At 35.6% G+C, this 144,179-nt stretch overlaps 7 protein-coding genes and 1 long non-coding RNA gene across 8 annotated transcripts; 2 read left to right on the forward strand and 6 right to left on the reverse strand.

Annotated features, from left to right (window-relative positions):
* Window positions 1-3,214: 3,214 nt before the first annotated feature.
* On the reverse strand, window positions 3,215-4,882 carry LOC136805643 (uncharacterized). The gene has a single exon (XM_067062223.1). The coding sequence runs from the start codon at window positions 4,880-4,882 to the stop codon at window positions 3,215-3,217; it is 1,668 nt and encodes a 555-aa protein (XP_066918324.1).
* A 9,323-nt stretch (window positions 4,883-14,205) lies between these two features.
* LOC136805843 (uncharacterized) lies at window positions 14,206-15,736 on the reverse strand. The gene is made up of 4 exons (XM_067062411.1): window positions 15,599-15,736; window positions 15,118-15,253; window positions 14,891-14,953; window positions 14,206-14,553 (listed from the first exon to the last, which is right to left on the reverse strand). The coding sequence occupies exons 1-4, from the start codon at window positions 15,618-15,620 to the stop codon at window positions 14,352-14,354; spliced, it is 423 nt and encodes a 140-aa protein (XP_066918512.1). The 5' UTR covers window positions 15,621-15,736; the 3' UTR covers window positions 14,206-14,351.
* Window positions 15,737-17,018: 1,282 nt separating this feature from the next.
* On the reverse strand, window positions 17,019-18,000 carry LOC136805856 (uncharacterized). Its single transcript, XR_010846459.1, has 3 exons — window positions 17,897-18,000; window positions 17,499-17,678; window positions 17,019-17,082 (listed from the first exon to the last, which is right to left on the reverse strand). It is a non-coding gene; the product is annotated as an uncharacterized lncRNA (long non-coding RNA).
* A 24,531-nt stretch (window positions 18,001-42,531) lies between these two features.
* Window positions 42,532-71,227, reverse strand: LOC136807923 (DNA-directed RNA polymerase III subunit RPC5-like). The gene is made up of 22 exons (XM_067064547.1): window positions 71,133-71,227; window positions 62,723-62,773; window positions 62,427-62,504; window positions 61,926-62,047; window positions 61,076-61,158; window positions 59,776-59,892; window positions 58,711-58,754; window positions 57,713-57,814; window positions 57,376-57,458; window positions 56,582-56,626; window positions 56,103-56,194; window positions 55,490-55,610; window positions 54,575-54,656; window positions 54,294-54,353; window positions 53,738-53,773; window positions 50,741-50,808; window positions 49,355-49,408; window positions 48,165-49,021; window positions 47,481-47,569; window positions 46,676-46,750; window positions 45,840-45,965; window positions 42,532-44,105 (listed from the first exon to the last, which is right to left on the reverse strand). The coding sequence occupies exons 1-22, from the start codon at window positions 71,175-71,177 to the stop codon at window positions 44,019-44,021; spliced, it is 2,517 nt and encodes an 838-aa protein (XP_066920648.1). The 5' UTR covers window positions 71,178-71,227; the 3' UTR covers window positions 42,532-44,018.
* Window positions 71,228-74,011: 2,784 nt separating this feature from the next.
* On the reverse strand, window positions 74,012-100,681 carry LOC136807933 (protein Njmu-R1-like). Its single transcript, XM_067064558.1, has 13 exons — window positions 100,597-100,681; window positions 94,850-94,891; window positions 94,071-94,259; window positions 93,373-93,429; window positions 92,805-92,865; window positions 92,243-92,299; window positions 91,870-91,932; window positions 90,313-90,380; window positions 89,876-89,933; window positions 88,982-89,087; window positions 78,028-78,128; window positions 75,878-75,948; window positions 74,012-74,232 (listed from the first exon to the last, which is right to left on the reverse strand). The coding sequence occupies exons 1-13, from the start codon at window positions 100,677-100,679 to the stop codon at window positions 74,022-74,024; spliced, it is 1,167 nt and encodes a 388-aa protein (XP_066920659.1). The 5' UTR covers window positions 100,680-100,681; the 3' UTR covers window positions 74,012-74,021.
* Window positions 100,682-100,797: 116 nt separating this feature from the next.
* Window positions 100,798-114,865, forward strand: LOC136807940 (uncharacterized). The gene is made up of 5 exons (XM_067064570.1): window positions 100,798-100,940; window positions 111,193-111,286; window positions 112,028-112,187; window positions 112,853-113,005; window positions 113,948-114,865. The coding sequence occupies exons 1-5, from the start codon at window positions 100,798-100,800 to the stop codon at window positions 114,124-114,126; spliced, it is 729 nt and encodes a 242-aa protein (XP_066920671.1). The 3' UTR covers window positions 114,127-114,865.
* Window positions 114,866-124,197: 9,332 nt separating this feature from the next.
* On the forward strand, window positions 124,198-128,985 carry LOC136807951 (uncharacterized). The gene is made up of 2 exons (XM_067064580.1): window positions 124,198-124,288; window positions 124,906-128,985. Exon 2 carries the CDS (start codon window positions 124,958-124,960, stop codon window positions 128,366-128,368), a length of 3,411 nt encoding a protein of 1,136 aa, XP_066920681.1. The 5' UTR covers window positions 124,198-124,288; window positions 124,906-124,957; the 3' UTR covers window positions 128,369-128,985.
* A 1,550-nt stretch (window positions 128,986-130,535) lies between these two features.
* Window positions 130,536-136,053, reverse strand: LOC136807961 (thymidine kinase, cytosolic-like). Its single transcript, XM_067064591.1, has 7 exons — window positions 135,970-136,053; window positions 135,417-135,448; window positions 134,955-135,068; window positions 133,805-133,898; window positions 132,784-132,873; window positions 132,031-132,150; window positions 130,536-130,813 (listed from the first exon to the last, which is right to left on the reverse strand). The coding sequence occupies exons 1-7, from the start codon at window positions 136,039-136,041 to the stop codon at window positions 130,625-130,627; spliced, it is 711 nt and encodes a 236-aa protein (XP_066920692.1). The 5' UTR covers window positions 136,042-136,053; the 3' UTR covers window positions 130,536-130,624.
* Between the last annotated feature and the right edge of the window lie 8,126 nt (window positions 136,054-144,179).

Raw genomic sequence — 144,179 nt, forward strand, 5'->3', positions numbered from 1 at the left:
TAGAGGATTTGAAAAATCATTTGTTGTTTTTAAAATTGGGTCATGTGACCAGGAGGGTTTCTGCATAAGTGAAACTTGGTTGACATAGAAATTCATTTATTCTTCAGACATTCTAATTTTCTCACTGTCGACACGGTTTTCTCAACTTAAGATACGGTGTAAAGGTCGGCCAATGCCAAAAGAGCAAGGCACTTTTTATCCAAACCTTGGTGAAAAAGAGGACCGATAAGAAAGTTTCTTTACGCTATGAAAAAACTGGTTTAGAAAACACCTTTTCGACTGTAGCCGCCAATCGCCACTGGGCATTTTTTTGTCCGTTTTACCACCCTAAAACCTTCCCAGTCTTTTTTTCGCACCTATGGACAATAGAAAAAGGTGTAAAAAAGGATTGAACCGAGTTTAGTTGGAAACGCTGGCGCGGCAATTGGTGGATACGGTCGAAAAGGTGTATTGACCAAGCCCAAATTTGTCTTGACCTTTCATTAGTAGTAGAGGCAAAAGTGATTTTGTTCCAAGATAACATTTAAAATTTCCGTTAATAGAAGTATTTGTAAGTAATTATGAAACCATTCATTTTTTTCCGTGTATTAATTTGAGTCACTGAAAATTGGCTTTGCTTTAAATAGAAAAATTACCCTGATATAATTATTTTTTTCGTCATTGCATAATTATCATAATAACTATGTGGCTTACAGACAACAAAAAGTTGTGGTTTGCAAATTTCTCTGTTTGACGTTATCTTGATGTAAGATCTAGGAATGCTAGGTAATTGTTGATTGTTTGGGTTTTCTCCCGCATAATTCTCTCTGTGGATAATTTGAGAAGGGTTTCTTCCCGGCTAGGGTAAATAAGGGGCTTTTATTTTCGTAATTGGAGGTAGAGGATATAGTGTCGGAGGATAGTGACAAATCTACAAAATTTGCCTTGTCCAGGGCAAACTTGCTCTTTTTTGGGGTAATTTTGCTTTGTTTGAGGGTAAATTTAAATGTCCAGAGGGCCAACTGATGCTTGCTAACCCCCGGTGGTTAGACCTGCTGTCCGGGGGTCAAAAGTCATCATGTATTAGGGGTCAATTTCCAAAAAATATTATATCCTCAACCCCATATTCAATTTTTTTCTTGGAAAAGCCCATTGCAGTCAAGTTTCAGGGGATAAAAAATTCCAGATGGCGATTACCCGAGACGAGCGTCAAATGTCTCTACATTGACGTTAAAATAAAACATAACATCAAAAAGTAAAAATAGTTTTATATGATATGGTGGCAGTATTGTATTACTTAACATCAACAAAGAATGCAATTATCACAGACTTATCTTTAGAGACTTTTGAAAGTAAGCAAAAAATGTTAAAGTTTCTTTTCAACTTTATGTCCAAAAAAATCAATTTTTCCATAAAATAATCGATCACTATGTTGTCACTACACCTATGTAAACCCGGATGTACTAAGGTTTACAGGATGACGGGGGGTTGCGCCCGGCCCTCGACCCTCGGACTCTTAACGGGCCTAAAAAGGATGGGAGCTAATTTCAACGTTTTAGGGGAAAAATTGAAATGTTCTTATTTTTCCAACTCTTAATGGGACAGGTTACAAAAGCACCCTTAAAGGTGGCACATACCCGTACCCCTTTACTTGCCTAAATACCCAGCCCCGGATTAACCTTTACTAAATTGCAAACCCCAATTGAGGATAGGAATAATAAAATCTTTAATTAGTAAATTATTTTTACTTTTTTCTATTTCATAATGTCATTCTGCTAAAGTTTGTCTCAATATAATGTGCAGTGGAGACAAGAAAAGCTGTAACTTTTGATCGAATTTGAATGAAATGGCGGTTATGCACTTGTTGAGAAGATAATAACGAGTGGGATATTATAAACAAAGAACGATCAAAATAAATTAGAAAATGAAGATGAAAGCAGGAAGAAGAAAAAGAATCAACCTCTTGTAGAATTCTGCTATGATCGTCATTTTCATATCGAGTTCTTCACGACCATGATTTTTTCCTTCTTCATTTTTCATCTTCATTTTCCGAATTCTTTTGTTGTTGTTTTTTTCTATTTGGTAATATTCCACTCTTGAATATCTTTTAAAAAAGCACAAAACCGCTATTTAAAACAAATTCTATCAAAAATTACAGCCTAGATTGAATGTTAACAACAAAAACATTCAGAGTTTTGCGTAAAAATGTCTGAGACACGTAACGGTGCCTAACCGTAACAAACCGAACATTGCGTTATCTTTTTAGTGGGAGAAGAAGAGTTTCGTACAGGCTAGCTTGACACCAAAATACCATCACTTTTTCTTCAAACACTGAAACTCCGACATAAAAAACTTAATATCGTTGTGGGGTCAGAGATGAGCAAACAGGATAGGAGTCAATGAAGGTAGGCGGAAGCCGTGTTCGTAACGGTTAACACTGTAGTGTGCATTGAATATGTTCAAACTGAAATAGAAAATTGAACAAAAACTAAGTCCTAATGTATATATGAAAATAAAGTAAAATTGAAGTTTGAATGACAAAGTTCTATGTGTAAGCTAAGTATAATTGAATGCTAGTAGAAAAATAAGTAATGAAAAATGTATCTTAAACCTAATAGCCACTGTAAGAAAGCAAAAGGCAAAGGAAGGGAAAGCAAAAAGAGAAAAACTCACCAGCTGGCCTGAATGTGAAAGCTGTGTAGGCAGCATGTACACAGGGTGTGTTGGACTAACACCAAGTGTATGAAAAGTGACTAAGTTTGCATTGATAAGAGACTAATTTGATTGATGTTGACTCCTTGAATGTCTCTGTTGAAGTGAGGCAAGTGGCTGAGATGACCTCTATTTATGCATTCTGCAGAACAGATGCATAAATTACAGACCAAAAATTAATTTGACAAAAAATGAAATAAATTAGTGAAAATGCAAAGTAGATATTGAATTGACATAAATTAATGAATAAAATACTGACCAAACATATAAATATCACAAAACTAAAGAAAAATACCAAAAGTGGTAGAAAAGTGTGTAAATTGCAGACCAAACTGAAAAATGTAAACAAACATGACAAAAACAAATGAAGACACAGAAAATGACACTGTGAAAAATGGTGGGAGTGTTGTTTGGGACTCTGAGATTTTGAGAACTTAAGGTTGCCTGCCTTAACACTCCCCCAACAGAATGAAAAATGTTTTTTTTTTTTTTTTTTTTTGATAATTAATTATAAGCTAAGGATTCAATTCTTCAACCCATACAATTGTGAGGTGATATCAATTTCATCAATACCATGGATCAATATCAATGAACGGACTGAACGATGGGTTACACGTTTGGTTTTCTCGTTATTGTTTACATATTCGACATCAACTTCACGAATCTTTCCATCTCGACCATTGTTGACGTTCTGAATTCGACCAAATTGATAAGTAGATGCAAGACTTGACTCTTGCTTTGTGAAAAGCACGATATCTCCAGTTTTTATGTCTGTGTCGTTGTTGAACCATTTTGGTTGACTCATCAAGTTAGGTACATGAGCCGTGAGCCAGCACTCAAACCAAGTGTCGTAAATCTTTTTGTTTGTTCTAATGATCTTGTCGTAGTCATTAGACACAGATAATGGTTCTGTCGGTGATCTTTCATTGTTACGCCCAAGAAGTAGACGATTTGGAGTTAGTAGATCTGACATCTCGAAATGTTTATGATTTCCAACAGCTAGTGGTAAATTGTTGATTGTGTTTGAGATGGTTGATGCAAGTGTTTCCCAATGCAATATGGATAGACGTTCTTTGTTGATAGATTTTTCAATTGACTTCTTGATTTCAGATATCTTTCTCTCAACCCGACCATGAACATTATGTCCTCCAACAGGACACGTGGCAAATTCAATGTTGAGCTTGGAATGTAGATGTTGTTGAATATCGACGAGGTTCAATTCCATGGTTTCACATGCTTTTATTAGTTGACTTCCCTCATCCACAAGTAGCTTTTTTGGATAGCCCACTTCACATGCCAATCTTGTAAATGCTTGAAGAAAAGCAAGAGTGTCATAATTATCCATGACCTTGATTTTTGTTGATGTCGTTGTTGCACAGCAAAATACTACCAGCCAAATTTTGACTGTGGTTCGTTTGTGATGCTGGGAGTATGATAAGAATGGACCAGCCAGATCAGTCATTGTGGTGTAGAAAGCAGGTGCAATTTTGAGATTATCCTCTGAGAGAGGACCCATGATGACATTGAACTTCCGCTTTAGCAGGTAGCGACATCGTGGACAGGATGATCTGACCATCTTGACCAGTGATCGTCCTTCCAAGATATAACATTGCTGAAGAACGTAACGCCATGTTGTTTCCACTCCTGAGTGCATAGCGGTGGGGTGATTCCAATGAATGTCCATAATAATTGAATATGCCAATGGAGAATTCTTGTCGACAAGTGGGACGCAAAAGGTTGAAGCAGTGAGGTCCTTCATCGTGGATGTTGCCTTTCCAAGTGTAGAGATTTGATCGGTTGGCAGGATACGTCCAGTGAAGTAAAGAATTCCATCCTTTTCCTCTGAGATCTTCTTGAACTTTGATCGATCGTTGAAGTGCTTCACCTCTTGTGTTGCCTTCTTGAAGAAGTATTGTCTGGAGTTGCTGATATCCTCATCGGTCAAAGATGGTAATTGATTTAGAGGATTGATTTTAGAAGTTATGGTAAATTTCTTTCGAAGAGCATTGATGTATTTGATGACATATCCCATGATTCTGATGACCGTGTGAAATCTTTTGAAGTTGGGATCCAACAAGTAGCATGATAACTTGTACCTGTCTGATATAGCCTCAGGAAGTGTTAGTTTTGTGGAGGAAATGAAGCAATTGATAACTTCTTTTCGATCATCATCCCTTGATTCCTTTTTCATGAGTTGTTTCTCTTGAGCATTGAGTGAGATTTCCTGAACTGATTGGTTGGAAATGTTGATGCGTCTTGATTCATCCATGGATATCCTTGGATCCAGTGAGAATTTTGATCTATTTCTTTGATTGATTCACATCTTCTTGTGCCCAAGTCTGCGATCATGTCTTCTGACTTTAAGTATTTCCATTCATTGATATCTGTGAATCGGTGTATTTCTGAAACTCTGTTCCTTGTCCATTGCTTGAGATTCAGGTTGTCATTGCTAATCCAATATAATGTGATCTGTGAATCTGTGAATTTTATGGAAGACTTGTGCTTGTCTTTGAGGGCTTGTTTGATGGTATGTCCTGAATGAGCATTGATCATTGAAGCAAACAATTCAGCCCTTGGTTGGGTGTACTCTTGTGAAATCAGTTTTGAACGACCAAATATGAGTTGACACGAATGCAATCCATTTTTCCTTTGGAATCTGACATAAATAGCGATACAGACAAGATATTTGCTGGCATCACCAAATTCAAGTGTCTGGATGTCCAAGTTTGCTGCATCGTCTGGGATGATTGCACGTTTGAATCTGACTTTCTTGATTTCATCCATCATCTCGAAATGATTGATCCAGAGACTTCTGAGGTTATCTGGAAGGACGTCATCCCAATCCATCTTTCTTTTGACCAGATCGTGGAGGTCCAACTTCATGGTTGCTACAATTGGAGTGATAAGTCCGGTGATGTCATATAACTCTGCAACTTTGGCAACACATTGACGTCGAGTTAGATCCTTTGGGATTGTAGATTGCAGTGTTGGTTTTCGCCCTCGTGACTTCTTGGCAAAGTTGAGCTGTTGTACATCGAGTGAGATTTCGTCTTCATGAGGGAACCATCTAAGTCCAGCCACTGATACTGTTTCTCCATCATTTGATAGTGATTCTTGTGGTCTTTGTCCAGAGAAAGTGAACCCTTTTAGACTGAAACCACCATGACTGATGACAACTTCAAGATCGTCTGCCAGTTTGTGGGCCAAGTTGACTGTTGGTGCTCCTGATAGGCAATCGTCGACATACACATCATTTGAAACTATTTGATGGATTTGTGGATACTCATCTTTGAACAGTCGTGCAGTTTCCCTCAATCCTCTTTCTGCTTGATTGCCACTTGATTTGATTCCATATATGAGGGTTTTGATCACTTTTTCTTCTGGTGGCTTTGTAGAGTCGAGCTGATCTTGCCAAAGGTAACGCTGAAGACCCCAGTGGCTTGGATGTAGTTTGATTGAATTGTACATTTTTTGAACATCTGTGTGGAAAACCACGGAGTGACACCTCCACCGCACGAAGATGTCAACAAGACGGTTCATGTTATTCCTTCCCTTGGCGAGAAGGTCATTGAGCGAAAATCCAGAGTTGGTGGTCATGGATGCATCGAATACCACCCGACATGGTGTTGATACTGATGATTCTTTCCAAACGGCGCGCCATGGGATGTAATTTTGTAGATTTGATTGCGCCAATGACTGTTGCATTTCCTTCGGGAGGTTTTTGACATAGTCGACGTAGCCAAGTTTTTGGAGTTTGTGTTCGGAGTTAATGATGTCATCTTTGTCATCAGGGTTTTTGACGAGTCTGTGAAGCTGTTGATTATACACTTTGAGAGCAATGCCTCGATTTGGAGATAATCTGCTTGGACTGTCCATGAGTGGAAGAGTAGCAATTGACTGGTGGTTTTGTATGTCCACTGTGACAGAATCATCTATGAATTGTTGTTCAGTTTCTTCTTTGATGCTCATGATCTCGTTGGTGAGGTTTTTGCATTTGGCACATCCTCTGCAACTGACGCAACGAAAAGTTTGTTCACTTCCAGCACGTTCTGCTTCGTTGAAGGTGTTGATTGTTGATTGTTCATCATCAAAATGATTACTCTTACTGTTGAAGACGTCACCAATTTGTGATAGATAACCGAGTAAACGAATGTCTGGATTAACGTCATACCCATTGTGAAAAAGACGAAGTTGGTTTGATACAAAGTGTGTTGATAAGTGTGCTGCACCAATCCTGTTGAAGACCTCATGAGGTCCCCCAATGATGCCAAATGAACCATCTGTGTTGACGAACTGTGATCTGTATATGGTAAGTCCGGATGGTAGTTGAAAGACAGGTTCTGGAAAATAGCGATTGTACTTCATCCCAATCATGAAATCTACATCACCTCCGATTGATTTAGGAACGCTAGGAAGGAATTGAATATTGTTACCTTCCTTGATGTAGCAATCTTTGATGTCATCGTAAACTTTTCCCTGTAGTGGATATTGTGGAAAGGTTTCAGTGATACGATCCATACATGGGCCAATCATCACGGCTTGTGATCCATGGCTGAGTGGAATTGATATTTTGTAGATACCACGTCTTGATACATTCTTTGAGCCACCAACACCATTCATTTCGACTTCGTATGATGAGTGTTTGACAGCGTTGGGTCCCAGGTGTCTGACTGCTTCGAAGCGACTGACAAAGTCACTGCAGCCAGTGTCGTAGAAGATCGTGTACGTTTGCTTGTTGATGCAGATTGACTGTAGCATAAAGATAGCATTGTTTGAGTCATCCACTTGTTGATGATGATTTGATTTGAATGTACTATGATAAATCCTGATGTCCTTTGAATAGGTTGGTAGTGGATGTTTTCGGATGCAAACGTCCTTGTAGTGTTCCAGGATGTCCTTGTTGACTTGTTCCAGCTTGTGTTCGTCGCAGACAAGGATATGCTTCTTGATCTTTTCATTAGCGTGTGACGGATGTTGACAAATAAATCTGTGTTGACATCTCCCTTCATTGTGTTTGCCTGTGCTGATCTTCGCTCCAGGGTAGAGGCATTGATGGCACAGGCTGTTGTCTTTGAGGAACTTCAGACGTTGGTCGGCTGTCATGTCTACGAACGTCTTGCACGAAAAGTATTGTATCAGCTTGGTGTTCTTCGGGCCATTGGTCGAAACGTGATCATTGGCACCACAAATGAAGCATGTTGACAATGATGGTTGTTGAGGTGGTGTTGGTTGTCTTGGTTGTTGACCAAAGTAGGATGATCCTCTTCCTTTCTGTCTTCCATCTTTATCCTTGTCTTTCCCAGGGGTGGTGCCAACATTTGAGTGAAGGATGGTAACTTGTTGTTTTGATCTCCTTCTCCAAAAAGTCGATCATGAGCTTCCATTTATATTTTCCCTCTCTCGGATTGTCACAGCTGTATGTAAGCCATCTCATCAGTCTGCTTTGGCCCAACTTGTTTGAGAGGTGTGTAAGTGCGTCCCCATAGTATAATTCATTCTCGATGTGATGCGTTGAGGCTAGAAGCATCAAATCTCGCATGGTATTGACGATTTTGCTGAGCGATTCTGTGATCTTGGTTGAGTCTTTAACCTTCATATCAATGGATGTGAGGGTTGCGAGCTTTTGCGAAAGTAGTAGCTTTCGGTCTCCAAAGGCGTCCTTGAGTCGAAGCCAGATTTCATCGATGTCATTTACGTTCTTAACAAGTTCAAACGCATGTTTTCCAAGGTGATTGTTTTTCACAAAGTCTGGTTGTAAGGATGTTGGTACGTGATCAGAATAAAGTTTTTTGAAGTTGTCAATGAATGTGTAAATATCAATCTCAGCTTCGTAACCAATGAATTTGGGCAATTTGATATTTAGTTGAACCTTTTTGAAAGAGTCAAGTTTATCAAGTTCTCGAGATTTCATTTCATCGTTTATGGTCTTTTCATACTGTTGAGCAGATTTGTGAAGTGTATCGTAGTTTGTCTTGATTGGACCATAGACTGCTGCACTGGTGTTGAGTTCAATCAGTTCCTTTAGGTTTTCTGAGATAGTGCTAACTTCTGACATGCGTGATTGTAGTTGCTTTTTGCGTAATTTCAAGTCATCATTTGTAACAGTTGTGATGGTGACGGTAAAGACTTTGGTGAGATATTCTATTGCCCGTGTAGCTTCTTCAGCGATAAAGGTTGATTTTTGAGAATTGACAGATTGAGTCTCTTTGGTAGTGGTAAGATCAATATCTTGAATTTGTTTCTGAATAATTTGGACATAGGTAGCAACCTCATTAATTGTTGAAGAGTATGGCTTACCATATTTTTGTTCGTAGTTTTCCAGAGAGTCTGATGGTCTTGGAGTAAGAAACGTAGCTCTCTATCTTTATCTCTGTACTTCTTGCGGAGCGCCTGGATGTCAGTGATGCAACGTTTCATGACATCAGTCGATTGTTTGATTAGAGGTGGAGCAAAGTCTTGAATGATGTCAAGGATTTCATCTTGATAGCCAATGAGCGAGAACAACAATGCTTTAACTTCTGGTTTACCGTCCATTTGGATGACTTGGTCGGACGACGGTTGAAGTTGGTCGGACGACGGTTGAAGTTGGTCGGACGACAGTTGAAGTTGGTCGGACGACAGTTGAAGTTGGTCGGACGACAGTTGAAGTTGGTCGGACGACAGTTGAAGTTGGTCGGACGACGGTTGAAGTTGGTCGGACGACAATTGAGTTGAGTCGGACGACAAGTGAGTTGAGTCGGACGACAAGTGAGTTGAGTCGGACGACAAGTGAGTTGAGTCGGACGACAAGTGAGTTGAGTCGGACGACAAGTGAGTTGAGTCGGACGACAAGTGAGTTGAGTCGGACGACAAGTGAGTTGAGTCGGACGACAAGTGAGTTGAGTCGGACGACAAGTGAGTTGAGTCGGACGACAAGTGAGTTGAGTCGGACGACAAGTGAGTTGAGTCGGACGACAAGTGAGTTGAGTCGGACGACAAGTGAGTTGAGTCGGACGACAAGTGAGTTGAGTCGGACGACAAGTGAGTTGAGTCGGACGACAAGTGAGTTGAGTCGGACGACAAGTGAGTTGAGTCGGACGACAAGTGAGTTGTATCACTTACGGTTGAGTTGAGTTGAGTCTTATTCCCAGTGTTTCCATAAGTCTTGAAGTTGAAACGATTTTTCGGTCTCAAGTTATAACTCATCTACCAAACAGCGGTTGGTCGGTGAATGTTGATTGAACAGTGCGTGATGTGGTGATGCATCAGTTTATGTTGAAAACGGTTGATAGCGGCTCTGTTTGAATGTGGGGTCAGAGATGAGCAAACAGGATAGGAGTCAATGAAGGTAGGCGGAAGCCGTGTTCGTAACGGTTAACACTGTAGTGTGCATTGAATATGTTCAAACTGAAATAGAAAATTGAACAAAAACTAAGTCCTAATGTATATATGAAAATAAAGTAAAATTGAAGTTTGAATGACAAAGTTCTATGTGTAAGCTAAGTATAATTGAATGCTAGTAGAAAAATAAGTAATGAAAAATGTATCTTAAACCTAATAGCCACTGTAAGAAAGCAAAAGGCAAAGGAAGGGAAAGCAAAAAGAGAAAAACTCACCAGCTGGCCTGAATGTGAAAGCTGTGTAGGCAGCATGTACACAGGGTGTGTTGGACTAACACCAAGTGTATGAAAAGTGACTAAGTTTGCATTGATAAGAGACTAATTTGATTGATGTTGACTCCTTGAATGTCTCTGTTGAAGTGAGGCAAGTGGCTGAGATGACCTCTATTTATGCATTCTGCAGAACAGATGCATAAATTACAGACCAAAAATTAATTTGACAAAAAATGAAATAAATTAGTGAAAATGCAAAGTAGATATTGAATTGACATAAATTAATGAATAAAATACTGACCAAACATATAAATTTCACAAAACTAAAGAAAAATACCAAAAGTGGTAGAAAAGTGTGTAAATTGCAGACCAAACTGAAAAATGTAAACAAACATGACAAAAACAAATGAAGACACAGAAAATGACACTGTGAAAAATGGTGGGAGTGTTGTTTGGGACTCTGAGATTTTGAGAACTTAAGGTAGCCTGCCTTAACAATCGTCCTACCGTCAAGCTTGTCACCCTACCCTGAGTATCAGAGGTTAAGTTTTCGAAGAATATATTAACCTCTGAAGACCGATAATAGAAATTTTATCGCGCATGTGTCAATCTAATCATTGTAGAAAGAATCAGAGATGAAGAGCAAATAATACCTTATTAATGTCTAGCAAACTGTATCAGTATGCAGTTTACTATTTACGAATTCCCCAGAAACCTCCAAGTGTAATCGAAGTGATTTTCTTTCGAAAGAAATCTTTTACATGATCCCCGAATGTATAGCAGTAATTACTAAACTATTAATTATGGAAATGTCACTTTCAATTGAATCGAAATAATAGACATCTTTATGTTATGATTCTCTATCACTGACTCTTTTTAAAAAGCATTGATGATATTTCTTTGTTGTGTTTTCAACGACGGGAATAAAAATGTCAACTTTGAACCTCATCCAAGATCTTGGATGGTCGTCATGGTTGCTTTTGTCTTCGTTGATTGTGCGCTGAATAGAATCTCGATTCGTCGGCACAGCGTAAATATATGATTTTGAGCTGTGCTTTTCACGGTACTGTCACCCCCTAAAAAGTATACACGTTTTTTTTTTTTTTTAAGAAACACACTTTTAAGAAACACGAGGCTCAGAATGCCTAAAAATTAAGAAACATCTAAGAAACATGCTGAGGCTGAGAATGAAAAAATAATATTTTTAATTTGTTTTTATAAAGAACCTTCCAATCATCAAGGCAAAGTTCCAGAAAAATAGTTACATAACAGTTAGAAACACTTGAGAAGGTCAGAAAAGCAATATAGAAGATAGGAAAGTACCGTAGAAAGACTATTGTATTATCGACATGCGTTCTTTAAGATTGAAAAAGTTTAGAAACATGTAAGAAACATTTAAGGCTCAAAAGGCCGATTTCTTAACCTTTCCAGCGCGCAACTTTTTAAATTTTCACGCTGTCAGCGCGCAAAATTTTTTCAGAAAATAGACATGTTCAGTTATTTGATCATAACTCAAGAACTAGGAATCTTTAGAAAAAAAGTAAGGTATCCCTGAAAAGCTACTTAAATTCTACAACTTTTAGACCAAGTACCAATCCAAATAAAATATTCCTACAAAAATGGTAGCATCACGTAAACCACAGTTTTTTTTTCACGTTTTGCGGTAATGTCACTTTTTTTGCATTTTTCACTTCTAGAGCAAAAAAAAGTGGGGGGAAGTTAATTAAAAAATCTGTCTTTGGCTATTTATCAATCTATACATCATTTTGAAGTAATATACCAAAAATCAGCATCCAGAAAAATCTGTATGTGTCACACCAGCCTCCCAAATATCGGTCACTTTTGCCAAAAATCACGATTTTCGGCTAAAAAATCCAATATATACAATTTTGAAGTATTTTGATGATAATGTGTTTCCAGAAGCAGCTACAACATCAAAAATGGTGTAAAAGTATTCCCCAACTATCTAAACAACACTTTCAGTCAGTATTCTTAGCTCCTGAAGCTTTTGAAGGGTATCGGCTACCGTGAAACTAGATGGCATAGTCGGCGACAGCTTGGTAAAACCCGTGTGTTTTCATCATGAGAAATATCTCGCAAGTCATCAATGACGTAAGCAATTAACAAAAGAAAAAAAAGAAAGATCAAAGAGATTTTTTTTAACCAAGATTTAAGATACCTTCGCCAATCTTGGGAATCTCCATTTTTCGATATTTTATTAGCGCTTTTCGTGACGATTACTCTCATATAAATCTTATCACCACCAGGATTGGCGAAGTTTGTGAAGTTGAAGCACACGAAGAATTGACTTTTTCAATCATCTGCGGTGGATCTCAAGTTATCTGAAATTGGAATCATCTAAAACACGATGTGCAATGAATTGTAACGAGCGATGATTGTTTGAGCAAAAGTCGTAAAAGTGCGAAGTAATTACCTTGGGAGTATAAATGAACTGAAAATCAATTAAAACGATGTAACAAAAAAATTATAGAATTATTACATTATGTTGTAAAGAAATGTGGAATATTTTTATATTGAAAAATATGCATCGTAATCTGTCAAAACTTTTTGTTTGGTGTAGAGTGATAGTGAGTCTGTTTGTGAGTTGAGTGGACGAAGTTTTTGCATAAATCTGATAAATCAAAAATTATGAATAATCAAGAATTAACAACGACAGGTGAGACTTTAATTATTTTATGGCATTTATTTGCCTTATATGATGACATATTGTTGGCTACTTTTACGAAAAGCAACACACCCCTGTCTCGCGTGTATCTTATGTCTGTTAAAGAGTTTTTTTAAATACAGGAAGAGTGGGAAAACGATACACCATTGTCTCAGTGACCCGATGTCGGAAGTTTGTTTTTATAAAAAAAAGGTGTAAAATTTTGACGGGATTTTTCTAGGTGGGAAGGAAAAAAATGAAATAGTCGCTGCAAAGGGAAAGATTAATTCTCGTACATACTATAAGTGGTGCGGAATTTTTTGAGCTTTCGGCCAAAAAATGGAGGAGCTTTTCTGGGTAGTAAAGTATCCAAAATATAAACTTTTCCAGGTTTTGAACCATGTCTTTCTTTTAATTGTTCAGAGAATGTGAAACTAATCGGCTCTACTTTCAGGTAGATACGTAAACGCTAATATTATTTATGTACAAAATCGCTATTTTTACGAATCAGTAGAAAATAATGTATTGGCACACGATAATATATAACAAATGGTAGACTAAATCAAAGTAATTGAAAAACTACTTATAAGCCGTGGCCAGCCCCCCCCCCCCCCCCCAAAAAAAAAAAACGTTTCACTTTTTTTCAAAATTCCGGTGAACAAGCTTTGACCATTGATTATAGTTGATATGGGGGTGCTAATTTGGGATTGAAATGTTACCAAGCTTGAAAAACCCACCGTTTTTGCGTAATGTGCAATTTTTTGCGTTTTAAGGGAAAATTGTAAGCCCTGAAAATTCATGATTTTAGGGGGTTCTTCAAAATCAAACAAGACCTAAACCACCTGATAGAGCTCTTCAAACTGAGCAAAAAAAAAGGATTATATGAAAGTCTCAACTTTCCTAGATCAAAAGTTATGAGCGTTTTTGGGGTAAAAATTGCCATAATTTTGCATAAATTATTCAGATTGTGGGGAAATTCCCATTTTTCAATCAGCACCCTCAAATTGAGTAAGATACATATCAAAAAGTTGTTCACGGAATCTAATTCTTTCTTTAGTTTTGAAACTTTAGTATTCCGCTGGCCATGGTCTATTAAGATGAGAGGCACAATAAGTAAACAAACTAATCTAAATTATGTATTTATGTCTTGATTTTATCAACAGCGCGCAAGGAAGGAAAGATGAACGGGCGGAGATCAAAAACAAAAATTTTCGACGAGCGAGCGGAAGTCTGCCGGAAAAGGTACGTGGGGCACCAACTGACCAACCAGGGCTCGACTGTGTTTTCCCCGCTTTTTCTTTCCTATGTTTGTTAGAATGGAAAACTAGCTTGCCCAAATATATAAATATTTTATGTACAAAAAGTAGCAAAACAACAAAAAGTGCAATAGTATCACGTTTGGTTTATTCTTCGTCCTCGTTTGCGTCCTCAGCTTCTACATACTGTACTTCCTCAACATGAGGGAAATTACGATAAAGGTCGACTAAAAACTCAATAAAAACATCTTTTAAGGTCCGTGGGCTTTTTGTTTTCGTCACATACTTCTCTCTCCACTCTTCGTCATTGATGACTTCTAAAATCTTTTCGATTTTGATCTTAATCTGCCTAAAAAATAAATTGCTTCATTGTTATTCCTTGTGCTCGAGTACGAGAAGTACCAACTCTTTCATTGGGGTCTCACATGAAAGAAACTGATCTTTGTTTTTTCTCGGAACAAGAAATTAAAATATTTTATAAGAATTTCTCAAGGTACTTGTACAATCTTTCTTCTACCGATGGAATTTTTCAACTCGGTGGGGATAAAAATTTCTATCTAATTCCTAATGATTTATTTGTATATAATAATAATTCCTGTATGGGTTCCAGGAATGCTTTTGGAGTGCAAGTTTTTCAGTTAAATTTAAAGTGACATAGGGGTGTAACTACAGATTAGGTTACTTACGTTACTGTCAACGATGATATATTCAGTCTCTTATCTTTATCTTTTTTGGTTACACTGATGTACCTAGAATAAAAAAGAATTCCATGTATATGTTTTTGCGTTTATTGCACTTGTCTTGATAACTGTATATTTTGTGACATGTGTTGTAGAACCTGCTGTTTCCTCATAACGTAAGCCTTGGACCATAGAGGTGTAACAAATTCATCTAAGGAAGCAAAAATGTCTACCTGAACGTGTGTTCATCTCCTTTTTGCAAGACCGCAATGTACTTAGTGCGGTTTTGCTCGGCCCAATTATGCAAGCTCATGAGGTCATCACATAGGGGCTCTTCTTGGTCTATTGAACTCAAAGGCCCAGTCCGTTCTAAAAGATAATTGTATTACTTTTATGTGTTAGGTGTGTATTTTAAACAACAATGACCTTTAGGCGTGAAACGTTTTCCATTTTCCACACTTTGAGGCTAGCTTTACTTTACAATAATGTCAATGAATCAAATTAGTTGCACGAAGAGGGCGGGAGGGTTGTTAGAAATCTTGTCTGGCATTTAGTTCCAGTTCCAAGTTACTCTTGGGCTACCAACCAATATCAAATATAAAACATCAAAGAATGTCGGAGATCGTGGACTATGGCATCCTACTTGATATTGTAGATCTCATTTCATACCCTTTTACTTCGACCACACATTTCTTGAGGCTTCTGCCCACCTACCTAAAATCTTCAATTCACGCATTAAGCATCGTACAAGCAGAATTAAGTCCTCTGAAGTGGAACTCCTGTTTGCTCCACGTATACGTTCTATACTGTCATCATCATTTGTTATGTCACAAAAAGCAAGAAGACGTTGCTTGAGCTGAAATATGAAACAAAATTTTTCTTTTAGAATCAGGCATTGGCGGATAACTTTAAGATCACGTACCGGTGGCAGGTTTGGGACAAAGACGGAAACATTTCTGTATGAGAAACAGATGGAGGTATGTGTTTTACTTTGACGTTTTCTACATCTTCGCACAAACAAATCTCATGGAAATCAATAAACTCTAAGTACGTTGTAGGGTTTTATGTATTCTTTACGTTCTCTCTGCAGCTAAATGACGTTGAAACTCAGACCGGAGAGATTGATCAACCCAGCGCGGTAAATTGCGGACGACTTGAGGTAACATATTTGGCTCATTTTCCGATTTCTTGTGCACTTGAATATTTTTACGGCCCCGGTTCATCCCCAATGCAAAAGTTCCTTAACTATAGTTGTTCCAAGAAAAACAATGACAGACCATGCCATGTTTCACTATTACCTGTCTTTAGGTCGAGCCCGAAATGGATCCCACTATTTCTCCCCCGAAATTGAGCCGTAAAATCCGAACAGAGATACCCATTGTCGGACTTCCTTCTTCAAAGAAAACGAAGAAATGTGCAAAAAAGACGCTGAAGGCTAACCAGGTTGTACAGAATAACTGTTCAACATGCAAGGTGGTATTTCTATCAACAGAGGACAAGAGAATGGCGACTTTGTACGGGAAGATTCAAAATAGGTCGGTCGGTCGGTGTTCTGGAGGCACTGAGGAGGAAGACCGTGCAACAAATGGAAAACCTACGCTGCACTGGAAATACGAACATAACGGATAAAAAAAAGATTTGATAGGTTTAAATACTTTTGTCCTAAACACAAAGATCCTGGGGAGGCTGGTCCTAGCGGGTCTTAGGTTTGGTTTTTAATGTCTATGTTGTATTTGGCGTCGGTTTAGCTTTACCTGTTTATGTTGTATTTGTTGTTGGTTTTAGTTGTAATTGTGTTTTATGTATATATGCTGAATTTATATTTTGTTTTAGAAATTGTTTTTATAATCAAATTTGCTTTGATCGGCTCTATAATATCACAATTAACTATTCCGAATTAATTTGCAAAGCAAAAGTAGGCATCATCTTCACACACTTTTTTAAGGCTGTTAGTATACTGGGGCCGTGTAACTCTCGTCCTTGGGAACATAAGCCACGGACCAATGTCCAACTAGGTTCTTGTAATCGGCATACTATTTTCGACCGGAGCATAACATACATGATTTAAAAAATGCTTGGATTACCTTGTCAATTTTGAAGCAACCGTGTACTCTCAGTCCCATGTTCTTCAGTCGGAACACCATCGTCAGGAAGCCACGACTTCACGCGTTTGTTAATTTCCTCCATGATGGCATCTCCTTAACCATATCAAATAATTAAAAAGTATGTTAGTTTTGTGTGTTTAGGACTGGGCAGTGCATGAAAATTTAGAGGTGAAGCGTGTAAAAAAGTAGTTTTATTTAACATAAAAGTGTAGCTGATTCGCTCTGTCTTTATTTGTAGACATAAATGTAATGTTTTCCACGAAAACACCCCGATTTTCGCCACTACTTGCAAAACTGGGGTGTATCCATAACAAACGTTACATTACGTCATAAATATGATGAATAACACGCTTCACATCTGAAAATTGAATTCAATTCCATTGGCTTTAAGTGCGCACTATATTTTGCCACAATATGTGAGCCATTTTAGTAACTTATTCCGTCCCTTGAAAATGGCTCGCATGGTAGCAAAGAAGAGTACAAACTTAAGACGAATGGACTTTTCTTACCACCCTGAGCAGAGTCCTTCAGTCCAGAAATACTGCCTGCCATATGCTCCACATACAGCTCTTTTATTCCAGCAGGCATTGTCTCCAAAATGTTGAGGTGGTATGTGATAATCTTTTGGTAGTAGGGGTGGTGGCGGACAAAGAATAGGTCACGAAACTTCTTTAAGGCGATCAATATTCCTGTAATGAAGTATATTAATTTTTAATCTAATACATTATGCGACAGCATTATCACTTTACTTATTACGTGATATCATTTCCAAAGGTAACCTTCATAAAGATATTGAAACAATATGCAAAATGTTGTAGTATACTCCCTTCATAAGATAAAAATTGTGGGTTTTGAGTAGAAAGTAAAGGAATTGGTAAATGATCTGAAATATGCAAAATAAATTTACCATCAAAACAGTTTCTCCGAACGCTAACGCGGAGGACCATGATTGAAAACAGGTAGTCCAGCATCATTGAACTAAGAAAACGATGATTATCTGGTTGATCGATAATCCAGGACATATAGTCAGGAATGGAAATGCTGCGGCTGTCTTTTCATACAAAGCCAACGATTCGTCTACAAAGCAAAAAGGACTGCCTCCAAGAATTGCCAAGCTTTATGGTGGTCTTTGCAGCGTTACATCATTGCCTGTGCCTTGTCTGTTTGAACCCCAAGCTCTATACAGATTCTTTTGCAAAACACCTAAATTGAAAAAGCATTACATATCACCATGATGGACATACGTGACATGGAAGAGATATACGTTATTTACATTGGGTAACATTACATGCCTTAAACCAGAGAGCATATTACCTGCCAATTCAACTTCATAAACGCTTTACATATGTTCATTTCAATATGCAATAGCCCGCTATTGGAACCAACCAGTCAAACTCACGCGTGCGAATACGTTTTCTTCTTTGTGATTTCGTCATCTTCTTTTTAACTGTGTCGCAATCGTGTTCCTATTACAGATTAAATGTGGACAGTACTTTTTACACAGTAGAACTAAACAACAAATGAAAATTTTGAAAATTTGAAAAGGCAGAGCACGCGTTTTAAATGTATACAGTAAGAAGTAAGGAAGATAAAGATGTCATTGCTTGAGGTATTCCAGAGTGAACAGAACAAAACCTAAAATAACTTCGTGACACTTTCAAACTTACATCAAACATATGTGAGCCATGAAAACAGCGCATACAAACTTCACAGACAAAACTGGAGAAAATCATTTCTATAACCATGATGTAGATAGTTCCGTCAACTTCCAATAACAACCACTCTCGCGTTCCAGCGTGATAGCGTTTAATACCTAAAGATTGGGAAAGAGCAAGTCAACAAACTACCAGACAAAAGCTACTAAGTCCAAAGATATGTCACGATAGTCAATGCAAATGTTAAAATAGTGCGGACAAATGTCACAGCACGTCTTTCATCTATACAAAGTGATCGAAATCGCATGTTAGGATATATAGGCTATGGTTTTGAGGGCCTACTACCCAATAATTCACATCCGTTGGAAGGATAAGGAAGAAGAAGAAAAAGTACCAACCAGCCCGGCGGCCCACCTCACGAAGTAGTTCCGATACTGTTTCATACGAGTTGGGATTTGCAAAAGTAGGATCGCCAATGTGAAGATCAAGCTTCTCCACTCCAGATGCGCAAATTCCCGGAAAGTAATCTCCTAAAATAACTTGTTCTCCTGTCGAATCAAGTGTCACGCTGCATTCTTCGAGCTCGCTTCTGCAATACTTACAATCTAAAAGTAATAATAACATAAATCAAACGATAATTAAATCAGTCCCGCTGATATTCCTTCAAAGTTTTGCAAAAACAAAATGGGAAGTTTTGTTATATTTGGCTAGAGTGTAGTATGAGTAGCGTTATTTGGCAGTTGCTATGCGTTATCCTTTCCTCTTATTCTAAATCTCATATATCATCGCATATTTTAAGGTGCATTAATTTAGGATTTACTCGTGTTAAAAGTCGCTTTTACATTATACCTGGTGATTTTTGTCATTTTCACAAGCACATTCCACGCAATATTTCACCGTCTTTGCCTTCGCGAGAACGTCAGTCCAGTCAGTACCTTTCCACATCTTCGTCCTTGGTTTTTGAATCTGCAGTCCGTGCAAGCCTTGTCTCTAGAAATTGAACCCGCAGTTTCCGAAACACGCCTTCTTCTTTTGTCGACATCTTAACATCCTTTATGGAAGATGGCAATGGAACCCACTTCTTGGGAGGGTCTTTCTCACTGAACTGTACTGCCGTCGACTTTGAAGAGGGCTTTGTACTAACATGACATGTAATTACACTCGACGGAGCGGTCGAAGCCAACTTCAGTTGCCAAGTTTTGCCAATTTTCTGTTTGTGTTGTCCACCATGGCCTTTAAGTCGACACGTGGCAGTGACAAAAGTGGAGATGAAGTCTCTTCCTTTACCCAGTTGACTATATGCTGAGAGCAGCCCCCAGGGGAGAGTCTACCAAAGATGTTGGTCGTTGTCTTACACCTCGTTAAGCGTGATGATACCAAATTGAACAGGAAGGAAAGTGGAAGGACCAACATTCGCCCATGAAGTCCGTACATACACTCAATTGTAAGGGCTAATCGTGTGGCCTTCAAATTTGACATTATCCTACCCTTAGCACCAAAAAGTTTGTCACAGAATAAAAGTACAGACTTTGGACGACATTTCAGCCAAACTTTAGGATTATAGGTCAGCAGATCAAACAACGATACATGCTTCCGCAGTGTTTTTATGTCCTTTTTGATGTCACTTTTCAACTCATCTATATTTATAAGGACATTCTCGCCAGACTTGATTTCTTTAGCACGAACACCTTGCCCCATCTCAATACAATTAGGACACAAATGTCCACGGTGTTTCTTTTTGATCCATTTTTTATCCCACAAAAAGTCACGCACATCACTCTTCACCCTGAGTATATTTTTATACTCCTTCTGAGGAAATATCCAGTTTTTCTTGTGCTGCGTACATGAACAAGTTTTTTGTGGCATCTAAAGTCACAAATGAAGTACAAACAGATAGTATGTATTGATATAACCACACTTCCTACCTTAATTGTATCAAATTGCCCGTATGAAATATGAAATCCGAATTTCGGCCATAACCTCTAGGAGGACGATGTAATTAGGTAAAGATAAGGCTAATGTGTAAACTTCAAACCGCTCGAAAACTTTAGACTCTCGATTCGTGAAAAAAAACCACGTGAGCATTAGTCCATCTATTTATAGTTCCTTAAACCTGCAAAGTATCTTGAGGGGAGCGAAGCGGCCCATAGACGAATTTTTTGTAAAATTTCCCAAATATAATCATTCAGTTAAAAGATATCAAACAAAGTTATAAGTAGTTTAGACTCATATGCTTTACATTTTTGTCATATCTGAAGTTTTAGTGCATTTTTATTTAAAAAACACATGTACTCCTTGAAATAAATGTTCCTACTACGAAAAAAATCGGCTCTACAGTTCTCACCCAAGTGAATTTCTAAAATTCCTACCCGCTGTATTTTACTTTTTCGTAGTCATCTTGGTAGATTTAAAAACTTCACCGAGACAGGGGTGTATATAAATCTTACATTTTACTTTAAGGCACTGAAGTCTGAAACGGATGTATATACATGTTCGTTTTTGTTCCCATTTTGATTTTCTTTTATGTCAAGAATTTTTTCCGTCCATAAATTTTCGCGTAGGCCCTTAAAGAATTTCCAAAAAATGGCCAAAATCGCACAAACAATGCGAAAATTTCTACGCCTACGTAACTCACAGAAACGTCAAAACAAGAAAGGACACGGTAAAAATGCAAACATATCGCACGTAAATAACCACCACACATACCCACAAAATTTTCAGAACACTGCTCTGGTGTTTTCGCAATCAGAAACTTTCGATTATTAATCGTAGTAGAAATTTTAGCGAGACTAATTTTTGAGTATATTAGCGAGTCAGGAAAATCTAGTTTTTTTTTTGATTTATTTTAGCGAACCGCGATTTAAAAAAAGTTCGCGTGGATAAATTTTAGCGAATACTTGTATTACATTTTTGACTGAATTCGTTTTCTAGCATTTCTTTGCACTGAAACCCTTCCTATTGATAAAAATGTATCAAGGTGATATAGCCAGAAATTTCGCGTCCATAAATTTTAGCGAACTGTCGATTTGGCGTGTTTTAGCGAGATTTATTTTAGCGAAAATAGGGAAAACTCGCCAAAACGCTAAAGTTAGTCTCGCTTAAATTTCTACGATTAAAGAAGCGATTTCGCTTATTTTGACGGTCCGCGAAAAGTTCATATGAATCGTAAATAAAATACGTTTGGCGTGGTTTACACCCTTACATTAAAGCCTACTCGTAGGTAACTTCAGCGAACATTTATGGTTAAGAAATGTTTTTCCCTCCCCTCCACCAAAGTTTCTGCATGCGAAAGTCTGAAAAAAACAATCTTGGAAACACTCTTCAAAACGCCCTTCCGAAATAAAAGAAAGAAGAAACACCAAATATAGTCTATCTAAAATCAATGCAAATTCATGCCAAATTCATTCCATGCATAAGTCAATTTGACATATTAAGTTTTTTCGAATTCATTCGCCTGGTATTCCCCTTTTATAGTCTTCAAAAATCACTCATGCATTAAATGTAATGTGCCGTTTTTAATTCTCCTTTGAGAAAACGAAACCTGCTATGCCGGTTACGATTGATTTTTTTTTTACTACTTAATTGACAAGGAATTTACGATGTTCTCTACCGTTTTGACTTTCTCGACGTCACAACTATGTGTAAGTACTTTCGTTTACATAATGAAAACACACGGGTTTTACCAAGCTGGGCGACAGTTGCAAAGTTTCCAAAAACCGTAAGCCTTTTGAGGCAAACTCATTGCTATCAAATCTGATCTCTTTTGCCCATAAGGAATGCTAAATGTCATCATGATAATTCCATGTGGCTGTTATGTGGTTCCTGCCATCATTTTGATCCATATAAGCTGTAATCAGGACATCGTTATGAGCCAAGAATTTCGGGGATCGATCGACCGTTGCTGGTGGAGCGGAAGAAGTAGTGCAATTCAACATAAATCCAGGCTTTTCAAATTCTTTGGTGCTCCTTTGAAATAAATGAGGTGTAGAAAACACTTTTGCATTGAATTTGTCCACTTTCCATGCTCCAACCTGAATAAAAAGTAAAAAGTACTGTAAGTTTGGGTCGACTCCAATGGTTTGTCGAGAAAAGTGGTCAAAATGACAAATAAATGGATTTTTTATGCTAAAAACAAAACACAAAATATAAGATATACTTACTGGATGTTTTGCCATTAAAAAACAATGTTTCCATGAAGAAAAGTGGCCTAAACCAGTCAAAAAATCCAAGAACTTTAGCAGTAAGTTGGAAAAACCCATTTCTTGGTCGCCATCTTGATTCAGTGTTTTTCTCTACCTTTTCTCTGAAATCTGCTGCCTCACCACGTGATCAAAACATTACATCACCATATATCAAAAGAAAGCTTGGAACCTCTACTTTCCGTTTCTCTTTACTTCTACGGCTAGCAAAGAAGCCAATGGGAGAAATATAGCTTAGAAGATCACTATGTCAAAAAGACGACTATACTCGTCCGCCGGAACGTATGCTCGACGACTATACTCGTCCGCCGGGCTGAAAAGGTTAAGAAACATTGAGGCTGCTTGGTAAAACTAGTTTCTTAAAAAAAAAAAACGTGTATCTAGAGAGGTCTACGAGTCAGACTGTAATTTTCGATAATATAACAAAAAATTCAAGGGGTGAAAATCTTCGTGAGATCAAATAATCACGGTTTTTTTCCGGTCCAATCGCATCTTTTTTTAAACGACATAAAAATTTTCCCGAAAAAAAAAACATGAACGGTGGGAAAATTTCGCAGAATAAAATTCGCAAAAACATCTATCGCTTTATATTATATTTCAAAGAAACTCATAATACCCTTTATTGACATAAGTTCAAAATACAAATAAACGAGGTAACCTTTCTGTTCCTACATCAAGAATATTTTAGCCGGAAAAAAATCCTAAACAAACATTCTAAATATCATCAACTCACGCAATAATACTCTGTGGGCGTTATAGAATTACAATATATCTTTGTCAATATGTTCGGTTTTTCCCCGCGTTCTTGGCTACTGAAAGGAAAGCCCATCGTGACGCCAATTAACGCGAAGGGCGTATTTACATAAGTAAGGCGTTTTTTGACTTATAAGAATTTTGTTGGAATTATCTTCTTCGGTAAGCGTCGAATATGATGCGATGGTGTTAATGTGGACTGTCCCTCGGGTAAAAAGGATAGGAAAAAGCGCAGAATGAACCACAAAATATATGTCTTAACCAATCAGATCGTAGAATTTTTTATGGTAATGGAATGTCATTTTTGTACCCTCACTTGACAAAACTGATTCACCGACGCTATTGACGAGAATCGAGCAAAAAAATTTGTAAAATGGAAATTCCCTGATTTCCAAGTTGAAGGGTATATATAAAGGCAAAAGACTTCCATTCAGTACAGCAATTAAGCATCTTGAATAGAACACAAGAAAATAACTGATTAATTAGACCTTCTTATTCAACTTAAAAATTTCAATAAAAATGTTTAAAATTATGGAGTTTTTAAGAATTTTAAATATGTTGGCGTTTATTCTTTTATCATATACGGTAAGTAATTCTTTTTGGGACTAAACTTTAATTGCAATGTAACTATAATAGCGAAAGTGACTAAAAGTAAAAGAATACGGATGAAGGCTAAGAAAGAAGGGTCCTTTAAGTCTAAAAATATTCTAACATTCTCTTATTATTTTCGCCATTTGTGAGTATTTTAATCAATTTTCCAAACAAATCGGGTCTTTTAGAGTCTGCAAAGTCTTAAAATAAATATTCTTAGCTTGCTCTTAATACTTTGGCCATCGAAGCCTCATGTTCTTATATAGTTTGTTCTGGTAATTGCTGGAATAGAGCTTCCCCGTTTCTGCCGTTGGTTCTCAAGCTTCTCAAGTTCCTTTTTTCCCATTGGCACGAAGTGATACAATAGAACCTCTTTAACTAGTCTAGCATGCTAGACGACTTAACTCGGTAAAAAATAGGAAGTAGAAAACTTGACAGAAGCATCAATATAGTTTATTTTAACCTTATCCCGACATAAAAATTTCCCGCTTTCAACAAAAACGTAATAAACGACAGGATTCCCAGTCTACTCTTTAACTCGAACTTCTATAACTCGAATGTCTCCTTAACTTGAATAAGTTATATCATCCCTTCAGTCAACAATAGCTATAAACCTTACGCCGTAGCTCAAAATTTCCTTTATTCAAGCAAATTTGTGTTTCCTGTGCATGTTCGAGTTATGGAGACTCAGCTGCAAAGCTACCATATTTACACAGCAGTAGAATTAGTACCAACAATATTGTAAATCCACACATTCGTTTCATTTTGTAGTCGCGAAATGCAGCATGGGAATGTTTCGAGATGAAAACAAATCTTGGTGACGTTATCACAGATGTTCAAACATGTAATGGTAAAAACATCGAACAAAACGGGAAATCAAGTCAAAATTCATACTTCAAGCTTGTCGATGAAAACTTGGTACCAGTCTCCGGTACAAAATCAGTCAAGAAGCAAGAACTTTTGCAGAGGTTGAATGCATTACGTCTAGTCATCCATAAATGTTATCAAAGTAAGGGAACAATATGCAAACACAAAAAGCTATCCCCAAAGATGTCCGTTAAGATAACCATTCACGAGACTGAGGCTGGCTTTGAAGTTCATTCAATCTCTTATGTTAATCGAGGTGACGTAATTTTCGGTGTTAAGATTCATATTAAAGACGGAAGACAACATCGATTACGAAGAAGTATTTTTGGACCTGTTGGACCAATTTTCAGGGATAACAAAACGACTCCAGAAGACAATGGACTTAAAATAGTCGGTCCTTCACTCTCACCAGAGCTTGGTTCAGTCGAAAGGATAAGACGTTCTTTTTCTAAAAATTTGAGGAAGTTCAGACAAAATAAAGGAAGAAACAATGTTAAGAAAACCACTTACATTAAAGATGCTCATAATAAAGAAATCAAGCGAATTGTCGAACAAAAGAGTCAAGAAAGGAAAGGGTTAAATGACGATCAAATTCAGCATGTGAGAAGGTTTAGAAGGAGTGGCAATGTTAGAGTTGGAACAACTATGTTACCTGTAGATGCTCAAAAAACGAAAATATCAATTAGACCAGTGGGTGGCATGACCTTTATTGCAACATCAGGGGGCGACATTAAAACACAAAAGAAACGCTTGAGAAGAAATATTGCAGTGGGGTTTCCTATGTATCCAGGGGGAGCTGAAGAACAAGAACCAACTTTAACTCCAGTGGGAAAAACCTTTGAAGCAACGGCTGGGAACAAACATAAGCGTTCACTGCCAAGTCCGAGAACTATTACAGGGCTTTTGACAAATCTTATTAGTGCTGTTAAAAAATCGAGATTATTGTGAGCCTCATTATGAAATTAGTAGGGATTTTTAATTATTTTTTATAATAGATGTTTATTTTTTAATTTTAAAGTATTTAAAACTAGAGGTAATTTATTAACTTATAAGTAAAAGATGTTTTTTACATATGTTGATAATTTGTAAGTAGAACTATATTTTTTGAATAATGTCGTTCGTCGAGTCTTTTTTTCAAATTATTTTTAAGAATTCACAATTTTCAATGGAATGCTCATAATGAAAAATGACATAATTAAACATGTAGAGAAAATATTATTTATTTAGAAATTCTTTAATAATAGTTTTATTTTGTAATATTACTCTTAATTCATTAAATTAAATCAATATTTTAATAGTTAACAAAATGTCTGCGTCTCACTTTTTCTGTGGCCAAAATATGAATTTTTTCCTGTCCAGTTATTGAAGACTTTTTCTTCTGTATATCGCATTGACACCCTGGTATTAGTGACACGGTCAGATCCGTACCAGTGATTGACCCGGTGAAAAAAATGACAGTTTGAGGCCGCGGTGGGGTAATTAGTGAGTGAGCTCGGTTAAAATTTATTGAAATTCCCTACACCTGCTAAAACTTTGAAATATACTGTCTACTCTAGGGGCTGAGTTAGGTCTCATATGCACATCGGCGTATAGTCATTTTTTTTTTGATCATGAAAGTATAGTCCTTGAAGAGTCAGAAAACGTGTGTGGCGCTATTTGGATCAGGCACAAATTTCCATAATGGTGGATTTTAGATTTTCAACCCTTTTTAGCCCTCTTGCTTGCAAAGAGATACGAAGTACTTACGTTTTCTAAGTTTTGAAAACGAAAGTACTTCATAAAAATCAAATCAAAAAATGACTATACGCCGATGCGCATACGGGACCTAACTCAGCCCCTAGAGTAGTCTTGCCCCGGTCATAAATTGCATTAAAATCGGAAAAATGCGCTAGTGAAAACCCAGTGAATTCTTTTCCCATGGCCACCTCGGTGGACTTATTTTTCTTTTTGTAACTGAAAATGTATCTATTGTTTTTGGAATTTCTTTAAAACATTACATTAAGAGTGATAAAATACTACTAGGATTTAAAAATTGTGTTTCTTCTATTTAGCTTAACTTATAGATTTTTTTGTGGTTTGAACCGTACCTAACTAAGACCCCTTTATTTTCAATTGTTTAGGCTTACATGGTTATGCTCTTAAGATATTTCTATGTTGCCTTAATACATTTTATCAGAGGTTTTGGCCGCAATGCGAATACCCAAGGGGAGACTTGCAAATGGAGGGTACGGGTATGTACTGCCCCAAAGAGTGCCCTTTTTGGGCCTTCAATTGCGCCTTCAATATCCCTCTAAAGGTTGTAAAAATGACAATACCTAATTTTTGTCAAAAAACCAAAAAATTTAATATTTTATCACTAAAAAGGCTACATTTTAGGAAAAAAGTCCCGGTAAAAATTTTCTACTTTTTCCTTGGACCCTTAACTTTCCGATTCTCACAAAAATAAGGCGACTCTCCCCTTTCGTCATTTGAGACGGGTGCGCGATGAAATTCTTATAGTCCGTCACCACGCAGTTTAAATTCCATAAAAAAAGATAAACTTTGATGTTCCCGGTAAGTGATAATAAAGTTAAGAAAGAAATCTTAGATTTTTGACATTGTTTTGCAAAAAAATCTATTTTTATGAACGATGTTGAAATCTCAACAAACAAGACAGAAACAGAGACTTGAAAAATAAAACAAGAAAAACGATACTTTAAAGAAAATTGAAATTGCATCAATAATAATCTTGCATAAATCATCATAAATTAGAATGAATGCATAAATAATTTTGTGTTTTTGATCATTTTAATCACACTAACAAGCTTTTAACCCGAAAATGACGTAGGTTAAATGCTTAAAAAATTCATTCAAAATTCCCATAACTAAATGAAATGATTTTCGAGTCTAAAATTTGACTAGAGTCTACTTCTGACTAAACTTTGTTTGATGATTTTGATGATTTTGATGGCGATGAACTCCTCTAGAAATCGATTACCATATTTTGAAAACGTGGTAAGTGTTGCTCGTGACGTAATTTATGAAAAGGTCTATCTATAGAGAAATAAACGCAGTTAGAAAATTGACATTCCTTTTCCCAAAATGTTATCAAAAAGAAAGCTATCAATCAATCAAAATTAAGTGAATCATAAATTTTCTTAAGTGCTCCTCAAGGTATAGAATTTCAAAAAAACTTGACATTCTGTTTCGGTTTTATTCACCTTTTTCGTTTCGTTTTAGACTAGCAAAATAGTCTGTTAAGTAATCATGTAAGAGGGCGGGAACATAAAGGCGGTGGGCGTTTGCTAGAATAGGAGCTGTGTAGGAGAACGAGCAAAACTTGGTGAGAGGCTGCTGAACCTAACTCCTACGCTCACTTTTCCCACGTGAGACCGTCCCAACCCTACTGGCGTGCCAGTCTAGTTTCGTTTTCGCGTTTCGTTTTTGTAGGCGGAAATTCTTGGATTTACGAAAAACGAACAACTGCGAAAGTATTCGTCAAGAGTGTTTTCATTAATCAAGAACGAAAGTTAGAGGACTGAAGACCATTAGATACCGTCCTAGTTCTGAACGTTCACTGGCGTTTTAACTATCATTTTGCTACCAAGGATAGAAAAAGATATTCACTTTCGCCCGGTTGAAAATCCAGCACCGTGGTTTAATTTACTAAAGATTGTAATAGACCTTTTTAAAAATTACGTTACGAACATCACTTGTCTCGTTTTAAAAATTATTGCCATGGTGATTAACTCCTAGCGGATTTTATTAAAACTACTTTAAATTCATAAAGTCAAAAATTATTTAAGATGTCTCAAGGGATATAATCACCATGGTGATTGTCTGAATACGAGGCAAGTGAATTTCGTGACATAATTTATGAAAAGGTTTATTGTGTGTGTTCAAGCATATTTTGTGTTTACCCCTCGAAGTGAAATTCGTACATCGTATGTTCCGACAAAAATTAGGGTCTTAAATTTGGACCCTTACAGTGCAAATAATATATAGGCAAGTTTGAGGAAATTTGGACAAAAAATCGACCCTTAAGCTGCATTTTCTCGAAATTCTATATTCGTTTAAAAGCAGAAAAAGATCTTCTTTGCACCCTTAAAGTGAACTTTCTCTCTTGTCAGCCCTTACTTACAGGGAACCCTGGAAAACGGTACGACGAGAAATTTCGTCGAAATCGCTATAAATCGTCTTCCGTGAATAAAGTCTCTATTGGAAATATAAGACGATAGTTTTGATATTTTCTAATGTGTTTCTGAGCTTAAGATCCTCAGAGGATAATAATGCGAGTTTCCAGTTAAAACATTAATTCTCCCTGCGGGGTCACCGTGATTGGGATGTTAAAAGATATCAAAAGGGGAATTATTTTACGTTCGTATTGGAGCGTGGGGATAGTATGATTCACTGAAGTGAGTGACAAAATTAATCAAATTTTATTATAAAACATATAAATTATCATAAATTTTAGAGCGATCTTCGAAATTTCCCTTTTCAATAAGTTTTCTTAGAAACAAAAACGTCATTGAAATTGTTTTCTACCTAAACATTTACTCCCGATCATTATTGACAAAAGCAAACTTGTATCTTATTACTCTTGGTTCAAAATAAACGCCCTCCCCCATTTTTTAAGAATTTTTTCAGCTTTCAAAGGGAAGGTCCCTTATTCTGCTATAAAACCTGATTTTAGCCTATATTTACCTTATTTTTGGGTTTTCGTAATTGCAATTTCCTTTATTAAAATTTTGAAATTTCCAGACCCCCCTATTTATTCGACCCCTCCCTGTTTCTTTGGAACCTAAGAGTACATTAAGAAATAGTTTGCAACAAAATAAATACACCCCTGTGTCACAAACCTGCACTGGAAAATTTATCTAAAATTTCGTCCCAGTGGGAAAAATATCTTAATTTTCAGCCCCACTGGAAAATTGACTTTGATTTCATCCGCATTCAAAACTCAATTAAAATTATGCATACATACGCATCAAGGGAAAGTTTCTTGATAAACATTGAGCTTCATGTATGAAATAAAGGTCCGAACCAAACGATTTGAATTCGAAATTTTCTTCAACCGAGGTTGAGGGGGGGGGGATAAAAAAGTACGTATTTACCAGCGGGGGGTATAGCCATTTGCGTACGCTTGCGTACATGGGGGAATACACGATTTTCGACATTTTAGTGGGTACGTACTATGTGGACGGCCCCCTCCATTTTATCTTAAAACTTTTACCGGGTCAAAGTGATAGGGTGTTAAATAAATTGAAAGGGAAATTTTTTCATCAAGTTCGTATTAGAGCGTGGGAATAGTATGACTCATTGTAGTGAATGGCAAAATAAATCAAATTTTATAAATTATCATAAATTTTAGTCCGACTTTCAAAATTTCCCCATTTTCAAGAGGTTTTCTCAGAAACAAAAAAATGCCATCATCATTGCCATATTATCATTACCATTCAGTGCCGTAGGAAGCATTTTCATTATTGAGGGGCTAAAGTTTATTGACACCGCGAGGGCCAACCATGGTTTGGCCCGGGGGGGGGGGATTTTGAAGATTTGAGCTCTAGATTGCTTAAAAATACCCTCAAAACATGCACATAAAGACAAGTATGACAAATTAAAAAAGAAAAACTTTGCATTTTGCAAAATAACCATTTTTGAAAACATTATTGGGGGGGGGGCATAGCCCCCCCCCCCTTGCCCCTTCCCCCCCCAGTTGTTACGGCACTGCCATTTCATCATTAAAATGTTTTACCAAGTTACAAAGTGTATCCTCTATGATAATATGGACAAAAAAACACTTGTATTTTATTACATTAAGAAAAAAGTTGCAACAAAACAAAAATGTATACCCATAATATATCATTGATTTTAAGTAAACAAAAGAGTAAATTAAAGCAGTTTAAATCAGAGGTAGAAAGCCTAAAAAGAAACAATTATGGCTTAGATTAGGAACAGTAAACTTCAGACTCAAAGAACCAACCAAAATGTTAGAGAACAGCAAATTCCTCAAATTCTGTTTCTTATAAAAAAAGATAGGACTCAAAAAAGATATTGTTTATTTTATGCATTTAATGTATACACAATCTATAATCAACAATGATAATCAACAAGTGCTGCATAATTTATGCAACGATTAATAAGGTCTTCAAAATATAATTATCATAGTTATGTAAAAGGAAATCACCACAAAAACTTACAAAATAAAAATTGGCTTGTGTCATTCTGTCATTCGATCTTGAAAAAGAGGTGACGAAGTTTACTGTACTGCAGCTTGTTCTAAAATTAGGTCAAAAGCCGAACTGCTTGGACTCTAATAAACTCCTTACCACTAGGAAAGAAAGATAGAGGGAACTTTAAGTTACAGTGTGTTCGGAAAAAAACTCAGACACCCCCTTTTCTCAGAATCAGTGGGATTTTTTCAGCCAGTGGTGATAAAAATAACAAACCAAAACTGGATGGATTATATGCCCATATTTTTTTATGGTTTGAGATTTCAAATCTTTGGTTTTCAAGTCAGCAAATTCAGTGGGTATGGGAAAGACAAGAGCAGCCAGCGGCTAGAATTTACAATTTACTCTGTTCTAAAGGCAACTTTCCCTGGAAAATATATCTGTTCTTTTCTTGCCAGACTCTTAGATACATTTATCTGTTCTTTAAAAATGCACGCTCTTCGTTTATATTTGGTCTTGGATTCTTTTAGACAGGTACCTGTCCTAAGGTCTGGTGGAAAAGCAAATGTATTTTTTTCTGATTTATTGGTCCTGGATTTTCAGAACAGATATTTCAAACTCGTTTCAAGATTTTTTTGAAGTGTTTGAAAAATAAGTGGCTCCTGGATTTTACTCCGAAATCCCCTCTCCTGGAAAAAAAGAACACATATTTTGAAAAATTCCATCACTGGCTTCTCCTGGAAAGATAGCACGGTATTTTGAAGTGAGGATTGGTTTATTTGATTATTTTCAGTAGGGACATAAATTAGAGGGTAATTTTCCAACCGGGGACGATATTTCTGCCAATCCTTGCAGAGGAAAGGGTTCCCAGTAGGTCTGTGAGAAGGGGGTGTACTCAGAGTAGACTTTAAACATGTGACCGAAAAAAAACAGAGCAGTATTTGTATAAATAAGTAATTTAGTAATTTGGGCATCTTATGACTTTTTGAAAGTTTTGAATTATTACAACAAGATAAGGTTTTCCTTTTTCGTGAAAGAAAATGCAAATTTATCGAAAAAATATCGTTTCAAATTGAAAGGCTGATATTTTCAAATGAATTATTACCTTTAAGGGAAGAAATTTTGGCGGAAAGAAATTTAAATTTATAGATCATTTTCCAAAATAAATTCTCACCAAAATTGATATTCTTTCCATTTTTACGATATAGAGGACTTTTAAGCGGATATGGTCAATTTCTCAACGTAACTCGAGAAAATTAACGTCAAACATTGAGAAAACGTCATTTTGGCACCGTTTTTCTCGACCATCGTCCACTATATCGTTTTTTGAGAGCTTTCCAATGGTATAAGTGGTTTTGTGTTTTAGCGACTTTGAAATTTCATCAAATTTCGGGTCCCAAAGGTTTTTGCTTGTGACGTCAGTCTTTTTCCCTTAAAAAAAATTGCTGGACCTAATTAATTTACTCCCTCTCAAAAAAGTTTCTAAATACATTCTTCTTTCGAATGAGCAAAAAAAATTCCACTCCGGAAATTGTTGTCACGGGTCCTAAAGAATGGCCCCCTACTAAAATGACTGCAGATAAAAAGTCAAACTTAGCTCAAAAATTTCTTCCACTATCCTTATACTAGCAAGTAGCTGTCGCTATGAATGCCCCGCGAACGCATTCATAATCGAGAATGAACATCTGAAGGCCGCACTCCACCAGATTGTTTTATTGGAGCGTAATCCAATAAGCGCACAGATAGAAATTTTTATTCGTTGAGCACTTGTCTCGTTCCTTTGAAATCATTGTGTGCAACACAATATCGAAAATATTTTTACACAAGAAAAAAAACACCAAAAACAAATGTTTTTCTTCTCTCTGATTGGCTGACAAAAAAGATTTTCTGGCGAACAAGCCCACTACGTGAAGCAACAAAAGCCCCTGCGGGGCAAATAGACATAATAAGACTACCACTACTTTTTAAGAAAAAACGTTTCAAAGAAGATATACTGTAGAAACTAAAAATTACAAACCTATATCCCAACTTTGAAAATCAAGTAGCCAGGAAAATTTGGAGATTCTGCTAAGGACTACGGAAGAAACCTTTTTTTGGTTAAATAGTCCAAGCAATATGGGGCATAAGGTACCACCTTGACGGTGAAAAAGGTTTGAAACTGTTTTTGGGTTCAAACATATCTATATTTTGAGAATTGTGATGGTTTTCAGGCTAACCAGGGGGCAATAACTTTTCAGAGGGGGTGTTTCGAGGGTTAGTGGCAATCGTTTTTGGAGCCGATTTGCCTGGGGTAAGTAAGTAAGTAAGTAAGTCTGCGACCGCAGTCGGAGGCGACCCGAAGGCTCCTCTTTCGATAGCTATCTACCCGAAGGTAGGGGAGGGCGCCACTCTTTCTCCCTGGATTTCTCCACTTACCCTTGATCCTTCTCTTAGGTGCTGAGCATCAAGCAGAGAGGCATCAAGTACCATTTTGGAAATCTTTGGTTTGACCCGGCTGGGGGTTGAACCCGCAACCTTGCGAACCGTAGCCGGATGCTCTACCACTGTACTACGGTCGCTTGCCTGGGGTAGGGTACTGCATGTCAAGATATCTCATGATCTACATATGAAAACCTATTAAAACTTTGCAGGCTTTTACATAACGCATCAAAGATTGTGTGTAATAAATTTCAAGATGGTAGCACGAATAATGTGTATTTTACAGACCCGAATATCAAAATTTTGTGAAAAAATCTAATTAAAAAAAAATAAATAAAACTTTTAAATTTCAAACAGGGCCAAATTCTTCCATGAAATAGATGTTAATGCCTTCATTGCTCATAGTCGGTATAGTTGTAGCATTGTGGAAAGTTTTATGGATTTTAGACAACTATTTTTTGATTTACAGTTCATTTATTTTGAAAAATTCGGTCAAAACTGCCCAAAAATACAAGAAAATTTTTTGACGTTTTTCTTTATAGCTCTTTTCTTTATAGCTCAGCAAAAAGCCAAGTAAACCTTATTAAAATTTGAAGAAATTTAAAGTATTATGCTGCACCATCAAACAAGACTGACACAGTTGACTTGTGTTTAAATTGTAGCCGAAAAGTCTTAATAACGACTCAAACGTTAATGGTTTTATTTTTACACAAGTGTTCCCATTTCATATCAGACACATATTTCATAACGGGACAGTGTCTACCTATTGTTCTATTATATGCTGATATAAGCAAAGAATGTTTTTCTATTCCTCTTTCTGACCAATCTTGCTCCACATACGTGTCAGTCCAATGGGAGAAAGCTTGTGAATTAAAATTGATGAGTAAGCAAACGATATCACTCTTATTTTAAAAAGAAAACCTTTAAGTTTAATAATCTTGATAACTATTAAGCTTGTATTAGTACTAGTAGGACAACCTAGATTAGTAGGATACATGCAAGCAACATTGCAAAGTTTTAATAGGTTTTCATATGTAGATCATGAGATATCTTGAAATGCAGTACCCTACCCCAGGCAAATCGGCTCCAAAAACGATTGCCACGTACCCTCGAAACACCCCCTCTGAAAAGTTATTGCCCCTTGGTTAGCCTGAAAACCATCGCGATTCTCTCTTTTTTTCTGGTTATCCCTTTAAATCTGTGTATCCATAATCCATAATGGCTCACTGCCTTTGTAGTTTGAGCACTCTTGGATTGGGTGGAGAGTCTTCATTTAAGACACTCGCTATTTGCATTATGCATTGCTCGCTGCTCGCAGTTTGAGCACTCTTGTGACTCCACAATGCGATCCACAAAATGTGTAACCGTACATCCTGTGCCCAAGTTCAAGAGTTGCCATAAAGCCATTATGGTAATAACCGGGAGGGCGCATTGCTCTACATTGTATCCATAATCCATACATTTATGTATCCATGACACGACACCAAAGACTTTACAGTGCGCAGTATATTTTTATTAATTTGAAACGAATTTTTGACTGAAGATCGTAACGAAAAGTTGCGCGAAACTTTGAGTATCAAACAACTATAATCTCGACTTCAATTTATTGTGATTCCTAGTATGCAAGAATGACAAGTTTTCTCCTCTAATTCGTTTTGTATTTTTTACAAAACTTTACACAATGGTGAAATATTTCCTGCCTGTGCTTTATACTTTTTGAGAAAATTCAAACTCAGGGATAATGTACTCAAGGGCGTTTCCTTCAGCGAAAAATGATTCAGTCTTAACACAAAACAAAATGAGAGGCGTAACTCTCCTCTATGTTTTCCATAATAAGAATGTCTAGGCTTTATATTTTTGAAAAAAATTGAAACTCAGGGGTAAAGTACTCAAAGGGCGTTTCCTTCAACGAAAATTGATTCAACCTTAACACAAAACAAAATGAGAGGCGTAATTCTCCTCTATGTTTTCCATAGACAAAACAAAAACAAACAAAAACACAGAAACGATAGCGTGGGCGCAAAATGTCAAAATTTCCATCTTCCACTTATAATCTAAGTAATACATACTTGGCTTCGAGGCCAAAACACATATTGCTATTTTGAAAGAGAATTCTAAGGTTTTCAGAATTTTAAAACATGTCTTTCCTTGGGAAATTCAACCGACAATGCCTTAGGAAATTGTGTTTAAATACTAACAGAATACTCACACTACCCCTCAAATAAAATTAAAAAAATTTCAAGACATTTCTAGGCATAATAAATCCCAAAACGCTTCGAACATCCAAAAGGCCTCATACATATCGGGCGTTCTTATAAAAATGGGAATATAATCAATATGTTACATGGCAGAGTATCGTATTACCTTTTTGATGTTTCTCTTTGGTATCTTGGATACTATACTGGAGTAGCATGGTGGTTCGACTAAAATTGGGGCAAACTGGGGAGGCAATTAAGGCTATATCTAAGGTGTAAAAAGGGGGGCTGAGATTAGTAATCAGATGCGTCTTTTTGCACCCTTTGTATTTCAGCGCCCCCTCCAAAAAACAAATCGGCCGCTGGAGGGGGGGCAATTCTCCCTGCCACTTAGCTACTGTATATTAGCCCTTTTAACTTTGGTCCTTTTTGGTGTTCTTTTTTAACCTGTGGCGCATTAAGAGGACGGGTGTAAAAGAGCTAGCATTTTTACAAAAAAAAAAATCTTTTACTACTTTTACCCGATATTCATATGGAATGAATCAAAAGTTTTTCTCCGCATCCCAACTTTACTAAAAACATAAAATCTCTTGGATTTAGCCTCTTCCGTGCTGTATTTCAGGCCTTATTTGCGCCACTGATTGCCGTCACAGGGTTCAGACAGACCTTCGAAAATAAAATTCCCTGAGTTTCCCTGAATTTTAATAAATTTTCAAAGGTTTTTTCCCTGAGAAATTCATTATTTTAGCTATTTTTTCCCTGAGTATCAAGCAAACCATAAAAACTAAGCAGAGTCAAAAGAGATGTATCTTTAAACAAAAGGCACACAAATCAAATGGTAAACCTAAGGTAAAAATTAAAGCTACAAATACTGCATATGAATAAACAGTTTAAAACTAAAAAAACTTTTAAATCTGTTTTTTCCATTCATTCTTCAAAAAATAAAATTCCCAGGTTATATGGGAATATTCCCAGGTTTTCCAGGGTCTGTCTGAACCCTGCGTCAGGGTGTTTATCTGACGCTATCAGTAAGCATCAAAAAACTGATAATACCCAGGGAACGAAGTTGTGACGGATTATAAAATATAAAATTAGTAAGGAAAAATGACTTTGGTGACTATCTTTAGACAAACTGTGTAGAAAATGAATGGACATTTAACTTTAAAATGGTAAAAAATGACAAAATGACGTACATGCCTATGGAAAAAAGAATGAGATAAAAGTTGCAAATTATCAGCGCCGAAGATCCTTCGAAAGAAAGCAGAAATTTATCTCTTTAATAATAATGAAAAGAAATTAATTTAAACTCTTAATCTTGTTGAATTCATTTAGCATTTTACAAGGATCGGATGGTTGGCGTAGGCAAAATTCGTCAAAATGAAAAGCCAAATCTAACAAAAAGATAATTTCATGAAAAATATGAATCTAATTCTACGAATCCAAAATCACAAATTCAAATTTTAACATAATTGAACAAAATTCATCTTCCGTGAAATTCAACTCTCGGAAAAATTAATCCCCCTCATGCATGATAACTGCGGAAGGAAAAATTGTCCCAGGGACAAAAATGAGATTTCACTTTTAGTGGTAGAAAGAAAAACAGGGCGGAGACACGATAAAGCGTTTCAGGCTGTTAAGGGTGGAGCATGTTGCATTGCACCAACGCGAAAAAAACTTCTCCTCTCGTGTCCCCAAGCCTTTGATCCAAGGTACATGACATTTTCTTGTAATAATACCAAAAGTATCAATTTTCATTCGAGAGGTGTGACTATAATGATGCAACATTTACACTCTTTATAAGAACCTGAAAACCTACTAGTATGTTTGTTCACTGTTCTTGAACTTTCAGGTCTTAACATGTTCTTAAAAGTCTTTTCTGAGTATTCTTTTACATAAGCCTTTGTTTAGCAATTTCGGGGGTCTTAGAATTAGAGTATCCTACTTTGTTCTAGGGATTAGACCGGATATTTCGCCTGCTCTACCAAGGTTCGTATAAAAAACGTGCATAGATATAGGGAAATGAAATTAGATCTTTTTGGCTCTCTTTTTCTGATAATTATTCAAAGATGGTCCAATTCGCTGAAAAAGTCTCTTGAATGACAAGTAGATTGGTGTCAAATTAAGGTACAAAACTAGTTTTATTAATTAATGCTTAAGTTTGTTAGTTTAGTGATGTAAGTGTTTAAATGGTTGACCCTAGGTACTTGAGTTTTTCCTCGTTTTGTGCATTTGTGTAAGTTACCCGGAAAAGGTGGGAGAATTTCTCATAATTGAATTGAACGAAATGACTTTGTGCCTAATGAGTTGAGAAAATTCTTTAATCTTTCCGATTGCAATTTTTTGAATTTTAACTTTTGTACATATTTTTTTGGGATTATGATATTTCTCCGCGCTGCTAAGAAATCTGGTTTTCCCCGACACAATGCTATAAAATCTGACTAAAAATTTACGAAAGACAAATCAAAATTGAAGAACATTGGCATTGAAAACCACAAACTATTTCAAACTTGTGGCATTTTCTAATTGTGATAAAACTTAACAAAGGTGTGGACGGTCTAAACGCAATGATGGAGTTGAAGATGATGTGTTTTTTACTTTTCACTTTTACAATTGCTTCGGTAAGGATTATGCTTTATAGAAAGTTTTGATAAATCTTCTTCTATTTTTTGTGCAATTTTGTAAGATATTACACTCTTTCTCACAGATCCGGTAGGAATTTTTCAGCCAGCGGGGGTAAAAGTAACGGACTGAACTCAATGGGGATTAATATTCCCATATTTTCTTTTTGGCTGGGGATTTGAATTCCATTGTATTCAACTCAAAAAAACTAAGTGAGGATGGGACGGATAGCAAAAAAATTTTTTCCGTCCTAGTTCAACATCAAAAGGGTTTTCCACTTGAATCTTTGGAATCCCTTAGATCTCAGTGAAATTTGCTCAAGTAAATCACTCAAGTTATTATACCTGTTGATTTTCAGAATTTTCATTTTTGATAGTCAGGGACGGGGCCGTCCACATAGTACGTACGCACTAAAATGTCAAAAATCGAGTACCCCTCCCCCCTGTACGCAAGCGTACGCAAATGGCTATACCCCCTGGTAAGTACGTACTTTTTCATCCCCCCCCACTTGGTTGAAGAAAATTTCGAATTCAAATCGTTTGGTTCGGACCTTTATTTCATACATGAAACTCGTTTATTAGGAAACTTTTTCTTTTCCTTGATACGTATAAGAAGCGTAAAAATCGACAAAAAAAAACAAGCAAAAAAGGGCTATGAAAAATTTTTTCTCTGCGTACGTACATTTTCCTTTGACCCCTCCCCTGTACGCAAGCATACGCTTTTGAAAAGACCCCCTCCCCCCTTAGTGCGTACGTACTATGTGGACGGCTCCGACGTAAACAGTCAGAAACTATCGGGAATTAGGCTATTTTGGTTGATTGTGGCATATCATCATATCATTATATAGAATTCATAATCTTAGTTGAGGTAATGAAAATTATTGTTTCAATACTGAAAGTTTCATGTTTTTTCAAACAATCCTCAGTTGAAAATATTTTTTTTTTAAACTAGAGTTCCGTTGCTCTTTCAAAAAAATAACATTGCAGGGTCTTCGTCAAAAATTGACGCCATTTTAGTCCTTGGTGTCGTGAACTTTTAAAGTGAACTTGTTCACGTGAGGACATTTTGAAATCAATTCATTCCTAAAATTCAAAAGGTTTGCCAGGATTCGGAAATGTAGCGATATAGAATTTATAATCTTATTTTAATGTCATAAGAAAAAAAATCACGTTTATTTTTGATTGAAGAAGATTGGCTCAATAAATCTGCCTAATGTAAAAAAAATGTCTGATAAATTCAAGTAAGGCTTTTTTTCAAAATTCTTATATTTCTTAACTCTGTTCTAAAGAGATACACATGTTTGGCTTATCAAACTTTTCATAATCTTAGTCCAAATAACAAATTTATCAAGTAGCATTGACGCAGATGTTACTTGATGTCTAGAAATTTTAGTTTGAACTTTTCTCAATATCCTTATTACCTTAAGGAAACTTATTCTGGCGGGAACTAATTTTGGCGAGCGGCGAAAATCTTGAAAAATTCTAATTTTGGCGGGAGCTTATTTTGGCGAATAGTGAATTTTTTTAATTTTGGCGGGAACTAATTTTGGCGAATGACAGCGTAAATCTGTTCTTTTTTTCCTTATTTTGAGCAATTTTGATGAATTTCAGGGGTTATTTAGGCAAGGAAACAAAAAATTTAATTTTGGCGGGAACTTATTTTGGCGAGTGAGCAAAATATTTAATTTTGGCAGGAACTAATTTTGGCGAATTTTGCCTAAATTCGCCAGAAATAAGTTCCCTTAAGGTATGCCATCCTCACTAGAAAATAAATTCCAGTCCAATTAAGCCAACATTCTATATTAACCATCATGCTTAAATTTCAAAAGTTCCTGACTGATAAAAACGGGGTTCTATTGATCAACCACCTATTCAATAGGTTACTCTTTGAATAAAAATTCAATCCCAAATAATCGAGTTCGAGTGAAATTTAGCAAATGTGATTGCACTTAATCGGATTTATTAAATTATTCTTTATAATGAACACGTTATTCCTTATATACAGTCTGGTGAACGAATCAAGAGGGAGAACTTTCCAACATTCTACCCTGAAGGAGCAATACAACCACCTCAACCAACTAAAGGACAAGTTGGGAAAACTATGACCCCTAAACTTGGTGCTACGGCGAGAGGAGAAGTTCCAAGATCACTTAAACCAATCAAGAGGGAAAACTTTCCAACATTCTACCCTGAAGGAGCAACTCATCCAACTCAACCAACTAAAGGACACGTTGGGAAAACTATGACCCCTAAGCTTGGTGCTATGGCGAGAGGAGCAGTTCCAAGATCGCTTAAACGAATCAAGAGGGAAAACTTTCCAACATTCTACCCTGAAGGAGCAACTCATCCAACTCAACCAACTAAAGGACACGTCGGGGAAACTATGACCCCTAAGCTTGGTGCTATGGCGAGAGGAGATATTCCAAGATCACTTAAACGAATGAAGAGGGAAAACTTTCCAACATTCTACCCTGAAGGAGCGACTCAGCCGACTCAACCAACTAAAGGAAAAGTCGGGAAAACTATGACTCCTAAGCTTGGTGCTGTCGCGAGAGGAGAAGTTCCAAGATCACTTAAACGAATCAAGAGGGAAAACTTTCCAACATTCTACCCTGAAGGAGCGACTCAGCCAACTCAACCAACTAAAGGACACGTTGGGAAAACTATGACCCCTAAGCTTGGTGCTATGGCGAGAGGAGAAGTTCCAGAATCGCTTAAACGAATCAAGAGGGACAACTTTCCAACATTCTACCCTGAAGGAGCAACTCATCCAACTCAACCAACTAAAGGACACGTTAGGAAAACTATGACCCCTAAGCTTGGTGCTATGGCGAGAGGAGAAGTTCCAGAATCGCTTAAACGAATCAAGAGGGACAACTTTCCAACATTCTACCCTGAAGGAGCAACTCATCCAACTCAACCAACTAAAGGACACGTTGGGAAAACTATGACCCCTAAGCTTGGTGCTATGGCGAGAGGAGAAGTTCCAAAATCACTTAAACCAATCAAGAGGGACAACTTTCCAGCATTCTACCCTGAAGGAGCAACTCATCTAACTCAACCAACTAAAGGACACGTTGGGAAAACTATGACCCCTAAGCTTGGTGCTATGGCGAGAGGAGAAGTTCCAAAATCACTTAAACGAATCAAGAGGGAAAACTTTCCAACATTCTACCCTGAAGGAGCAACTCAACCAACTCAACCAACTAAAGGACACGTTGGGAAAACTATGACCCCTAAGCTTGGTGCTATGGCGAGAGGAGAAGTTTCAAGATCACTTAAACCAATCAAGAGGGACAACTTTCCAACATTCTACCCTGAAGGAGCAACTCATCCAACTCAACCAACTAAAGGACACGTTGGGAAAACTATGACCCCTAAGCTTGGTGCTATGGCGAGAGGAGAAGTTCCAAAATCACTTAAACGAATCAAGAGGGACAACTTTCCAATATTCTATCCTGAAGGAGCAACTCATCCAACTCAACCAACTAAAGGACACGCGGGGGAAACTATGACCCCTAAGCTTGGTGCTATGGCGAGAGGAGAAGTTTCAAGATCACTTAAACGAATCAAGAGGGCAAACTTTCCAACATTCTACCCTGAAGGAGCAACTCAACCAACTCAACCAACTAAATGACACGTTGGGGAAACTATGACCCCTAAGCTTGGTGCTATCTCGAGAGGATAAGTTTCAAGATCACTTAAACGAATCAAGAGGGAAAACTTTCCAACATTCTACCCTGAAGGAGCGACTCAACCAGCTCGACCAGCTAGAGGACACGTTGGGAAAACTATGACCCCTAAACTTGGTCACCTTGAGTTAAAATGGGCCAAGAAAGACACAGTAAATCAGGTAACAAATTCGAAAGCTAGCTTTTCTAAAGCCAAAATTCAAGTTTTCTAAGGGGCAATTTTCTAAGCAAAGAAAATCTTGACTATTTGGCAGGATCAATTATCAAATTTGTAATCTGCTATTTGCTCTAAAAAATCATAGGAATTATGAAATTTAAAAATATATTTAGGGGCGTGATTAAGTTATTTTATATTACAGTTGTAAATTAGGGAGTTTTATATTTATGGGTTATTTTTTATTTGTACGGTATTTTTAACAATTTTTGTCCAAAGATTTTGTATTTAATTTTAGTTTTATTTAAAAATCTGCCTGTTAAGTTATCCCACTAAATTCAATACAAATTACTTTCACTCTAAAATAATAGTCCCAAAATCATTAATAGACAAAGGTTTGCTTACACTTTTTCTTATAAAACATCCAAAATTATTTGAAGCCTTTGGATGTTCTTTATTTTTCAAGTTTTAAGCCTAAAATGTTCTTAATGTGTTCTATTTTGGTCTTAATTTTCACCATTTTGTGAATGTCTTTGTCCATTTTCCTAAGAAAATAGATGTTTTAGGGTCTGCAAAGCCTTATAAAATATTCTTAACTTGTTCTTAATATTTGGGCCATCGAAGCCCTATGTTCTTATGTAGTTTTTTCTTATAAAAAAACGTGTATTTAGGATTGAATTTTAACAATTTTTGCAATTCTTTTCGAAAAAGGTGCAAGTAAAAAAAAAGAGTGAGTAACTTAACATTCCTTGAAAATAGGTAGTCCTGTTGTGTCGAAAAAACTATGTAAATTAGGAAGTTTTAAATTTTAGGGAGTTATTTTTTATGAATTTGTACCACATTTTAAACAATTTTTTATCCAAAGATATAAAGATTTAATTAATTTCAGTTTTGTTTAGAAATCTCTTTGTTATGTTATCCCACTAAACTCATTAAAAACTACTTTCACTCTCACAAATAATAGTCCCCATATACTTAAGAGAGATAAAGATTTGGCTACTTAGGATTTTATTTTGATATTTTTAGAGATCCTCTCGAAAAAGGTTTAAGTGAAAAAATATAACCTTGTTATTACACTAGACAAAAAGTAAAATGTCCGGACAGCTCTAACTCTGAACAATAAGGCAATCCCTGAGTAAGAAGCACCAAATAGAAAACATTTTCGCGACAATTTTGTTGGTCTACTACGTTTTACGTGTTGTGCTTTTTACTGAAGATAAATTCAAGTTTCTTGGAAGAGTACTACCCCCTCACGATTCCTGGTTGAAAATTTTTGAATAATCGACGAAAAAATGATGAGATAAAGATGTGTCCGTCTGGTACTGGTGAACCAAACAGATGTCCAATGTAACCAAATACAAATTGTGCTTCGAATCCAGTTTAATAATTCGGCTTTTTCAACTCAGAACACAAACTAAAACCATAGTCCGTATAAGAACTTCCCCGGTCTGAAAGCCTTTAGTTTCTTTCTATTGTTTCCTAATTGACTCACTTTTTGATCATGTGATTAACTTTTTGAACCTATCCCAAGAGGAGTATTTGGTAACGTGATTAAACACTCGGCAAATCGATTTTTATAGAGTTTTTCATACGGACTATGATCAAAACGTATATGTAACAAAAAGAAAGCACATTTGTTATTTCAGTTTTCAAGATGATTTTGTGTAATCGCAAAAAAGGAGTAACAAAATATATAATTATAAAAAAATGACATGTTGTGTACCTATCAAAAGAGCTACGTTTCTTCCGTAGTTCCGTACTTTTGAAGTGATTGGAAGGTTCCGTGCAGATACCAATGGCCGTTGTGATTCTCGCAAAACTCCTACAAAAAAGGGAACAGAGATCAGAAAGTTTATGTCCATCTCATACATAATTTTTCTTTTACAAGCATAACGCATATAAGCATATGAATGCTCAGATTGGGCTTTTCCAGACGGAAAAACGGAATACCCCCTGTTGAGGAGGTCCATTTCCGTTCCAAGGGGGTAAGGTTTGATATGTGGCGGAATTCCATAGGGAGATGCAAAAATCTGCCTAAAATAACTGGAATTCCGTGGGGGTAGCTTTTTAAATCCTACTAAAATTCAGAATTCCAGAGGGGTTTAAACCTGAAATTGCCTGGAATTCCATGGGGTTGCAGCATTTCCAGCCACAGAGGGATGGACCTCCTCAACAGGGGGTATACGGTTTTTTTCTGGAAAAGCCAATTTGCAGAATTCCAACGCATTAACATAAGAATATGTCAGTCTGGAATATTTTTCAAGTTGTCATTTTTTATCTGTTTAAAAAGGTTTGGTAGAGGTCAAGTAAAAAAAGACATTCCACGGCTATAGCTACATTCCACTGCTCCGAAAATCTGAACAGATTTTTACAAAATTTCTGAAATTTCACTAAAAACTTGGCTCAGGTGAATCATTAGCATGATTCATAAGCATATAATAAGCATAAGCTTTGCCTGGATGCTTTAAAAACTTAAGCATACATGAGCCTGACCAAGGGGCATACCACTTGCTTATAAAAGAAAGTATGTAGCGTCGTACTAGTAGCTGATTTTCAATGAACCCTAAGAGTAAGGCGACCCAAGAGTTTAGGCGTCCCCTAGTACACCCCTTTCTCACAGACCCACTTCCCACCCTTCCCACTGGAAAAATTGGCCAAAATATCGTCCCCGGTGAAAAATCATACCCCAATTTTCGTCCCCACCGAAAATAATCAAATAAACCAATCCTGACTGCAAAATATTATGTTATTTTTACCACCATCCCCACTGAATTTTCTGACTTGAAAACAAAAGAATTTATATCCCCGGTCATAAAAAATAAGGGAATATCGAACCCAACTGGCTGAAAAGAGTCTGTGAGAAGGGGGTGATAGAGAAAACTTTATTTCTTTTTTACGTGTGGAATTTCGTTGGGAATTCTGGGAATTCTTTTGGGAATTTGCGTGACTGATCAAAATTTTATTTCACCTACCCTAAAATTTCTAAAAACTACTTTGTGCACTGAATATTTATAAAGCCATCTCCCAAACTTCCCACAGGGTGCGTTCGAAATATCAAAAATGCCCTCTGTTGATGAGAGTGGGGTTGATGGTAAAAATTTTTGTTGATGTAGAGGGTCAATTTTATAGTGGGTGTTTCTATATTTTTTTGAAGCATCTAGAATGAATAAAGTTTCCTTGCTTGTGAGAAAAATTCGTCTGTGCCTTAGTCTAGCAAGCTAGACGACTAATTCAGACGTTTTGGAAATAAAGCAAAAAGTAATGGAGGCCCGGGGGGGGTACTACCCTTGTCGACCGACGGGGGTGCTCCGCTGAGGTTCGAAAAATGGACCCTACGTGGGACTCGAAATTTGCGAAATTGCCCTAGTACCCCCCCCCCCCCGGGAATGGAGGGAACAATTTTAGTTTATTCAAACTAAATCCCGTAACAATAATCGTATTATCATATAACGCCTATACTACTGTATTACACGCATTATAAACGACTCCAGTCTAAATGTGCCTCTAAAAAATTAAAAAAAGAATACCCCTGAGGACAGGTAAGGGCTTCACTTACCACCATAAATTTCGAATATGTATGATTGGTTGGCACTTCACCGACGATCTGGTTCAAACGTTCCAGGATATCTTTACGTTTGATACATAGTTTGTCTCTGAACATGTCCGCCACTGGAACACGATACTAGATAGAAAGATACTTAGTGGTTTATGTGATACTCCAATGGCGGGTTGGCGGCCGCCCACACTAGAGCTCTAAAGGATTAGGCCAAATGATAGTTGGCCTTTGATGTGCTGCAGCCCCAGTCATATTTTAACCTTTTAACCATATTGAACATACACGCTTTTTTATTAGAATAATGTGCTTTAACTGAGGGTCAAGTATTCTTATTATTTAGGAGAAAAATTTCCATCTCTTTTTTTAATTAAGCTGTGTCACTTTTGTTTTCCCATTTTCTGAAAAAATGATCGTTTTATTCTTATTGACTGATTAAAACTCACCCTAGAGGATATTCTTAAGGTATTCTTATTGCCAATTTTCACCCTGATATTCTTATAGAAGATATTCTTATAAAAAAAGCGAGTATTCTTGAAAACATTTTGGTTGGTTTCATTAATCCCCAAAGCAGCCCAAAAACGAAATTTGGTAATCCGAACTTTCAGACGTTGAAAACTTTCCCGACCTTCAAAGGTTTAGCGCAACGAAAGAAGATCTTTACATCGGTTTATAGAAATCGTGATTTTTCAAGACAAAAAGTAAATTTCGGCATTTCGGGTGTTCTCGATAAGAGAAAATAACGTATATTTATAAAACCCTGAACGCAAAAATGAGAAATCCCACGACAAGCAAAAGAGCTAAAAATGGCAAAAACAGGCCAATTTCCAATAACTTACTTTATCTGTTGATTCGTTGAGTTTCTTGTAAAGAAAAACCCGTCGATTTTCGTCCGGTACTAGACAATCACCCCACTGAAAAGGAAAACAATCCAAAAAAAAGTTAAGATATTTTATAATCAACTCCATCTTCGTATCGAACATAGAAGCAAAAACATACTTAATGAAATGTAATAATCAATGTTTTCAAAATTTTCATGTGAAGAAGTAAGTTAACTACATTAAGGGGATTAATTTTCGCGGGGATTATATTTCGCGAATTTTGCGAGTTTTTCCGAAATTCGCGAAAATTAATCCTCGCGAAAATTTTAAAAACCTTTGGATTCGTGAAATTCGCAAAATATAATCCTCGCGAAAATTATGTTTTTAGATACGTAATTTTAAGGGTTATTTTTGACATAATTTTCCTTTTATTAAACAAAAAACAATCCAATTTCTCTCGAAACTCGCGAAATTTAATCCTCGCGAAAATTTAGAATTCCCGTCTTCGCGAAAATAAGTGCTGCGAAAATTAAATTATTTCGCGAAAAAATTGTCTCGCGAAAATAAGTTCCCGCGAAAGGTAGAAAAAATAGCATTTAAAGAAACCTCTACAAGTGTCGAAAAACAGACGGCTGAGTACAAAGAACTACCGTACTGACAAGTTTCTCCAAGTTGTACAATTTAGATTTCCGAGCCAAGGTAAATCATGTGTTAAACTGTGGTGAATCACCCTTGGGTCACAGAGCGGGAAGAGTTCTCAAAAAGTGACACGCACTTGCTTTAACCTTTTCCAAAAATTCATTAAGAAGGAACGATAACTTACATTGACGGGGATTTCAGAGGCACCAGTTTCGAGTACACATTTCACCAAAAGATCGTCTTCCACGCCTGTACATAGTATGTTGCCCGCTTCTAAAATATTGGAGATTTTGAACTTAAAGGTTCAAAAGTGCTTTACTTTAATCGTCTGCTTAACAATTTAAGCATTCTCACTTCTAAAAAGTCTAGTATTTCTGTGGCGATATAATTAATTGTACCTGTGACAAATACACGGGAAGTCGTTCACACATTCTACCGATACCGGATTAAGGGTTATCCTTTACAGAAAACTTGCCTTACAATTTTGAGCTATCCGTGATGTATTCAGGGTCGGGTACAGGAGGTAGGCTATCTTATTCACGGAGAGTAATTAGTTTCCATATAAGATAATACGATAATAAAGTGCACTCTCCTCCATTGGTTATATCCTCCCTCTGTATCCGAGCCTGGTATTTTGATAGACATTGGCGACACCCCCGTATGTCTTAGGTTAAAATAAGGTGCCAGTTGCAGCTCGACAACTTGGCTCACTCTGTTACGCAAGGTCAAGGATTTCTTGAATGGAAAATCTTTGAGTAACGCTATCGTAATTGTGGATCTGGATTAAAGTGTATCAAATAGACAAAGGTTGTATTATTATACGGCATAAGAAGAAGACAGTGGAAAAACTCGCTAAAAGTTTACAGACCTTTTTGTCGTAGTGCTAAAACTTCTTTTAGTTCTGCCAGGCTCAAGCAACCGGACCGTATCGCATCCCTACAGAATTTTTTCAGCTCTTTCAAAAAGATTTCCGAAGGTGGTCGATCTTTCGAAGCTTTCGTATCAAGGGGCGGTTTCTTTAAACCAGCCGCCACGGGCGGAACGAAAATATTCGATCCATCTTCGTTACTATTTTCGTCGGCCTCGTCGTCAGGATTCGAGCCGACTTCAACTTCGTTGCCGAGTTTTTCCGACGCTTTCCGAGTTTCATCTTCGTCTTCTTCGTCGTCACTGTCCAAAAGCATCCGACGAAATTGTTTCAATCGTTGTTTTTTATTCTTTATAGCCGACGACGACGAATTCCCATTTGCCGACTTTGTAGATTTCTTCTTAATCTCAATATCGCTTCCGCTTTCTCCCCCATCTGAAACCATGGTGACATCGGCATTCTTTTCCGGTGCCGTTACAGACAGGATTTCCGGAGCTTCAATTTCCATAAGAGTTTTAGTTATATCTAGACTAGCCTTTGGTTTCTTTTTTTGATCTCTCGATTCTTCGTTATCGCGTTTCCTGGATGGTGATTTCGGACTTTTGTTCGGGCTTTTCGGTTCTTGTTTGACATCTGACGTCATCACTACATCGCCGCCATCTTGAGAACTTTGTGACCGAGACCGACGTCGTGCCGGCTTATTTTTCTTGTCCGGCGATGATGACTCATCAGATATGGTGACTCTCCTTCGCGGAGTGTGAGGTTTCCGATGATGTGTTGCTAAGAGACCAGGGAAATCGGTATCTTTGAAATCGGATCCAAAAAAGTCTTCAGTGATGTGGAGTTGCTCTTGAAGTCTGAAAGAGAAATATATTTTGACTTTATTTGTAACACTCCCAGTTGTTGTTACTTTTGCATTGCAGTTGATCACTGAAAACTATCATTCAAAATTTCAAGGAAATGGAAGAGGTTTATCATAAGCAGATCCAATGGATACTACCGATCACCTGGAGACGGATAGTATAAAGAGCTTCAAAATATAAAAACCACTTTCTTCATTCTTGATAGGTAGGACTTTTATCAGCCCTTGGATCGTTTTTATCGGGTCAACGGTCAAACGGCCAACTTCTTCATTTTTCATTACACGAAGAGAAATGGGAAATATAAGCATAGAGCGGTTTGAGACTCACTTTTCATATTTCGCTTTCCAAGCATTCATTTGACTTGTGCAAACGTCGTGATGCCTGAAAAATTAATAACACATAGTATAAACAAAAAAGTTTTATAAAACTCAGATCTCCCATTTCCAATTGTTTTCTTTTGTTGAGCTACTAGGCACAATATACAATGTGTCCTAAAAAATGGACAAATTTTTGTATAAAGTTAAGTCCTCATTATTTATGCTAAGGGGCTATTCAAATTGTGGCGGGCTGACCAGGCTAGTTGTGGTTGGATAGATTTTCGACCGTCACGTGATCTATTCCTAGCCATACGATTCGTCAAAAGCTATGACGTAACGTTCGAAAACCGATCCCAGCTCACCTAGCCGGACAAGCCCACCATCATATCAACAGCCCCTAAATTTCATGACTTCTTTACTTAATATTTTAATCTCGAAACCTATTCAATCATATTGGGCATTGAATATCTATTGTTTGAACAGAGTATTGTAATCTTATTTTAATCATTCTAAACCTAGTTTAGATAAAGATTTTACTTTATATAGAAATTTGCCCGCTTTTTTTGGGACACACTGTACATTTCTGTCAAGACAATTTCAAAACCGAAATGGGGGTCATTATATCGTTTACTATTTACTAGAAATTGGCAAAAAAAAGTTAACAAAGATCGCAGCAAGTCATTGTATTACTAGCGAGCACCTCGTTGAAAACTGGAATTTTTCATTCCGTTTCTTAGTGATGATTTGATGATTTTCGAAAAATAGAAGCCTTTCACAAGTGCTTTGACATAAATTTCTTTTTTTTTCTACTGCAGGAGATTCGAAAGATAAAAAAACCTGGGCTCCCAAGTGAAATAGACGTTACTGTGTGGAAAATAAAGCCGCTGTTGCTAGTTTAGATATTAGCGTCAAACAAGGCATAGTAACGGATGAAAAAGGTAATCGAGAATATCTTGTCATAAATTTGGGACAATTTAGCGCCTGATCGACCTTTTCAAGCCGCTGTCACTCATGATTTTGCTATGGTCGTGAAATGGCCTTTTGGCGTTAAACAGCCGACTTTCTGTCGATTTTCATCAACAACAACAACAACAATGAAGAGATGAAGAAAATCAACCGTTAAGGGCTACTTAGACTACACAATATATTGGTGAGCAATAGTCGACAATATAGTTTTCGGACCGTAATGTACGGAGTAAACAACAGGTGCTCTATTATAAAAAGGAATTTTCATTTTGTAAACAATCCCCCTATATTGTTGGAATATTGCAAATCTAGCTGACAATATATTGCGGACACCTCTTCAATATATTGCCAGCATTCAGCAATATATTATCAACATATTGCCTGACAATATATTGTGTAGTGTATGTAGCCCTTTAGAATGAGAACTTACTTGTGCAGGAAATCAACATCTGCAGACAACATAAATTCCCAACCTTGAGCTCTTTGTTGACGCCCCATCTAAAGGTATAGAAAAATGATGTATTGGAGGATATCGAGGTTGACGCTAAATGAAGTTCACGCAAAAAAAAGGCGATAGTTGACCACGGTATTGTGGTGTTTTTACCGCCGTAGAGCAAAGTGGACGGCGATTTTGGCTACATGTCAACTTAAATTTATATCAAATACATAAACTCGCTAATAACAATAAAACAGAGTCTATTTAGCTTGTAACAAACTCTTCTTCGCACAGGAAAAGGACGGCGAGGTGGCGGAGTATGGTTTGTTACAGTTTGAACTACTTTTAACAAGGCTCCGCAAGTGTCTGCGTTGGAGTCCAATTCTATTTTCAGCACGCAAACTGATTCGGCTAAAGTAAAGTTATTTATCGATGATTTAGAGTCGTTAGGCCGGTTGGCGGACGGTTTAGTATACGGGCCAATAAAACTTTAGATAAATGTGTATTTTTGATATGTCGCTTTAAAATGCGATATTTTCACAGATGATAGAATAAAGGTTAAAAAAAGAGCAAAAGAATTTTTCCTTAAAGTTTGTATTTTTATTTTCTCTGGATTCAAAGTCGCTTGTCTACCAACTAGCCCCGTCCGCCAACCGGCCCCCTACTCTAGTACCAGAGTCAGTAGCCAGATACATAATTCACGATCTAACCGCAACAGACCAACGTGCGGTAAAAGAATTTTCAAAAAAGCAAAAACATCCGTAGTAGGGGATGGGACATACTAGTATTACTTTACATTGGACAGTAGAAGATAAGGCAAAAAAGTCGATCGTTAAAACTAGGCTAACAAAGCGGCGATGTACGAGTGGCTTAAAACAGCGTTGCCACCAACAAATGATTTCCTGCTCCTTCATTTCGAACCCAAAAGTCGAACCTGCAGACCGTGGACCTCTTGAAAACAATCAAAATTTCTAATAAACCCTAGACCATTTTGCAATGCTAGTCGAAAACCAGCTAATATCTAAGTAATATTTGAGCAGCCACAATCACCTATTTGACAAACGGTCTAAGGATGGAGAGTTTTTTTTACCAACAAAGAGAAATTTAGTACGCGCGAAAGTCAGTAAAGGTATAAGTGTTTCGCACCATTAAATAAAAAAGTGATAAATAAACAAGAGAATGTTGACATCCTATTCAAAGCCGGTCTTTTTAATAAAAATAAATATTGTTTTCGGTATCGGCTAACCCTTAGGATCCGTAGTATCTTTCGTGGGACTCAACCGCATGTTTTTGGTTCGGAAGTAGATTTTTAAGCGGGGGCCCACGAATTAAGGGCCCCCCAGCGGTTTGCGTGAATGCGTGAATGGGCTTTTTTGGTTGCGTGAATGCGTGAAAATCGAAAAAAAATTGCGTGAATGCGTGAATTGAAAAAACTTGCGTGAACGTGAAAATCCATATTTCTATTGCGTGAATGCGTGAATCTGCCCTGTTTTTTTGCGTGAACGCGTGAATTTTTCCTTTTCACAAAGGTGCGCACCTATTCCAAATTCAAGGGATGCCAGGTGAAGGTGTACAAAAAAATCAGCAACTTTCAAATTCTCTATTTTATAAGACGATTCATGATTTAGATGCGCTTTCTAGCAATCTAGACACCTTAAATTTCCAGATTTTTTCACTCGGGCCAAACATGTATTGGCCCTCGAATCTTAGATAACTCTAATTTGCCCCCTTGAAAGTGTTTGTTTGAGATAAAACCATGGTTATGCATGATGAGTGTGATCCAGGGCCAGGGTCAGGGCCAGGGCCAGAGTCACTGGGGGCAGGAGGCGGCCATGACTTCACCACGTTTTCGCAAATAAAAAGAAACTTATTTCAAAGAAATTTTTACCCATGATGTAGACTTTCGATAACCTGATTTCTTGGCAAAATTAGTCTGAAATGGAGTCGTATCAAACCCTGGTCGTATTTAAGCACATCAGAGGGTTAAAATAGAAATTTTCTCCTGTCGGCGCAAAACATGGTTGCGCCTCCTTAGCCACTATGTTTTCGGGCCCTCCACGTTAGGAAATTAATTCGCGAGCCCTGATTAAAACCTTTCTTTTTAATTTTTTTGATCGCTTCGCTCGCAACAAATGTTCATTCTTTTACCTCATTTTACAAGCTATCAAGCGATCGTACCTTGCCTCTAACGAATTTAGACTACATTATTTTTCAATGGTGTTAAAGAGAGCATTTTTAGCCAAACGCGAGTGACAGAAATGCAAAAATTTCCTCTCTGCGTAAACCATGGTTGCGCCTCCTTACCCCTGAGCTAAGCATCATGGTGTCATACTCGAGTTTGTTTGACCTATTTTTGATAATGTTTAAGCTATTTTTTGTACAAAAATTCGCCTGCGGCGCATATCTTTTCACTTACTATCGCGAAACGTTAACTGCAAAAGCTTCACCTTTTCTAAACGATCGTGACAAGTTAGAAGAATCAAATATTTTGCGTGATGGCATGTGATTAAAGTTGAAAAATTACGTAATGCTTTCTATTTGCGGGCTTCTTATGACGCTACCAAACACGGTGTTTTATAGTCAGGTCTACAGGAAAAAATCACTACTGAGTTAAGTTTTTCTCAAGTGCATGGCCAGATCCGGTCGAATAATAACTCGAGTACAGCCTTGTCATACTTTTTTATGCAAATCGAACGTTCTACTCCATAATGGCGGAAATTACGTAAATTACGTAACTTAGCGAAATGTGCAAGACCTCTATTTTTGACATTTTCCCCGATTTTTTCCGAAAATCTCCCCGATTTCCCAAAAAATTGGGTTTGCGTGAATTTCGAGAAAAACTTGCGTGAATGCGTGAATTGCAAAAAGTTTTTGCGTGAATGCGTGAAATTTGGGTCCGCTGGGGGGGCCTCATTAAGCCTGGCCTGCTACGGATCATAAGGGTTGGCCCCATACTATTTTTCAGATAGTAGTAAAAAAAGACAAACATACCTGTTCCAAGACTTCTCGTAATTCTTCGGTTGGTAACTAAAATAAGTTAAGCAACAAACTGGATTTTATCATGGTCAATCCCAGGGAAAACTATTGACACGATGGAAGCTATTAGTAGCTCCCTCTCTAAAAAACAACCCAAGAAAAAATAATAGAAACTTATGTTTTCAAGTTTTTTCAATCAATTTTCAGGATTCTTAAGGAATTCTCATAAAATATATGTGTTTTAAACGTATTCGAGGTCAGAGGTTGTAGTGTATGTATCTAGCCTTTAGGACACAAAGGAGTGACTGCAACGACTAACAACTCGCATTTCAACCTCGTTCCCTGCGTATTATTAGCTTTTTAATGCTTACTGATAGCGCTAGATAATATTCTCTGGCGTCCATAAGTAACGTACATAAAGCCTGCCAAATCAAGGACGTTTAAAGCGCTGATTTACCATTCTCCTCAGTCATTCAGGATATAAAGGAATGAAAAACTAAACATCTCCGCTCCGAAGTTATTTAAACTCGCTATGGTATAAATGGAAGGATGACACAAAAGACAGGCTTACCCTTGACGTAGATGCAACTTCTTTTCTTGATAAGACCCTTTTACGATTGAAGCAAAACATCTAAAAGTGAAGTTTATATGTGGCATATTTTTTTAAAGTACATTTTATAGAGGGTATTTTAATGTAAATATAATCAGTGATTGTTTGTGCACGAAATTCAAGTCATATATTAGTCTTTTTTTAAAGACGAGATCAGAGGACGTCATTCAAAAATATCGAAAAAATCTATCGTTAATAATGCTTTGTCAAAAGAAATCCTTTCTATACAAAAAAATGCATACCACGTAGTCTCTGGTCGGCCATATTTTTTCAGCATCGATACCACTAATTTGACTTTTCGTTCCTTTTGGATATAAGACTTCGCTGTGAAAAAAAATAGAAAAATCAAAATAACAAAAGCAGAAAAAAGTCAGGCATTTCTTTCAGGTTACTGAAAATCTCTATTACCTGGAAAGGTTTTAACTTTTTTTTTAAAGGTATTTATAAAATGGAATTTTTCAGAGGTATCATTTATAAATAAATATATCGGGCTTTAATTATTCGGGTAAAAAATTTAACGGACACACTGTCAAAAATTTCATCACTTTCCCATGACATTTTACCGATAAGGCAGGTTATACAGAAAAAGGAAATCTAAGGCTAAAAAGTGAGAATAAACATTGATTATTGAAAATTAACACTACAGACATCTGGATTGACGTGCTCGATACCTAATCAAGGATTTTTCTAAGCACTTTTTTTATGTATACCGGCCAAAATACTTAATCTAAGATGAGTTTTTGAAACTCAATCCAAAATAGAAAAGCTATTTTCTGGCAAAATTGAACTTGTTGGTTGTTTAGTTGTTAACAAGCAAAAATAACTAATATCATCTACATGTTCAAGATTTTTTCGGGAGCTACGCCCTCTGAACACCCACTAGACCCTCAGCTACATCAATGTACAGCTTCGCAGAGCATACAAATTCTCTTTCAGACATAATTAGAAACTCAATCTACATTTACAAAAACGGCCGCAACTCAAATTGCTTAGAGAAATCCTTGCCTAAGGATTTACTTGTTCAATAAAGAGAAAAATCGAGTATAAACTTTTGATATTAACAAAGCATATACTTAAGATTATTATGAAAGGATCGAACTGCTCAATACTTAGGTATCCTACAGGATTGACTTGTTCAATTAAGAGAAAAATCAAACCTTTTGACCACCCAACAGCCCTGCACCAACATCGCATACTGCTCTAAGGCTTTCAAAACAATTTTATCATCCAAACCGCCACCCAATAAAACACAAAGCTGTGTGAACTGCAATACCTTTGCTACGAAAAATGAAATTGAAGATTTATTAGAATTTCAGAAATATTACCCTAAAATACACACATATCAACCCTAAGGCAATAATGGAGATTATGTTCGAAATTGCCGTGTTCAAGTAACGACAAAAATGTGTACAGTGAGACTCTCGCTTATTCGAACTTCTATTATTCGAATCTTACTATAATTCAAACTAATTCGCAGCCCCCGTCAGGGAGGAATCCTCTTAAATACTTCCTATAATTAGAAACTGTCTGTAATTCGACCAAACGAGATTTCGCGTTCGAGTTCAAATAAACGAGAGTCGAATGTATCTGCAAACTCATCAGTCAATGAATTCGAACATTTTGACGTGATTTAATCAAAGAAAATATTTAACAATGCTCTTTCATGTACCATGTAGTTCGTTCCGCTGATTCTTGTGAAAATTTATATCGATGGGAGCACCGCTGATGCGAACAAACGAACAGAAGAGCGAAAGTTTTCATTCTGCTTACCAGTGACTAACAAAGCTTTCACTTGTTCAGAGAATCCCATCGTTTTCAGTTTTAACAATGATAACACTCCTTGCGGCATATCAGCTGGCAAGCTAAAGAAGAATAGAATCTAAATGATTTACATGAGAGCATTCTCATTTGAGAATCAAATTTCAATCGACTAGCTTATGCAGGGGAGGGGGTAGACTAAAAATCTTAGACGACAAGATGGCTTTAGTTATTCCAAAAACGATAGAAGTATCATGTATACTAAATATTAAAATAGTTGTTACGGTAGAGAAACTTTTGGAGAAATTTGGCACTAAAAACGGTATTATTTGTCACTTTTGGATTTTTTTCAATTCTAATTTTTCTCGCATGCAATTTCTTTCTGCATAGAAATACGGCCGATTTTAGCCCAATTCGAAAGCTTAATCAAACTATTATAAGGTAATTAAAGTATGAATGGCGTAGACGTTTGTTCTAACGTTTGGTCTAACCTTGAATCTTGCTCTTCAGGCGGTGCTAATACCTTCAAGTAATCTCTGAAAATGAAAAATATGTGAAAGTGTTACTCTAAAGGGTGCGTGGTAAGCACACTTGGCTTCTGATCAGGGGATAATTTGACCTAGACAAGATAAGCTCCCACCCGAAGATATAAAGCCAAAGACTAGAGGCGAATCTCACATGTAGGAGAAAAGTCTGGTTGGATTCACATTCCCAGGTTTTACTTATACAGTAATGTTGGTGAAGCAATAAATAAAAAGTGTTCAGGGAGTTTTCTTCTTAGCAACAAAAATAATATCAATCTTAACAAATACCTGCCAAGGTCTGTACTAGAACCCTATTCAAAATTCAAACCATTATGATGGACTTGGCTTATAAAGTCAACACGAGATTAGCGCAAAGGCCATTTAACTGAAAACCGTAGTCTCATGAATGGGAGGTTGAAATGGATTATTCGAAGGTGTTAAATCAATTTTAAGAACGCTTTAAGTGCTGGATTGGGTCCATTTTTGGTTCCTTACAACACCTTGAACTATCAAGGGCGGATATGATCACCTTGGTAATGGTTTCAAAACGAGGCAGTCGTTTCACCAAAAATAATTAATTATGAAAATACCTATTATCCAATCAGAGAGTTCAAAACAGAGAGCTAATTCAAGACCTGTGCGTGTCATTGTGCTATCCCGTGTTGGCAATATATAAAAATCCTATTGAACTACTTCCTTGTAAACCGAGATTAGCTATCGATTAGATTCTATTAAGCTTAAAACAAAAGAAAAATATGTACCTTGAAGTAAGAGTGAATTCAGGTGCTTCAAAATCGTTTTGATGGCAATACAGTAGCTTCCTTTCCAATTTGCTGCGAAAATCCTAGAATATTCATTGAATTGGAAATTTTAGAGCACCACCCTGAACAACATTAGATATTTGGAAGATCCATAAAAAACTAATGAAAACTATCTTATATAACCACCATAAAATTTGAATCTACCTAAATGCCTAAAACAAAACAATAATGGCCTCGAAGCCACTCAAAAAAGGTTTCAGGAAAAGGCAGATAACGTCAAACTATTTACGAAAGAAATAATGTCACACTATTTACGAAAGAAAGAAGTCAAAGTTACGTCAGGTTGATGAAATTCCATCTTAACCCATTCTTCATCCACATTTTGTGCTTTTTGGTTAGCTTGTTTCGAGGAGTTTTTCGAGTTTCGTGCAAACCGAAGCTAATAAAGAAGAAAAATTATGTAAATCACTGGTGATGGCATAAAACAAAAAGCTTTTACTTCAACTTTAATCAAATTGTTTTTTTTGTTTAGGTTACACAGTTTTTTCTTGTGAGAATTCTTATACGAATCACAAGGCTCCTTTTGCAAATTTTATGAATTTCTCAAGAATAATGCTGAGCTTCTAAAAATTTGCTCTATTTTTTTTTTAATTTACGTAATTTCTACCATCGATCCCTTTTTTTGTTTTTAAACGAAACGATAACATAACATGGGTGATATGCTATAAAAAAATAAGTTTTTTGCGGTGAAACGGCGGTGACTTCTCACTTATTCTCGCTTATTCGAACTTCTATTATTTGAATCTTTCTATAATTGGAACTTATTCTCAGTTCCCGTCACGGAGAAACCCACTTAAAATACTCTCTATAATTCGAACAAATAAGATTCCCCGTCCAAGCTCGAACAAGCAACAGACAACTGTAGTTGTTTTACTGTCAAGCTCAACGTGCTTTCCTATTCATTTCATCCCCAAGTTAAGCTGGGAGCAAACCGTCAAACATGGCTCTTCAAACATTTGAGGTTTTTATGTTTGATAGTTTGCGCGGACTTTTCAAACATTTTTTTAGCAATGTGACTTCTTCTTTTATAACGTCAGTTTTGGTTTGGAATCCGGAAAACGTCAATAGAACGACTTCATTTGTTTGAAGAAATTGTGAACTTGCTCAAACATTGTTTCAAACATTTTTGGAGATTTTTTTGTTGAAATGATACGAATTTTGAACCCGCAAACCGTCCCACATCGATTTCAAACATGAAACGTCACGATGTTTGAAGAACAATGTTTGACGGTTTATTCCCAGCTTTATGATCTTCTTATTAAAATATCATTTTACTTGGACAAGTTTTGCTTCTGGTTCTTCTTCATCTTGACTTTCCTCTATGGAAAGAATAAAAAAAGAAAACGTAGTTAAATGAATATGAGTTGATAACTTACCAAATTGATAATGCATAATAGAAGAGGTTTATAGCCTTAAAGCCGGTCTCCACGTGCGCAAGCTGCACGATCGCACTTTTTGACTTCAAAGATTACTCCATAAAAATGTAGCGCGCGCTCGAAAAAAAAATTGAACGCATTTCAACTTTTTTCAACCGTTACGTCAGATCGCACTAATGGAGCTGCTTCATTTTTCTTTTGACCAAGAGCGTGGGAGGTTTGCTCGAAAATGTGCGATTGAAGAGCGCGCAAGTGGAGATCGGCCTTTGTGAAATCGAGTAGTAACCATTTTGGAGAAAATTGAATTATTACACCATAGTCCGGTCTGGAAGCCTTTTGTTTCTTTCTATTGTTTCTTACTAGAATTTACGTTTTAGAAATTAGTTTGTTTTGCTCGCTTTTTAATCATGGGATTAAACCAATCCCGCAATCCAAGAGAAATACTTGGTAACGTGTTCAAAAACGGAGCAAATCGATTTTTATCTTTTGATATTTTAACAAAGGAAAAAGCTGACAAAAAGTTAAATTTATCCAGATTCAGAGTTTTTTATATAGACTACAGTATGGCTAAACATTTGTTTAAGGGAACAAACAATGAAGACGGTGAGAGTGGCGAGACTCAACCGAATTACCACGAGAATAATAGGTCGTGATTCATTGATTTTTATTGTTTTTTTACCCCCAGATTTTCACTCATTTTTGTAGAGCAAAGGGTAGAGCGAAGGTTTAAACGTCACTTAGTTCAAATTAACCTAAAAAGTACCCAACAACCACTTTTTTAAGGTTATTGAAGGAATTTTCATAGCCCAGTTTGTAGATTTCAAAAAGAAAAGTACTTATTTCACGAAATTAAATATTTCACAATGAAGTAAGTCAGAATCGTGAAATTTGGTGAAATTAATTTGAAATGAAACAAAATTTTGTCCCTTAAAGTAGCCTCTCAATTAAAGTTACAAACACATACCATGATCAGCTTTTAAGGCAGCTGCAGCTTTCTTTTGATTTTCTTCCGCTTTGTCGAAATAATTGAAACTTGGTCGCAGCTGAAGAATCCCTTTGACTGGTGTAATATGCAAAGCACCTGAAGTCAAGAAGACGTGGTTGGTCAGGATTAATTGATAAGATTTCAAGGTTAGCAAGCTAAAAGCTGAATGGACCTATCTGAAGGTTACTCTCGGGTACCTAATTAGCCCCCCCCCCCCCGCTTATTGATTTTTGGGAAATTTTTTTTGAAAGTTCCCTCTTTTGCCCTAATTCTGCTGTATTAGCCTCCTTTTCGAAAATTTTACACCGCCCCAGTTTTCAAATACCCCCTGCTTATTAAGTTTTGAGATTCTTTCCAAACCCCCCAGCTACCCGAGAGTAATGTAATAAGAAAATAAAAAATGGCAACAATAGTACAAAAATGCAGACTAAAGAGTCAGAAAAAATACCAAGCCAATCGCCAGAAATGTTCATTTTGCCTATAAAAATGACGAAATGGAATTTACCCAAATAAGAGAATCCAATTTTTACAGCCGAAAATTTTTTCCAGAAAAAACAGTTTCAGCCACTTTTTAGAAAACCTTTTCTTCTGTCTTTAAGCAAAAAAATTGAAAAAAGTAGTGAAGCTATTTCACAGAAAGTCCAAAAAATCCCATTTTTAGGCATATTCTGGCCCAAATTTGCCCAAAATATTTTTAGAAATACTAGCTCAAAGCCAATCAAAACCCTTTCGCAATAAGTATACTAAATAGGCCTGTTAAACGTATATTGACACCAATTTATACCTCTTCACTTGTGTAAAAAGTATATTCTTAAAGAGAGAGAATACCTTGCCCCTAACTTTGCACGTAAGATTTATTCTAAATAACATTCTCTTATGGTTGTTTAAATAGTTTAAAGCTTTGGCCTCTCTATACTCATCGATTTTAATCCACAAGCTTTTTCACATTGGATTGACTTGGATGTGGAGCAAGATTAAGGTCAAAAATGAACAGAAAAACATTTTTTTGCTTATATCAGCATAATATAACAATAGCAAGACACTGTCCTGATATGAAATATGTGTCTGATATGAAACGGAAACACTTTATACTCTTATATTCTGGTAAGTTTCATCGTATTTGTACAGTTTGGGACGTTTTTTTTGTTCTAGACATTTCTCATTCTGATTCGTACTGATCTAGGTTTAAAATTTTGCTGGCAGCAAAATAAATCAGATTATGATTGTGAATGCTTTTAGAACTTCAGAATTAAACGATGGCATAGACTGGGTGACAAACCTTTAGCATAGACTGCAGCTGCATATTTGGCACTGTTTTGTGTGGCTCTTGTAGAAGTCAACATATGTCTGTCCATTACAGTGCTAAAGCGAAAGAGAAAAAGTTGAAAGCATAGCTGTCCTGTGAGAACAATCGAAAGGCAAGCAGGCTTAAAATTCAATTCCCACTTCATTTGTTAGATCTTTAAGAGAATATTGGGAAATGTTTTAGTTAATTCCAACCGTAATGTTGACTTGGTATTATTGATATGTGATATTTCAATATCAAAAAAATTCGAGCTGAAAGCCTTCTTTACAGAAAAAAGTTCTATGAATTCCAAAAAATCAGGTTTATAACCTACAGTATAATGGCACAGAATTGACGTTGTACTTTATTTCATGTGTTCAAATCCGAGGGTTTGACGTCACTTAATGACGTCAAAGAGAGAAGCTTTTCAAGATTTTGGTGTATTGTATCACTTTACAATCTTTCATAGGGATAAGTTAGGCATTTGTTGAAATCTTGAATTCTTGTTGATGTCAAAATTAGTTTATTTGAGCTATTTTAAAAACTTTTAAAACATCTTTTTCAGCTACATCATAGGAAATTTCTAAAGGCATTTAAAAAAAAATTTTGTTTTTTTTTGTATCCCTCTTTTCCGATGATATATAAATGGGTTGTAATTATTTTTCTTCACACTAGCTTGGCTTGATAAAACAGAATTGTAACAATTTATTTCTTTTTAATTTTGTGCCTACAGGGGTTTGAGGAGAGGCAGAGAAAGTGCTACTTCATTTTGCTTAAAAATGTGTAAACAATAATGTCACTAAATGAAGATATTCAAAACAAAAATTCAAATTTCTGATCAAACCTTTGAAAGAAAGCATTTTGATTATTTCCATCAACACCTCGATCAACTGCATGAGCGATTTGTTCTCCTCTTGGAAAACAATAAGTTGATGCTCCGATATCCATGCCCAGTTCAAGCTCAACCTACACAATGAGTACGAAGAAGTCGATACTTTTTTGAATGAAACATGGGCCAAATTTTCTGCAGAGAAAGCATATACACATTGTTTTCTTTAAGAAACGCACTTTTGAGAAAATGAGGCTCAGAATGCTTAAAAACTAAGAAACATCTAAGAAACATGCCGAGGCTGAGAATGAGAAAATAACATTTTTTTAATTCGTTTTTTTAAGGAACTTTCCAATCATAGCAAAGTTCCAAAAAAATACTTACATAACAGTTAGAAACACTTGAGATAGTCGGAAAATAAATATAGAAGATAGGAAAGTAAAGTAGATTTTAGTCTATTAGACTATTGTATTATCGACTTGCGGCAATGAGATTTTTATACTTAAATTAACAAACCTTCTGTTGTTTGGGTTTCATACGTGTAGCAAGATGTGGTGTATGGTCATAAGAAAAACTTGATGGCCTTACTGGGTACTGAAATACAACAAGAAAATATAGATATTTTACTTATCATAAATACAGATAAATCTTGAACTCGAACAGGGAATCTTATTTGTTTGAATTACAGAGAGTTCGAATCATAAAAAGTATTCTAAAAGGGTACTTCTCCTTGACAGGGACAAAAAACAAGTTTGAATTATAGAAAAATTCAAATAATAGAAGTTTAAATAAGCGCGAGTTTACTTATTTACCTGGAATAAAAACAACTTTTCTGCTAGTGCTTTTGCAAGACAAATATCAATCTAAAAATAAAAGAATACAATAATCCAGGTAAAAGTCATCAAACAAGCAATGGACCTACCTGAGATAGATAGTCAGAAACATGTTGCCAAAAATTTTTTTTTTTCAAAATTGGACCCTATCAGATCTTAAACAATATATACCATTTTACATCAGAGTTTCGTCCATTTTCTTTCATTTCCCTAGGAGTTTTGGTCAAAATCCGGATTTTAAATATTTTGCAGGACTAATTTTCTCAAAAATGGTCAAATTTCACAAAATCGCAAAAAATTAATCCATGCAAAATATAATCCAGTCATGGTGACCAGAAGGTGTCAATCGAACAACTTCAAACAAAAATCGCAATCGAACCAATCGAACGTAATTGAATGCGATCAAATAATTGCAATTCGATTGTCAAACATAATCGAATCTCAATTGGTCGACTCCTGGGTAATATTCGATTGTGTTTGATTGCGTTTGAGTAAGGTTAGATTGGTTTGATTGATAGTTGACTATGTTCCATTGGTTTGATTGATTGTCAATTACATTCGATTAATCTTGGATTTCGTTCAATTACGATTATGTTCAATGAGTTTGATTGCGATTAAATTAAATTGAATCACTCCGTTAAGAGGCGACCAATCGCTTAAGTACCATACCAAAGCAAATACAATCTAATATAATTGAATCAATCGAACGTAATCGAGCATAATCGAATATAATCGAACGTAATGTAAGCAATCTAGCAGCAAATTCTGGGAAATATTTGATTGCGATTCGATTGTGTTCGACAATCGAATTGCAATTATTCGATTGTGTTCAATTGCATTCAATTGATTCGGCATTTGATTCGTTCGATTGATATTGTCTGGTGGTAACTAATGTAAAAAAAGATATCCTGACTGTACAGTCAACTTTCAGTATTAGGAGAGCCTTCCATACTCAGACATCAAAAAACATCAAAATGAACATTTACAGTAGGGGGTAGAGGTGCAATTTGTTGACGTTATCTCGTATGAATGACCTGGCTGGTCATTAAATCAAAGGTAAAATCAAAACAAAAATAGTAGAGTAGATAGAGCTGCAAGCGGAGCTGCGTAGTTCATTTTGTTTTGAAATTTGATGGCTGAGTAAGTTTCTCTCCACTGCTGAAAGTTACTCTAGGGTACGTAATAGCCGGGGGGGGGAGGGTTATTAATTTTTTGAAAATTTTCCGCCCAGGACATTCTTATTCCAACCCCCTGCTTATTGATTTTTGGGAAAATATTTTTGAAAGCCTGGCTATTTTAGGTATATACCCGAGAGTATCTGACATCAGGGTACTTCGCTATGTTTGTTTTTTATCACTTCAGCTGTTTTGAAAACCATAACAAACAGCCCAATGTTTATGCCTTGGGTTCTCTTTGTTTGACGGCCAGCGTGGCCCACAGATTTGTTCTGTTGCTTTATATTAGGAGGAGGAGGAGGAGGTGAACCTTCCCTTAGCACAGGGAATAGACCCTAACTTAACTTAGGGTTCACAGCGCTATGACAAATAAAAAAGTATAGTAAAAACGAAAACATTAAGGTGGCACATGGGGAAAGAGGGGTTTTTTGCCACAAAACTGTTTATTTTCAAAGTGCTCTTCCACAAACTTGCATACTCTCAAAATAAGAGGAAAAAAAGCAATTTTTTGAAATTTTTCTGATGACGTCACTAATTATGCGCATACTTATGCTAAGATCATATGGTATCTGTCAGCAAGGATATCTCTGGATAGAATTTTTCAATCTATGTAAAACTTTTGAATTTTGTTGCTAATAGGTAGATGAATGTTCTGTATGAATTACTTTTTGAAATTTTTGTCTCACTTGCTCCAGGTATGCAATCAAACTCGAATTTTCCAGGAAGGAATATATCAATGAATACATATTAGATTCTAACAGTGAAAATAGTAACGATTTCGAAAAACTGATTCATACAGAACATGCTGAATACGTTGAAGAATGTTGAAAATTTCAAGTCAAAAGCTTGAATTATGCGGCCGCTATCTTTGCTAAGGTCTCTAAAATTGAATTGGAGTAAATGACGTTTAAAGTTTTTTGTTTCCAGTTTGTCTGAAGAAAGGGCAAAATTTGCCTAAACTAATTTGCTTTTTGTGCCTGATTCCAAAAGTCCAACATACCATCAGTCATGAAAAGTTGTTACTTTGATCACAAACGGCGAGCACTAGCGGCGAGCCTTGTGAATTTTCCTTTAATATCTGCACGGCAAATAACTGCTTGTGGTTGGCAGGGAAATTCCCCAATGACCATAAAAATTCCCCAAAAGCAAGTCCTACTTTCAGGAAGTCTTTTCAGCTCAACTTTGAAATTGAGGTTTTTCCCCATGTGCCACCTTAAGTGCAAAATAATATAGCCTATTTAAAATTATAAATAATTTTTCTCCATTCAACACGATCAAGAGCTTTCCCATACCATTCACATTTCAAAACAGCGACTTTCTTTAAACTTTTGTAAATACCACGATCATAGGTAAAATCAGGCGCTCTGCGAGGGCGCTTTTCATTAACCCAACACGTTAACATATTTTATGAGGAAGACGGTCAGAAGACATTCGAGCAACATGTCCTAGCCAGTTCGATTTAAGACATCTGTAGTGGATATCCTATGGATTCTCGTATGTTTCAAATTTAAACGACACATGGTACGAACACATCTCGCATGAAATCCACATACCTTTCGAAAAATAGCTTCGGTCAAACACCAATGCTCAGCTCCATACAATAAGATTGCCAGTATAAGAGATTCATAGACTGACTTTTTGACACCAGATGAAATACTTGTTGAGGTAAATATACAATTTTTCAAGGCACCAAATGCATTACTAGCAGCCTTGATTCTCGATTCAACATCTAACATATCTCTACAATCGGTAGTGAGCATAGAGCCCAAATAACAAAAACTTTTAACAATTGGTAAGAATGTTTCATCACTAATTCTAACATCGGTTAAGTTAGAATTATCGAACGATGCTGGTTCGGCGTAAACACAATTAGGAGCATCGACAAAATAAGATTTCTGATTTTGAACTCTTTTCCTGAGTACCAACACCAACGTGTACTTCAAGACCAAATTTCAAGAAGTGCCGAGTCAATAACGGTAAATATATTTCAACAGATTCTCTGGAGGTGAATAGGACTCCAGTGTCATCGGCGTACTCTGAATCAGGTAAAGCGAACTGTTCACAATTTTTAGTTGAAGGGTTTCAACCAGTTAGAGTGTCATCCATTTTGGTACTAAAGATGCAAACTTCCCTCGGGTGAGTGGTTCGCCACGTTATCATAACAGTAGTGAGGTTGAAGATAAAAAGAAGTGGCCCCAATATGTCACCCTGCTTAACACCGATGATACTATCGATTCTTTTGGTAATATCGTTAACAACAAACTTTACTTCAACATTGGCATGGAGAGCTTTCAAAAGCCGAATTAACTTTGCAGGTACACCAAAGATGTCCAAAACTTCCCAAAGTAGCTCGCGTGGCACTCGGTTGAAGCCCTTGAATTATATTATGGAAATAAAAAATTCCAAGATTATTGGTGAAAAAGTTTTGAAATTATCTCCGTTATTTTTTAAATATAAACTATGCGAGCCCAAAAATAAAGATAGCTGACAAAACATTGATGGAATATTTACAGCAAGCGATGGGAGAGGGGTTGAATATTTTGGAGATCAAGTTACAAGTTTGATTGCCAATGCCGACATTATTTGAAAGGGGGCAAGGGTTCAAATCAAAACGTTTATTTGACGTTAATTCTGTGGCAAGTCTGAGTTTGGAAGGCTCCCCTATTAGTTTATGCAAAGTAGCAAATGTGAAATTTACGACGCTGACGTACCGTCAACTGCTCTAACATGGGACTGTTTGATATCTGGCCTGTATTTTCACTTACTGTTAAATCTCTTTGACAATAAATTTGTTTTGATAACTCCACCAAGTTTATCAATCATACTTTCTGTCATAACCTGTTGCGATAACTTTCACTGATTGCGCCCCCTTTTTAACTTTTTTGTTTTCATTCAAAATGACCGGATGCCGATTTTGGAGAACTAGAGAGCGAGCCTGCCGCCTAACCACCTATCGCCCAATTGGATTAACAAATAACAAGTGTGTAACTTGCCGCGCAAGTGACGTCAAACCCTCCATCGTTTTGCAACTGATTTGGTCTTCTTCGTTCCAGCCATTCACGTGTGTTCCACTACAGATTTTTTTATATTTCGATTTAAAAGCCTACTTTGGTGTGAAAGAGAAATTGTGTATTCATTCATTAACTCAAATCAAATGACTTTGGAAGTTTCGTGAAATGGTGGCCGAATTGCCGTCCCATGTTTTGTCAGATAGTCCCAAGTTAGAGCAGTTGACAGTATGATGACGGCATTTTTACATAACTAGCTAAACAGCAATTTTTGATTTTGAATAATGTCAGTCAGGACCTTCTTTCACTTTATTGATATTACGCAAACTGCAGTGTGCGCTAAATTATTTTGGTTTCGCTTTCCATTTTAAGCAAAGGTCTTAGCAACAGGGCGCACGTACATAGCAACATGGCTGGGTTGAAAAATCTAAACATAGAATTCAAAAAAAATACTGATCATCGTAAAGAGCACTAAAAATACCCCCTTTCTATGTTTAGTTTGTTCTACCTTGGATTATAACTGAAAATATCTTCAAAACCTTTGTCCGCTATCAGCCCGCGCGGTAATCTTTGCCCGCTTCAATTCTTAGATAATGAATAAGAGAGGTGCGCTTAGCTAAGCCCTGCTGGCGGGCGATAAATTTATGTTTACTTATCTTGTATATTAATAGTTTCTATATACCCCCTACATTTAGGGGGGTCTTGGGTTTTGATGAACCAAAAGCAAGGGGGTGTTAAAAGTATGACTTTCCTAAGGGGAGTTCTTCCGCAAATTATGACTCTTGTACAATCGTTTCATTTATACTGATTTTCTAAGGGTGGGGTGTGAAATTAGGTTAGCACTCTTACCTAACGGGGGGGGGGGGTCTTGAGCCCTCTAGAAACTATGATATTTTAGTGGTATTTATCCAATGAAAAGGATGTTGACAAAATATGCACAGCGCTGACAAAATATACACAGCATTGATTATGACATCATTAAATATAAACATCTTGAAATTGTGCTTTTAATTGGCTGAATTTTTTTTTTGCTTCGGAAAAACTTTTTCAAACTTTCAGCGATGATTGTCCAAACTGTTACGATGAAAATTATCCAGCACATTTTTTATCTTCTTACCTTCTTCATTTTTAATGAAGCACTCAAAGTTTACTGAAGGTAAGGACATAAGATATTCTTATAATTAATGAAACACGCTTAGTCGTGAGCTGCGGTGGAGTGCATGACGTAACTTGCGCGGCAACTAACTCGCCTTCTGTTGGAAGATCATATTGGGCGTTTTGGCGTTACCACCCTCGAAGAAACGGGTGCCTTTGTCTTTCCACAACTCTTTCCACCATTTTAGATAGCCTGAACAATAGATCCAAAAGTGTGCCATTATCTTGGAAGATAATTTGTTTTGGTCTCCGGCTTTGGGATGTAGCAATGTTTTTGGTTGTTTTCGATGGAAAATAGTAAGAAACTTAAGTTTACAAGTGTCATTTAGTTTTTGCTGGCTTATAGAATGGCAGGATCCTGGATGGTTTCCCTAACTGCCGGACAAATACACCGGACAGTCCGGTGCATCGGCACGGTCCTATGTTAAAGTGACCCTCCAGCCTTTTTTAAAGTTTCTCTCATATCACTTCTAACATACAAATAGAGAAAGAAAAATCAATAGTCGCCATCTTGTTTTAAAACGTAATTTTTAACCGGATGCCGAAAGTAATAGGTTGTGACGTAGATTGTTGTCACATAAAAAGTTGAAAAGTTTATTTTACAGTGAATTCCAGTGAATTGGACTGAGATTACCAATAACGTTTTAATTTTTATTTGATGTTTTTTTTTCTCCCTTCAAAAAATGAAAAACCTTGTTTCTGAAGCTTTCATATAACTTTATCATTTCATTTTCATGGGTGTTTTGCGATAAAAATCACGGGAAATACGAGAACGGTTGCAATATATTTTGCCTTTGAATATAGTTACAGAATGATAAGAGAAGCTGGCAGATTGGGCGCCAATGATAGTAAATCCTTTTTATTGGGCGGTACGAAATTGCAACGAAAACGAAGAAGAGCTGACAGAGCGGTTTAACAGCGTGATTGTTCACATTGTTGACATAAACAAATTTCCAGGAAACCCCTACACAAGTTAACCACCCCATGACAAATCACATCAGTATGATTGGCTAAAGGCAGGATCTAAACCACACGAAGCCTTGACGAAGATTATCTTTAACGCGGAATTCCGAAAAGGTCTTCGCAAGCTCAATTTAAACGTCTATACAACACACTTGGAGGTTCTCCGTGCACTGAAGATAAGGTACCTGCCCAAATCTATCTTTTACGAGCAGGATAAAATGGAATGTGGTATGATGAAAGATAATCAATAGATTTCATTTTGTTTTTTTCATTTCATGAATATTTGTCTAATATTATTCAGCTTTTTTATTCATCGAGTTCTTCTTCCTCTTTGACTAGTCTCCATGATGACATACGGCTCTCTGTGGTAGCTTCCCCTGCCTTGAATCCTACGTATACACTACAGGAGCGGGAAATCTCTAACTTAGTTCTTAGCACACAAGCTGGTAATCTTCTACGGACATTCTTTTTCCCTTTGCTATGAGCCCACCAAGTGAAATGTTTATACGCGGCATATCAATAATTTCTGGTAGTAGCTTTGTCACGTGGAGGCAAGTAATCACTGAATAAATCATGTAAGCTAACCAAACCCATGTACAGATAAGATTTATCAAAAATAAATTTAGTGAAATCAGAATGTTGAGTTGCGCATTTATTTCTCTCCATAGCTTCTTAATTATCTTGTGGCAGCAAATTCATCCTCCTCCAAGAAACCATAGGCCGTCATAACACTACATCTATCACATTTACACCAATCATTTCTTTCAGATCCCCAATTATTTCTGACTGATCTTGTTGATTTGTTCTATTTTCTGGTGTAGTCAATGATGTACTAGTGGTAGTCGTTTTCTCCCTGCTTCGCGTTGGCTGGAACTGCAAACCCATTATTTTCCTACCTTCCACTTTCCTAGGATAATATTTTTGACAAGGAAAAGTTTTAACCGTTCACAGAAGGGAGAAGAATTGAAAGAAAGATAACTTATCACTAGACAAAAAAAGAGAAAAACTTGAAAAATCTGAAGCTTTCTCTCTGTTAAACAAATTATAAAAGAAGAGAGGGCAACAAGTGACGTCACATACGCACCATTTCGATTCAGCTGTTTGGAAGGGAAGGTTGAAGAGATAATCTTTTTATGAAGCTTCGACTGTTTTAAAATTTCATTTATGGCTCTGTATAAGAGATTTTTACGTTTTATGAAATAGATTTTCCTTCTCATATTCATAAAACGAAAATTCAAAGCCAAACTTGAAAAATGACCGGAGGATCCCTTTAAAAAAGGGTTGGCAAACGATATCATCCACCAGGATGCATCCTCTCTTATTTTCCCCCTATTTTCTACTTTCCTATCTTCTATCCTCATGTTCTGACTTTCTCTACGTGTTTCTAACTATTTTCTAAGTATTTTTCTGAAATTTGCCCGTACCGGTGAAATAGGTCTCCGACCTCGGCTCGAACCACCAAATACAAGCAACCTTAGTTTACAAACCCAATGCCTAACCGCTTGCGCCAACGAGACACGGCAGAAAGCTGTCATTCACAAATACTTATAGCGTGTAATTTACAGACCTTTATTAAGAAAGCTCCCAACCCTACCGATGCCCCTACAAGGATCCCTACGGGATCCTAAGTTAGGTCACAGGGTACGGATGCCCCTAAGAAGGCCTTCGGCCTTTTATATATTGTGACTCTCGAGCTCCAACCCTAACCCTAACTGATAATAACCGAACCCCCGTCTAGGTCCGCAGATTGAAAAATTTCACTTGCATCCTGGTGGATGATATCGTCTGCCAACCTTAAAAAAGACCAAGCCAAGGAGGTCCTGACTGAATGTCTTGCTTTCCATCATTGCTTTAATGAATTTTTGATGCGTTGTACTATCTTACTCAAAATTTATCATAGAAAATAATCCCGTAAAAAACTTTGGCCCTGAATTAGGAAAACATTTTATCTGCTGCTGAAGACACTATTCAAAAATCATCTATTTTGATGAGTCGAGATTTCAACAAATAAAAACATTTTTTGCTACTTTTACAGCAAGATTTTCAGATTGGACTGTTTGAGCAATATGTCTTTAAAATAAGATATACCTCATGGACAACTGGGTCATCTTCTTCAAAGGTTGAGTTTGCCATGGTTGTGACCACACTTTTCCAAACTTTTTGAACCAGGTATACAGTATACTTTTTGAACCTTTTTGACTAGCTGACCGTAGCCAGTAAGCTGACCGACGCTGACGAAACCACTTTCGATTTTAAACTAAAAACTTCGCGTGGGAAAATCGGGGCACAAACTGAAAAACCAAAACGGAATAAAAAAAATCGGAATATTGAGAAGCCACCTCATATTATATCCTAATGGCGGATAGGGGCGGCTTCTCAATATTATTGGCATTATTATCATTGCGACCACAATGTCGAGGGTGACCTGATCCCCTTTTTTTGGAATCTTTGGTATGATACAGCTTGGTGTTGAACCCACAACCCGGGGGGGGGGGTACTTAGGCAAATGGAGGGTACGGTATGTGCCGCCCTTAAGGGTACCTTTTTTGGACTTTCAAAGTCCCGCTAAGGGTCGGAAAAATCAGAAAATCAAATTTCAGTCCCAGTAAGGGTCGGAAAAATAGGAAAATTTCAACTTTTTACCCCCTGAAAGATCAAAATTTGGTCCAAATTGGTCAAATTAGTCCCGCTAAGGGTCGAAAAATTCCCAAAATTTCCCTTTGTTTTCTCCTATTTAGTCCCGGTAAGGGTCCAAAGTTCGAAAGTCGGGCGGCACCCCCCCGTCAGCTCGCAACCCTAGTACCCCCCCCCCCCGGGACCCACAACTGGTTCTCACACCTGAGCCAGCTGGATGCTCTATCTAACATCCTTGGCTATACCCCCTACTCCGCGCCTTCGACCCGTTACCCCCTTAGACAACAATAATCACGAAATGCTTTTCGACTCTCCCTACAACAAAGGTCAAAATAGATATTTGAGAAGAAAGGAAAATTCCCACGAAATCTTTTAGCAGTCACAAGCGTTTTGGAGGTGCTCTAACTTAGGTTGGAAGAGTAGAGTTAACGCTACAATAAAGGTCATAATATTTTGATAATTTTGGTTATTTTAACGTTTTTAAAGATTTAAAGTTCCGGCGAGAAAGTCGATTTTGGGCTATCTCTTTAATTTAATCGAATATTTCAATTCGGAAGGGGTTGGCAGACTTACAGGCTATATTTTGAGCATTATTGGACTATTTTTGAACTTTTGAATCCTCAGATCCTAAGGTCTAAGTCTTAAGTCTCATGATAGAACTCAGAGGGAAAAATCTACCCTTCCAACCTACTTTAGAGCACTTACAAATCGCTTGTGGTTCAAAAACTTCCCGGTGTATTTCTCTTTTTTCTCAAATATTATGACCTTGATTGTAGACTTTTAAGACTTTCCAAAAATTCAGGAATGGTCCAATAAGGCTCAAAATATAGCCTGGAAGTCTATAAAGCCCTCCCAAATTGAAATATTCTATTATATTTAATAAATGGCCAAAAAGCGACTTTCTCGCCCGAATTTTAAATTTCTAAAAATGTGGAACTAACCGAAATTCTCAATATATTTTGACCCGGATTGTAAGAGAGTCCGACGCGAGAAGTGAATAGCAAATTTATGACATTATTTTATAAACTGTATGTTCCAGCCCAGTAGATGATAAGCATGCTCGCATTCGAGACCAATCCGTCCCTACAATATTGTAAAAAAGCTGAAATACCGAAAGATCAATAACATTTTCACTAGAGCAAGACTCCTGTGTGATTATTTTCGTTACTACTTTCTTCTTGTATTGATCCTAATGAGAGTAAAACGCTTAGAAATATAGTTCAAAAAATAGAAAAGATTGCCAAAATTATCACACAACGCAGTGTAAGTTTTTCATTGACTCCTTCTTCGTTATGTCAAGGACTGAATATTTCAATGAATAGATAGAATATATCGTGATTCTTTCTTCGTTAAAAAAATAATATATTTATTCAATTTATAATCCATAATCCTAGATTTTAGTGTATAATCACTCAGCCTTTTGTAAAAAGAGAAATTTAGCAGGACTAAATAAATGTAGCCATAAGATCAGGCTCTGACTCTTTTCAGCTACATGAGGGGGTCTATCTAACAAATCCTGCGTCACTAAAAATAGACAAAAGAACGCCAAATTTCATAAAGAATGACAAAAAAGAACGACAAATTTCATATTTCGCCGTCCACGACCCCGACCGTGAACCACTCCTACGGATTTATTCCTTTTTGTTTATCACAGGAATTAACTAAATGTGGTTTAAAAGAACGACAAATTACGCATGCGTGTTATTAAATGCACTGTTTATGAAGCCATTGTCATCATAAATTCAGAAAGATTGTGTCCAGCAAACGAGTTTTCGTCACCAGAGGTTTCCTGGCTAAAATAAATGTGGTTTCATTGTGCGATATCACTTGGTACCTAGCGGGAGGAAAAGGCTATTATTTTTTGTCAATGGTGTTTCGTCTTATCTGTTCGTTAGTGTACCATGTAAGCTATATTATAAAGAAAGAAAAAAAGCCTAAAAAAATAATATGCCTATTTCATACCCTCAAATCAAATTAAAGGAAGAAATTTTGGTGGGAATATAATTGTGAGGTTTTAAAAGGATACTTCCAGGTACTTGGCGGTTTTCCATCAAATTTTCTTCAAACCAAAATTTCTTCCTTTAAAGGTATAGACAACTCTCTAATTCGAACCTCTATTACTTGAATCTTTCTATAATTCGAACTAAAATATTTGTCCCCTCGGCCAAAAATGTGTATACAATATTTTCTGTAATTCGAAAAAAATTTTTGGCTGCTTGAAGATCAAATTAGAGAGATGTCGACTGTAATTGATTCCCAAGAAAGAGAATTTGATACTTCAAATAATTTTATAAATAACGGTCTAAAAATGTATATTGAGGACCATTGGTTGGACCATTCGTTTCAATGATAACGCAACGATCCAGTTTTATTGGTTAGAATTTCTTTTTGTTCTTTGGTATCAAAAGTACCGAATCCTCCCATTTTAGTGATAAATTGTTCCAACGTATCTAAAACTTCTTGGCGCTTCACTGTAGGATCCATATTGTTTTGAAGTCTCGAATTCCGCATCAGAACCAGCCCGTTGCCGCTGGTTAGAAGGAATAAGTAGGTCCTGGTGAAAAAGAAAATTCGTTATTTATTGATGTCAGGAAGAAAAGACATATTCTGCTGCTGGCTGTTTTATGCCACTTTGGTCTGCTTTGGTGACAATCCTTAAAGCTTTTTTCACATGTACGTAAAATCTTACTTTAGACTTTACGAAAAATTGTTTGTAAGGCTGTCTTTTGGGAATTTCCCCGCCCTTACATACAGTTTTTGTCCTGTAAGAGGGTCTTAAGTGACTTTTCCTTCCGTTCAAAATGTTTTGAACGTAAGCAAACTCTACTTAAAGCCTTAAAACGCTACGTAAGCTTAGGGAAATTCCCCACTCTTCAAGGTCTTAAGTAAAATTTTACGTACATGTGAAAAAAGCTTAAGGCGTTTTTTTATGTAAGAACAAACTATATAAGAGCATAAAGCTTCGATGGCTAAAAAGTTAAGAACATTCTAAAGCTTTGGGGACTCCAAAACACCCGATTTCTTAGGAAAATAGACAAAATACCAACAAGATGGTGAAAATAAGAACATGTTAAGAACACCCGAAAGCTTCAAATGTTTTGATGTTCTTATAAAAAAACGTGTATCAACATTTCTCATTATATTATTATGTTAGTGTGTTTGTACAGTGGAGCCTCCATAAATCGAACCTCTATTACTCGAATGTCTCCATAACTCGAAAAAATTAGCTGGGCCCTTCAGTGAACAATTCCTTGTAGACCTTACACCGTAACTCGAAATTCCCTTAACTCGAACAAATTTGTGTTCCCCGTGCAGGTTCGAGTTATAGAGACTCCACTGTATATACCCTAATGTTTTCATGTACAAACAAATTTTTGATTATTTGTTTTTCTTGATGATAAACCTGAAGATGATTTTGAAATTAAATCAAAATATGTTGTCAAATAGAATGTCATTTCAATAAATATAATGAGAACTCAATCTGCGTATGATTAATATCAAATTTATATGAATTAATAAATTATTATCGGCGATCCAAAAAATATCTGCAATCTGATTGGTTAAAAAGAGTACAATATATCTTGTATTTTACATGTAAAAATATAAATTGACGAAAAGATGTTGTTGCATTGTAGCGGTAGAGGCAATCTAACGTCACTTTGCTACAAAAGTGTCCTTCAACACAAAAAGTGCATTTTTTGGGTCACCGATAAACCAGTTATCAGACATTTGCTCGTACAATATGGAAATATTTCACTCGTTCCGGATTTTCCGTATATTTTCCTCGCCTAAAGGCTCGTACAATATTGTACGGAAAAATCTCGGAACTCGTAAAATATTTCTCATATTGTACTCGCAACTGTCCGATAACTATTACATATTAACCCTGATAAATAAATATTTTAACCATTTTAGTCCCAGGCACCCGCATATATATCTCAGGAACTAAGAGGTTTCCAGAACTCTTGTAGCTACCATTAGAAAAAGCTTAAACTTTTGAAGAAAATAGGTTAAACCGATGTCTTGGTGACGGAAAAAGTCAGTACGAAGTTTTGGTATTTCTTTTTCAAAAAATGAAAAGCTCTGGGACTGAAAGGGTTAAAAATGGAGGCATGAAGTGTTACCCTAATCCATAATTAATTGGTAGCTGATTGCTAGCAACAGGGATAATTCCAGATCAGGACTTTATATTTACTTACTTATAACAAGCATAGAAATCAACTTCAGCTTGGGTCAAAAGTCTTCGAAATGTATTCATATCTTGTATACTCTATAATAGAGAAGATTGAAGGTAGAAAAAGGATAAAAACAATTGGCTGGAGTTTTTGGCACAGAAAGGACCTCACTTAAGGCCTTAAGTAGCGCTTGAGAAAATAAGAAGATTCGCACTTAAGACTGAAAGCTTTTACTTTATAAGATAGTGAAAAATAACCTAAATTGAGGCCTTGAGCCTCAGCAACCTGGTTGCTTATAAGACAATGTGTAAAGAGATGTGTAGTTAGAGAGAAAATTGCCGCGATAGAGAGTTTCGAAGACTGACAAAACCCGTTCACGACGTATTCTTCAGCTTGGAGATTATTTCTTGAAATAGTTACAAAGTCTTAGATTACAGCATAGGCCTTTGACGATGATATTAATTATGGGTCTATTTTCCTTGGTACCTCTAAATATTAACCTCATGAAATGGCATCCATTAAGCAGATTTCCAAAGTGACCCACCCAGTAAGAGAGGTCAAAACGTGATCGTGATTTGAAAGATTTTTTGAGCCGTGGTACGTGATTTCGACTTTTTCAAAGGGATGCGTGATTTTCCATTTTTTTTGCTGATTTGCATGATCATGATTGAAGACAAAAAATTGCTTGAAATCGTGATCAGACACAGGAAAAAAACTTCCAAGGTTGGAAATTTCAAGATTTCTTAGTTGGAAAATAGATAAAATCCAATGGAAAATCCAACCTGGAAACTTGGGAGACTCTCCAAGGATGGAAATTTTGTATTTTCCATGGCTTGGAATTTTCAAAAATAAAGCCACACATTTCCAATGCAAAAAGACTATTTTTCCAAGGAGGAGTCTCCATTTCACAAAAACGTAATTTCCACATGAATTTTTAACGTTTTCCAGACTGTTTGGAGAAACACACATTTCCGACCCAAAAAGTCTAGTTTTCCAAGGAGGAGTCTCAATTTCATTAAAATGTAATTTCCACATGAATTTTTTACGTTTTCAAACTGTTTGGGGAAACACACATTTCCAACGTAAAAAGACTAGTTTTTCAATCCGAAGTCTTAATCTTAAAAAAATCTTATTTCCAACATCGATTTTTGACGCTTTTTTCAATTCCCAAACTGATTGGAAAAATAAAGATGTTCCCAAAAAGTCATCTTTTCCAACCAGCCTTGGAAAATTGTCATTTCTACATTGTTTTTTTTTTCACTTGATTATTCAAGGGCATTGGTTTATTCTACAAAACCTATGGGTAATTTACGTTTTCCAAATCAGCTTAAGGTAATCGCTCAAATTTCCAACCTACAATTATAAAATAGTCGAACGTGCGCACCGCACTGGGCTCAACTTCAGATTTTCCCGTTATTAGAAGGCCCAATTGTAACATTTCAAATATTTAGTATTAGGTAGCAAATATACTTTGTCCGTTTTGGCTGAAACTCGTCCCCAGGCCCCAAAAATCAAAATTTTCAAAAAATGAAAAAAACACCCCAGATATTCACCCAAGGAACAAGTGTGCAAATTTCAGCCAAACCGCTTTTTTGAAGTGTCCAGGCTGCCAGCCTCGTTTTGGTGAAAAACTCGTCCCCAGGCCCCAAAAATCAAAATTTTCAAAAAATGAAAAAAACACCCCCAGATATTCACCCAAGGAACAAGTGTGCCAAATTTCAGCCAAATCCGACCTTTTTTGAAGTGTCCAGGCTGCCCCAAAGTTTTAGCCTCGTTTTGGCGAAAAACTCGTCCCCAGGCCCCAAAAATCAAAATTTTCAAAAAATGAAAAAAACACCCACAGATATTCACCCAAGGAACAAGTGTGCCAAATTTCAGCCAAATCCGACCTTTTTTGAAGTGTCCAGCCTGCCCTAAAGTTTTCGGACGGACATACAGACATACAGACATACATACAGACAGACAGACATACATACATACAGACATTCTCAGATTATAGCTCAACTGAAGTTGAGAACCAAAATTTCCAACCCAAAAATATTGAATTTCCAACCTTGGAAATCGAATTTTTTTTCCTGTGAGAGTTACCGCTGGGGGCCAGAGTCTATAGCTTATTTTGCGAGGTTCGAATTCTAAGGGTGAGCTTTGGGTTCTGCACGTAAGGTAAAACAAACCTTAAGCTTGAAGTTCTCCAACATCTGTCGCATGTGGACCATATCAATGTTTTGGTTGACTTTCAATTGTTTCACGCAATCGTTGCAAAATGTCGACGGTTCTGATAGAAAGAGAAAAAAAGAGTAGATTTTAGGTTCCTGACATCCTCTGAATCTTGCAGCCATAGTCGGAGAGGAGCCGAAGACTTAGTCTAGTTAACTAAGCTCTTATCATGGTCACATTCACAAGGCTTGGACACACGGCTAATGGCAATATAGCGCTTTAAAGATTTTTTATATTTACGGATTTCAAGTTTATGTCATCACTCGCCACGAAATGTTGTTGTTGTCAGTTGATAAGCTACCGAGTTTACTTTCCCTGAGCAAACCCCTGTCTCATAGCCCCGGCCGAACTCTTTTCCTCAATGGGGATAAAAATTCCTATTGAAATCCCAATGGAGATAGAAATTCTATTGTTCCAAGGTTAAAAAAACCAGTGGGGATGGTTTTGGAGTACAATTTTTTAAGATTGAATTTCGAGTGGGGATGAAATCAAAGTCAATTTTCCAATGGGGCTGAAATTCCAGGGTATTTTCCCACCGGGGACGAAATTTTCGCTAAATTTTCCAGTGGGGCTGGGGTTCCAGCGGGTCTGAGACACAGGGGTGTCTAGGCTGGTTATTCAGTCACAACTTACCACCAAATTTATCTCGGTGACTGAGTCAAAGTAGCTTAGATTTCTAGGCTACCGAAAGCTCTAATTCAAAGAGTTGTCTTCACGAAGAAAGAAAGCGGAACTTTCTCTTTAGTTGCTGAGCATTATACGGAGAGACATCCTCTAGTAGATAAGTGCTCTGTATATGTACTTAGGGGGTCTGTATTTCAGGCTGAGTATGTTCCATTCAATGAAAAACGAAATCAATAGAGGTAGGTTTGAGAATTTCCTTGACAAGACCCTGACAAAAGGTTTTTTGGGTCGCAAAAACAAAACAAAATAACCTCATCTGTAGACGGCTCGAATATTTTTAACCGACGATTAATCAATATTCACTTGTCAATATAAAAAAAAAACGATTTCGAAATAAAAGATACCTAACATGCATTTCTAAGAAATACCTCTTTGTTTACTTTGTCTATTTCAGTAGCAAGCCTGCTATTGGTTCGTTTAATAGCAAAAGATAATATGGTATCAATGGATAAAATTTATTTCACGGCTTAAGAATTCATAATATTCATGACGTAATGTTTTCTACGGAAAGACCCCGGTTTTTACCAGTAGTGGCAAATTCTATGCAACTTTTGTCTAGTTTAAATTTGCCACTACTGGCTAAAACCGGGTTATTTCCGTAGAAAACATTACGTCATGAATACAATAATATCATGTGATACGTTTTTACCGAAAGTTTATAATATTCAGTTAACAACTTGCTATCTTTTGAATATAAGGGGTAGACACTCAAAACGCTTTCATAATTTTCAAGAGAATATTCATCACATCGCATCAAGTTTTGAATTTCAACTAATTTAGACAGTTATTCAAAAGTTAATCAACACCATAGTGGGAGAGATGGGAAATGCATATCCAACTTTGGTTCACCTCGTGCTTGTAGTCGAAGCCGGTAAAGGTAAACAAGTTGAAAATTATATTGAGAGATTAATAGCAGAATATCTGAAAGAAAAATACAATACATCATGGTTTGTATCACCAGAGATTAAACAACATGTAGTTATTCATTTGAAAGAGCAGGTCGAACGAGCCAATTTTATGGTTGATTGTACCAGTAGCAATTTAATGATATTGATCGAATGTCAAAGCTATGATATTGGATGTTCTTCTATCAGTATGGAACAAATTAAACATATGGCTGTATACAAAGAAACTATGACTCATTGCGACAACGGGAGCAAAGTTGGTAGTATTCTTCCGATCTTATGTTGTTTAAAATCGTTGGAGATGAGCGCGTCATTGGTACAAAAAATCATGGATTTGGAAATTAATTTAGCTACCTTCGAGAGAGGCTTATTTGGGTGCGTTTTGAAGCATACTTCACTGAGCACGAAAGAGATGCGTTTTTGGACGGATTGGTGAATATGATTGAAAATATATTAGAACAATGAAAACGACTTTTTTAGTAAGAAGCAGTAAATTTTTGGCTCGGCTATTTTTGTTTTTTTTGGCCCTTTGAGCCTCAAATTGTTCTTATCCTGTTCTTATCTTAATAAGTGTGTAACGATTAAGGTGTAATCGAGGTATTTTATACTTTTACCCAATTTTTACTACTTTGACCCCTTAATTGAGTAATTTCAGGCTCAGCATTGTTATTTTTTTGGTGATTTTGAGCCTCATTGTTCTTATAAAATTGTTCCTATAGAAAAACACAATAAGACATTGGGTAGAAAATGATGGTCTTGATATGAAATATTTCTTCTTGCAGGTTTCTGATTTGTTTAAATCAATAGGTCGATAATATTTAGAGATAAGCTTTGACTTTGACCAAGTAAAAGATCCTTAGAGAACCATGAGAGCTTTTTTTAATTGAAGCTTTCTAAAATTTTCTCATCTCAATCAAATAGTTTGAAACACAAGATAACAAAGCTTTGACTTTAAGAAAGTTGAAAGACTTAAAAGTGAGTTGGAAAAGGCCTGGCGAAATAACCGTATACGTGGGGAGACTGAAGGCTAAAATTCGCTAGTAATTCGAGAAAAAAAAATCGAATTTGCTCAAAAGTGGGGAGGCTGAAGTCTTCCCAGCCTCTCCAATTCCACCGGGCCTGTGGAAAAACTGTGAGGACATAATGTTGAAGATTTTTTCGAAATTTTCTTTTCTGAAGTAATAAAGTTGTTTATCCTTCTTAGAAACCCTTGAAAGACAATATAGACAAAAAAATTCAAATTATCAAATAATCCCTTTATAAACAGATTTCAAATTAAATCAAAGTTACGACAATTAATATATTTTTTTACGAGATTGGATGAAATAAATATTCTAAAATAATTATGACTATAAGAAGGCTAATTTCTAGGGTTTTGAGCTCCTACCGTTTTTATTTCAAAGATTGTATGAGTTTGAATTCAGTTCGAAGGACAAAATAATAAACCCAGGCTCTCTGTTTGATTAGTTGGGAGCTATTAAAGCACAAAGAATTAACCTCAGAATGGGCTTTTTCTGTTAATAAGGGTCTAGAACATCAAATTTTTGTCATGATTGAGTTTCAAAATTCAAGCAAAGATTGAGTTTCTGCCACCGTTATCCGGTAGCAGAAAAGGCCTGGGAAATTTGCCTGGGTAGAAAGAATGCCCACTGAAAGCGAATAATCTAAAATCAAATGTCTGTTTGAGGGTGGTTTTCACATGCTAGAAAGAATGCCCAAATAAAGCGAATTCACACTTTTTTGTTGGCAAATATATCAATGGAAGTATGTTGAGGCATACAGTTCCCATATTTTGCATATGGAATCATTTGTTGGCAACTGGCATCACATTCTCGGCATATGTCTGGTACTTCACCAATATGACAAGTTTTGAAGACATAACATTCTTCACTTTCTGCTATCACAGCTTCCACATTGTCTGATGGTTGAACTGTGGTAAGAATGGATGATGTGATTGTGATGAATAGGATAAATGATGATGAGAAACGTAGTCTTGCCATTGTTGGAAGTGATATCAGCCTTTATTTGTAGGTCAATGTGTTTTATGTCTTGTTAATCTAAGTTGTTATATAAAGGTCCTCGAGATTTAACTTCTTCACTCCTTCACAGCAATCACAAGAATTTAGAATGTGGTGGTTCTCTTTTAATTGTTACTTGAAGTGTCAACTTTTCTATTCGCTAGTATTTACCAAAACAAAAAGAATCATTGACTTTCAAAGATGTCACATATAATTGATACTACTGTTTTTTACAAGTGTTGATTCAGTCAATGTTTGAAAATATCAGCCAGTGCCGCAAGCCTTCTTCGTCTATTTTTCTCTTATTTTTTTAACTAACTTTACTTCTTTAAACATTGAAGAGAAAAGACTTTATTTATCCAAGTAACAAGCTTTTGTCTTTTTACAAAATACAAATTAATCCAAAATTTAAAGAGTCTCAAAATTGTATTGAATTTCAAGGACTTCCCCCTCTTCTTTTCCACTTGAACTGTACGAAATTTTCAAATTCTAATTTTTATCAATTTTAATTTTTTTCCTAGACTTTCAATATTAGTTAAATGAAATTTTGTATCGAAAGATGAAATAGAATATTTTAACAAAAACGAGGATTTTCAAAAATACTGGCTTTTCCAATTCATTTACTTTTACAGTTTTACAGTACAATAAAAATAGTTTTTATATCAAAATCCCTTAGCCATGGGGGCGTACAGTATTTCGGAATTGCAGAAATCGACCCTTTTTTCTTCGGAATTTTGGAAATCGGGCAAAATTCCTTCGGTATTTCGGAATTCTGAAATTGTTTCGGTATCGGAAATTCATGAATTTTTGCTTCGAAATTTCGGTATTATAAAGTTTTTAGCCCCCTTTTTCCGAATTCGTACATGAAAAATCAAATTTGATGGAAAATTAGTCAAAACGAGGAAAAATACCCAAAAAATCGCTATCGGAATTGCAAGTATTTTTTTACGAGATTTCGGAAATTTTGGCTAAATTATTCGGTATTTCAGAAATCGCAAACCCCGTACGCCCCCCCCCCACCATAGCCAGGCGAATGAAGAGTAACATGGCGGCAGAAACTACATGTGATTTGAAGTATTCTGATTATTTGCAAGAGGGCTTGTAGATAAAATACACCCTGTCTCACAGCCCCGGGGAAATTATTTCCCACAGCTGGGATAAAAATTTCTATCGAAATACCAATGGAAGTCGAAAAATTCAGTGGGATGGTTTTATAGTGTAATTTTTTACATTGAACGATTGAATCACGAATGAGGATTAAATCAAAGTCAATTTCGCAGTGGGGCTGAATTTGAAAGGTAATTTGGTCAAATTTCCCAGAGAGGCGGGGAACCTAGCGGGTCTGTGACACAGGGATGTGTAAAAAATCAATGGGGTCTTCCAGAAAAAATTTTTACATGGGGGGTGGAGGATATATTTTCCGGGGGGTAGCAAAAAATCATCAAAATTTGCCTTGTCCGGGGTGTAAATTTGCTCTGTCCGGGGGTAATTTGGTGTTTCCGGTGGGTCAGCAGATGCTTGTCCGGGTGGCCAAAAGTCACCCTGTCCGGGGGGTAAATCACTAAAAATTGTTGTATCCTCCACCCCCATGTAAAATTTTTTTCTGGAAGAGCCCAATGCAACCAGCGATCGCCCCAATTTTCATCCGAAGGAAAAGAATACCCTGTTATTGGCCCAGCTAGCCCCGGGGGGGGTACTACCCTTGTCGACCGACGGGGGTGCTCCGCTGAGTTTCGAAAAATGGACCCTACGTGGGACTCGAAATTTGCGAAAAAAGTGACCCTGAATGGGACTGAAATTCCAAAATTTTCTCAAATTTTCTACTTTTTCCCCAAATTATCTAAAAAATAGGCACCCTACGAGGGACTAATTTTTATATTTTGGTGTTTTTGCGACCCTACCTGGGACTCGTGGAGGTTAAAAAAGGTACCCTGACCAGCGGAGCATCCCCGTAACCCATTTTGCCCTAGTACCCCCCCCGGGCAGCTAGCTTTAGCGTACTGGGCCTTTCATTAGCATTCTGCCCGGTGTCAGTGTGTAACAATTTACTAGGCGATACGCGTTTTCATATATGGCGTTTTCAAGCACAGGCTAATTCAGATTATGAAGGATTTGATTGGCTGTTAGAACATGATTGACAGAATAAAAAACAATTGAAATCGTCTTTATTGGTTAAAAACATAAAAGGAGAAAATACAATTAACTATTAAAACTATAAGAACATAACAGATGTAGTGTGTTTTAAGAAAAACAATGTAACAAACCGTAACAAACCTTCTTTAGGAAGATGTTCTTTTAAAAAAAAGTTGTTTTAAAAGTTTTTACATTTCTCTATCATGTGAACAGTTCAGTTGTTCACGTGTTAGGAAAAAAACATCTCTGTATATAAGATTTAAATATTATGAATTATTTCTTATTGTTGTAAATAAGAGATAGCCGAATGGTCTAAGGCGTCTATGGCTTGTATTAGCGACTCCAGGTTCAAATCCCCTCTGCTACTCAAGTCTTGTTCAGTTCATACTTTTATTCGCTGGGCCTTCATGCCCTCTGGGCTTCTTGTTTTATTTTCATCAAAAAACACAAAATCTCGTATCATTTTTTTAAAAAGAATAAAAATCATAATTTTCTAAAGCTAAATCACAATCTCCATTCCAAACAAAGGTAAAAACCAAAAAAGATAATATGCCAATCCAACAAAGCGAAAGATTACCAGCTAAAATCGGTTTTGGCTCCTTTACTCTTCACCCATTCCTCAAAATTAAATGTTTGTAGTTTACTGAACAAACTCGTTACCGTTTAAAAAATTTGAAAAGAGCAGTGGAGAAAGTGACCAAGGGAGAAAACGTGGGACCAAACCCATACATAATTTGCCACCTAATCAATTTTCGCAGACAACCAATTTTAGTGGGAAAAATGTTTTGTCTTTTCATTTCCCAAATTTATACCCAGAAAAAATAAACAAGAATGAGACAAAGCTGTAAAATAAGTCTCGAATCTAACAAAAGAATCAGAAACCACTCAGATAGAAAAATAAACTTTCATGTCTTCCCACAAAAATGAAGATGTTGAATATATATTAAAAAACAAAATTTATTGAGAAAAAAAAACGACACTCCCTGTTGTTTTGTAAACTAACGTATTGTTAAGTATTTGATTCAAGAAACCATTTGACAACCTTCTGAGGTGAAAAAATATATTAATTAAGAACTAATTAGTCCATCCCTACTTCAGAATAATAATTCATTTTCATGTTTTTACAGCTACTTTAAAAACATTGCTAATATACTTTATTATTTTCTCACACTAGGACATGATGTTCACTGGTGAAAGTATAGTTTAACAACAGAAACGCCCTTCATAAGGACATCCTACTGTTAGGTTCCAAATAAACGGGCCTCCCCGCTTGTTAATTTTTCAAAATTTTCCAACCCTCCGGACCTTTTAAGGACCCCCCCCCCCCCCGTTTATTAATTTTTAAGAATATTTTCAGCTGTCAAAGAGAAGGCCCCTTATTTTGCTCTAAATAGCCTGATTTTAGCCTACATTTACCTTATTTTTGGGTTTTCCCCCGGCAATTAGGTCCCCTCCGTTTATCAAAATGTCGAAAATTTTGTTTATTTGGAACCTAAGAGTAAGGGAATTAAATTATTCAATTTGCGCAGAAACTTTCAAGATTCGTCAAATTTTTAACCCATTCATTACATATTTGTGTTTGTCTTTACAAGGAGTTTAGACCTTCACAATTTTTGTCTAAAAGTCTTTTACTCGTAAAAGAATTTTAACAGGCTTTAGCTCTGTTTAAACCCCTTATGCCCCTCACAAAAATATATACAATACTTTATGCTTTCGTGTAGACTCTGTAGAACTGTATAAAATAAGTACTAAAAAGCAAACATCTTTAATTAGCGGACTTGTTGCCCGCTCCCGCTGGGTCCCCTGATAGTCCCCTGATTAAGTTTAACTTATTCAATTTATTGGCCTTTATATATACCATCACAACACTTGTTTTCGAAGTGATACTGTGATATTTTGTTTTGTCTGTTTTGCTTTTTCAGCATAAGAGTCTTCCTTCTATATCATAAAAAAGGAAAACGTAAAATGTTGAAGCAACAAATATAGAGAACAGAAAAATGAAGCAACTGCTTAAGTTGAAATTTTCGTCATCTTTCGTGACTTCATCAGCATATAAAAAAGGAATATCTTAAATATTACTCAAATGTACCATCTATTAGCTTATAGGGTCAAGGAGTCGATTGGGTCGTTTTAAATCGAGACCAGTGTTGTTAATGACGTAACCGTGAAAAGTCCTCCCTTTACCAAGGTATCCAAGGTTGTTTCCGACCCAGCGTTTTAATTTTTGAATTAAAGAAGGTATAAAACAATCATAACGTCAGCGAAGGCTTAAGAGCCATTTTTTTTAAGAGTCTTCAGGGTGTGATACCTCATCCTCTTGGATTTTGATGAAATTTTGACCAAATGATCCATCACACAAGAAAATAAGACCCTGAAAATTTCACCTTGATATCTCAAGTAGTTTTGAAGATACAGCGTCTCAAAGATAGGCTACTAAGCGGAAATTGACCCCTAAAAATCATGAACTCTGGTGGGGAGCAGATTTTGAAAGCCAATGAATTTTTATTCAAGTACATTAGAAAGCTGATTTACAGTGGATTTCAAGAACTTTTTGTAGGGAATCAGAAAAAATCAAATTGAGTCTCCAAAATTTTCCCCAAAAATCTCTAGCACCTCCTGTAGAGGGCTTCAAACTTTGTGTAATCTGGGTTTGGAAGCACTTTTAGACTGTCTGCTGATGGTCCTTGAGACTTTTTTGAAGCAAACTTTTGACCTGGAGTGGTTTACTGGTGGGTTTTGGCCACAAAAATAACATTTTCAGGATTTCTATTTTTGCGTAACCGTCAAAATGGCCGAAAAAAATTGCTATTTTGGCTGATCTGGAGCAAAATTCAAGATGGCGTATCTTTTTGAACCCCCTACAAATTTTTTTTGAAACTTTCAGTAATGCTTCTTAGTAGGTCTAGTTTATAACCTCAAAAAATCTCAGTGGGGCCTTGAAGTCTCTTAAAGATATGATCAATTGAAAATTTGCTTAACTTCGTTGTTTTTTCCCTCCTAAAATGCTAAATCAGGCCCACTTAAGGGCTCTAAAGGTAAATTTTTGTCAAAATATTGGTTGATCTTCTCTAGCCAACTAATCATTGGCATTAAGGGAACAACTGTAAAAAAATTCAGGTCATTTCCATTAACAGATGACATTTTATGACTGTTTCTTTATTTTTAAGTATAGAATATGTAAAAAAATGGGACTGACATCTGGCCTTTCCTACCATTCCAGGGCCTATATTTTCAGGAAAAGCCTCAACCTTTCACAGTTTGGTAAATATTATTCCTAAATATAAGCAGGTTACTTCAACTAAATGGGTTTAACAGTACTTAATTCCTATTCAAAAACTTTTTAGACTCATTCAGAAATCCTACTTTGACAATAATTTGCGCTTTACCGCAAAATTTCTAAGTCCAAGTGTCGTGATTAACTTTAGACTGTCCAATATCTCTATATTTGTGTACACTGACAGCCTTACTTGTTGATTCTTAAATAACTAAGCAACATTACTAGGGTGATATTTTATGAGATACTGCAAACAATGATGTTTAAATCTTCTGGACAAGAAATATTGGACAGTCTAAAGTTAATCACGACACTTGGACTTAGAAATTTTGCAGTAAAGCGCAAATTATTGTCAAAGTAGGATTTCTGAATGAGTCTAAAAAGTTTTTTGAATAGGAATTAAGTACTGTTAAACCCATTTAGTTGAAGTAACCTGCTATATTTTTAGGAATAATATTTACCAAACTGTGAAAGGTTGAGGCTTTTCCTGAAAATATAGGCCCTGGAATGGTAGGAAGGCCCATGTCAGTCCCATTTTTTTTACATATTCTATACTTAAAAAAATAAAGAAACAGTCATAAAATGTCATCTGTTAATGGAAATGACCTGAATTTTTTTACAGTTGTTCCCTTAATGCCAATGATTAGTTGGCTAGAGAAGATCAACCAATATTTTGACAAAAATTTACCTTTAGAGCCCTTAAGTGGGCCTGATTTAGCATTTTAGGAGGGAAAAAACAACGAAGTTAAGCAAATTTTCAATTGGATCATATCTTTAAGAGACTTCAAGGCCCCACTGAGATTTTTTGAGGTTATAAACTAGACCTACTAAGAAAGCATTACTGAAAGTTTCAAAAAATTTGTAGGGGGTTTCAAAAAGATACGCCATCTTGAATTTTGCTCCAGATCTGCCAAAATAGCAATTTTTTTCGGCCATTTTTGACGGTTACGCAAAAATAGAAATCCTGAAAATGTGATTTTTTGTGGCCAAAACCCACCAGTAAACCACTCCAGGTCAAAAGTTTTGCTTCAAAAAAGTCTCCAAGGACCATCAGCAGACAGCTAAAAGTGCTTCTAAACCCAGATTACACAAAGTTTGAAGCCCTCTACAGGAGATGCTAAAGATTTTCGGGTAAAATTTTGGAGACTCAATTTGATTTTTTCTGATTCCCTACAAAAAGTTCTTGAAATCCACTGTAAATCAGCTTTCTAATGTACTTGAATAAAAATTCATTGGCTTTCAAAATCTGCTCCCCACCAGAGTTCATGATTTTTAGGGGTCAATTTTCGCTTAGTAGCCTATCTTTGAGACGCTGTATCTTCAAAACTACTTGAGATATCAAGGTGAAATTTTCATGGTCTTATTTTCTTGTGTGATGGATCATTTGGTCAAAATTTCATCAAAATCTAAGAGGGTGAGGTATCACACTTTCTTTATTCTGAAGATTTTTAAAAAAAATGGCTCTTAAGTCCAGGAAAACAGTACGTAGCCCCCTGAGATTTAGGTACCCTATCAGATATTTAAAGATTTAAGAGCAGTCCCCCATGCATACTAATGGCTTGAATAACTCATCGTTATGGTAAAAGAGTAAAAATGATCACTATGAAAAAATGGTAAATCACGCAGCGATAAATGAAAAATAGATAAATTCAGAAGGTAAGAATGAAAATATGAAAACTCAAAAGTTAGAAGAATGGCTAACTCTGGCCAGCCCACAGCCTTCATTAAAAAATCCCAGCCCCCCCCATATAGGAGGTCCCCAAATATTTGAAACAGCTCCAGCACCAACCTTTTTGTCATTTTTGGGACATACTACAGCCCTTTCCCATAGGGGGCTGACACGATGACAATCGTCTAATTGGTAAACCAAGTTTAAGATTCGAAAAAAAGGACTTACTTTTAGGATTGACTATATATTGTCCGTTTGAATCAAGTTCCACGTGTATTTTCTCAGGATTTTGTAACGATATCAAATCTGTCAATGAAGAAGTTGGCGAACTTGCCTGAAATACGAAACAAAAAAAACATAATATATTTGATATCATTACGCTTGCCATGAAGTCAAGGAAAGAAAAAGAGAAAAGCATTTGTTTAAAAATCGAAGCAAAAGCTTTTTAGTCTTATCTTATGCCAGGCCCGGCGGAACCACCGTAAAAGTTGGGAGGCTGAAGGCTCAAAATAAGATAAAATTCGCTAGGGTTTCGAGAAAAAATCTCATTCGCTCAAAGTTGGGGAGGATTAAGTCTCTCCAGTCTCCGCACTTCCGCCGGGCCTGTATGCTATCATCAGTGCTGTAGATGTTATTGAACAATATTTTTTTGTCAGCTTTAAAGTATACAACCAGAAGATGCCTAAAGGCTAAACTTATTATTTTACGTTTGCAAGCGTGATATAAAAGGGAAAAGTAAACTATTTTTTGTTTTCAAAGTTAAGCAACTATTAAGTCTAGAATCAGGTTTAAAGCAGTAGCACATATTTCACAACGGTGTTTAAAATTATCCTCGCAGAATACACCTTTTCGACCGTAGTCGCGCGGTCAGGCGCACGCCACTTTGTTATCTAATTTACCACCCTAAACTCGATCCAATCCTTTTTTACACTTTTTTCTATTGTCTTTAGGCGGAAAAAAAAGACTGGGACGGTTTTAAAACGTTACGGTGGTAAAACGGACAAAAAATACCCGCGCGGCAATCGGCGGCTACGGTCGAAAAGTTGTATAGAAACTCTACTATTCAAAAAGTAATTCTTTATGGACACTTCATATCCAACACAGAATTGCGATTATGATTACCTTAGATTCTAGTTTGGTTTCTGAAAATAATGCTGACAAACTGCAACACTGGAGAAACCTACAGTTAAGAGAAAAAAAAGAAAAATTAGTTTTACAATGCATCTACGGAACGGTCTTGTGTTCAAGTAGTTCAACCCAAAGCCATACCCGACTAAAAACTCACACTTTGACTTTTTGCAAAGAAGCTTGCTGTATACGAAAATTATATTAAGAATACATACAATGATAACGTTTCCTAAACTAAGAAGGACTTTCATAAGTCATAAAGCAGTTTACAGCAGACTTTCAATCTCCACCATTATTGGAACAAACGCGGTTCGAATCTGTAGAGGCCATCCCTTAAGTAAATTGAACGCTTGCTTCCACAATGGCGGAAGTTTTGTAACATTAAAAAACCTCTATGGACAACATGGCGCAAACAAAAACAAGGATGATACCTTTCTAAATTCTTTTTGACATCTTTCGGTACAGAATCGTTAATAATGACTGTATCTCCACAAAAGCCCTGGAATATGAAAAGTAACCTATTTCTCAACTTCGTCCCCCGTGTATTCCAGGCTTTATTTACGTTACTGATTGACGCCAGAGAGAAGATTATTCATGATATGCACCACTGCAATGTCTTCTGACATTACATCACGGAACCAATCGCTCATTGGTTGTAAGTGACGTAAAATATGTCAATACGTCACTTTCAACCAATCAGCTATTGGGTGGAATGGAAGACATTGCAATGGTGCATATCATGAATTATCTAGCGCTATCAGTAATCACCAAAAAGCTGATAATACGTAGGGAACGAGTTTGTCTATTTCCTTGATACAATAAAGATGTGTAATACCAATAACATGAACTATCTAGTTATGTACACGATACGATACATATAATAAAGACGAAAGGAAAAATTTCGAGTGATAGGTTTTGTTTTTACATAAGTGTTCCCATTTTATATCAGACACATATTTCACATCGGGACAATGTCTGCCTATTGTTATATTATACTGATAATCAAAAACATGGCTATGTATTTTATTTGTGGAATAAAGTAACCAGTTCAAATCTAATCATAAATTTTTTCAAGAAATGTTTAAAGAAGTAAAACAACTTTTATCGAACTCTTATAAAAACCATTCAAGAATCATCTAGTAGACGCAACATCGAAAATATCTAGACGAGGTGGGACTAGCCAGTGCCTTCCCACAAACCAAATTTTTTCTTTGTTTTATCAGAGGAATGTAAAGAGGTAGAAAAACAGCTTCTTGAAAACAATGGAAAAACGGCTCGTCATATACCAGGTCTCTTGCCCTTAAGGGAGTTTATGTCGAGTAAATAGGTTTCTTTTGTTGTCGCTATAAAAATTCTGCATAATTAGCGTGTTGTGACAAAATTCTTTTGTTTCAATCCTGATTGTGCGCAAACTTTTAGGGCTTATATTTTGGGTACACCTCTCCTATACGAAAAGGTACCTATATCTTCTTGCTCAGAATTTCCTAGCGATTCTACTGATATAACCGCATCATGACCGCACCATAATATGGAAAGCTAGAGCTCGAGAAAATTATAACTTCATCTTGATTTTTTACTCGACTTCTGACAGTTTTACAAGAACCAATTTAATATCATTGCGTAAGAATTCTTTGTTATACATTGGTAAAAATATTGCTCCTTATTCTTCAAAATTTAACTAGTAATCGGCAAAAAAGGAAAAACAAATTTTCATTTTTAGCGTCAAATCATGTAGAAACCGTCCGATTTGTATGGCGAGCCGTCTTTTCTGGACTTTTATTTAATGACCTAATCAACGTTTTTACAATAGAATTTTCAATAGAAGTGATCGTTGAACTTTGAGTAATCAGAAAAGCTGTTTTTCCATCTCTTTACATTCCTCTGGTTTTATGCTATAAAACACTAGACTTTGTTTTATGCTATAAAAAAAGCGGTTTTCGTCTAGCAGGCTAGATGGGACGAATTGCAACAGTTTTGCTTCAACTTACCGCACATAAAAGTGTAGCTAAATCATAATCAAACGTGGCCAAACATTCTTTAACGAATGATAACTAAAGAAAATAAGAGTTAAAATTAAAACATACATAAAACTTCCCACGCATCTTTATGATATATCAAACGATACTGTGATATTGTTATCAGATTCCACTCTCCTTGCTTACAATAAGAAGTGGATCAACTCCTTAAAAACAAGCTACATTTTCGAATTTCCAAATGAAATTTTTATCAAATACCATTTCCCATCAAAAAAGTTCTAAAGAATAAACTAACCTCATCAAAATTGTATAAAAGTACAAATAATCTTCCGGGTTATGAATGAATCATGAAATTTACGATTTGTTTTTCGTTAATAATACTTACAACAGACTTAGGCCAGTCTTCGAATTCTTTCCAATATTCATTTGTATCGTTTGACTCCTTTTAAAAAATAAAATGAAAATAATTAAAAGAATCACTGTTTATATAACTTTTAAAGAAAATATAAATTTTGCTCTATCAGATGAGGCATATCAGATGTTAGCTTTTTAATACGATCACAACAACATCATTACGTCAGCCATATAATTTTGAATGTCAGTAACACTCCTTGGTAACACGAGCTGTTAAATTACTAACATTCAATGATATAATATACTTTACTAAAAGAGTAAGACTTAATTTCTAAAATTTTGATACTGTAGCTAGACATATAGTCATGGCTCTCAGAAGTGAGTAGGCCTCGTATCCAACCATGCCCAGCAATGAGTGGTTGCAGAATTATTATTAAAACATGTTCAAGAAAACTTATCATGTGAAAACCACTCTCAAGGGATCAGGTCTTGTTACAATGACATAGTTTCCCCATGAATGTGAAAAGGGTATAAAACATCATCGAGAACAAACTTTATTTTAGCTTAAGAAATTTAAAGGACGCTATACTTACTGTATATTTTTCCAAATGCGGTATTAATTTCGAAGAAAATTTATCTAAATCGGTTTGAAACCTTTTCAAATGAAATGTTTAAGGAAAAAAAAATAATGGCAATAAATCAATCTTAGTTACCGAATAAATCTGCTGATTATACAATTACTTAGGTTGTTTTGGACGAAGCAAAATCTTCTGTAACTTATCTGATTTAAATTTCCAACAGTTTTTAAGGGTTTTAATATAAGTATTCCTCTTAATATAAGACAAAAGTGAATACTAGGAATTTAAATCCCAAAGTTGGCAAAATCTCGTCTAACTACTTTTCCTGTGAACAAATCTAAATTGTAACAGAAAATTGGTAGAATACATTTTTAGATAGATAGATATGAGCCCTCCGAATCCATTCGGGATGGGTATCCAATTCCCCTCACATGGCAAGGGTTGACACGGTCGCATATATATTCACTTGCCAAGTGAATTAAACTCGGGCCTCGCAGGCGGGAGTCAAAGATGATAACCACTATACCACTACACTATTAAAATATACTATTAAAGCTCATCAATAAAAACAGTGAAAAGATACAGTTCAAGTCCAGATTTTGAAGCACTCAGAAAACATATCAGGTAATCCAACTCACCACTAGAATAGAATAAAAAGAGTTGAGAAGAAGTTTTGAAAGGTTGTGATAGTAAGTATAAGTTTGCAACCGCAGTCGAAAGACACCTGAAGGCTCCTAAGGTAGGGGAGGGTCCCACTCCTGGATATCTCTTCACTTACCATTGATCCGTATATTTAGTTACTGAGCATCAAGCAGAAAGCATCAAGCTCCACTTGGGAATCTTTGGTATGACCCGACTGAGGGTCGAACTCACTGCCTTGCGCACCGTGTCCGGGTGCTCTACCTTCATGATACAGCCCCTAGTTGTAATAACTTAGTTGAAAGAACACCACGCAATATGCCTAAACTTGAATGAATATAAACTGGAAGGTTGCAGCGAACCCGTGAATTGAAGGTTTATATCAGAAATAAAAATGAGGATTAAGAGTAACTTTGACTCCCTCTAAAGTTCCCACTCAAAGCAAAAATCAATTTTTCTTAGCAAAATTATATATTATTTTGGTTTCAGAACTCTCATGGATTTAGGTATAAGTTAAACACTTGCCACAACCTAGCGCTAAATTTCTATTATATATAACTAGACTGTGATTGCACAAAGATAGCCTATCAGCAAGTTGAATGTACTTTCTATGCATTTTTAACTTCAAAATGTTAAACCCACCTAAATTTCGAAAATATTGCTCTACAATACAATTGTGATTGTGTATCTTGCAATGCCTCATCAGCATCTAACAGGCTAACAATGCTCTCAGCTTCTCCTTTAATGAACCACAAATCTTTCTTCAACATTAACAATGACCGAAGTGAAATTTCTTCCTCTGCTCCCATATTTCCAGTAAGCAATGTGAGTCTATAAATGAAAATTAAAAGAGCATTGATCATTGAAATTTCCTTTTCATTTCAAAAACCTCGAAAAAAAAGCTGATATATCAGGTTACCCAGGCACGACGCAATGGGTACAATAGGTACGGCAAAAAAACCCCACATTTTCCTCTTCATCGCTATAAAATCGCTCTAATTTCCTCATTCACCGTACCAGATATAAAAGCTTTCGTCGTGCCTGTTATCTTTAATCAGAGTTTTATTTTGAAATGGGTACATGAAAAGAAGCAAATACAGTGTTTACAGGGTTGCCTGAGGCCAAACAACAGCCCCGACATTTTAATAACTCTCAAATCAATTTGAATTTCTATGCATGTTCAGTAATAGACTCCAACGTATCTAGGATTTCTATATCCTAACTGAAAAAACAAGGTGCTTTTATACCTTTTTTATTAAGTTTTTAAGTCAAAATTCAGTTATAACTGCTTCGATAATTTGATCATCTGGAATAACAGAGATCTTTGGAATTTCACAAAAATTTTCAAAACAAAATGACACATTATATCTGAACTGATTGATGTATTGCTCCAAAGCAGCTTAGATATAAAAACTAGTTACCTTTTGTTTGGTGTATCTTCAGTTTTGGAATCATCATTGAAGCTAAAAAATTATGATAATAATAATAAGCATTTAAGAATAAGAGTCACAATGGATGGTAAACAGAGTAAAAGATAAATCTAAAAGTTTTTTTGGCTATTAACTTTGGTGATTAAGTCGTTTTTGTGAATCTTGTAGAATTCTGTACATACTAAAATAAATATCTATAAATAGACGTCGGAAAACGTCTTTTTTTAAGCTGGCAAATCTCGCAAGGAAAATGGAGGAAAAAATCGATGAAAATGACCAATAATTGCCGCTTGAAAATGAGGTTTGCACCCCAACAAAATGCATCATTAGAGAACAAAAAACACCAAAAGACACTCTGACCTGCAGGAAGTGCCATTGACATGTTCATTATAACTGTTCCCAGCTACCAATCTACCAAATACAGATTTGCTTAACGTTTAAATCTAGAAGTTTCCAATGTCAAAGTTGCATTAAGATCTCACCAGAGCTAATGGAACGAGTTGAAACATGCAGAAACACCAAAATCGAAGGACTTCAAAAGGAAATTAAAGCATGTGAAAACATCATGGAAGTTCAAAATGAAGAAATCTCCCAACTGAAATCACGTTGAGGTCAACGTTATTACAAAAGAAATCAAAGAAAGCCTGGAAACAAAGATGAGCATACTCAAGAAGAAGATAGAAACAAAGATCAAGATATAATCGAAAAATAAATTATAATCGAAAAGAAGCCAGAGCTGAAAGAGGTTAGTTATGCTGAAGTTGTATCCAAACAGATGAATCAACAATCAAATAAGGTCCCCGGGAGAAAATGGCTCGAAGTGAAACAGTCGGCAAACAACAATCCACCGCATGTAACCTAATTTTCCATGGAAACAAAGAAAATTTGGAGGATCCGGAAAAAAAAAATGAAAATCTTCGAGGAGAAATTTATCAAGTACAGAATCCTTGGATTACAACTGGGTATCAAGGACATAAAAATTGTAAGCACACAGAGGATGGAGTATTCACGGAGGAGAGAGAGGAGGAAGGGAGGTATCGACCAATCAAGGTAGTTTTCGAAAATGAAGAAGACAAGAACAAAATCACAACATCACGACATACAAAGGCCCTCCTTCATCCTATCGAACAACAGAAGACCTCACAACTATTGAAAAGAATTTAGCAAGAGAGCACACGAGCTCAATGCTCAAATGAAAGACAAAACTATTCAATTTAAAGTCAGGGGAAGCCCCAGAATAAAATTATACCTAAAGTGTAAAGAAAACTGTAACAACAAGCGTTTGTAAAAAAGATAGGTTCTTAGAGGCCCACGGCGCGCCTTGAACCTGAATCCTTTAATAAATAAATAAATATAATTTTCTTTTTTTCTTTTTCAAAGATATAAAATTTCCAATGAAAACAAAGTAGTCCCATTAATATCGATCTTGCTTACACTATCCTTATACAATCATTAAACTTTTTTTAAGATTTACTAGATGGGATTTACTGAAACTAGATCTCTTGATAGCTTGTTCTTAGTTGTTTCTTAGTTGTTGCATAGCCTGTACCATCAGAGTTGTCAAGGCTGGAGGAAAAAGCTTGAAGAAAAATCTGGTATAATGAGCCAACATCAGTGTAACAGAGACTATATAACTAAACTTTAACCATTAGCATGCCTTTTAATTTTTTTGTTTCCTTTCAAAATGGACGCCAATTAGAGAATTAGAGTGCAACTGATATGATAAACAAATTACAAGTGTGCACTCAAGTTAAGGTCAGTTCAAACAGGTTCAAAGTAAAAGCAGTTCCACTCACTGAAGTTTGATAAGGTAATGTTTATGACGTCATAATAAAGGTTTTTGGGCTATAACTTCTTATAGCCATGTGCTCCAACGTACGCGATGTCGCAGATTTCTCATTTTCATTTTTTGAGGAGGGTATAGAGGGAAAGTTGAAAATGTGAGGGTATATAGTGGACGTCAAATTTGTAGGCCTAAATGAAAGCTAACCAATACTTCAGGCAATTTTCGCGAATTTTGGCCCTTTTCACGAAAGTAGATGTCTTTAAAAATCCTAGGAAGGGCCATTCGTGAAAATTTATGCTCACGAAAAATTCTTAACAAAAAACAAAATCTTTAAAACTTCAAACTTTAAATGAAATGTAACTTTTATGGCACTTTTTAGCCTGCTAAAAGACTAATAAGTCAAAGGATAAATGTTTCAAGCCAATCCAATAACTATTTGTCCCTTTAAGCCATTTTTTCATGTGAAAATTTTCAATTTTACGTCTTGATTTGCGAAAGTTTGAGCTCTCAAAAAATACTTTTCAGTTAAATTCGCAAAAGTAAGTAACGTGAATTTGGCAATTTTTCGTCCTCGCAAAAGTTTCTGCTTGCGAAAGTTTGTACGCCTTAAGTAGTCAAAAATAAAATTCACTGTCAGTTAGTCACACTAGGAAATCAAGCTTTCAGAAAAAACAATATCAGTCATCTACGCTACAAGATGAATTTGCAACAACAAGGATGAGAGTTACCTGAATCAAGTTCAAGATCCCAACTAATCAAGAATAGAAATTAAACAAAATGACTGGTTGCTAAACGTGCAGCAGCCAATCAGCCAACAAAATTTTGTTATTTAATTCCCGAGACAGTGCTTCAATTTGTTAGGTCTGAATTATACGCTAAAGTAAAAAGGTGGGTTGTCTTCTCCCCTGTAGATCTTGTTCTTGGGAAGTTTTTCTTCAAATTAGTTTTCAAGGTTGGCTCGGTTCAATTTTTTTCATCTATATTACTCAAAATTTAGCTCATTAAGGTTTTTGGAAATATTAAAATTTTATTAAAAAGCACCGGTTTATTTTTTCATAATTCCCTTTAGAAGTTTTGCGGCGCATTCTTTGCTTGCAAGTGAAGCAAACAATAAAGCGCTTTCACAGCATTAATCTTTGATGCAAATTTCGGCAGGATGCTAGTGTGACTAACTGACTGTAGGTCTTAATCTGAATTTACACATTTAAAAACCTTTGATGACCCAAAGAGAGAAGAGGAGGAAAGGAGAACCCAACGGTCTTTTGAATAACTAATTACTCCAGCAGAAATCTTTTTAATGACAGTTAGTCACACTAAGGAAATCAAGCTTTCAGAAGAAAAGTAACAAGGATGAGTTACCTGAATCAAGTTTGCAAGACAATTAATTAAAACTTGAAAGTTTGAAACAAAACAAAGCATGCATCAGCCAGAATATCAACCAACAAAAATTTGTCATTCATTTCCCGAGACAGTGCTTCGATTTTTAAGGCCTTGTTTATAATTATACGCTAAAGTAAAAACAATTCCGCACATGTAAATGGGTCAGTGTTTGAGATCCGGTAAAATTTTCGCGAAATAGCCTATCAGGCAGTGTGCAGATCTAGGTGGGTTCCGTCTCCCCCGTAGATCTTTTTCTTGGGAAGTTGATCTTCAAATTAGTTCTCAAGGTTGGCTTGGCTCCAATCTTTTCATCTATGGCTCAAATTTTAGGCAATTTCTCAAAGTTTTTGAGAATGTTGATTTCATTAAAAAGAGCCGGGTTATTTTTTCATGAATCCCTTTAGAAGTTTTGCGGCACAGGAAGGTAAACGGTTTAGTGTTTTCGCAGCATTAATTAATCTTTGATAAGTATTTTGGCAGTATGCTAGTGTGACTAACTGAATGATAACACCATAAAATTGATTTCACATTTACAACACATCTGTTATATTATATCTAGATATAAGATAATTTATCTGTTTGTACTAGCTGAAGTAATTTGACGTGTAATTTGTTATTTTGACGTATAGCGCTCTAATTGTGATACTGACTTTAAATTTTGTATGGGTAAACTTTAACTTATTTCAGGGCACTCCTGAAAATTTAATGTTAGAAACTATTATTTTGTAAAGTTTTCTAGAAAAGAGGTCAAAATTGACTTGTTCAAAAATTGACGCCAATTAGAATTCTTTCTTGTTTGTCTATTATCTACCGTAAGTTGGTCTAATATCGACATCCCTAGTCTAATTCCGACACCCTTCTTTAGAGAAAGGAATAATATGAAAGCTTGAATCAATGATTGAAAAAGGATTATTCCTCTCTGACCACTAAGCAAAGAAAAATAGTTTCAACCTTTCTATAAATTTCAGCTGATAAAAAGGGTGTCGGAATTAGAGGAGGGGTGTCGACATTAGACCAAGTTACGGTATTATGGTTGAGTTACAGGAGGCTCTGGGAGCCTATTCTCGCAACTATAGATGCTTTGAGTTAGCATCCCGTCAGCACCTTGAATTGACTACCCTTTATTTTCTAGCTTTCTGACACTGACACTTGAAAACAATGTGAAAATAATGTGATCTTGATATTGAAAAAGATAAGTAATCAAGAAGCTCTTAGTTTTAATCTTAGTAGATGAGATGGCAGTTTGCATAACTTGAATGCTTTGAATGCTTGGATGATGGTTTTCACGTCACTGCGTGAGTTTGACTGTTTGACAAAAAATTCTAAAAATCAAAACAATCCAATCAGTGCGTCTCAAACAGCCATATAAACAAAACTCAACATTCTCACAAAAGTTGTCTTTTTGATTTCCCAAACATTCGTCTCAAGCGTTCCCTTCCACAATAATTTATGTAATTGCAATTGCGGTCAGTCCACAGTCGGCTTCAACATATACACGTGATTTTATTTACGTGACCGAAGTGCCTACTAAAACAATCCGGGGGTAAATAGCGAAGCAACACAGCAGATTATTCGTAAGTATCTTTTGGCATTGACAATCAAATACAATATATTATACTATATTTCCTTAATTCAAAAATCAAAAATTCATTTTTCATTCGCGAAAAATAAAAATAAAAGAATAATGAATTAATATTACATACTAAAACGCCCCCGTCTTTTACTCTCATTTAATTTCCAATCTCGGCACGTGCAAAACGCCCGTCCGCCCAATATCCACCCCAATCAGCTTAAATTCACTTTAATTGTCCTTTGACATTCAAAAAAATAGTATTTAAAAATTATGAATTTATAATAATTACAAAAACAAAAAGTTTGATACTTCATTAGTGAATATTCAATAAATTCCTGGTTTCAATTTTCAGTGGGCGTTCTTCTAGGGCTTTGTTTGTCGCGCAATTTTTGCGTCACACAAACTTTCTCGGCCGCTCGTAATAATTATACATTGCCAAATTTGGTTCTCCATTGTCGAGTCAGGATCGATGGTGACGTCACCTAAGCATAAAAAAGAATGGATTTCGTCAGTTTTATGCATATATTAATTTGCGAGATATTCTGTTCGCCGCGCGAGCGCACTTTTCGTAGACTAGTCGGAGTACTTTCTTTTACTCGCGGGATTGATGGTAACTTTTCATCTTCGTTATTTTTAAAATGAAGCACAACCGAAAAAAAACGAAACTTCAGAAAGTTGCGTATTTCCAGTGAGTAAACGACTCTGACAATTAACAAAATTGATGATGATGATTTTTTTTCGGTCAGGCCAATGTCTCGTATTGGGGGTTCTAGTCTTGAGCCCAAAGCCTACGCAGGATTGCAGCGTTTGGGTAAACGAGACAAAACTCTAAAAAAGCTGGTGTTTTGACGCGCTTCCGTGCTCTCGAAATATCGCGGTTTGAGACGCACTGCCAATGTATAAAAAACTTAGACAAAATGATAACCCTTTGAATTGAAAGAAAAACAGATTTAATATCAAATATGAAAACCAATAAAAACAAAGACCTAAATGTGCTACCTCTTGTTATCCTCTCTTGGACTCAAAAGATCAGATATTTTGTAAACAGTGTGCCAGTAAAATTGGTCCTCTTCGGTCGCCATTTTGTTTGTTTGCTGGATGAAAATGCGGGACAAGTTTGCAGGGCCAACACAACATGAATTCCACGAATTTCGTGCATGCTTTTAACAACGTGATCCGGAAGTCGAAAACATTTTCAAAATGGCGGGAAAAAAAGCAGTGAAATTCAGTTTTTTGATCGAAGACCCCAAAATTTGGAAACAATACAAAGAATCGTACGCTGTTGTCTTCCAAAAATTCTGTCTCAACCCGAAAAAGAGGATCTTGAAAGGTTTGGACGAATGGTGAGTACCTATATGTTTTTAGTGTAAACACCCCTTTTGTATTTTGAGTAAACCACCATTGCAGCCCAGGGCAGGGGGTACTTGGGCAAAAAGGAGTCCAAGTATCAGGATAGGGTACTTTTTTTTGAAGGTGAAGAAATTCACGAGTCCCAGTTTATAGTTAGACCAGTTAGGGTCGCGCAAAAAATGAAAATAGAAAAATCAGACCCTCATATCATAGGATACTTTTTTAGGGGAATTTGGAAAAAATAGGGAAAGTTTTGAGAAAATTTTGAAATTTTAGTCCATTTAGAGTCGCTTTATTTCATTAAAAAAAAAAACAAGTCCCATGTAAGGTTCGATTTTTTTAACTTCATTCAGCAGGACCCTGCCGACGCACCGGACTGTCCTGTGTATTTGTCCGGTGGCAAAAAGTATCCTTTCGCTACACCGGACGCAATAAAGTCCGGTGTCAGTCCGGTGTTGCATACAGGGAATTTTGGACGCTGGACATTTATGAAGCAAAAAATTAAGAAACACCGGACGCACCGGACTGATCATGTCCGGTGTTTTGATTTCCGGTGGGAAAAAATATCCTTCTCCGACACTGGACATCCGACTTCCTTAAGTCCGGTGTAGAAATTGTCCGGTGGTAAAAAAATTCTCATTTTACACCGGACTTTCGCGTGTCCGGTGTTCGTTAAGTCCGGTGCGTCGGCAGGGTCCTCATTCAGCGGCGACCCCTGTCGGTCTACAAGGTACTACCCTTGTCGACCAACAGGGGTGCTCGGCTGAGGTTGAAAAATGGACCCTACGCTACGTGGGACTCGAAATTTGCTAAAAAAGTGACCCTGAATAATGGGACTGAAATTCCAAAATTTTCTCAAATTTTCTACTTTTTTCCCAAATTTTCCAAAAATAGGCACCCTACCTGGGACTTGTGGAGGTAAAAAAAGGTACCCTGACCAGCGAAGCATCCCCGTAACCCATCTTGCCCTAGTACCCCCTGGCTTTTCCATTGATTTAAAAGCCCAAAGGGCTAGATATTGGGCCTTTGCTGGAAAGTGTGCAGAGGTTAGGTAGGAAATCCTACCTAAGTCACGTGACATTACAATATAATTTCAGCGCTTGATCAATCAGAAGCTTTGTAGCTTTTCGAAAACAATAACAACAATATTTTTTGTGATGTTCACCTTTTTTTTTTGCTTGGAAGAGCTTAAAAACCACACCATCTAGCCCTTCGGGCTTCATAAACTATGGGCTTTTCTGGTACATGATGATGTTTGTTTATTCGAGGCCAGATATAGACAGGTATATGAACATTCGGGCGAGGGCCTTAGGAGCTTTAGGGACATTAGATTTGAGGGGTGACTATTAAGAAATTTTTGAGGGTATATAACAAAAGGAACCCTTTTGGCTTGCACATACCTGAAGCAATCCCCTCCTCCCAGATCTTAAAAATAACAAATTGAAAGACACTAAATAAAATGCACCCTTCCCCTGAGCTTAGGAGCTAAACCATTTTTGCTTGCTAGGGGGGGGGGCTGAGTGAAATTTTTTGATTTGGTCAAAATCCGCCAAATTAAGTTCCCGCCAAAATTTCTTTTTCCGCCATCTGCCAAATTAAATTTCCGCCAAATTTAAATTGCTCTATTTATTCCCCAATTATGTGCTATTTCAGGCTTTTAAAACAGGTTTTTTCTTTTTTTTAATAGCGTTTTTTGGACAAAAATGTCCTTCATCCGCCAAATTAAATTACTGCAAATATTAATTTTTCAAGTTAACCGCCAATTTAAATTCCCTCTGAAAAAACTGTTTTGGTCATCTGCCAAATTAAATTCCCACCAAAATTTCTTCCTTTAAGGTACAATAAATTGTTTACTTTACATAATTTTCCTTGGAGAATATAGGAAATGTTTTCATGAATGTTTTATTCAATATGCAAGACAATATTATCATTCATTCTCCTTTGAAAATACAAAAAATCGTTTACAAAGTTATTATAAAAGTAAAAAATACTGGGTGTGCTACAAAAAAGTTTCTCAAGATTCAAAAATTTAAAAAGGACGAATTCTTTTCCATTGAAAAAGGATTCACTAAAATTTTGATTGGTCATTTATTAGATTTGGTGACTCATTGAATCAAAAGTTATGCTTCAAAGAATGAAAAAGTTACTTTCAAACAGCCTATCAAATTAAATAACAGCACGATCACATGATCCAGTATTTTTATTTCATTCATTGAAAATTATAATCAGCAGCCAAATATTGAATTTTAAATCTTCAATTTTGGCCTATTTTCAACATTTTAGTTGACTTTAATAAGGGCTAAACATCTGATTGCATAACCAAGTTACAGATTTGACAGATTTTTCTATAAAAGTTGCTCAATTTGTTTTTTTGCCTATTTTGATAAAAGACCATTTTGAGATTATTTGTCTTGAATAAAATCTTCAAATTCAATTCATTCAGTAGCTAAATTCGATTTTGGCATGATTTAATAGAAAATCCTTTTTAGTGCTTATTTTCTTTAATTAAATCTTCAATTTTAGTCTATCTTTAACTTTTTAGTTCACTTTCAAGCTTTAACAATTGGTTGCATTGAAGCTATGTATAGCCCAGTTCAGATTCGGCATTTGTTTAGATAAAAGTGGCCGAATTCGTTTTTGGTCTATTTTGATAAAAGATAATTTTGAAATTATTTGTCTTGAATAAAATCTTCAAATTCAATCTATTTTCAATATTTTTAGTTGACTTTCAAACCTTTAACCTATGGTTTCATTGAATCTATAGCCCATTTACAGATTTTGCGTATTTTGCGATAAATGTTGCTGGATTCGTATTTGGAATAATTTAATAAAAGATCTTTTTAGGTTTGTTTATTTTGAATTAGTAAATCTTTAATTTTAGCCTATTTTTAACATTTTAGTTGACTTTAAGTGCTTAACATTTGGTTGCATTCAAGTTATAACCCAATTACAGATACGGCGTATTTTGCGATAAAAGTCGCTAAATTTTATTTTTGGCCTATTTTGATGAAAGATAATTTTAAGATTATTTGTCTTGAATAAAATCTTCAAATTCAATCTATTTTCAATAAATTTAGTTGACTTTCAAACCTTAACCTTTGGTTTCATTGAAGCTATAACCCAGTTACAGATTTGGCATATCTTTAGAAAAAAGTTGCCGAATTTGTTTTTTTGCCTATTTTGATAAAATACCATTTTGAGATTATTTTTTCTCGAATAAAATCTTCAAATCCAATCTATTCTCAACTTCAGTTGAGCTACAATCTGACAATGTCTGTGTGTGTGTCTGTGTGTCTGTGTGTGTGTCTGTCTGTCTGTCACAAAAACTTTAGGGCAGCCTGGAGACTTCAAAAATGCTTGGATTTGGCTGAAATTTGGCACACTTGTTCCTTGGGTGAATATATGGGGGTGTTTTTTTCATTTTTTGAAAATTTTGATTTTTGGGGCCTGGGGACGAGTTTTTCGCCAAAACGAGGCTAAAACTTTGGGGCAGCCTGGAGGCTTCAAAAATGGTCGGATTTGGCTGAAATTTGGCACACTTGTTCCTTGGGTAAATATCTGGGGGTGTTTTTTTCATTTTTCAAAAATTTTGATTTTTAGGGCCTGGGGACGAGTTTTTCGCCAAAACGAGGCTAAAACTTTGGGGCAGCCTGGAGACTTCAAAAATTGTTTGATTTGGCTGAACTTTTGCACACTTGTTCCTTGGGTGAATATCTGGGTTTTTTTTTTCATTTTTCAAAAATTTTGATTTTTGGGGCCTGGGGACGAGTTTTTCGCCAAAACGAGGCTAAAACTTTGGGGCAGCCTGGAGACTTCAAAAATTGTTCGATTTGGCTGAAATTCGGCACACTTATTCCTTTGATGAATATCTTGGGGTCTACAATTGGGCCTATAAATAACTTGAAGCTACTGAAGTTGAGCCCAGTGCGTTGCGCACGTTCGACTATTTTCAATATTGTTGTTGACATTCAAACCTTAACCTTTAGTTTCATTGAAGGTATAGCCTAGTTACAGATATGGCGTATTTTGCAATAAAAGTCGCCAAATTCGTATTTGGCATAATTTAATAAAAGATCTTTTAGGTTTGTATATTTTGAATTAGTAAATCTTCAATTTTAGCCTATTTTGAACATTTTAGTTGACTTTAAGTGTTTAACATTTGGTTGCATTCAAGTTATAACCCAGTTACAGATTTTGCTTATTTTTACATAAAAGTCGCGGAATTTGTTTTTGGTCTATGTTGATAAAAGATAATTTTGAGATTGTTTGATGTGAATAAAATCTTCAAATCCAATCTATTTTCAATATTTTTAGTTGACTTTCAAACCTTAACCTTTGGTTTCATTGAAGGTATAGCCTAGTTACAGATATGGCGTATTTTGCAATAAAAGTCGCCGAATTCGTTTTTGGCATAATTTAATAAAAGATCATGTTAGGTTTGATATTCATTTGAATTAATAAATCTTCTATTTTAGTCTATTTTCAACATCGTTACTTGACTTTCAAAGCTTAACCTTTGGTTTCATTAAAGCTATAGCCCAGTTACAGATATGGTGTATTTTGCGATATAAGTCGCTGAATTTCTTTTTGACCTATTTTGATAAAAGACTCTTTTGAGATTATTTGTCTTGAATAAAATCTTCAAATCCAATCTATTTTCAATATCTTTACTTGACCTTCAAACCTTAACATTTGGTTTTATTAAAGCTATAGCCCAGTTACAGATACGGCGTATTTTGCGATTAAAATTGCCGAATTTGTTTTTGGCCTATTTTGATAAAAGATAATTCTGAGATTATATTTGTCTTGAAGAAAATCTTCAAATTCAATCTATTTTCAATATTTTTAGTTGACTTTCAAACCTTAACCTTTGGTTTCATTAAAGCTATAGCCCAGTTATAGATAAGGAGTATTTTGCGATAAAAGTCGCTAAATTTATTTTTGGCCTATTTTGATGAAAGATAATTTTGAGATTATTTGTCTTGAATAAAATCTTCAAATTCAATCTAATTCAATATTTTTAGTTGACTTTCAAGCCTTAACCTTTGGTTTCATTGAAGCTATAACCCAGCTGCCCAGTCACAGATTTGACATGTTTTTAGAAAAAAGTTGCTGATTTGTGTTTTTAACTTTTTTGATAAAATGCCATTTTGAGATTATTTTTTTTGAATAAAATCTTCAAATCCAATATATTTCTAACATTGTTGTTGACTTTCAAACCTAAACATTTGTCCATTTGGTTTCATTGAAGGTATAGCCTAGTTACAGATATGGCGTATTTTGTAATAAAAGTCGCTGAATTCGTATTTAGCATAATTTAATAAAAAATCTTTTTAGGTTTGTATATTTTGAATTAGTAAATTTTCAACTTTAGCCTAATTTCAACATTTTAGTTGACTTTATGGGCTTAACATTTGGTTGCATTCAAGTTATAACCCAGTTACAGATTGTGCATATTTTTACATAAAAGTTGCGGAATTTGTTTTTGGTCTATTTTGATAAAAGATAATTTTGAGTTTATTTGACTTGAATAAAATCTTCAAATCCAATCTATTTTCAACACTTTTACTTGACTTTCAAACCTTAGCCTTTGGTTTCATTAAAGTATTGAAGCTATTGCACAGTTATGGACATGGTGAATTTTGCGATAAAAGTCGCTGAATTTGCTTTTGCCCTATTTTGATAAAATATAATTTTATGATTATTTGTCTTGAATAAAATCTTGAAATCCAGTCTATTTTCAACATCTTTACTTTAATTTCAAACCTTAACATTTGGTTTCATTAAAGATATAGCCGTTACAGATACGGCGTATTTAGCGAAAAAAGTCGCCGAATTTGTTTTTGGCCTATTTTCATAAAATATAATGTTGAGATTATATTTGTCTTGAAGAAAATCTTCAAATTCAATCTATTTTCAATATTTTTAGTTGACTTTCAAACCTTAACCTTTGGTTTCATTGAAGGTATAGCCTAGTTACAGATTTGGCATATTTTGCGATAAAAGTCGCCGAATTTGTTTTTGGCCTATTTTGATAAAAGATAATTTTGAGATTATATTTGTCTGGAAGAAAATCTTCAAATTCAATCTATTTTCAATATTTTTAGTTGACTTTCAAACCTTAACCTTTGGTTTCATTGAAGCTATAACCCAGCTGCCCAGTCACAGATTTGGCATGTTTTTAGAAAAAAGTTGCTGAATTTGTGTTTTTGCCTATTTTGATGAAATACCATTTTGAGCTTATTTTTTTTGAATAAAATCTTCAAATCCAATCTATTTCCAACATTGTTGTTGACTTACCTAAACATTTGCCCATTTGGTTTCATTGAAGGTATAGCCTAGTTACAGATATGGCGTATTTTGCAATAAAAGTCGCTGAATTCGTATTTAGCATAATTTAATAAAAAATCTTTTTAGGTTTATATATTTTGAATTAGTAAATCTTCAACTTTAGCCTAATTTCAACATTTTAGTTGACTTTATGGGCTTAACATTTGTTTGCATTCAAGTTATAACCCAGTTACAGATTGTGCACATTTTTACATAAAAGTTGCGGAATTTGTTTTTGGTCTATTTTGATAAAAGATAATTTTGAGTTTATTTGACTTGAATAAAATCTTCAAATCCAATCTATTTTCAACACTTTTACTTGACTTTCAAACCTTAGCCTTTGGTTTCATTAAAGTATTAAAGCTATTGCCCAGTTATGGACATGGTGAATTTTGCGATAAAAGTCGCTGAATTTGCTTTTGCCCTATTTTGATAAAATATAATTTTTATTATTATTTGTCTTGAATAAAATCTTGAAATCCAGTCTATTTTCAACATCTTTACGTGACTTTCAAACCTTAACATTTGGTTTCATTAAAGATATAGCCGTTACAGATACGGCGTATTTAGCGAAAAAAGTCGCCGAATTTGTTTTTGGCCTATTTTGATAAAAGATAATGTTGAGATTATATTTGTCTTGAAGAAAATCTTCAAATTCAATCTATTTCAATATTTTCATTTGACTTTCAAACCTTAACCTTTGGTTTCATTGAAGGTATAGCCTAGTTACAGATGTGGCGTATTTTGCAATAAAAGTCGCCGAATTCGTTTTTGGCATAATTTAATAAAATATCTTTTTTGGTTTGATATTCATTTGAATTAATAAATCTTCTATTTTAGTCTATTTTCGACATTTTTATTTGACTTTCAAACCTGAACCTTTGGTTTCATTAAAGCTGTACGCATAAGGCGTATTTTGCGATATAATTTGCTGAATTTCTTTTTGGCCTATTTTGATGAAAGATAATTTTGAGATTATTTGTCTTGAATAAAATCTTCAAATTCAATCTAATTCAATATTTTTAGTTGACTCTCAAACCTTAACCTTTGCTTTCATTGAATCTATAACCCAGTTACAGATATGGCGTATTTTGCAATAAAAGTCGCCGAATTCGTTTTTGGCATAATTTAATAAAAGATCATTTTTTGGTTTGATATTCATTTGAATTAATAAATCTTCTATTTTAGTCTATTTTCAACATTTTTACTTGACTTTCAAACCTGAACGTTTGGTTTCATTAAAGCTATAGCCCAGTTATGGACATGGCGAATTTTGCGAAAAAAGTCGCTGAATTTGTTTTTTCCCTATTTTGATAAAAAATAATTTTAAGATTATTTGTCTGGAATAAAATCGTGAAATCCAGTCTATTTTCAACATCTTTACTTGACTTTCAAACCTTAACATTTGTTTTCATTAAAGCTATAGCCCATTACAGATTTGGCGTACTTAGCGAAAAAAGTCGCTGAATTTGCTTTTGCCCTATTTTGATAAAATATAATTTTTATTATTATTTGTCTTGAATAAAATCTTGAAATCCAGTCTATTTTCAACATCTTTACGTGACTTTCAAACCTTAACATTTGGTTTCATTAAAGATATAGCCCAGTTACAGATACGGCGTATTTTGCGAATAAAGTCGCCGAATTTGTTTTTAGCCTATTTTGATAAAAGATAATTTTGAGATTATATTTGTCTTGAAGAAAATCTTCAAATTCAATCTATTTCAATATTTTTAGTTGACTTTCAAACCTTAACCTTTGGTTTCATTGAAGGTATAGCCCAGTTACAGATGTGGCGTATTTTGCAATAAAAGTCGCCGAATTCGTTTTTGGCATAATTTAATAAAAGATCATTTTTGGTTTCATATTCATTTGAATTAATAAATCTTCTATTTTAGTCTATTTTCAACATTTTTACTTGACTTTCAAACCTGAACGTTTGGTTTCATTAAAGCTATAGCCCAGTTACAGATATGGCGTATTTTGCGATTAAGTCGCTGAATTTCTTTTTGGCCTATTTTGATAAAAGATTATTCTGAGATTATTTGTCTTGAATGAAATCTTCAAATCCAATTGATTTTCAACATCTTTACTTGACCTTCAAACCTTAACATTTGGTTTTATTAAAGCTATAGCCCAGTTACAGATACGGCGTATTTTGCGATTAAAGTAGCCGAATTTGTTTTTAGCCTATTTTGATAAAAGATAATTTTGAGATTATTTGTCTTGAATAAAATCTTCAAATCCAATCTATTTTCAACATCGTTACTTGACTTTCAAACGTTAACCTTTGGCTTCATTAAAGCTATAGCCCAGTTACAGATACGGCGTATTTTGCAATAAAAGTCGCCGAATCGTTTTGGCCTATTTTGAATAAAAGATTATTTGTCTTGAATAAAATCTTCAAATCCAATCTATTTTCAACATCGTTACTTGACTTTCAAACGTTAACCTTTGGCTTCATTAAAGCTATAGCCCAGTTACAGATATGGCGTATTTTGCAATAAAAGTCGCCGAATTCGTTTTTGTGTATTTTGATAAAAGATAATTTTGAGATTATTTGTCTTGAAGAAAATCTTCAAATTCAATCTATTTCAAATATTTTCATTTGACTTTCAAACCTTAACCTTTGGTTTCATTGAAGGTATAGCCTAGTTACAGATGTGGCGTATTTTGCAATAAAAGTCGCCGAATTCGTTTTTGGCATAATTTAATAAAATATCATTTTTGGTTTGATATTCATTTGAATTAATAAATCTTCTATTTTAGTCTATTTTCGACATTTTTATTTGACTTTCAAACCTGAACCTTTGGTTTCATTAAAGCTGTACGCATAAGGCGTATTTTGCGATATAAGTCGCTGAATTTCTTTTTGGCCTATTTTGATAAAAGATTATTTTGAGATTATTTGTCTTGAATAAAATCTTCAAATTCAATCTAATTTCAACATCGTTACTTGACTTTCAAACGTTAACCTTTGGCTTCATTAAAGCTATAGCCCAGTTACAGATATGGCGTATTTTGCAATAAAAGTCGCCGAATTCGTTTTTGTGTATTTTGATAAAAGATAATTTTGAGATTATTTGTCTTGAAGAAAATCTTCAAATTCAATCTATCTTCAATATTTTTGTTGACTTTCAAACCTTAAACCTTGGTTTTATTGAAGCTATAGCCCAGTTACAGATTAGGCGTATTTTGCGATAAATGTCGCTGAATTTGTACAGTAATTGGCATAATTTAATAAAAGATCTTTTTAGGTTTGTATATTTTGAATTAGAAAATCTTCAATTTTAGCCTATTTTCAACATTTTAGTAGACTTTAAGGGCTTAACATTTGGTTGCATAACCCAGTTACAGATTAGGCATATCTTTAGATAAAAGTTAAGAAGCTATTTTAAACATTTTTAGGCATTCCCGAAAGGTTCTATTGGAGTTTAAGGCCTGATACAGATTTGGTGTATTTTGTGATAGAAGTCGCTGGTTTTCTTTTTGTTCTGATTTAAAGAAGTGATTCTGTTTCATATCAGACACATATTTCATATCAGGACAGTGTCTTGTTATTGTTATATTATGATGATATAAGCGAAAAAACGTTTTTCTTTTCCTCTCTGTCCATCTTGCTTCACATCCGTATCAATCCAATGTGAAAAAGCTTGTGAAATTGATTAATTAAATTTGATGAGTATTTTACGATATCACTCTTATTTAAAAACAAAACGTTTAATAAAAGATCATTTTGGGATTATTTATATTTGTAGAATTGAATCTTTAATAATTAATTCTATAATATAAGCAGGTGCAAAGTTAAATGTGTGTATTTATTCCTTTAACCGTTCTTTCCAGGGCAGAACTCAGCTCAGGTAAGCTGTAACATCTTCTGTCAACAGCATTACAATTTTGTTTTTTATTTCATAGGTTTCAAAATGAGTTTGGCAAGGAAATACATGAAAGAAATCCTCATCATTTGGTAAAAGAAGATTTGAAGAAATTGATGGAATGGAAATTAACAGTAAGTGAAAAGTGAGATTTTCATAATTCAGTCATTTGTACTTGAGTCCTTTCCGAGTCTAGTTTAACTTTCATTTCTGCTTGAAATTCCATTCAATTCAACTTTTTGTAAGAAACAATGTGCTTTCTTTTTCGCTATTTCTATAAAAAAATGGACTAAGAAAATGCTGATTTTATGCTTCCTAAAGTCAATAAGTAAATAAAGCTACAACTTTACTATTGAGATCCGTTTTAAGATTATTAGCCTGAAAAATTACGTGTCGACCCTGGGCCAAAAGGGTTTATAAAAAATTCATTGTATATGTATGTATCGGATGATATCGAGGGCAACGGTATGCAAAACGAAGTCGATGGTTCATGTATGGCTCTATATTGCCCTTACTCACCTAAACAAACGACGGTATTTTGGTATTTTTACCGTCACCGAGCAAATTTTGGCGACATGTCAACTTTGCTTTATGCCGTCTCCTTCGATTTATCTATAATACATAAGCTCCCTATTACCGAGTTTATGTATGTGTGTTTTTTGCGACGAAAACAGTAAGGTTTTAGGTAGATCCTGATCAGCCGAGGACGACGGTAAATCAGCACTTTTACCGTCCTCGATTTTACGGGTTAAAACTGCGGGTTATTCCAAATGGCTTCGTCTCCATCTTACCCGTCACCATCGCAGAAAAACACACATACATAAACTTGTTACTGTCGTTACATAAAACTCATCGACACGTTTTATACATTACAGAGGGGGAAGTTTCGACCAAGACTGACGCAGATGATTGCTGAAAACAAGGAGGAAGACATCCGAACTTATTCAGAAGAAGCGTTCAAGAATATTGACGACCCCAAGAAATGTATTGAAAGATTGTGTAAATTGAGAGCTGTCGGTCCTGCTACTGCTTCAGGTTAGTGTAGTATGGGCATACGTGTCAACAGAAGATTGGTTCTAGTTTGTCGGGGTTGAATAACATATATATACCTTATCGGTAGAAATTTGTCTACAAAGTGACGTAACTTTTTGAGAAATTTTCTTTACCGTCGAATATGTTTTAATTTTGATTTTAGATTAATTTGAACATTGCATCGTTTAAAACAGAATGCTACTCTAAAAAACGTTAATGATCGGACAGTTGATTGGTTGTAAGTGACGTAAAATCAGTCAATACGTCACTAAAAACCAATCAGCTGTTGAGTCCGTTGAAGACATTGCAGCACCATTGCAATGTCTTCAACGGACTATATATTCCCATATCATGGGAATGTACAAAACAATATTGCGCGTTTCTTTTATGTATTTGCTCAATTCATCTTCTAAAAATCTGTGAGAGCCAACAAGATGACAGGTTCTTTATAACGATCCCTTATCAGGCTCATCCAACTGTATAATAGTAATAAGATGAGATCTGAAACCAAGATTGTTCTTTATTTGCTCTTACAGTAGGTTTTTTGCGAAAAATGAGTTTTTTTAACATAGGATCCAACAGAAAGATAAAAGAACTGATTAAATTGATTTGGTCTAATAAGGGTTTTTCGGTAAATTATTCAAATTTCATTCTATTTTCACTTTCAGCCATTTTGACAGCTTATAAACCAGAGAAATATGCTTTCATGGCAGACGAGGCTGTACAAAGTGTTTTATCTGGCAAGATCGATTACACACTCAAATATTACTTGAAATTCCTGGACGAGGTTCGGTTGAAAGCAAAACAATTGTCAGCGACAGGTAAAAATAATACTCAGATCGAATTAATTTTCACGTTTAGTTAAGGTGCGTCCCAATTTATACACCCTTTTACAACCTTTGCACACCCAATGTCAATTTACAGCTAACTCTGGCTATTCGAATTCGAACTCGAGCGGGGATTTTAATTTGTTCGAATTAGAAAAAGATTCGAATAATAGAAGTTCGAATTAGCGAGAGTCCACTGTTTACATCAAGAGAAGCTTATAATGCATAATATGTAGGACATTTTATGGAAATGGCTGTGTCGTAATTATTTAACTTTTTGACTGAAGGCAATGATTAGTATATGTAATCACATGATAACGAGTGCTATTCGAGAATAATTGCACGAGTGATTTTTTTGTTATTAATTTTCCGAATCCGATAGGACGAGGCAAATTCGAAACAAAAAAATCACGAGTGCAATTTTCGAATTGTATGAGTTATTATGTGATTACGAGCTAATCGCACAATGGGTTTCACTAGTTTTTCCCAGTTAGCAAAGGTAAATTACAGAAATTACACTGAACGTTTGATATTTTTTCTCTTCTCTTTATGTTTGTTTTTCTTTAATTGTTGTTTATAGATTTTCTTTTTCACAAATAAATTTCGAATGCAATTGAAACGTTCGATGAAAAAAAATGAAAGAAAAAAACATTAAAATCAATTTTGTAAACATTGGCGCGGCATCAAAGAGTGCGATTAACGATTAATTGCTCTCTTTGAAGTCGCGCCAAATAAGAAAATATAACACATTTGAGAGTGAGAAATACAGTAGACTCTCTCCGATCTTCAAGGGTACAAAATCTTCGAATTATAGAAAGATTCGGATTACGGGGAGTATTTTACCACTTTCTAGCTGAGATGACCAATATTTTAGTTCGAATTATAGAAAGTTTGAATAAGAGAAAGTTTACTGTATTCTCCTTTTTCCCGCAACAGATGATACCACATGGACACCTCATCAGATCGAGATTTGTTTATGGACCGCTGCCATGGCAACTAAACTAGATGTCAATATGTCGAACGAAGTCAAAGAAGAGAAGCCTGGTAGCAAACGTAAATCAACCGACCAATTGGAAACGTCTAAAAAAGCAAAAAAAGTGAAATCTAAAAATTGAAGCTTCTGGATTGGAAACTGTAAGGTTTTCCTTCTTCTTGTGGTATAAGAGAATATTTGTTTTTTAAGTGGACTTACTAGAGTTCAAGTTTCAAGTACCTTATCGGGGAAAACTTCGTCGGGAAAAATTTTCGTTGGTGAAAATTCTCGTCGGGGAAAAATTCGTCACTTTCTGGTAGTTGGTAAACGCATTAAGGCCGGGGAAAATTTTCGTCGGGGAAAATATTCGTCACTTGTCCAAAATTTCGTCACTTTTCCCCCACGAAGTTTTCCCCCATAAGGTATATTGTCATTGGTTTTAATTGATAACTTTGGCATTGATACCAGATGGGAACACATAAAGACAACTTGGTTTTGAAAATCACATTGAACAATTTTAAAAACTACAAAGACTCAACAAAAAAACCTTCTACGAAAATTTTTTGATGAAGAATTGGAACTTCAAATCTTCGAAAGTTGCAAAGATATTTTACAACAAGATTAAACTAAGATGGATTATGTGTTGTATATGGAAATTGTTTAAAATTATTATTGTATTCGTACTTCCTAGTTCGTTCATAGAGCCAAGGAACGCCCTACCGATGTAAGTAATAATTGAGTACAATTTGTAAATAATACTCATTCATTCAAATAGTACTCAAGTACTGTATAATTGTTGTCAATTTTAGAAGAATCTTCAATAATGTGAAAACTCTTCACGCAGCTCAGGCTGAAATAAAGAATCATTTTGATTAAATCAAGTCACGGAACGGTTATTGGAAAGGGTTTTGTTATTTTTCGTTTTGTTGATCAAGAAACCGTTTTGTTGAAAATTTTTCACGGATCCATCTTTTTGGTGCAATCTTGGGTTTTTTTTCTTTGGTTTGTTCCATAACTTATTTATTTCAAGGGATAATAAGATGGTTTGAGATATTTGACCTGTCATATAAACCTTCTTCGGTTTTTCTTCAGTGATTTCAGACTTTTCAGATTTTCTACTACAATTCCTAAAAAATTTAAATTAAAAGACAACTTTGCTTTAATGAAAGAGATTTCTTAATAAAACGAACTTCTTCAATCACTAAAGGCAATAAGTCCTTCTTTCACCCTCTCTTTCTCTATTGACTTTTTTTAATTCCTAAATTTGAACATAAGAAAAATCTTTAATTTTGGGAGTTTGAGAGACTTCATTTTGAATATAATATATATAGTTTTTTGAAGATCTCCCGGATAATCGGGACTTAATGAGATTATTTGTTTGAATGAACCTACGAATCAAACTTTTTACCCTTTTTTGCCCTTTTTTTGCCTCTTCTTACTCCTGTGGTTTTCAATAATATGTTTGTCCTTACATTTCATCTGAGATTTTTTTAATCAATATTTTGGCTGAAGTCCAAGAGTGATATCGTTTGCTTACTCGTCAATTTTAATTCACAGGCTTTTTCGCATTGGATTGACACAGATGTGGAGCAAGGTTGGTCAGAAAGATGAAAAGAAAATCATTTTTTGCTTAAATCAGAAAAATATGACAATAAGCAGACACTGTCCTGATATGAAATATGTGTCTGATATGAAACGGGAACACTTATGTAAAAATATAATTTTTAAACTAACATGACGGACGGAGAGTGTTTCTTTTGCAATTGTAAAAAAGGGCTTATTTTAATGAACTCTAAAATGAAGGTTGTTTTTCTCTATAATCGCACGATGGGTTATTTTTTCTTATTTGGCACGCCCTCAAAGAGAGCAATTAATCGTTAATTGCATCCTGTAGAGAGCAATTAATCGTTAATCACACTTTCCAATGCCGCGCCAATGTTTACAAAATTGATTTTAATGTTTTTTCTTACATTTTTTTTGCATCGAACGTTTTAATTGCATTCGAAATTTATTTTGTGAGAAAAAAATCAATAAACAACAATAAAAGAAAGACATAAAGAGAAGAGAAAAATATAAAACTCTCAGTGTAATTTCTGTAATTTACTTTCCTAACTGGGAAAAAGTAGTGAAAGCCATTGTGCGATTAGTTCGTAATCACATAATAACTCGTACAATTCGAAAATTGCACTCGTGATTTTTGGACCTACCTTGGAGGTCCTATAAATTAACCAATGTCCGTCCGTCCGTTCGTTCGTTCGTTCGTCCGTCCGTCTGTTACCAGCTTTTCTCGAGATTGGCTCATTAGTTTTTTCTGATTTTTTGGCACAATGATGCAAAATGGTAATGCCCAAAATGTGACGGAGCCCGATTTTCGAAAAAAAATCATTTCCGGCCGAAAATGCCGGAAATATGCCGGAAAAACCGGTTTTTTGGCATTTTCTCGAGATTTCATCATTAGTTTTTTCAGATTTTTTGCACAAAGATGCGTATTAGCAATGCCCAAAACATGGCAGAGTCCGATTTTTGAGAAAAATTCTTTTCCGGCCGAAAATGCCGGAAATATGCCGGAAATCGCCGTTTTTGCAGATTTTCATCGGACTTTTTCCTTATAATTGGTTGTTTTTTCACTCAAAAACATTGTTAATAGCAATGTCCACGATCAAGCATGGTTCAATTGTCAATAAAACTGATTTTTGAAGCCGGAACTTTCTAAAAATCGCCGGAATAGCCGATTTTCGCCGGAAAAACGGTATTTCTTGAATTTCTCGAGCTGTACTTTATATTTTTTTATGAAATTTTGCACACTGATGTAAAATGACAATACCTAAAAAGTGACGGAGCCCGATTTTCGAAAAAAAAATTTTTCCGGCCGAAAATACCGGAAATATACCGGAAAAACCGGTTTTTTGGCATTTTCTCAAAATTTCATCATTAGTTTTTTCTGATTTTTTGCTCAAAGATGCGTATTAATATTGTTCAAAACATGGCCGAGTTTGATTTTTGAGGAAATTTTTTTTCCGGCCGAAAATGCCGTAAATATGCCGGAAATCGCCGTTTTTCTGGATTTTCATTGGACTTTTTCCTTACAATTGGTTGTTTTTTCATTCAAAAACATTATTAATAACAATTCCCACCATCAAGTATGTTTCGATTTTCAATAAAATTGATTTTTGAAGCCGCGCCGGAGCTATTTAAAAATCGCCGGAACAACCTATTTTTGCTAGCCTGTACCAGACGACCACGGCTTTTTCCTCGACACCGTTAAAAAATCGCGTGTTGGGATAGAGATAGGCTAATTTTTGCCGGCAAGACAGTATTTCATGAATTTCTCGAGCTGTACTTTATATTTTTTTAATGAAATTTTACACACTGTCCACGATCCAAGCATGGTTCAATTGTCAATAAAACTGATTTTTGAAGCCGGAACTTTCTAAAAATCGCCGGAATAGCCGATTTTCGCCGGAAAAACGGTATTTCTTGAATTTCTCGAGCTGTACTTTATATTTTTTTATGAAATTTTGCACACTGATGCAATATGACAATACCTAAAATGTGACGGAGCCCGATTTTAGAAAAATATTTTTTTTCCGGCCGAAAATGCCGGAAAAACTGTTTTTTTTTTTACATTTTCTCGAATTTTCATCAAAAAAAGTTTTTTCTGATTTTTTGCAGAAAGATGCGTATTCGCAATGCTCAAGAAATGGCTGAGTTCGATTTTTGAGAAATTTTTTTTTTCGGTTGAAAATGCCGGAAATCGCCCTTTTTGCAGATTTTCATTAGATTTTTTCCTTGTATTTCTATGTTTTTCACACAAAAACATTATTGATAACAATGCTCACCATCAAGCATGATTCAATTGTCAATAAAACTGGTTTGCCACCAGAACTTTCTATTTATTTTTCCCCTACAACCCTTCCCTCTCCCCCCATCGACAATCAATGATGAATTTATTGCGTTATGCATTTTCGCTAAACGCTATATTTTTTGACTGATTTTTTTTCTCCTCGCATTGCTATCCAACTTTCATCATCAGGTAGGTCCATTCAGCATCTAGCTTGTTTTGTTTCGAATTTTCCTCGTCCTTTCGGACTCGGAAAATTAATAACAAAAAAATCACTCGTGCAATTATATTCGAATTGCACTCCAAACCATACGATTACTAGTACTAATTAATCATGAATTTGTTATAGAAACTCATATGCCGACATCTGGCAAATAGGTCGAACCCTTAAAAATACGAACGGCAGTTAAAGGGTTGTTGATAACCTTATTGGTTTGAAAGATTGCAATCCATAGTGTATTTAACGTTGGGAATGAAAATTATTGATGCTTAATCTGTGTATTTTATGTTGAAAATGAAAATTATTGATACTTATTTTATTTCATGTAATGATTTACTTACTAAGTTAAAAATTGATTTTCATTTCTCTATTTCGACGTGAGTGATAAGGGCGTAAACATATCAGCTTCGTTTGGCATTGCTATTTGGGGATTAGAAAGATTAGATTAGTTTTGCTTTAAACTGATTTAACAGTATATTAAATTCCCAGGCGAGACAATGTCTGTTCGACAAGACAAGACTTGGTGTTATTTTTTTCTCCCAAAGATTGCAGTCCATATTGTATTTTACGTTGAAAATGAAAATTATTGATGCCTATTCTATTTCATGTAATGAAATACTTACTTAAGTTAAAAATTGGGGATTTTCATTTTTCGATTTCGACGAGGGCGTAAACGTATCAGCTTCATTTAGTATTGCGATTTGGGGATTATGGAGATTAGATTAGTTTTGCTTTAAACAGATTTAATAGTATACTAAATTTTTCAGTTACCGTGTTGAAGAAAAGAGCATTTTGCTGCAATACTACAAATTTAAGAGTTAACAGGAAAAACGAATAAGTTTGGGAATATGATTGATGTACCACATGGTATTTTCACATAATCATCTGCTCTATGTATTTTTTAGGGTGTGACTAAGCTATGTTAGAGACTATATAAAGAAGTGAGATTTGGATTCCCGCGGTTACTTAATGTATTTTCCATTTTGCTGACACTTGATTTGATTCTGTTTATTGTAAAGACGATCCTCTGGTAATACTCACCTAGATTTGAATCTGTTAAAGATTTTATTTTTACGTAAGTTCCTGTTTCATATCAGACACATGTTTCGTATCAAGACGGTGTCTCTCTATTGTTATTGTGCAATAATAAACAAAAAATTGACTTTCTTTTCTTTTTCAGACTAATCTTGCTCCACATCCGTGTTAATTCAATGTGAAAAAGTTTAAAATTGAGTAAGCAAGCGATATAACTTTTATTTAAAAACAAATCCTTTAATAAAGGTTTAAGGTTAAGCTAGTCTACACAATAGACAGATCCAGGCTTTTAGGCCTTATTCTTGGTCTATAGGCACTGCTATAGACGGCCACTAGTGGCCCCACCGGGAATTCCTTATTAATAGGTTTAAACATAATAGGAAACATTCACAAAAGATGTTTATCAATAGAGATTTTAAATAAAAGAATGTTTAAAACACAGCTGATTGGCTTACGTTTTGAAACTCTCTATTGTTTCATTAAAACCTCAGTGCGCATGCGATTTATCTTGAGAATTTCAATATTCAAAACAAGAGCAGTGCTCATAGCCCTCGCCGCTTTGTTATTGTGCAGTAGGTAAAATCTTTGAATCTGTAACTGAATAAAATTTGGAGACACGGTCATCTTTTAAATGTCCTTTCAATCTTTCATATATCTTTATTTTTGCTTCAATATGCCATTCAGCTTTTTCTATCATGTGGGGAAATACAAGCAAGTCTAAAACCACATTTCCCAACTCTATCTGAATGCCGTCAATTTACTGAATTCCCGAGCACAGAAATGGCTTCTTTTTCTTTATGCCTCTTCTTTCCTTGTTGATTACATGAGAATTTATCTTTATTTCTGTGAAACTTGGTCTTTGAATGTAGACGGTTCAAAATACCGTATGTAGTAGAGTAGATCTGGATTTGTAAGGGGTAGCCTTTTATTGTTTTCTTTTCTTTTTAAAGGCGAATGTCCCGCGAATGTGCATCTTTCTGAATCGGTACAGTAAGCGATTATTTGAAATTTCGGTTATCAAATCTGAACAAAATTTGGATTACAAGCAAAAACGTTACGGGCTCTGCAAAGTTATAAAGTTGAGTCCTGGGGTTCAGCATGGGGAGAGGAACTCCAACAAATAAAGTTAATCACGTCAAGCGTCACAAATATTTGAGAGTAGCCTAGTGCTCAGTCTATCACACAGTGCAGAAATAAGTTTCTATTTAATTAGTAGTATCAGAATTTCTGATTTCAGTACAGTACGTTAAATTTATGACGAGCTCTGCAAACAAGAAACTCAAAATAGAATTCGTAATCTCACACTAAAGTATCAGCATAATTTGTAAAGTGTGAGTTTTCCCATAGTTCTTCCAGAAACTTTTGATTCATCAAATCAAATTTACAATTTTTTATACATATTAGGAAAAGAAACTTGAAAAATTGAAATGTAGAGGTCAACGAGTTTCTTCATTAAAGACATCGATTTTGATGGAGACCTGTAAATATTTTAAAATGTTCACTATAGTTGGACATGAAATCTTAACCATTTGGTGTAATCTTATCACTTTTACAAAGCGATCTTCCTTGTATAGGACTTGGAAATAGAAATTTCATATTATGTTCTCTTTTTGGTAGATAGTACATAGGTATCATTCTGTGTTTGGAAGGTTTAATATCGTTTTTTTTATTGAAGCGTAAATAGCCCTTAGCTCTCTAGTATTTTATCTATAACACTCCCTTCTCACAGACCCGGTGGTATTTTATCAGCCAGCGGGGGTATATAAAAAAAGGGACCAAAACTCGATGTGGATTGATATTCCAATGTTTTTTTACGGTTGGGGATTTGAATTCCACAGAAATTTCGGTGGGGATGGAAAAAATGGCACAATATTTTCCAGTGAGGATTTGCTTATCTGATTATTTTCAGCGAGGACAAAAAGTATAATTTTCCACTAGGGACGATATTTTGGTCAATTTTCCCAGTGGGAAGGGTTTCTAGTGGGTTTGTGAGAAGGGGGTGTCCTGTAAAGAATCGTCGGTAAAAAGTGACAAAGACTAATTTTTAACAAGAGAGCTATAAAAATTCGGATAAATTCCGGATAGTGTCAGTGGTCGAAAAGGATTTCAGGGTTGGAGGTGATCCTGATCAACTGAGAGTCATTTAGGATTTACATTTCTCAAGGGGTTGTGCCTTGGAGTATACAATCAATGCTCGAAGATTGATCAAAATCGAATCAAAACCCTTAGATAACCCTTTATTGAAACTTCCCAGAATTTCTGGATAGAACCCACACTTCAGAATATAGGAGTAAGCGACCGTTAATGTCTCGTGTCATGTGGATTTTGTCCCGCTCGCAGGTGGTAAGCACAGATCTAAGTGTGCCATGGTTCGATAGGAAATCCTACCGAGGTCACGTGACATTACAATATGATTTCAGCGCTTGACCTTGAGAAGCTTCACGACTTTTCGAAAACTATAGAAAAACAATATTCTTTGCGATATTCACTTTTTTTTTGCTTGGAAAATCTTAAAGCACTCCATCTAGCCCTTATTGTAAGTTAGTATAAGTTTGTTTAAGTATGAATAAACCTTTTTTGTCCAAATGAGCATTTTATTTTTTGATTCAAAAGACTTTGGTTGGAAAGAGAGATAGATGTTAGATTGATTAAAATACCCCTAGTGATAAATGCCTTATTGTTGAGAAGTTATTTTAAAATCAACAATTCTATGTCAGATTAGTTCTTTTCTTAAGAAAATTAAACTAAATTAGACCATTAGAACATTTCCCTTTTTTTTCAAATCCTGTAGTATCGTGTGTTCATTAAATTTATTTTGAAAATTCCAGAAAATGTCACTATCTGAATAATATGTAAAAAATGTCTGTAAAATCTTTTTTATTTTTGAAAGAATGTTTTACCGAACGTTTTTCACTTTTCGTATTTATCATACTTGAGACTATCTTTGCAACGAATATGAAAGTGTTGTTGGATAATCATAAACCTAACAAGACGACTTGAAGTCGAAAATTTCGCCTAGAGTTTGAACTACATGGGAAAAACAAGAAGTAGATGAAGCTAATCTGAAATCTACTTTACATCGAGCCTTGATGAAACAATTTTACAACAAGAACAACGAGGCTTAAAATCGCTAAAAAAATAAGACCAATTTAAGAACAATTGCTGTTTAATTTTTAAAAATTCTCATAAAGTATATGCTTATAAAAAATTGATATGCTCTTATTGCAAGCCATCCCTTGTTTACTTTGTAAGAACTAAGTACCGAAAGGTATATCACCATCTATCAAGAGTTATTGATTTGATTCTTATAAAGTAAATGCTTATAAGAAAAATAAATATGCTCATATTGTGCGCCGTCCCTTGTTTACTTTGTAAGAACTAATTACCGGAAGGTATATCACCGTTTATCAAGAGTTAGTGATTTGATTCTTATAAAGTAAATGCTTATAACAAAAATAGATATGCTCATATTGTACCCCAATCCTTGTTTACCTTGTAAGAACTAATTACCGAAAGGTATATCACCGTCTATCAAGAGTTATTGATTTGATTCTTATAAAGTAAATGCTTATAACGAAAATAAATATGCTCATATTGTGCGCCGTCCCTTGTTTACTTTGTAAGAACTAATTACCGAAAGGTATATCACCGTCTATCAAGAGCTATTGATTTGATTCTTATAAAGTAAATGCTTATAAGAAAAATAAATATGCTCATATTGTGCGCCGTCCCTTGTTTACTTTGTAAGAACTAATTACCGAAAGGTATATCACCGTCTATCAAGAGCTATTGATTTGATTCTTATAAAGTAAATGCTTATAAGAAAAATGAATATGCTCTTATTTTGCGCCATCCCTTGTTTACTTTGTAAGAACTAATTACCGAAAGGTATATCACCGTCTATCAAGAGTTATTGATTTGATTCTTATAAAGTATATGCTTATAAGAAAAATAAATATGCTCATATTGTGCGCCGTCCCTTGTTTACTTTGTAAGAACTAATTACCGGAAGGTAATCACCATCTATCAAGAGTTATTGATTTGATTCTTATAAAGTAAATGCTTATAAGAAAAATAAATATGCCTATATTGTGCCCCATCCCTTGTTTACTTTGTAAGAACTTATTACCGAAAGGTATTTCACCGCTTTACAAGAGTTATTGATTTGATTCTTATAAAGTATATGCTTATAAGAAAATAAAGAAAAATCAAAACTGTGAAGCTAAAGACACAAAGATATAATGACGTAATCCAAAGAAAACCTTCCGTGGTTATACGAGCGTGTAATTTGTAAATTGATTTTAGTGAGTTCGTCCACCGTATCAAGTACTTTCGTTTTCAAAATTTTCTTCCGATATCGCCGCACCATGCCTATTGTAATACTTTCGCTAAGGCGACATTAACAAACCTTATTGCCAGCTAATGTATGAACGTCTTTAGGCGAATTATTCCTATACGTAGAGGAATTGAAAAAAAATTGCATCATAGAAAAATTCTTATAAAATTAATTTCTATATATTTTGCATGGTTGTCATGTAGTTGACTAAATACTGTAAATATTTATTAATTTTTGAATGAATAATTTTGCATAAAAATCTTTTTTTCAATTTTTGTTACATTTTTGTATGTGGTTAAAAATTATTTCCACATCAAAATTCTTCTTTTCTTTTTCTGTGTTAATTTTTTCTTCATTCAAAATTCTTTTACCGTGACTTTTGCTGAGATCGGTAAGTATTTAAGATTTGATTAAGTAACTTAACCAAATGTCGCTATTTACGCGCGTCGGATAATAACTTTCAAATTTTCTTTTTTCAAACTTCTTTATTATATATACTTCTGATTTTCAGGGATTAATCTTCAAATACGATTTTTTTTCGAGAATTTTAAAGTTCGACTTTTTGGGTCATTGTGACCCAGTCTGCTCACAACATCAAAACAACATTCATTTAACATACAAATAAAGTTTAAAGACGTCGAGACAATCTTAATTGTGTGCCGACTGAGAAGAGCAAGCCTTCTTTTCTAGCAGCTTTTGTAGAAAATCTCAAGTAAATATTTCGTTTTTCTATTATCCTGTAAAATGTAAACCTCTATCAACCTTTTCCACTTTAGTTTTGAAATAATTAAAAAAGGAACAGTCGATGGCACCATGATCCACACCTCGCAAACAGTCAATAAACTAATTTTAAACGGCATTGGAGCTAATCGGTAGGTAGGACTTTGGCAAACAACGTTGCTTTAAAGTTAATCAAACATTTTTTTTTTTTATCTATAGTATAGGTAACACGAACAAATAGTACAAAACCAAAGGTTCCTAACCTCCCGCAAAAGGACCACCAGATCATACCGCCAGGGGGATCAAACATTCAGGGATATGTTAAAGATAAATTTTCTCAAGAAGTCTAAGTTCATCTTTTTCGCCTGAAATATTTAACTCACGGTTATTCTTCATTATTCAATAACAGGGCCACCACAAAGCGGGAGGGGTGGGTCATGGCGCCCCCACTTTTTTGCAAAGTAACAATATTTGGTTGAGCTTCCTTAGACTCTACCCCATTATCAATTTCATGGCATGGACCCTGCGATATACTATTTACAGTTGACGCTCTCTAATTCGATCTTTAAGGGGAATTGGATTTTCATCGAATAAGGGAGCTTATCGAATAAATGAGTGACGTTTATGAGAGTTTCTTGTTGACGGGGACTTTAAATTTCATCGAATAAGGGAGCCTATCGAATAGTAGAACGTCGAATTTGAGAGCGCCAACTGTATATGAAAACAACACTGAAATACTAACATAGCTTTCCGTCTTCTTCTTTTCTAGATTTGTTCTACCTGATAGTCCATAAAGCAATTTGTAACAAATCACCTCCAAGATGAGTAACATACGTCCTGAAGAAAAATGCATCAAAACATTAGACGAAAAATTAGAAATGGACCAACTTTTAAAACTCTTTACTATCTTTCCAACAGAAGAGGATTTATTATACGAAGCTTTAGAAGAACATCAAAAGATTTTCGAAGGTTTAAGATACAGAGCGATCATCTCTGATGAGCAATATGAATCTCTATTACCATATTCTCGACTAACTGATTTCTCGCAATTCGATTACCATGTTTTACACTTGCTTATCTACAAGTTTACTGATTTAAAGAAGCCAGAAACAGGTTGGGAAAGTGAGCCTTTAGATGAGGACCAATCAGAATCGGCGTGTTATGTACGTGTTTATCTAGCACGGAAAGCGATCAGTTTAATCAAACCACCCGTCTCGTACGCTGTATATCATGGAATTTTTAATTACGCTCGGCAACCGTTGCTAGATCTTGGTAATGAAAAACGATCATTGACATGTTTAAGTGTTCCAAAAAGATTTGGAGCTACGCAGCCTCATCAACATTACGTTGGCCGTAAGGACGAGATAGCAGAGATTGACGATTATCTACATAAACCAGTAACGCCGGATGCGCCACGTAAAGCCGTCATCGTTCACGGCCCGAACGGTATCGGAAAACGTGAGCTGGTAAGGATGTATATCCGGTTAAAGGGATATCGGTACGGAGATAATATCATTTGGTTAGATTCCTCTACGAATTATAATTTACAGAAATCTATAAGAACTCTTTGTCAAACTTTGAGTTTATCAATAGCTGACGCACATGGTGACGTAATGGATTCCGTTGCACTAATGGAAAGCGTTCACGAATATTTTTTGAACTCAACTGTTTTATTTATCTTTGAGAACGTGCAGTCAATGAAACAAATTGCAAGTTTGATATCCAGTAATGAACTCTCATATACTATCATAACGACTACTAAGATATTTTGCGCCCGGCGTTTTAACCATACGTCCGTTAGCAAACTACCGTTAACAACAGCTGAGGACTACCTTAAACGTGCATTACCGATTGGCGATCCTTTCCAAACAGTAAGTCTTCGAAAACATCTAGCAAAATCACTTCGGTTCAATCCATTAGCTTTAAGCTTGGCAACTGCATTCATTACTCATAGTCAGACAAGTACCTGGGATTATATTTATGCAGTGAAGACTGTTGTTAAAGAACACATGCCCAGAAGGGTGGTTAACAAGAAAGATCGCATTCTTACTTCCAACTATACAGCATTTTATTTGACATGCAACGCGCTGACTGAGAACTCTTTATCAGTTTTCATACTCAAAATATTATCCTATTTGAATAATTCATCCATCGATGCTACTCTGGTTGAAGAGATTTTAAAACATTGTGAGATGCATGCAAATATGAGTAATTTCAACCAAGCTCTGGATTTTCTGGTTAAACTATCTTTGATTCAAATCACCGAAGGCTCTGGTAAGGATGAAACGAAACAGATTCTTATCCATTCATCCATACAAGAAGTGAATCGTATTTATCAGATGGAGTATAGTACAAATAAACTACGACCTTTTCATTGCATCTTAGATTATATTTTCAAATTCTCCGGCTTTCATCAACAACGTCATCTAGCCTGTGGACAAACATGGTTGGATCATTTAATGTATATTTTCGAGGCTAAATCAGTGCATAGTCATTTTCTATTAAAATGCAAGCAAAATCAGGACTTTTTACTTGATGTGTTCTCTTCAAAAGGACTTTGTCATGATTTGTTACCGATATACAAGAAATTGGAAAACATTTGTGAGAAACGATCGAAGGATCGGTTTAACATTAAAATCATGATTGCTAAATGCTTTCAAAACCTTGGACAGCTCGGTTTGGCATTATCTGAATTTGAAGATATTGAATATCGATTAATAAAAAACTTCGGTGAAGACGATCCTTTATTGATTGAGACCAGATTCTTAAAAACCTCTTTAATATACAAACAACAAAGATATACGACTGCTCTTGAGCTGTGTAATGGTATCTTAACACAAATGACAAAGTTGAAAATGGACAACCCTGAGTTACGACTTCAGATTCAATATTTAGTTCTGAAATGTAAAAATAAGTCAGGTGAGAAAACAACAAAACTTTCAGAATTGGAGACCATTGAAAAAGAGAAATCGAATGTTTTTCAAGAAAATCATCCCTGTGTTTTCCGCATACAATATGATATTGGTAAACATCTTTTGAAAGCTGGAGATGTCCCTAAAGCCATCGCCAAATTCAGAACATTGGAATCAGTGCAATTGAAAATCCTTGGCGAGAAACATAAAAGTGTATTAAAAACAAAGACAAAGTTAAGCGAATGTTTTAACCGGCTCCACGATTACGAGCAATCTTTACCATACCTCGATTACATTCGAAACAGTCATAAACAACTTTACGGACCCGAACACATTATTTCGTTACATTCTGAACGTGATTATGTCGAATGTTTACAAAACACGTGTCGCCACGATGAAGCTTATGATGTGTTATCACGGATTGAAACTGTACAACAGAACCATCATGGATCCTACAAGATTGACGATATCATATCAACAAAACAGAATGTTGCGAATACGTTACAGGTTATGGGTTACTATCCTGAAGCACTGGATAAATACCAGGACATGCTACAGATGCAACGAGCATATTACGAAGACGATACACATCCAGAGATTCTCAAAACTAAACACTCATTTGCAAATTGTATACACGAGCTTGGTTATCTAGAAGAAGCTACTAAACTGTTTAAGGAAATCGAACTCGAGCAAATCAAAAAGCTTGGTGAGAATCACCAGGATGTGTTAAGGACGCAGAATAATCTGTCTGTTTGTCTCATTGATTCATGTCAGGAAAAGAAAGCTTTCAAGGAGTTGAAAGAAGTTGAAGAGAAACAGAAATCCACCTTAACAACGCACCATCCAGAGCTCTTAGTAACGCAAACAAACATGGCGGTTTGTTTACACAAGCGACAATATTTTGATCGAGCCTACAAGAAATACCAAGATGTTCTCCATTATCAAAAACAGCATTTTGGAGAACGTTCTCTGGTGGTTCTGACATTGAAACATCAAATTGCCATATGCGTACATGACCAAGGGAATTGTATGGAAGCTCTACAAAAATACGATGAAGTTTACAATGCTGTATCAGCATATTTTGGTGCAGACCATCCAGAAACGTTGAGAATTCGTTACAACAGAGCCATTTGTTATTACGATTGCAAGAAATATAAGAGAGCTTTCCACGAACTGGAATTAGTAGAGGATCTACAGATGGATGTTCTTGGTGAGAACCACCCTGATACTCTACGAACACAAATAAGCCTTAACATATGTGGTAGGGATGTTAATAATGTCTTGCTGGGTGGACCAGGTAATATGTGCACTATCATTTGAGAGAAACTCAGGTACCAAAGGTTCATCCAACGTCTGTAACGTTTAAAAGACAATTGGTGGCAATTCCCCGTCAATGTAAAGGCCGGCCTCCACTGCATGCGAAATGGGCGACAGTTTTTTTCTTAACCTTTTTTGCCTGAAAAAAAGATTACGTCAATTTTCAACCGACCAATGACCTTACAAAAACGTTAAAAAGTTTTCGCTCATGTCGCGCGAAAGTGGAGACCAGCCTTAAGTCTTAAGATTTTGATATTCGACATCTATATATTTTATAAGGCTATAGTTTTCCTTCGGTTAAGACCATGTTCACACGTCACTGTTCCATTTCGCTCCAAAATGATTTTCGTTACGGATGGAGTGTGTACATATTGGTTTCAGAGCAAGAAAACAGAGCAGTTCCGTTCCGATGAAAAAAGTGGAAGCCAAACCGTTTCGATCTTTTTGCTTTGTAAACGTCTTCTTTTTTGATGTTTCGAATTCTAACGTTCACACTTGTTTCAGAGCCGTTTCGATACGTCACCGTAACGTCTGAACATAGTCTAATACTCAGCTTGCGGGCTAATGGCGATTACATAAGATTCTCGAAAATTTCCAAGGAGTGCAATTGATTACTCCCATTGTGGGGGGGCGTACGGGTTTGACGGTGTGACGGTATTAACCCTTTTTTCTATCGGTGTTTCGGTGTTTGAAGAAAAAAGTGACGGTATTTCGGTGTCAAACATGCCATGCAGTGACAAAATTAAGGATTTTAGCAAATTTTGCTGTCGGTGTTGACGGTAATCCAAGAAATATGCGTCGATATTTCGGTGTCTGCGACCCCCGTACGCCCCCCTCCCATTGGGGTTAATGATATACACGAAACATCTTCAATCATCAATTTTAAATACTATTTGAAACTACTTGGCAAATTGTGATTTACTGAATTTGAAATTCTTAAGAGCATTTTTATGGCCGGTTTTGACGAGTTTTACATGTTTTTAAATGAATTTTCCGGATTTTCGCTTTCCAAACATGGCCTACAAATTTTGTTTTGAGAATAATGGATGATGGTTTTTTTTCAGATCACCTGAGTGGGTTGACACGAGAATCAATTTTAATGGCTTTTACTTTCTGTGCTTTTTTTAAAGTCTTGCAGAGTTTTTATATAGATTCTCAATAATTTATCAATGCCAAGTCAAACTGTCTTTAATTATTCAATTTCTTTATTATCTTAATGTTTTGAATTGAACTTAAAGCCTTTAGTAACAAGAATAAAAAATAAACTACTAGCCTTTTTGCCCTCCCCGAGCTTCGATTTCGAGGAAAATTCCCTACTAAATTATTTTGAAAATTTTAATTCTTATAAAAAGAACGCAATTTATTATTTATTATTCTTTCAAAATGTTGTGAATTTTGACAGACTTAGTATATACGATATTATATTTTTAGTACTGAAATTTTGTAATACATTTTGAATTCAAAAATAATATCACGATTTAGAAATTTGAAATGGACAGTATTGTCACAGTAGCGTTCCAGTGGAGGGGGGGGGTGCCTTAGGAAATGTAAGGTATTGGGATGTACTTTAAGACTCGTGTTTTATCTTTGAAACCATAGTCCTTATAAAAAACACTGGTCTGCACTGGAAGCTTATTGTTTTAACTTTTTGTGAGCTTTTTCTTTGTTAATTTCAAAAGATAAAAATCGATTTGCTCAGTTTTTGATTACATTACCAAGTCCTCTTGGGATTGGTTTAAGATTTAATCACATGATCAAAAAGTGAGCAAAACAAACTAATTTCTCAACACAAGTTCAAGTAAGAAACAATGGAAAGAAACAAAAGTCTTCCAGACCAGGATTTTTATACGGACTATGTTGAAACCCATTACACCCATCTATCAGAGACCCTGTCAGATCAACCCTGTAATTGATTTTCCAAAAATAGCGTAAGGTAAAGCCCCAGTAGAATAATGAGTACTGGTCAGACCACTCACTACAGCAAAGAACAAGACATTTAAACTCTCTGAAATTTCATCATAATTTAGCTTATATTTGTGGGTATACATGAACATTTAAAAATTATCAGGAAAATGGTTATCTATCTAAAATATAAAAGGTAAAAGAAGATTAGAACATAAAAAATCTTGAAATAAAGTATCAAAAACTTCGAAAAAGATTAAAAGGCAAGTTTCCTCTAACTCAGCCGAAAAATTGAATATAATTATCTAAACATATTTACAAAAGCGAATCACTTAAAATCCTAAAATTTTACTTCCTTTAAAAGCTTGCATTCTCGGTACGATGGTGGAAAAGAACACCGGTCGAAATATTTTCCATTGAAAGTAAAGGTTTACGTCGTTGTCGGACTTTCTCCTTTTGACGTTCTAAAGTGTCGATATCTAGATTTTGAGAGTGACAATCTCGACAAGCTGCCATATATTTATCTGCTCCACCGATAACTTCGATCTGGAAATAAATCAAGAAAAACAATATCATTTCTCAACTTGCTAAAGTGGTAATAGAGGGGTGCACACCAGGCTCGCATTATGCTTAGCATTCTATTGTTCTTAAAAAATGGCCATATTGTTTAAGAACAATAGAATGCTAAGGTACCAAAATCTGAGCCTGCGTATGCTTATAAACGTTATGCTTATGGAAAAAAACATGTACTGCTCATTCGTAACTTCGGTTACAATACAAGATTTTTTAAATTTTTTTTTATTTTTATACGCACTGATATTATCCCGTAACAGTTATCGTATTATCATATAATACCTATATTACTGTATAACACGTATTATTATATACCTGTAGGCAAAAACAGCCATTGAATAATTCCTGATATACCATGGCTATTATATCACGGTAGAATTTTTTTTTCAAATTTTGCTTTCAAAGTTTGAGTTTTTTTGTCGCTCTTTTTGTTATCAAAGAAATTCATTCAAATAAATCTATTGTCAATTTCATGAACAAATTTTAGGACTCAAAGTAATTAAGAAAATCATTAAAAAAGAAAAACATTCGAACGTTCGATTATGGGAGTGTTTTAAGTGAAACGTTTGACTATTGACATAACTAATTTTTTGTTTTTGCCTCTAGGTATATAATAAAACATATATTCAATAGGTTTTCGTTGGTTATTGGATTTATTAACCCTCGGTGATGTATATTCAACTCGGCTTCGCCTCGTTGAATATTACATCACCTCGGGTTAATAAATCTCAATAACCAACTTTTACCCATTGAATATCTGCTTATTATAAACGACTGCAGTAATGTGAATTACCTTAAGGGAACTTTTTTTGGCGGGAATTAATTTTGGCGGGCAGAAATTTTCCTAAAATTTTTTAATTTCGGCGGGAACTTATTTTGGCCAATAGTGAATTTTTTAAATTTTGGTGGGAACTAATTTTGGCGAATGACAGCGTAAATATGTTCTCTTTTGCCTTATGTTGAGCAATTTTGTGGAATTTCGGGGGTTATTTAGGCAAGGAAACAAAAAAATTTAATTTTGGCGGGAACTTATATTGGCGAGTGAGCAAAATATTTAATTTTGGCGGGAACTAATTTTGGCGAATTTCGTCTAAATTCGTCAAATCCGTCAAAATTAGTTCCCGCCAAATTAAGTTCCCTTAAGGTAGTGAATGTGTTTATTTAGAAAAAAAGGAATCTCTCTGACTTACCGTAGTATCACTTATTAGTCGTTTGGTGAAAGATCCTTCGCCATAACAATTCATACAAACTGCACTCAATTTGACAACACTTTCTGCTAGTGGTACCAATTGTAAAATATTACCAAATGCCTAGAAAAAGAAAAAATTGTTACAATTATGTGTTACTATTTTTTGGTTTGGACTCGAAAGAAGTCAAAAATATTCACACTCAGCAACTCTTGAATCAACTTATCCAATGGGCTATTCCATTTTTAAACCAGGGGGTCGATTTTCCAATAATATTTTGTTCATTGTTCATTTTTCAGTTTATCAAAGCGGGTCATTGTTAGGGCTTCCAGAGTTTCTAGAGGGGTCTCTTCATCAACTGACGTCAATAGATGTCTTCTAGCCCATTTCCAAAAAAATTTCAACTTCTAGCGGGTTCTACCCTAGACTTCCAGGGCACAAGTTATTCAAAATTAATAGTGCGGTTAGTAAAAGTTTGCCAAAACCCCTGTATAATTTTTGTTTAGAATAGCCCAATCACACGCCTAAATTTGCTAATAAACATTTTTTTATAAGAAAAAATGTTCTTAACATGTTCTTAATTTCACCATGATGTCAATATTTTTGTTAATTTTCCAAAAAAATCGGGTGTTTTAGAGTCAAGAAAGCCTTAAAATGTTCTTAACTTGCACTTAAGAATTCGGTCATTGAAGCCATATGTTCTTATATAGTTTGCTCTTATAAAAAAACATGTATAGTATTTAGAAAATAACTAACCTTTCGTTGAAAATCTCCATCTAAAGCAGCTACAATTACCGTCTTTTTCAGCTTAGCCATCTTTTCACAAAATTCGACAACATCAGGGAACTACAAATAAAGGAGGTAGGAAAGTACGGTGGCAAAGACAGCAATTGCTATAATAGCTACATAATATAACATAACTACTTTGTACTTGCTTGGAACCTTTTGGGAAGAACTTTTGGCGGGAATTTAATTTGGCGGATGGCTGAAAAAGTTTTTTCGTAAGGAAATTTAATCTGGTGGATCAGGGAAAATGCTAATTTTGGCGAGAATTTAATTTGGCGGATGATGGATTTTTAAATCTGAAATCAGTATGAAAACATCGGACATAAAAAGAGAAGAATTAAATTTGGCGGGAATTTTTAAATTTGGCGGATGGTCGAAAAACCTTAATTTGGCGGATTTCAGACAAATCCGCCAAATCCGCCAAATTTTCTTTCCGCCAAAGTTTCTTCCTTTAATGTACTTTCTATGAAATTTTCTTACACCCCTGCCTCAGTGACCTGGTGAGAATGTTATAATTTTCGCAAATAAAGCCCATTGGGAGAGATATCTCTTGTTTTTAAAAGGTAGAAATTATAAATTGTATTTTGGAGTATTTTTACGTTTCCCAGTGGGGATGTAGATTTATTATAAATTTTCAGTGGGGATTAATATTCCTATGTGGGAGGATTTCTTGACCAAATTTTCAAGTGGGTATGGGGTCCCGATGGGCCTATTATCTAGCTTGAATAGTAGCTCGTTCTATACATACCCTAAGCATTATAAGATATACAGGGGAGTCTCCTTAACTTAAACACGCAAGAAGTACAGAAATTTGTTCGAGTTAAGGAAATTTCGAATTATTGTTAAGATATTGTTAACTGAGGGACCATGGTTGTTCGAGTTAAAGGAGAAATTCTAGAGAAAAAGCTTTAGGAAGAGAAGTTATAGCTGGTTATAGAAGTTCAAGTAGACTCCACTATATTCAAAACATTGAAATGACTGAGATTCTTACAAATTGGCCTTCATCAACACCAATAACTTCGTATTTCACTGCAATATTAACAACATCTTGTAACCTCGAACAAGAAATTGCCTTGAATGTTTGTCTGAAAAAATAATATGAAAAGAAATGAAGATATCGAACCCCTTCCGGACACCAAATAATACAGGGAGTAGTCTTGCTCGTTTTCGCCATCTATTTTTCAAAAATATACTCAAAACTTCAGGCTCTTTCATGTGGTCGAACGGAGATATTTGTATTAAATTTATAAAACCCTTTAGTACTTGACTTCAGCAGTACACAAATTTAAAAACCAATTATAGAATCTGAAAGCTCTCGATAAACTATGTAGAAGACTTTTAAGCGAGTATGGTCGATTTCTGTACCGAACGGGAGTTATTTGATTTGGCCTAAAATGAGTTTAAATTTCTATAAAAATTGGGCCCTTGGGCTCTAGCCTAGGTTTTCAATAAATGGGTCTAAAAATAAAGGGGGATCCTTAAATTTTTTTTTTCCTGGGCCGCCCTTCTAATATCAATCCATAGGGTATCATGTATGTCTGTCCAAATTTGGTGCTTTGTTCCAATTTTGCACGTTTTTGATGTTTTTTGTTATGAACCAGGCCTACTATGTACCTTATCGGCCCTTTTTACGCCGGCCCTAATTGAACGCCGGCCCCTTTTACGCCAAAGCCTAATTTTGGGCTTACACCAATTAGGGCCGTAAATAACGCCAAAACTTGTAAAAATCGCTATTCAGGCTTCAAAACCGTAATTATTAACTAAAATTTACATTAAAATGTTATCTTTCAGTATTAAACTGTTGAAAATTCCATTGAAAATCATTTACTTTCGTAAAGTTTTGTATATAGAGTAAAAAATGGATAGTTTTCATCCTTTAATCATGCCTAAAATCCTTTAAATTGTGTAAGAATGGTCAAAAATTAACGCCGCTTTAGGTAAAAATTGCAAGATTTTGGCCCATTTTACGCCGGCCTTTTTAACACCGGCCCTTATTACGCCACGAGCCCAAAAATAACGCCAATAAGGGCCGGCGTAAAAAGGGCCGATAACGTAAATCCTTTTGGCTTAACGTAGTGTAGTCTTTATTATGTAATGTAGTGTTTTAGAAATGTAAATGTTCGAGTGAAAAAAACACAAACCTGTCATGTGTAGCAACGCCATCATCGCTGTATCGTTTGTCATGTTCGTATTTGATCACCAAGCATGAATAAGCCGCTACTTCATACCGTTTTATCCTACGTAGCAGTTCAGTTCTAAAAATGATATGAAGGACAGTGTAAAGGCCGTTCTCCACTTGCGCGCGCTGCGATTGCATCTCTTGGCTTTAATCCTTTTTACTTGGAAAAAAGATTACGTCATAAAAATGTAGCGCGGGCTCGAAAAAAAAAGTTGAACACATTTCAACGGCGAAATATGTCGTTCTTTGATAATTATGGTTAGGGTTTGTCGTTCCTTTTGTCGCTTTTTAATAGTTATTTGTCGTTCTTTTTAGATGGTCTGGAAACGTTAGATGAGCAGTCTCCTACCACCCTCTAACAAAACATTGTGTGACATTAGATGGGGTATGTGGAAAAAGTAAAGGCATAAATAAAATATCTTACGTTTTGCCCGAGAACATTGGCCCAAAGATAACCTACAAAATTAAAACAAACCTTTCAAAGCATCAAGCATCATATTAAATCGATATTTGGATCTATGTTAATGAATGGAGCACTCTTTCATCAGAGAACCTTTATAAGTAATACCTTATAATCAAAATGGTGAATATTAAGCAACGTTCAAAATAGTAGTACATTACAGTTCGTTGATTTCACTCAAAATTTCTTATCAACAATAGGCTGTTCCATTAAATTCCCATACAGGGGTGGAAGAATCTTTTCAAGATAAAAAAGTGATTCTTAGAAGATTGTGGATACCCAGCTGGAAAATTGCAAAATTTGAAAAAGAACCGTTGGGAAAAATCTGTTTATACCTTGTGTGAGGGTGGACGAACTAAAATCAGTCTTTTACCCCCTCGAAAAATGAAAAAATATTCCTTTATACCCCTTGGAAATGTTCGACTTAAAATGGAATGGCCAAATAACACAGGTTATTGAAGATTCCTCCCCTATGTAAGATACCTAGTAGCCCAAAAGTTTGTATACAAAATTTCACCTGAAGTTGTCCTTTATTTTGATGTGGCGCTGCTGATCGAAATCCATTTAATGATGCTGGTGTGATATTCATAATTTTTTTTTAATTCAGATATTATACAATTTTATTTATTTACAACTTTCTAGAAGAGAGAAGATAAAAAGGTAATAATTAATGCTGATATCATGAAACTGACAAAACTTATAAAATTTTTCTTCTCTATCACTCGCTTGCGACTGAAGTCCACTATAGATCATACTGTAAAGGTCAAACGTTTTCAAAACAGTGATTTTACTAGACAGTCTTTCATACTTAAAATTCAATACTTCATAAATAAGGCATGACCTAGGCATGAATAAACACAACACCTCTCAATGTCTTAACCAAATCCCTAACTATTGCATGTTTTTCTTTTAGAGGGTGTCAAATTGCGATTTGGTCCCTTTTGGGGTTCTATTTGTAAATAAAAGTGTTTGCATAACAATTTCAAAATATGTTTTTTCACGCTGAAATCCTTAGACGCTACTGTGAAATTTTGTTTTTTAGAGAGATCTAAAATACCATACTATAAGGAAAAAACATAAAGAAAGAAAGAAGAAAGTCATCAACGGAATAAATACTTGACTTAATTATTTAATCTCAGCGCAAGTTTTTTGTTTTTGATATTGGAAAACATGACATCATTTTATTTGTTTTCCTTAAAACATCATAAACAAACTTTTTTAAATGTATATTTCATATTCACATTAGAAAACTCAACTGCCACACAACTGGTTTATAGGGAAACTTATTTTTTGTAGTTGCGAAATTCAATGCATTATTAACTATGACCAAAATACTGCCAAAATATCCAATTGTAAGATAAATGTGCTACAAGATATGTAATATATTTCGAAGCCTTAACCATACAAAGTGTTAATACAAAAGGATAACCCACAGTCTAAACTGTTCTCCTCTCCATGCTTTTAAAAAGCAAACCAGGATCTCATTTCTATATCTCTGATTCGTTATGTTTCAGGTAATAAAAAACGCAGGTTATCAACTCCCATATTTCATCAAAAATTTGTGAATAGTCAGAATCACTTATTTTATGTTGAATAATGAACCAGTATTTTTATCTCTCAAAAGGGGTAATCAGGTCTGACAAAATTGGGACAAAAGATTAATTACAGAACTATCAAACTTCTAAGCATCAAGGTAGACTTGGAATCCAAGCGTTAAACTTTGTTCACAGTCTAGGTTTGATTGCTTTGTTTATGCTGGTTTACCCCTTGGTGCAAGTAACTTGCTTTCAGGAAGACTTTTACCTGCAATACAGGTTGATTAATCAGTTTTTTTTGCGTATCATTTACCATAATCTTCCTGTGCACTTTGATAATTTTTATATGGGGTACACCAAAAAAAGTACACAGGTTTGTCGAGATATTGTGAGCTTCATGATTTAAATTTCTTGTTCATTCTTTTTTATCGTATGGAGGATGCTCTAACTTAAATTCTAAGCTATCATACATTGAATTCGAAAATTATTTTTAAAATACTGACTTTTTTTAATGTAAAAAAATCATTACAAACAGTGAGCAAAATCTTTCTTTACACGTAAAAATACGAAAATGCAACTGTGTTCATCAAAACTCGTTACGAAATTTGAAACATATGATAAAACAGGTTATCCCATGTGGGATAATATTTTTGGAAAAGCTGAAAAAAGTTTTATAAATTTCCAAGAGAGATTTTGATGTTATGTGTGTGCTATGTGAGAAAACTTTTGAAAAAATAGATCACCATTCTTCGACTAGTGGCTCAAAGAACTTGGGTCTGCATTGAGTTTGCTCGTGTTGGAAATGTTCATGACGTGCAAATAAGATGGAGAAACTTTTGGCAAAATATAAATAAGAAAAAAAAACAATAAAAAAAAACAATAAAATTGTGTTTTTTTTATTTTGTCTTATTTATAGCGTGATTGCTGTTTTTAACGATTTTTTTAAATTTCGACATGGAAAAAAAGTCAGATTTTTTAGAATAACTTTCGAACTACTTTTTCAATTTTAATGTATGATAGCTCAAAATTCAAGTTAGAGCATCCTCTATACGATGAAAAAAGAATGAGCAAAAAATTTAAATCCTGAAGCTCACAATATCTCGACAAACCTGTATACTTTTTTTTGGTGCACCCGGTATGTGCAAATCATTTATGGTAAATACTGACTCAGCAAAACTATTTTTGATTTCCTTCACGACCACTGTTCACGACACACTTTCAAAATAAAATAGTAACTGCCTCAGAACTTGAAACAGGTGGCTGGTCTTTTAATGTGGTTTATAGTAATTTGAAAGTTTTTAGAACTTGCTAAATAGACATCATATAAGGATATTATGTAAGGTTAGGTGTGCGGGTCTCTCTCTGGATTTCGAAAGTCTGTCAACAAGTGTTCACACATAGACTGAATCAAATATTCTGTATCAGACCTGATCAGACCAGCTTACCTGCGTCAAGCTCAAATATTTTAAAACTTTGCGATATGTGAGTGACTAAATACTATATACTAGTGTGATTAGGTGAACAAAAAAGTAAAATCAACACAGTTTGTTTTTTACGATATTTCGTTCTATTTTCAGAACTTCATCAGGTATAATACTGCACAAGCGTTAACACATTTTTAAATGCTACAAAAATCAGTGATGCGTAAAAAAAAAAAAGGCGAGAAATAAAAAATTCTAATGAACAAAGGAAAAAATTCTATAGGGAATAAAACAAAGAAAATGTTAAAAAGATTTAATAAAAATAGGTGCGTAGCGATAATATTTACAACGTTAAAACAGTACAATAAAATTGATGAAAACAACCCCGTGGGGAATAATCGTCGAAAACAATAAAACTAAAAATTTAACAAAAAAGGTTTCGAATTAGCACAGTAAACGCAGTGGAAATTAAAACGGAAAATTAAATGCTCGTGTCCCCTTCTGGTTTATTCAGGACAAAAAGCAAAACAAAAAGAAATTACGGAACAAAACATGGGAACACCTGATACTAGTAGAGCACACAACTGTGCTGTAGGCATGCCCGTAGGTCATACCAAGCAGTCCAAAGAAGGGCGTTCTCCCAAAAACGACCGGTCATAACCAAATGACCGCAGTATAAGCTCAATACTAGCATCAGTTATCCCCAGAAAACTGAGGAGTTCAAAAAATGGCCTAATCCGGAACAACAACTTCACGATCGTTCAACCCGTGAGGAAGGAACGTATTAAGTTTATATTGCCAAAAACGTTCTCTCTTCCTGACATCTTCAAGGATATTTCCCTGGTCAATAAGAGTGAATTCAAAATCTGCAAAACCGGAATGACCAGGTAGGTCAAAATGTTCGTGAAGTTCTTGTTGTGGCACAGTTTTGTCCTTGTGATATTTGTTACACGATTTATAATTACTGAACCTAGTTCTAAAAGGAGTCGTGCAACTACCGACATACTGAATACCGCAGGTTTTGCATCTAAGAAGGTATACAACATTGGAAGAGCTACAGTTCATAGATAACCCACGAATGTTGTATATCTTTCCATTCCTAGAAGCAAACTCTGATGTATTCTTAACTGAAGGACAAACACCACAGCGTTTTCCAAGACATGGTTCACTCTGGCCTTTGTTATCATCCCCCAAGGTAGGGACTTTCGCGCGAACCAACATATCTTTAAGACTTTTGCCCTTGCGAAAGCCCACTAACGGCACGTCTTGGAAAACCTTTTGGTGTACTTTATCAAAAGCTAAAATAGAGTGTGCCTTCCTTACAATCCTATAAAGGTTCCGGAACGCAGGATGGTAAGTTATCATAAGAGTGAGCTTATATTTCTTTGCACTCTTTTCCTGCTGTAACAGATCCTTTCTATCGAACTTCCGACCCTGTATCACCTTCTTGCGCACCAATCTCTGGCAATATCCTCGCTTGAGTAGCCACTTTTCCAAATCATCGCATCTTTTGTCAAACAACTCGGGCTTCGAACAGATACGGTTAGCCTTAATGTTTGACTATATGGTAGATACGGTTTAGCCTTAATGTTTGACTATATGGTATAAAGTGTGATTAGTGTGATTAGTATAGTATGGTTGATTGATCCAAATAATTTGGGGTAAATTTTGGTGGTTGAGCTCATTAACATAACTTTAACATTTAATAGGGAATACAGAAAAAATTTTCAGGAAAATGAGCAAAACCTTCTTTCAAATCAAATACCTTAAGTGGATAAATTTTGGCGGGGATTAAATTTTGGACAAGAATGTCCTTGTCCTTTGGCCTTTGGACTTTGGATCACACTTTCTTATACCTAATATTTTCCTTCCTACTCGTATTACTGACCACTCTATGACACTTATCGATAATATCTTTTCCTCAATTTCTGAAAAACACAGTTTTTTTGTGAAAAAATTCTTTGTTAAAAACATATTTTTGTCATCAGTTGTTATATATAAATGGACGAAAAAAATTTGAAATTTTTCTCAGACCCAACTTTGAAATTATGCTTTCCCTAATTATCATTAAAATGTTCTCAAAAGCTGTTCAAGTAAATTAAATGAAAATCTAGCACAAAAATGGCTTTAGTTTAGGTTGAAAAATAATCGCAATTTAGGGTAATTTCGAGCATGTTTTTCAGTTAGGGAAACCATCCAGGATCCTGCCATTCTATCAGCTAGCAAAAACTGTATGACACTTGTAAACTTAAGTTTCTTACCATTTTCCATCGAAAACAATCGAAAACATTACTGCTTCCCAAAGCCGGAGACCAAAGCAAATGATCCCTCTTGATGAGGGCGCCCTTTTGGATCTATTGTTAACTCATTTAAAATGGTGGACAGAATTGCGGAATGACGAAGGCGCCCACTGCTTTGAGGGTGGTAACGCCAAAACGCCCGATATGACCAGCCAACAGAAGGCAAGTTTGTTGCCATGCGAGTTATGTCATGCACTCCACCGTAGCGAAAGCGCGAACAACAGTTCACAATTATAAGAATATCTTATGTGCTTAAATTCTATTTAACTTTGAGAGCTTCATGGAAAGATGAAGAAGTAGAAAGATGAAAAATGTGCTGGTTAGTTTTTTTTAAATAGGTGTGTTCTATCATTGTTGAAAGTTGAAGAAATTTCTACCAACGCATATTTTTTTTACAGCCAATTAAAGCTGTAGTCTGCTTATACTTACTTAATGTTTGCTATATCATCTAGGCAAAAAACGGTAAAAAAAGACACAAACACAATCTTTTATGAGCGTGGTTATGATTTTTTTGATTGCGGCCGCGTACAGTGTACAGGAACTCGCGCCAAATGTTCCTAACTGTATTTGATGATATCACTCAAAAACAGGGGTGGTACCTGGAAATCTTTTCTGAAAACAGTTACTACCAAGGTGTAATAACTGCAAAGGGTGGTGGTCCTGAAAAAAAGTGTTGAAAAAGCACTTACTACACATCATGTCTTGTAGTAACTGCGTGCCCCCCCCCCCTGGCCTGAATGTGTTTAGATCTTTTTACTTTGCATTACGTATTGAACTTTTTCTCGGAAGGATCCTACCTTTAGACTTTATAAAAATAAACTCACCTAATTTGGTTCTTCTGTTAGAATGTGCTTCTTAGTGTTTGTTCCAGTAGCCTGTTCAGGTGAGGTTCTTCTGACAGTTCAGGTGGGGTGGGTACGCACACAAGGTTTGTAAACAAATGAGGTTTTCGCGCCGTTTTTTTCCCGCGCGTTCCAATCTTTGAATCGGCCGACGGTAAAATATGCTAGCTATAACCTCAAAATGGTAGCTGAGTGGCGGAGAATCTGTCAGCAAAAATTTGCAAATGGCACAGGCTGGGTTTTACAGTTTTACTATTTTGTTTCGAATTATGCAGGAAGACCAACAAAACGTAGATAGTCAACGAGAAAAATCTTACTAGTGTATATATATAAGAATTGCGAAGCGATCCAGGCAAGTCACTCGCTTCGCGCAAAAGGACCCCTTGCCAACGCACCGGACTTAACGAACACCGGACACGCGAAAGTCCGGTGTAAAATGAGAATTTTTTTTACCACCGGACAATCTTTACACCGGACTTAAGGAAGTCGGATGTCCGGTGTCGGAGAAGGATATTTTTTTCCACCGGACAATCAAAACACCGGACATGACCAGTCCGGTGCGTCCGGTGTTTCTTAATTTTTTGTTTCATAAATGTCCGGCGTCCAAAATTCCCTGTATGCACACCGGACTGACACCGGACTTATTGCGTCCGGTGTAACGAAAGGATACTTTTTGCCACCGGACAAATACACCGGACAGTCCGGTGCTAGGGTGGTCAGGCCAAAATTTTCCACTCAAATTTTGAAAACCAAACTAATTTTATTTGAAAGTCCTTACCTTTGTGAGAAAAATGAGGGGTCATTTGTTAAAATTGGTTAAGTAGTTCCAAAGTTATTCCATTTTCAAACCACAAAAAAACCACCTTTTCAAAGAATCGCCTCCTTACACCACGCCAGCAAGAAATAATTTTCGGAAGCACCAAAATCGCGCCAAAAATGGCGGATGAAATCTAGTCTTCCGTGTGGCGGGGTGTGGGGTGTTTTGCTGGTGCGGTCTGAAAATCGGCCCGATGACTGTTAAACTTTAGCTTATCGCTAATGAGCTGGAAATGATAGCTAAAAACAAATTTCACCACTAGAAAGCTGAAATCCTCAGCTTTCAGATGGTGTATGGTGCTTAAAAGAAAAAATCCGCAATCTTGTTAAAAAATCGCAATTTCTTCTTATTTTTCAAAATCCAGACGGCCTGTAGATTTTCAAATAAAGCACTTTGTGATAGATTGTAGCCTAATCTTACCCTGGGTTTACTAAAAAAACCGCGATTGAAAAGATGAACCAGCTCAATAGCGACAGACATTTGTTTCAATGTGGGTCGAGAATTTTCCGGTGCCGTGGTCAGCGCAAAATCGCGTTTTCACCTTGACGTCGAAAAACATGAATATCTTTGGAAAGAAAATAGATATCTGGATGCAGTTTTTTTTATTTGTTTCCCTGATAATTCCTGATTGATTTAAAAAAAGAATGAACAGATTTGGATGATTTAAAGGTAAGTACTAATGCATTGAAGCTCATTTTTGTAAATTCTTCCTCGTTCCGCGCAAAAAATCCCGACGAGTGCGCACCCTACCGGTGCGTCGGCAGGGTCCTTTCTTCGCAAATTGCAAGAGCAAAATATTTAGAGTACCCTGCCCAGTTGGCGACCGAAATTTTTTGATGCAAATTTTTCACTTACTTTTTACTTTTTTGAAAATCTTTTCGACCAGCGGTTAGACAACTTTTAACATGTTCTTCGTGTTTGTTTTGATTTTTATTTGAGGTGATCTTCTTAGAATAAAAAACTTTCGAAGCGAGTGGTACTAGAGTCGGTTCGCCAGTGCACGAACGGCCCCAGTGCACGAACGAGCGTCTTTGAACTTGAAAAAAACTACCAAAAACAAACACGACCCTGCCTATGCCCCGGACAGTCCGGGGTTTTTTTGATGCGTGCCCGGGGTCCGTATTATTTGTTTTTGAGAGACTACCCCGGACGCCCCAGACAGCCCGCGCGGTCGCTTTTTATAGAATCGCTGACCGCGCGGGCTTTTTTCTAATTCATTGAAATATTCTTCCGTGGACAAACGCCGTCTTCCAAAAGATCTTGTAATGTCCTGATTTTGGCGTTTCGTGTGTGAAGCCTGTATTTGAACCTTAAATCTCAAGCGTGGTTTGTTCAGCAATCAAATGCTAAAATCTAACCGAAAGCTGAAAAATGGATCCTGATCAGACAGAGAAAGGTAAGTAAAGTTAGTTTTTTTATTTTTAATTAATTTATTAACCTTGCCTAGTTTATAAAAAAAATCTAGACCTGGATAAAATGTCCGGGGGTTTAAAGTGTGCTCGGCGATATACGTCCGGGGTAAATTTATGGCGCAAAAATTGGAGCCCCGGACGTAGGTCCGGGGAAAAAGTTATTTTTTTCAGACCCCAGACATTTGCCCCGGACTGTCCGGGGCATAGGCAGGGTCGTAAACAAACTTCTATAAAACTTCCTTTGTGCAGCAGAATCCTCGAACTATTCCTTGCAATCTCTCCGAAAATTAAAATAAACGTAGCACTAGAACAACACCAAACCGATTTTGAACGAGGCCAAGTAAAAAAATCACGAAATTCGGGATTTTTGTAAATATGGCTGATTGCGAGAGAAAATGTT

This window comes from Clytia hemisphaerica, unplaced genomic scaffold (genome assembly GCF_902728285.1).
Source record: "Clytia hemisphaerica strain Z4C2 unplaced genomic scaffold, Clytia hemisphaerica genome assembly, whole genome shotgun sequence".
NCBI classification, from domain to species: Eukaryota; Metazoa; Cnidaria; class Hydrozoa; order Leptothecata; family Clytiidae; genus Clytia; species Clytia hemisphaerica.

What these genes read in the sequence shown, in the direction of transcription:
- LOC136805643 (XM_067062223.1), bottom strand. Translation starts at nt 4,882, where the DNA reads ATGAAAAAGGAATCAAGGGATGATGATCGAAAAGAAGTTATCAATTGC.
- LOC136805843 (XM_067062411.1), bottom strand. Translation starts at nt 15,620, where the DNA reads ATGCGTGAATTGAAGATTTTAG. An exon ending in GCGTGAATTGAAGATTTTAG is followed by an intron (nt 15,254 to 15,598) that starts GTAGGTGGGCAG and finishes ATTATCTTTTAG; the next exon opens with AACGGACTGGGCCTTTGAGT. An exon ending in ATATCATCGTTGACAGTAAC is followed by an intron (nt 14,554 to 14,890) that starts GTAAGTAACCTA and finishes TTTATTTTTTAG; the next exon opens with GCAGATTAAGATCAAAATCG.
- LOC136807923 (XM_067064547.1), bottom strand. Translation starts at nt 71,177, where the DNA reads ATGGCAAACTCAACCTTTGAAGAAGATGACCCAGTTGTCCATGAG. An exon ending in CCTGAAGAGCAAGATTCAAG is followed by an intron (nt 56,195 to 56,581) that starts GTTAGACCAAAC and finishes ATTCTTCTTTAG; the next exon opens with CTTGCCAGCTGATATGCCGC. An exon ending in TACGAGAAGTCTTGGAACAG is followed by an intron (nt 50,809 to 53,737) that starts GTATGTTTGTCT and finishes CTATACCTTTAG; the next exon opens with ATGGGGCGTCAACAAAGAGC.
- LOC136807933 (XM_067064558.1), bottom strand. Translation starts at nt 100,679, where the DNA reads ATGGCGACCGAAGAGGACCAATTTTACTGGCACACTGTTTACAAAATA. An exon ending in CGCATTTGGAAAAATATACA is followed by an intron (nt 92,300 to 92,804) that starts GTAAGTATAGCG and finishes ATTTTTTAAAAG; the next exon opens with GAGTCAAACGATACAAATGA. An exon ending in TGGAGAACTTCAAGCTTAAG is followed by an intron (nt 75,949 to 78,027) that starts GTTTGTTTTACC and finishes TCTCTATTATAG; the next exon opens with AGTATACAAGATATGAATAC.
- LOC136807940 (XM_067064570.1), top strand. Translation starts at nt 100,798, where the DNA reads ATGGCGGGAAAAAAAGCAGTGAAATTCAGTTTTTTGATCGAAGACCCC. An exon ending in TTGAAAGGTTTGGACGAATG is followed by an intron (nt 100,941 to 111,192) that starts GTGAGTACCTAT and finishes TTTATTTCATAG; the next exon opens with GTTTCAAAATGAGTTTGGCA. An exon ending in CGGTCCTGCTACTGCTTCAG is followed by an intron (nt 112,188 to 112,852) that starts GTTAGTGTAGTA and finishes TTTCACTTTCAG; the next exon opens with CCATTTTGACAGCTTATAAA.
- LOC136807951 (XM_067064580.1), top strand. Translation starts at nt 124,958, where the DNA reads ATGAGTAACATACGTCCTGAAGAAAAATGCATCAAAACATTAGACGAA.
- LOC136807961 (XM_067064591.1), bottom strand. Translation starts at nt 136,041, where the DNA reads ATGAATATCACACCAGCATCATTAAATGGATTTCGATCAGCAGCGCCA. An exon ending in AAAATAAAGGACAACTTCAG is followed by an intron (nt 135,449 to 135,969) that starts GTGAAATTTTGT and finishes TTAATTTTGTAG; the next exon opens with GTTATCTTTGGGCCAATGTT. An exon ending in CCAATGTTCTCGGGCAAAAC is followed by an intron (nt 135,069 to 135,416) that starts GTAAGATATTTT and finishes TATCATTTTTAG; the next exon opens with AACTGAACTGCTACGTAGGA.